Source organism: Lissotriton helveticus, chromosome 1_1 (genome assembly GCF_964261635.1).
Source record: "Lissotriton helveticus chromosome 1_1, aLisHel1.1, whole genome shotgun sequence".
Classification (NCBI taxonomy): Eukaryota; Metazoa; Chordata; class Amphibia; order Caudata; family Salamandridae; genus Lissotriton; species Lissotriton helveticus.
The window spans coordinates 1,062,346,340-1,062,490,518 of NC_136057.1; the positions used below are offsets into that span (position 1 = coordinate 1,062,346,340).

At 44.0% G+C, this 144,179-nt stretch overlaps 1 protein-coding gene across 1 annotated transcript; it reads left to right on the forward strand.

The window, feature by feature from the left end:
* The first annotated feature begins 17,596 nt into the window (after positions 1-17,596).
* Positions 17,597-108,521, forward strand: LOC144820890 (uncharacterized). Its single transcript, XM_078677964.1, has 5 exons — positions 17,597-17,678; positions 42,961-43,031; positions 73,748-73,786; positions 74,866-74,910; positions 106,779-108,521. The coding sequence occupies exons 2-5, from the start codon at positions 42,962-42,964 to the stop codon at positions 108,155-108,157; spliced, it is 1,533 nt and encodes a 510-aa protein (XP_078534090.1). The 5' UTR covers positions 17,597-17,678; position 42,961; the 3' UTR covers positions 108,158-108,521.
* Positions 108,522-144,179: the final 35,658 nt, after the last annotated feature.

Sequence of the window (144,179 nt, forward strand, 5' to 3'; positions counted from 1 at the left end):
AAGAGTGGCATTTAAAAACAAAGGCACACACATTTCCCTGGCCTAATGAGGGGGCATTTGACACAAAAATCATTGAATGCACTAACATACATAAACAAACTAAATATGCAGGACAAAAAAGAGACAAAAGAGAGTCAGTGTTAAAATAACGAGTAATCTTTGAAGAAGTAAAAAAACTATAACCCTACTATGCGGATAGTGAGCAAGACGTCAGCACCTCTCCCACCATATGAAAGGGATGGATGTACTCACACCAGCGCCACCTGCATTTGGAATATTCAAACCCAAAAATAGTAGAAGCCAATGATTCTCCCACTGAAAAAGTGACAGCTAGGTTGAAACCCGAGAAAACCAAAGCAAATTAGCCCAGACACCTCCAGCATGAGCCAAGACCCTTAGGAAGGTCCTCAAAAGCTCAACCCACCTGTCCACCATGCTCAACACTTGACACCTCAAAGGAAGGTAAAACCCACACTCCCACTGGTTCAGGCGGGCATAGACGAGTGTCAGGAATTTTGAGGCGGTTCTATGTAGCTACTCAGGGAAATGAAGGGAGCCCCAGTCCCCTGGGAAACGATGATGAGGGCAGGGCCAAGGGTTTCCCCAGGTAGCTGAGCAGGAAATGGAGAGTGAGTTTGAAGGTGAAGCCAGGCTAACCAAGCAGTGTGTAGCTCAGAGCAAAAGAGACAGGCCAAACGATTCAAGGAAGAGAGGCGTGAGCTGATGCTCGAGAGAGTAAGGGTATGCAATTGGGAGTTAGAGCAAGAGTACAGGACAGCATGCTCTTTTCATGAAGAAAGTGGGGCCAGGTACATGTGCAGCACTGAGAAGAGTCAGGGGTAGATTAAAAGTTACCAGCAAGGGTCAGAGCCACACCATCTATTTGTCAAAGGAGAGGTTTTTTCAGTGTTTTTCAGTGATTGCAATACCTTAAAAAAACAGTGGTTATCAGTCGTTACACATTTTCATGCCATTAAAGACAACACAAAAAGTGTTTTTACAGTGTTTATGGAATTATTGCTTGCTGTCTGAACTGATAGTGCAGGTGTATAGACTGTTTGCGTACAAGGTATATGAAGTCAAAATACTTTTTTACAAATCAAACTAATTGTATTACATCATACAATACATCTTTAGTGAGTCTTTGGTCATGCATGCTAACTCTTTCATTCCCATGTAAACGTGTATCTGTGAAGAGGCCCTCTCAACATTCAATCAATCAAGCAGGCATTTGTTGAGCTTGACTACTCACCCGTAAGGGTATCAAGGCCCTGGGGGTAGGAGGGTGCATGTTCCAGTCCATCAAGGAGGGGGTCTGTCAAAGAGTCAGGTTTAGAGAATTCTTGCGAAGATGGGGAACGATGTTGTCTGTCTGAGGTGGAGCGGAAGGGTGTTCTTGGCTCTGGCATTTGACGAAGGAGAAGGAGCAGCCTCCCGATCTGGTCCTTCTGGTGCGGAGGTCCATGGCAGAGAAGAGTTGGGCCTTGTGTGCCTGGGTGAGCATATTGAAGTTGACTCTAGCCTTGATGGGGAGCCAGTAGAGTGTGCGCAGGTGCTGTGAGATGTGGCAGTGTCTTGGCAGGTTAAGCACCAGTCTTCTGGATGTTCTGTAGCTTGCGGGTGCGTTTTTTGTTTATTCCAGCGTAGAGTGCGTTGCCCTAGTTGAGTCTGCTGGTGACCAGGGCATGAGTGATGGTCTTTCTGTGTACAAGGGGGATCCATTTATTGGTATTACGCAGGAGGCGCAGGGTGTGGAAGCAGAAGGACGAGACGGCTTTGATCTGGCGGTCCATTTTGAGCTTGAAGTCCAGGATGATTCCCAGATTACATGTGTGGACTGTGGGGGTGGGTGGGCTTCCGAGGGCGGGGTGCCACCAGGTGTCGTTCCAGGCATCGGGGTTTGGGCCCATGATGAGTACTTCTGTTTTGTTGGTGTTTAGTTGTAGGCATCTGTTTTTCATCCATTTGGCGATAGCTTCCGTGCCTTCTCAAAAGTTGTGTCTGGCAGAGTTGGGTTCATTGGATAGGGAGAGGATGAGTTGCGTGTCGTCTGAATAAGACACACTGTTGAGTCTGTAGGTTCTGACGATGGGGGTGAGCTGAGCCATGTAGATGTTGAAGAGTGTAGGGCTGAGGTTGGACTCCTGGGGGACTCTGCAGGTGGTTGGTGTAGGGACTGAGAGGAAAGGGGGGAGTCTGACCCATTGCGTTCTGCCGGAGAGGAAGTAGCAGATCCAGTCGAGGGTCTTGTCCTGGATTCCTGCATCGTGGAGTCTGCATATTAGGGTGTGCTGAGAGACTGTGTTGAACGCCGGTGAGAGGTCAAGGAGGAGGAGGGCTACTGTTTCTCCTTTGTCCAGTAGCGTGCGGGTGTTGTCTGTTGCAGCGAGGAGGGAAGTTTCTGTACTGTGTTTTTTTCTGAAGCTGGATTGGGAGGAGTCGAGGATGTTGTGCTCTTTGATGAATCTGGCAAGTTGGCTTTTAATGGCTTTCTCAATGACTTCACAGGGAGCAGGAGCAGGGAGATGGGTTTGTAGTTTTTGAGGATGGTGGGGTCCACCGAGGGTTTCTTCAGGAGGGGGTTGACCTCTGCATGTTTCTAGTCATTGGGGAACGAGGCAGACGCCAGGGAGCGGTTGATGGTGTGGCAGAGCATGGGTGCGAAGGTGTCGGCAGCTTTGTAGAAGATGTGGCGGGGCCAGGGGTCAGTGGTGGTCCCAGAGTGGATTGACTTCATGGTCTTCAGTGAGTCTTCGGTGGTGAGGGCTGTCCAGTTGTCAATCGCTGGCTTCAGGGTATCAGGGGTGGTTGGTGAGGGTTCAGTGTGTTGGTTGTCTTCGTCAAAGTTGTCGTAGATGCTCTTTATTTTGTGTTGGAAAAAGGTGCTTAGTTTGCCGCAGAGGTCTTGTGAGGGAGGGATGTCAGTAGACTGGCTGGTGTGTTGGGCAAACTCCTTGATGATGTTGAAGAGTTCTTTGCTGTTGGGAGCGTGTGTGGAGAATCTGTCTTCCATCGCTTTTTTCCTTGTTTTTCTGATGAGTTGGTGGTGGGCGTTGGTGACAGCTCTGAAGTTGTTGTGTTCTTCTGTGAATTTGGTGTTCCTCTAGGCCTTTTCGAAGGTGGCAGCAAATGCGACTCTCGAAGTTCAGTGGTAAACCATCTGTCTTTCTTGGGGTGGGTGTTGTTATTTTTCTTGAGGGGTTGGTGCTGTCAGAGATCCATCTGTGCAGTGTTTGGGCTGCGGTGTTGGGGTCGTCGTTTTTCCGCGATAGCTGGGGTGGAGTTGCAGAGTGAAGAGGTGAGATGGTCGTCGTTGATTCTGGTCCAGTTTCTTCGTGGGAGCAGGTGCTGGTGTCTGTGGATGGTGGATGTTCTGAAGGTGAAGTCCATGGGAGATCGGTGTTGTGGATGAAGGTGATGGAGCCTGTTGTGAAGAGAGGGTTGAGGTTGTGTCCTGCTGAGTGCATGGGTTTGGTCACTATCTGGGGGAGTCCAATGTTGTGGAGGTTGTTCAGTTGGGATGTGGTGTTTGGGTCCAGCTGGTTGTCAAGGTGGAAGTTGAAGTCTCCCAGCAGGGTGTAGTTGGTGGATGCGATGGCATGCGGGGAGATGATGTCCGTGATGGAATTGGCAAAAGGTCCGCGGGGTGCAGGGGGTTCAGTAGATGAGTAGTAGGTGTGCCGGCAGCGGTGACAGCTGAAGGGTCTAGGGGTATCGGCCGATGACTCTAGCTTGCAGTTGCTGCAGCGTGGGTTGAGTTTGTGGAGTGCCGCTGGATTGTAGCGTTGGCGGTGCTGAGGTCCAGGGTTCCGGGTGCTGGTCGCGGTCGGGTCGCAGACGGGCGCAGACAGGCTTGCCTTTGGCGTTTAGCAGCCGCCATTAAGTAGGGGTTCGAGAGGGCTGGACAGCTGGGAGGTGGGAGAGGAACTGGAAAGGGTCGGTCATGCAGGGGGGGCTGCGGGGGCAGCAGTGTTGGGGAAAAACGGGTGGAAAAGGGTAAAAAAAGAGGAAAGAGTGGAATAGGGCAGATAAAGTACAGGAAAAGTGGAGGAAAGACACAGAGGGAGAGTGAAAGGGGGAGATTGGAATGAGGGAAAAGCGAGTGAAAATGGAGGAAAGACACAGAAGGAGAATGAAAAGGGGGGATTGAAATGAGAGTAAAGCGAGGGAAAATGGAGAAAAGACATAGAAGGAGAGTGAAAAGGGGAAGATTGAAATGAGGGAAAAGCGAGTGAAAACGGAAGAAAGACATAGAAGGAGAGTGAAAGGGGGAGATTGAAATGAGGGAAAAACACGCAAATACGGAAGAAATATACAGAAGGAGAGTGAAAGGGGGAGATTGAAATGCAGGGAAAACGAGTGAAAACTGAGAGAAAAAGCGGAGCGTGAGAAAGGAGACAGAGGTCCACTGGACCACCAGGGATGAGGCGCATGTAAAACCTGTGGGTGGAAGAGGGCCTCGAACACCAACACTCAAGAGTGCAGGGGCTCGGGGGAAAGCCTAATTTAATGGTGGAGCTGCGAGGGAGGGAGAGCAATTTCACTGACAATGAGTCAGTGGTCTTGCTCCTTGTCACTTGAGATGGGCAATGCCAAAACAGCCAAAACACAATTTTCTAACTGGACACTGACAAAACTTCCCATGCCTATACTAGTGCACCTGAAAATTGCGATTCTCAGGGACAGGTCCTGCATAATATGTGTTGAACTGGGTACATAGGCCCTCAGTTGTTAAATAAAAAAATGTAAATCCGTATTTAAAAAGACGGAACTACTCCACCCTTATGGGTCTCAAGGCGCTGGGGGATGTAGTGGAAATTAAATGAGCTATTGCCCAAAGTCACATGGTGCTGAGCTGAGCTGCCGCCGGAGCTGGGGATCAAACCGTGAACCCTGAGCTCCGAAGTCAGCTGTCCTGGCCGCTGCACCACACAGTTGTTGAGCAGTAAAAAATGAAGCAGTATTTTTTTAAAGTCTAGAGATAATTTCCCTTTATGAAAGGAACAGCAGATTACCTCAATGAGGCTTCATTAACTTGCAATGATTGGTGAAGAGACATCTCTGTGCATCATTGCAAGCCATTTCCCATGCACTGTAAAATCACATTTCCTGAATTGCTTCTCCACATTTCTTTGCTTACCTAGTGGCAAGAATTTTAACATGGAACATGTTGCAGTGCCAAAATCACTAAAAGTGTCACTCAGCCTGCTCTCAAGAAGATGTTTCACATCTTCACCAATTACACTGAACCCTGGATAGATGAGGTTATTTTCAGAATTTTGTTTTTTAATTATGTCCACTACAGAAGTCATGTTTTCCTGTGAAAATCTAAGCATGAAGTAGCGTGTACTTTTTCAACATCACTTCAATATGCGACTGAAGATCCTCACATTCTTACCTTTGGCATCATCACTATGCAAAAATTCTGTACACAGTTGCCACATAGATAATATAGAATCCACGGCCTCAAGGGATGAGAACCACTGGCTAAATGACACAGTTGGGAGGACTCTTTCTTTGATACCACACAAAGCACAAAATGAGAAATATTTTCATTTTACTTCCTGCGCCTAAAAAAACAGTGCACCAGAATGGACTCCAAAGTCGATAGCATTCTTCAATAATTATGAATATTGTAAAGATGCTTTCAGCATACCATCTAGCAAGTGGCAAGGACCTCTTACACGGAAGCCCTTCAGCTCAGGTGTCGATTTTGACAGGTTATCACACAACATTTTCATATATATATATTGCTGAATTAGTGCACATACAAACAATATCCCTCCAGTCTTTATTGAACTTGGTTCGAACTTTTTGTAGCAGCATTCCAAGTGACAATTTTTACATGTTTTCCTAACGTCTCTTGTCATGTTTTCACCACTATCCCAGATGCTTGGTGATAGCACTCTTTTCATATGTACCTGTCACTACTAAGGTGGCTGATGTATCTAAGAGTTTCACCCATTCTCTGTCTATGGGTAAATGTGATGGTACATATTGGGAAAGATTCTTGTGAACCCAGCCATTTTTCCTATCAGTGAAAGAATAAAACGTAGCCAAAATATAAAATATGAGTTTTATAATTCCTGAGTCTCTGCAATTTATAAAATAATCACATAATACCTAAAAAATGATTTTAAACCCTACATCTTTAGAACAAAGACGACAAATTTGAAAAAAGGAAGAAGAAACAATATTTTAGTGACATCTCTAAACAAGAAAACTCAAGCAGAATAATGTTAGCCCAGTCTTTCTTGCTGCTACCTGTATAATAAAGTTACATTGTATTGGCCCCTCAGGAAGAAATAAAAATGACTCTTTTACTCATCTTTTCTTATCTTTTAATAGCATTTAGTTTCTGGTTGTGGAGGTGTTTTTTCAGCGTTTATATGTTTATACTGGTGGAGGCTACTTTCCTTTTGTGTGGGTTTTTTCAGTTATTATAGGTTTAAACCTAAAACAGGATAGCCTAGTTATGAATGAAGCCACCCTCAGTGACGGAAACAATGTTTGTCTTACACATGGGATGGTAACACCCTAAAACTCCACAGCCCTCACGAGCCCTGCGAGATCAATACGCTAAGAGGTCTCTTGTAGGGTAACCAGACATCTCCAATTTGCACCTACAGTCCTGTTTTTTTGGTTATCTGTCTCAGCAGATTTTCCCAGATTTTTGAAGAGGCTGCACTGAACTATCTCTTATGGGTTTCGGTGCAAGAATAAGTGCAGGTCTTTTAAAAAATCAGTTTAATTAGCACCCATGATAGTCTGTGAAATAGCTGCATTTAATTAATGCCCCATCTGTGCTAGCTCCATAGGTGAAGTACAGTCTTTCAAGTCATCCTGCCCCCCTCTGTGATGTAAAAGTGTAGTCCTACCTCTATTTTTGTGAGGTGTCCCGATTTCTTGGCTTCAGAAATCTGGTCACCCTACCTCAGCATGATGACGAGTTTGAAACTCCAGTTGGGGTCCACTCAACCTTTCACTATCCCAGAGATCGACAAGATTAGAACTAATTTTGTTAGGCAATTAACAACTGTATTTAATCTGAGGAGCTCAAGAGACCATAGCCAAAAGCTAAGGACAGCAGCCCCACCAGAAATGCTGATAGAAACTGGGGTGGTGCCGGAGGAAGAGAGGGGTGCCAGGGACGGAGGCTTCCAAGTCTCTACCCCTGCTCCAGATGGGACGCAGGGCACCTGGTGCACTTCTTCCAGGCTCACTTCCATTGCCAGCAAAATCCACTCTTGTTGATCCAACCTTGCAAGCACCATTGAGGAGAGCAGTAAGCCCTGAATTCCTACTCCTCTGGGAAGTATGGAGGGGCACAGACCAGCCTCTGACCCTCTAAACATGGGCAAAGGGAATCAATGAATGATGTGACTCAAGAAAAATGCTCAAACTAAAATAAATCCACCCAAAATTAGCCCAATTTCAGATTGAAAGCTGGGGTTAAGAGCGGCCAAACTCATATATCTAAGGCCACAAGGGAGGGCCATGTTGCGCCCCACGTGTCAGGAACAGGGAGATGCATAAATATAAAAATGAATTCCCAGAGCACGCGGTAAGCAACACCAAACAGCAACACATCCCCTCTTCCCTCATTTTAGTGCTCATGTAGTGAACATGTAGACTGAATAGCACAACTCACAGCAAGAGCAACTGGGGGTGATATTAAAAACATGTAGCCCCCAGCGGGACAATAGTCTCAGGAGGGGGCAGTGCAGCAACTGCACTCTTGTGCAGACACCTGGGAAGGTGTTTTTGGGAATCTAGTGATGCCTATAAAACCTTTTTTAAAGCCACAATCCTATTCCTCCCTGAAATCATGAGACCACTTCACAAACACACCTAAGACTGATTTGACCACTCGGAACAAAACGTTGGAGAAAGTCTGAAACACTCCAGTAGGATGGGCTGCACAATGGCTTATAAAGATAAGAGCTGTCTAGTTAACAATAATCCAGCTTCTTCCCCAAATCACTAAAAGACATTTCCAACACAGTTCACCTTCCGATACCCTGTGGTAAAATATAGGTTCTTCAAAACTATTCAGAGCATAGCTTACGTAACTAAGCTAAATTAATAGTCTACCAAGTTATTTCAAAAATAGATAGCCGCAAGAACATCAAAGCGCACCAATTCCAAATTGTCGTTAACCCACATGACCCTAAGGAATAAGGGACATTGACGAACTTGCACAAATGTAAGAAGGAAAAAGATCACGGGCCTTCAGCGAAGGGTCTGCCTAACACCCATGGCCCTCAAAGAGGAGGGGAAAAGTGCATGGGTGTGCCATTCCAATGTTCAGTCATGCCCTTGCATGGCAATATCACCCTATAACTAAAAACAATGGGCTTTTATGAACTTGTCAACAGGAACACAGCAAGCAGAGCACAGATGACTCCCTGGCACCCATCCCTAGAACTGCAGTATCTCAACAAAAGTTATGTATATTTATATGGTTATGTGAGGCCTGCCTACTATAGATAGTCCCACACTTGAGTACTAGAGAGGAACTGCTGAGTCAAAAGAGATTCACTAAAGGGGAACTACAGTGCCTGCTCTGGGGCCTTTCATATGTTACCCACAATTACTCCAAACAGAACACCAGCATTCCACATGTATCACACAGCACACTTTACACAACATACTGTACCATAACATGACCACAGTCAGCTCCCAAGAATCAGCCAGGTCATATTATCTCTCTTCATTGGTCCCACATGCAGCAGGTGCAGATAGGCTTTCCTTGTTCAAAGAAGTAGCCTCCGAGAAAGCAAAATGTCATATAAACCTATGTAGAAAAAGGGCCAAGACCCGAGCCAACAAATTAGAATCACACAGGGTAGTTGTGAGCATAACCCAATACAACATAAACCCAACAGTGTGCTGCACCCTAACAGAACCCACTGATATCAAACCCGAGCTCATCAGGATGTGTAGGATGGGCCACATAGAGGAAGATATCACATGGCCAGAGATTTCCGAGAGAAGACATTTTCGGAGGTAGCAAAACCCCCAACTCAGTGCACAAACACATCAGCTCTAGCATCCATCTGTGAACCAAGAGTGGCTCTTAGTGTAACCAGGGCATTCTTCTTAAACACTAAATAGTATCCAGTCATTGAATTACTATTTAGGACCATCCAGTTCATGGGATAAAAAGTGCAATGGGTCGCATGGGGGAGGGTTTAACGAAAGTATGACTACCCCAGGTCAGGAAATGTAAGACAGCAAGGTGGGTGGAAACATTTGATTAGAAGAGAAAGGACAACCCCTTATTGTACTGAAACCTAGGCTGTATTCTCTATGTTTCATAGGAAAATGAATGCTTTGAATGGGGACAAATTATAACTGCGGAGTGATATTATATATTGTGGATATGCAATGGGATACCTCCACGCTGATGGATTACTATTGGCTATGCTGTCAGCGTTTTCCAGGATGGAGATGACTGTGTTCCATGGGCTCCATGCACACCCAGACCCTTGACATACCTTGAGAAGAGCTATCAAACTTGAACCAGCACCTGTTAAGTAAAAAGACAATCTTGCTGTACCATGTTTGTGAAAGGAGAGCTGTGGACTATTTTTTCTGGGCACAGTTCAAAAATATTCTAGAAGAATTTAGGAGCACAGCTGGGGATAGGGGGGTCAATACCCTTTTTTACCCTGCAGACAAAAGCTAATCCCCGCTGGTTACAAAGGACCTTGCAGGAAATACTCAAAATGATGAACAGCAGTGAGTTCAGCCTCAATTCTATCAAGGAAGAAATGTGAGCAATCCATCTCATGGTAATGCAGGACCTCTACGTACTGGACTTAATGACCACAATGGAGGGATGGTTCTGTGCCACAATTGGGGCAGCGTGCTCAACATTTATCCCAGGGAATCATATGGACAATGGAACACTGACACTTGCCAGTCAAGCACTGCACAATCTACAAAGATAATGTGGGAAGAGGGAACTGCCCCTGAGAAGGAGTGTCTTTTAAGTTTGTTCTCCTGGCTCCCTCGATGGCTATCTGGTTTATGTAAATCACTGTTGCCAGTTATCATTATGTTACTATTGGTATGCGGGGTTATACAATTGGGGATCACCTGCTGTAAAAACGCAGTCCTCCAACTGGGAAGAATGCAGGTAATTAGAAAGGTTGCTGTTGTCAAAAGCAAGCATAAGGACCAACAAGCCCCAATTAAAGTAACTGTTCAAATGCATGAGTTAGGTAGTGTTGTTGAATCAACTAGAGGGGGGCGTTAATATGTTAATGGGTGAATTCATCATTAAAAATGAAATCTCTTCCTTATTAACAGAATTGCCCATTGCTAACTCCACATCAACCTCAACTCGCAAATATGTAGTCAAGGGAGCCCTGGGACCTAGGCCCGGGAATGCTGATTGATAGACCACAGGTAAAAGTGTAAATAGCTGGCAGGCAAACATTCGGGAAAGAAACTGTTGATCAATCCCACAGATACGTGCAGTGACATTGCAATGGTCAAGGGAGATTGCCCCAATTAAGCAGACATGGCCGAAGGGTGGACCGCGCACTCCTAAAAACACCATGAAATATCAGATTCCACACGTGTTAGGAACACATAGCTAATCAGGACCTACCACACGTAGTGATCATACGCTCCCCATGCCAGACATCTGGACACATTACCTACTAGCCTTATTGTGTCCACAAGAGATTGAGACCCACCTGAAAGGACCATTAGACAATTAATTAATGCCTCCAAAGGCAGCACCCAACATTCCTCACCATATGTGGTACGCTGGAAATGTTTATAACCTGTTGTGTTTTGTATATAAGAAGGACGTATACGGATTGTAAATTAAGACAGTCCTCAGACCTAGTGCCAGTAACTGTTCTCCCGGCCGTAAAGTTTAATTAAACAAACGTTTCTTGTTTTGCCAAACGCCTCTTGTCTTCCATTTTTTTTCAGGGATTTCAAACTCAAGTAACACAAATATCCGTTCAAAATTACCCAGAACTCATGCAGAATTTCCCACAACTAGTGCAAAATTTCCTGACAATGGTGAAATTAAAGTGATTAGGCAGTGGATTGCTTTCACTTGAAATGTAAGTGGGGCAACGAACAGCTCTGCCCCCAATCATCTTGGCAGGATGGCCCTCTACCAACTACTCCAAGGCCCCATTGTTTACTGTCTGGGCCCAATACGCTTGCTCAATGGGTGAGCAATTTGTAGTGAGGTCATAGATGTAACTGCAGACATTGCTAAGTTAGCATATGCTTGGCAGCCATCTTGCCACTTTTGTGCACGTTCCTATTTGGCTTTATTCTCATGAATAGACTGCTGGTGCATTCTCACATGAGAACCGTTTGCTTTCACACATTTAGCTACACACTGTGCTTCTAGTCTACACAGCGTCTTCAAGGTAGAAAAATAATGTATGCTGTTGATTCACTTTGGTCAGCCCCACGCCATAGACATAACATCGAACACAGCTGCACTACTGAAAGTCAAGTGCTTTTAATATGGCATTGCATGCATGAAAAGGCACTTGGAGAGATACATTCCAACGAAGAAGAGCTGTGCTTGTCCTGAGATGTAATTCCTTTCATCTAAACCTGGAGGTATGGGATCCCCCTGACAAAGCCTAGAGGTCTTCTATATTTATAATAAACTAGCTTATAGCACGGGAAGTGTGCTATAAGCTAACTTAACAGGAGCTGGTTCAAGTTTGATAGTTCGTCTCAAGGAATGGCTAGGGCCTGGGTGTGCATGGAGACCAGGGAACACAGGCATAGTAGTCCTGTTTCCACTGTCATTATAATATGATTTCCCTTTTTGTGCTTTATGGAATTGTAACCATGCTAATTATATTGTTTTTATGCAGTTTGCTGCCTGTGTTGGCTAGTATACTGCATTATAGAGCACGTTAGTTAAAATCAGCATTTTAAACTATATTGTGTCTCTGTTTACTCACGTTGTGGACAAATATGAGTGTATAAACGAAAGAGTGTTCTTCTTCCCGCGATTCCTGAGAGGGACTGGGTGTCATGTTCTAGGATGTCTAATCATTGGTAGCTTCGCTGTAGTACGGAGAACGAATGAGACACTATGGCTAGTCGGATTGGAGTTCTGGGCACTGAGGTGGGTTTTCTGGTACACCACTACACACCGAGGTCCTGGTTTCCTGGGCATAGTTCTGTGTATGTATGAACAGGTCCAAGCAGCTGGAACTCCATGAAGGCCTCAGAGACTTGTGGGCTGGAAAATGTCAACTATCTAAAATTTGACTTTACCATCCAAGAGAATGTCAAATTACAATTCATTTTAGCCTGAACATGACATTTGTGCCTGTTCCCAATCAAATGTTAGCACTGATTACATGTAATAAGTTAACCCAATGTTATCCTATGGTAGAAGCAGGCCTTACAGTACTGAAAAACGAATTTAGGAGTTTTTCACTACTAAAGCATGAAAAACATACAAACACATGTCCCCCTTTTTAAAAACATTGCACACAGCTCTGTGTGCTGTTTAGGGATTACCTTAGGTGTGTGAATTATATGCAAACAAGCATTTGCAATGCAATCGGTCTCTCCTTTGGAGCCTTATGACTATTTAGCAATGCAGCACATTTTATGCAGCTGGTTGGCCAGTAGCGATCCCACCGGGAAGCAGGGAAGGAAAACAGTGCTCTAAAACATCGATGCTTTTTGTTTTTATTAGTCAAATAAAGAAAGGACATTTTGAAATTCAAGGCTGGAACAATGGTAAGGGAGATGGGTTAAATGTTTGAGTCTGTAGGGGAAAATCGTTTGTCAAACCACAGGGGGATTACCAACCCAGCCTCGATATCTGAAAAACAAAATAAATGTGTTGGCTACAAAGGTATAATCAAAAGAACACTAACCTTTATGTCTAATTGGCTTAACAGCAATAAAATCTCGCATTTAATCTGTTCGCCGAACTTCTGCCAAAGATATGCAGGGTGATTGTAAAGAAGACCTTTAAAATGCTTCAGACTGTAAATTAATCTGATTGCCTCCAAATACCTCTGAACCATTTGTCTGGTGGTTCATGAAAAGTGGCACACTCATTTCAAAGAACTGGCGCTTCAATAATGGAGGTCACAATTATTAACATTCTTTGGAAAGATGGAAGGCTGTGCATTGGGCAGATCTCCGTAGCAGGTGCATAACCCGCTGAGCAGCTTTGCTACCCAGCCTATTAATCTGCAACAAAGTCACTTGCATCCTCCTTCTCCTCTTCCCATGCGCACAAGGAGTTCAGAGACGAGGCAGGCTCAGGTGATCACTGTGGAGATGGGCGGAAGGGAGGTTGGTGGAGAAATAATGATAAAATGAGCCCCGTGCAGCTACATCATGCATATTAAATTAAACGGGCACTGTGATCATGCATGACGCCCGTGCATTTATTAATCAATTGACGGGCTGCCTGAAAAATGAAAGCGCGCATCTCGCACTGAATGGTGCTCGAGATCATGCTGTGCCTGCAGTAGCAAAAACACATTAAAGAAAGTAGTGCTTACAGACCTAAAATAGACTACAGTGTAACAACCGAAGTAAAGCGGCCTGTGGTCATGGGATGTTACAAATGAAGACCAGGCCATACTAAGGAGGGACTAACAAGCCAATTACTGAATCAGAAACCAGCATTCATGAAGGACAAAGAAAAAAGCCAATGAAAAATATGTGCAGAGAGTGGGTGGGATTTCTCTTCCTCTACTACACCAGATCGCCAGAGCATGCATGCGCGCTGACTCAAGCTCGACCTAAAAAGGGGGGTTTAGGCCTGGCAAAAGGTTTCTTTTGCCAGTTGAAAATCGCAGTTTAAAATTACACTAAAGGCTACAAAGGCAGGTTTGTGATTTTTGGTGGCACAATGGGTGCTCCATGCCCACTAGTAGCATTTAATTTACAGGCCCTAGGGACATGTAATTTCATACACTAGTGACTTCTAAGTAAACTATGTATGTCAAGATGGTGTACTTTGTTTTAGGGAGAAAGTGCAAGCACTTTCTAACTGGTTAGTGAGGGTAAAGTGTACAGAGTCCTAATGCCAACAAAAACGAAATCAGAAAGCAGGAGTGGTCAAGGCAGGGGGTTACCCCGAAGAAAGAGCCTAGTCCAGAAATAATACTTTGAAGCCAATTAAATCAAAATTTAAAATTTAAATTCATTAAAAGGAATAATTTATGTGTGTCATTCTTGCACTACTTTCTTCACTGTCCCATTAACTCCCACAACAGATCTATCACATAGCCATTGCACCGGGTCACAGTTCATGTTTTACATTAATAGAAGAGCTACTGCATTTCTGAGCAAAGTTCATGACCAACCAGTTCTGAACATGGCAGCACCCCATTGCAATGGTCCACTGATGACAGTGTGCTGGGGTACACTGTACATGTAATAATGTGCTTTCTAGGGAGTATATTGTACCACGGGTTATGTCTCAGTTCACAGCCAGGGACTAAGAAATGATCAAAATGCATGCGACAGCTCAAGCACAGGCCAATCAGAAGACCACATTATCTCTTGAAGGCATGGGGATTTGACAAGTAAAGCGCACTCAGAGGCTTGGTGAGACATGGGCCACCAGGCAATACTTGTATGAATAAAGTACCTATATGTTTAGAGGAAAATTAAATGTTTTATTCTGGTAGGAAGAGTAATATAGCATGTGCTAGCACGTCTAATTTAGGTGGGAGAATTGATTTTTTAAAGTCAAAAGTATTTGTTATTTTAGCTACTTGCCACGGGAAGTTGATGGATAAACTTTCTATCTCTCTTAGGTGCTCCTAATGTTGGCATGAAAGAGGGCTCAGCCTCTGGGTTGCAGATTTCCTGAAATCTCTCTATAAACAACAACGTTAGGCTCTCATTTTCTGCAGCAGGGTCGTTCTCATAGTGGGTCCTGTGAGGGAAACCAATTAGGGCTGAGTTGTGATTTCACAGACAAAAAAAAAAAACGTTGTCAGCTCCCTTGATTCAAGGAAGCAGACTAGCAACTTGGGGTAATGGGCCACACAACAGTAATGGGGTAGTTGCTAGCCCGGATGGATCTATGCATGTGTGTGCGTCCTGTGATCTACTTTGAAGGGACTTCAACAGCATGAGCCCTAAACAGGCTAACTTTCTAGACCATCTAATGTACATGCACTGCCATTTTCTAAACAAAGTGGGTGGGCCATTTCAAAATGTACATGCTTCAGAATATAATGTAGGAGACTATGGGCCAGATGTAGGTCACCAAATACCGGTCGGTAACGGCCGAATTCGGCCGTTACCGACCGGTATTTGGTGATTGAGATGTAGGGGCCATTATTTTACAGAATCAGTAAATTTACCGAATCGGTAAATTTACCGATTCTGTAAAATACCGAATCGGTAATTTTACCGATTCGGTAAATCCATATGTAGGTGACACTCCTAAGAGTGCCACAGGCCCTTAAGAGTCGGTATTTTAACACCCAATCCTATTGGGTGGTAAAATACCGAATTCAGGTGTGCATGCACACCTGTACAATGTGACACACAGACATGCCCTTAGGGCATGTATGTGTGCCACATGTCACACATGCCTGTACTTGGGGAGCTAGAGGGTGTCAAAGTGACACCCCCTGCACCCTTGTATGATTCGGTATTTACCGATTCGGTAATTCAAAAACAAAAATTACCTACATCTCCCTCCTTCATATTTACCGATTCATAAATACCGAATCAGTAAAATTCGGTATTTATGAGTCGGTAAATTGAAGTTATCTACATCTGGCCCTTGGGGCCAGATGAAGGAGCCCTAATACCGGTCAGAAACGGCCGATTTCGGCTGTTTCTGACCGGTATTAGGGTTTAGTAGGGGGCTGAAAATTACAGAATCGGTATATTTACCGATTCGGTAAAATTACCTATTCGGTAAATTACCGAATTGGTAAATATACCGATTCTGTAATTCCAAATGTAGGTGGCACAGTTTACAGTGCCACGGGCCCTTAAGAGTCGGTATTTTACCACCCAATCCTATTGTGTGGTAAAATACTGAATTCAGGTGTGCATGCACATCTGTGCATGCACACCTGTGCAATGTGACACACAGACATGCCCTTAGGGCATGTATGTGTGCCACATGTCACACAAGCCTGTACTTGGGGTGCTAGAGGGTGTCAAAGTGACACCCCCTGCACCCTTGCAGAATTCGGTATTTACCGATTCGGAAAATACAGAATCGGTATTGCCCATTGATTCCTATGGGCTTCAAGGCCCATAGGAATCAATGGGCAATACCGATTCGGTATTTACCGAATCGGTAAATACCTAACCTTACAGATTCGGTATTCCTGAATTCGGGATTACCTACATCTGCCCCCTTCCCATTTACAGACTCTTAAATACCGAATCGGTAAAATTCGGTATTTAAGAGTCTGTAAATAGGAATTACCTACATCTAACCCTTGATCTACAGAAATGGCTTCAATTAGAATTCTCTGAAAATGGAAACTCCAATACATATCTGGTAATCGCAGATTTACTTCGCATCCACTGTTAAATTAGGATTAGTCTCAATAGTTCAAACAGTTTAATGTAATTCAGGTGAAATACGCCAGAAGGTAGTTTACTCCACAGTGTACACAACATTCATTCATTCTTTCTTTCTTTCTTTCTTTCTTTCTTTCTTTCTTTCTTTCTTTCTTTCTTTCTTTCTTTCTTTCTTTCTTTCTTTCTTTCCTTCTTTCTTTCCCCAAAGGGGTTTCTCTGCGCTGCGGACAGGCAATTGGAGATCTGAGGGACTGGATCAGTATTAGAGGCAGAAAAGGAGAGGCTTAAGTTGTTTCTTGAATTGGAGGTGGTCATGGCATTGCCTCATGGGCAGGGGGAGCTGGTTCCAGGAAAGGGGACCAAGGTGGGGGAGTGCTTTACCACCTAGTCTTGCCTTCCTCACTCGAGGGACCACGAGTAGTGACTTAGTTCCACTTGTGCTCCCTGAAATATGTCTGTCGTTAGACCTATCTGTCTCTACATGTGTCTTTAATGTTCTTTGCGTAGCTTTGCTTGTGGCCTTGTTGTTTGTGTTGTATTGCATGTGTCTCCACCTGCGTATCTGGTGCAGGTCTTTTTCCCGGAGTCTTTGCTTGGTTGCACAGTCGTCCATCGTGCACACTTCCGTCCTTGTGTGTAACACGTTTCTATATAATAATATTCCTTTGTTTTTGGTCGTTGTCAGACTATGTCTGTATCCATTTGCTCATGACTAGCTGCATGTATCCATATTTGAGTGTATCATAAATATTTGCATATATATATATATATATTTATATATATATGTCAATAGGAACGTACATACCCCAACTTGAACCTGTGCGTTGTGTTTGGGGTGAGAAAGCTTGCATTGGTGTGTAGGTGATTGTGGGCATTGTACATCACAAAGCCCATGGAAAACTTCATTGGACCCAATTCTGCCCTCCCGCTTCAGACTGGGATGACCTCCAGGCTGGGATAGGTGCCCGCTGAATGGTGCCAACAATATCGATCTTTAAAGGGATTGGGCAAAACTGGAGGATGGTGACAGCAAACAGAAGGCGCAGAGCTTATTTAAAATGCGAGTTTCTAAGCTACTTCTCAGAAGCAAATAGGTGCAGCAAAGAATACTGAAGAGAGGCGTTCTTTCCTCGCAGCAGGTCAGTGCAGGACTGTTGTGGACATTTTTGTTTTTAAATATGTAGTTCCTTCTCAAACGCACTTTACAGATTTTTAATACAGAAAACAAAAAAAGAAAATTGGAAAAAACGAATAAGAGAAGTTGTATACTGGGTAAATTGTGAACTGTGAAACTCAGATACTTGAATTAGACTTTTAACTTCCAATGATGAGCAGCTTTACCATCCTGTGGGATTGTGTTTCACTCCCTGTGCTCTGCATGGACACAACCACAAACAAAACAGAACTCACTGTAAAAGCAAAGGTTATATGCTGAACGAATTCTGCAGTTCGACAGTCTGCAGGGGGCAGTGGGTTAAAAAAGGATCTGGACAGAGCATATTGTTATTCGGAGATATATAACCTACAATGTCTTTCCACTTGCTGTTTTTGGCAAGCTTATGTATATGTGAAGTTTATGGGCGGCTGCACAGAGGAAATGAAGGGGTTCAAGGCCTTTCTGAATGGGGTGGGTGGTAGGCAGGGTGATCTTGAGTGCTTGTCTGGGTAAACAGCTGCATCTTTTGTCGACCTTCGTCAGGTTCAATGAAACCAAGAACACAACTGTGTATCGTAGACTCTCAGATTTACTGCAAGACAACACTCTAATTTTTTGGACTTTGACTATGTTAGGCCAGTCAGTCTTGGGATGGTCTTCTCCCACACCTTTTGCATTAGTCCTCCATTTTGTTGATTTCGCTTTTGGTTTTGTTGACCTTAGGATTCTCTACACTTTACCCCTGGTTGCCAGTATAACGTGTGTGTGCTCTTTCCATTAAACATGGTGGAATTGGCTTACACCCAGTTGGAGCATTTAATTTACTTGGAAGTCCCTAGTGGTGTGGTACTACATGTTCCTAGGCCTGTATCGCAAATGCCACTAGTGGGCTTGCAGCACTTATTGTGCCACCCTCCTAACTAGCCTTTAAGCATGTCCAAAGCCTGCCATTTCAGTTTGTTTGTGCACTTTTTTTATTAAGATTCAGTGCGAGCAGAGGAGTACAGTGATGTTGTTCAGTGAAGGAGGTGTGTGAGTTACCCTGGCTGGTGGTATAAGACGGGTGGAGAATGTGCTAGGTGTATAATTCTTTTGAGGATTTTATCCAGTCTGAGTGCAAGAACTTTTGCTTATATTTTGCAATCAATATTTATAACGGAGATGGAGCGGTAGTTTTGGGGATTGGATGGGTCTTTCTCTTCTTTAGGTATAACTATTATATTTGCCTCAGCGGTGATAACACGTGTAGATGAGAAATAGGAAAATTGATTTTCCAGGGGGTGAATAGTGACACTACCTAGGTTTGATTGAAGGAGGCTGGGAAGCCGTCCAGGACCGGTGCCTTCCCAGCTTTGAGTTTTTTAATTGCATTTGTAACTGAAAGAAATCGGATTTTCTAATGAAAGCTTAGTTGCTTCATCTATCCTTGTGATGTTAATTTTGTGAAGGTATTCTAGACCGGTTTAATATGTAGTATTGTTGCTTTTTGAATAAAGGGTGCAATTGAAATTTTCAAAGGTGGAAATAATGTATTTCTTATTTGTGGAGGGAACGTCATGTTTATTAAAGATGGAGGTTATCCTGGTGTTCTGGTAATTCTGTTTTACATAAGAAGGTAACATTCTTTAGTGTTTGCTGTGTCCGCAAAAGTTGATGCTTTTATATATTTAGACTAGTAGGTGGACTTGGTTACATAATATCTTATTGTATTTGTATTTTAACTTGGTTAAGTGGGTTAGCTGTCTTATCCCCAAATTGTCTCTATTGTTTTTATTTGATCTTCCAGTTGTTACAAGATGTGTTGGATTTGAAGGGGCATGTAGAGCTTCTGTCTAGGGTGACATCCCACGGGAGGGTAAAATCAGCGCCTACGATGATTCTGAAGTGAAGGGGTAGGAATGACAGTTTTCTGTTGAGGTGCACCAAGAAAGATGAATTGTAGTTATTAAGGTTGGAAATGCTCACCACTATAATTTCGGTAATATCTTTCCGTAGTTCAGTGAAGGTTCACCTGCCTTCACGATCTGCTTCTGAGGAGGTAATAGTGAGACCATAGGAATTGGAGATAAGGGTAATTATAGCATTTTTTTGTTGGTGGCTGGGGCACATGATAGGTCACAAACCCATGCTTTCTTTAGGAGAATGGCCTCCTTCATAGCAACTAAGGTTTCTTGTAGGAGTAAGAGGTCTCATTGGAGTGAGTAATGGTTCATAATAGAAATTTGCCAGCAGGTGCTAGATAGATGAACGGAGTGGGAATGAGGGGGAGAAGAGGGAAAGTGATGGAAGAGGGGATGAGAGGGGGGCGAGGAAGGGGATGGTGGGTAGGAAGATGATAGAAGATAGGATAGGATATAGAAGAAGATAGAGGTAGTGGGAGAAAGTGCATGCAAGCATGGGGAAAAATAAGTAGATAGAATTAGCTTAGGGAGTAAGAACATGTGTCTGAGTAGCAGGTGGAGGTACATCGGAAAGGTTATCTGAGGGTGGACAGGGGACGCCATGAGAGGTCACATCCTTAGAGAAGTATTAAAGATAAAGTATACAACTGTATTCAAGTGTGGTGTGTGTGTGATAGGGGATTGTAATATCCAGTGAGCTCCTTTAAAGGACAAAGCAGGCCATGTGTACTAGTGTAATGAGAGAGGTGGTTTGCGCATCAAGTAAGCAACATTGAATGGACTTGGGAGTAGACAAGGTTACGAAGCGGGTTAACTAAGAGTTGTCCAAAAATATTGTGTCAGATAATGTTTAAGCATGGAGCATACACTTATTAGGACCATAAAAACCAACTTGCATGAAATCCTGTAATAAAACTGAAGTGGGGATGATCTCAGGTCTAGGATCTAAGATCTAAGGCTAAGAAGGGAAAACAAAAGGTTCATGCCCTTTGACCTTGAGATTGGCACCATTCAGTTATAGGAGACCAGATTTCTAACCCTTTTTTTCATTGTCTCCTGCCCTTATGTCTATAGATTGCGATTTCAATTTTCGAGATGGCGAGAAATCTAGCTAGCCATTGTTGGAATGTCGGCGCAGTATCGTCTAACCATGCTGAGGCTATACACAACCTAAAAACAGCCATTGCTATAAAGATAAGTTCATGTCCAGGTTTAGCATTTCCAGGATCAGTTGCCCCTAGTAGAATAACGTTTCTAGACAGAACTACTATGTTATGCACCACCATAGATAGAAATTTCCCTATCTCCTCTTTAAAAGATGTTAACCCTTCGCAGGTGGAGAAAATATGAATATAGTCTGCATTTAACAACTTACATTTAGGACAACATGTGCTCTTGCCACTTCCCCACTTGGCTATTTTGTCCGGTGTATAGTATAGAAAAAAGCAGGTTTTTTAAAAATTGAGCCTGGAGTTTGGTAGACATTAAAATTGTTAGTGATATTTCAAAGGCATAGTTAAACTCATCACTTGCAATTGTTGCTTTCTCTAACCATTTTTGCATGATTTTCTCCATGTCATCTGGGAACATAGCATTAATGCGTGCATAGATACCCCCAATCGTGATTTTGGTGCCCGATAACAGTGTTTCTACTAGATCAATTTTTACAACGCCCCTCCTCCCACCTTGACACCATGAGAGGTCAAGACTAGGTCTAAGAAGCTAGGAGGGCACATCCTTAGAGTAGTATTTAAGATAAAGTAAACAACTTTATTCAAGTGTGGTGTGTGTGTGATAGGGGATTGTAATATCCAGCGAGGTCCTTTAAAGGATAAAGCAGGCCATGTGTACTAGTGTAATGAGAGAGGTGGTTTGCTTGTCAAGTAAGAAATATTGGATGGACTTGGGAGTAGACAAGGTTACAAAGCGGGTTAACTTAGAGTTGTCCAAAAATATTGTGTCAGATAATGTTTAAGCATGGAGCATACACTTATTAGGACCATAAAAAAACAACTTGCATGAAATCCTGTAATAAAACTGAAGTGGGGATGATCTAAGGTCTAGGATCAAAGATCTAAGTCTTGGGATTATTAGTAGTCAGTAGACTGGTGGTTAGTTATCGGTGCTAGCCGTGAATCGTATGATAGAGTATCATGCAAATTTGCAGGTGTGCATCCAATCTGGGAGTTTGGAGTGACAGTTAAACTGGAATACACAAGTGTTACTAGCAAACAGCAAACTTGTGTGACCAAGACAATTACTTTGAACCAGAAGAAGTGACAGTCTGTAGCTCGAAAAAAGACTTTTAAGGAGCTCCACTAGGTAGAAGGTGTTGAGGAGATTAGAGAGATCCATTTGAAGAATCGATGGTTAGTGTTAATTAGTGGTTATAAGCAGGGAAGCTTGGTTACAGAACAGTCCAGCAGGTCATTATGAACTCATTTTCAGGTCTTTAATGTCCTCAATGTAGGAGTCCAAGTCTTTGGGATCCTCAAAGATGGAGACATTTCCGTTGAGGGTTATCTTCAGTCGTGCAGGACCAATGAAAGAAAATTGTATTGATAAGTCCTTAAGAGACTGATGCTGGGCTAAGGAGGCTCTTCTTATTTTGACAGTGCCTTTAGAATATTCTTGGGAACTATCAATGGCGGAACCTTGCCATTTGATCCTTTGTAACTTCTGAATCTATGTGAGGAGAGCCTTGGTGTATGAGTAACAAAGGGGTCTCAGATAAGAGCTCTTAGAGCATCACTGTTTTTTGAGGCTGTATGTGGGCACTTTGTGAGCATATTTTATTTCAAATTCTTTGGTGATGTTTAATCATAGCACTTGAGGAATCTATTTTTCTATGAATCTAGCACATAAAGGAGCCTGACTTTCCGTTACTCCTGGGAGCCCAACATGTGAAGATTGCTCCTTCTAGGCCTGTCTTTCAACTCAGTGATGTTCCTCTCCAACCAGTCAAAGAGATCAGAGGGAAACCCTGCCAAAATTATCTTCAAGAGGCCCAGAGTAGGGTCCTATATATTAACCATGACAACGGAGCTACCCATGTGCGAGTCAGAGATAGGGATCATTGATGTTTTAACAAATGCTTTTATTATTAATTTTTTCAATTTATCTTTTTTACAATACAAAAAGGCTACAAAAATGGTAATCATTTCATTATAAATAAGACACAGCAACACCTTTCTCAGAATATATGGTCCCACACAAACCGTCCATCTCACACTCATAACTACACACTCTCAAAGATCATAACCATACGTATCATCTCTCATTCACAACTCAACACATCATCACAATATTACATTAACGCCATCTGATGAATGGATGACAGAATGATAAACAGATCATCCAATTAGGAAACGGTGGGGGCAAGAACACAAATAGGACTAAAGATGGACATAACAATCCTATTGCCTGCAAGACTAAAGCCAACGCACGTTTCAGTGTCCGGTCCAGCACGGGACCACACCTTCGCCAGGGCGATGATGAAATGCGGAAAGGGGGACAGAACATCTGTGAATAAAAAAAAGATATATATACACATAAGGATCAATTTCACCATCAGAACTTCAGTTACTAACAAAGCTAAGTCATTAAACATAAACATCAATGTCATTCTCACATCGTATAAACTTGCGATTTAGTAGGGAGCTCCGTGTCCATATACATCATTGATTTATAGATAGTCCCAATAAACAGGTACTGAACTAGCTGGCCTGGTAAGAACAGTTCAAGCATAAGTATGCATTTTCATATCACATGGCTAGTCCTGGCTCGTTGTGATGTTAAGGGAGAGCCAGTTCAAACATTCACACATCCTAATGGAGATAATGATTCATAATGAATCTCATAGTTCAAAGTAAGGCATGGAGGATGGGACAGGCCTACACACAGGACACACAGTGTATTGCATACAAGTGACCAACCGGCTAACACGATTCAGCCTCCATTTCAGTCCTATATAGCACAAACAATAGAGACTCAAGTATCCAAATGGATACAATAATCTAGCAGGAAGACGTTTCATGGGACAATAGGGACAGTTGGGGAATGACGCCCTCTGTCATTCTCCATTTAAAGGGGAGCACTAAGGCAGCTTAGATGTAACCAAGCGGATGTGAAATTCTGAACCATCCGGCACAGTGGGATTAACATCCTAACACAAGTTTTGGGTCATACAGAATCACCTGAATCTGGACTTTGCTCAAGGGAGGGTGGTCTGTGCTTCTAAGACTCACCAACCAGGACGGGGGGGGGAGTTTTGGGAGGGAGGTTTTTTTTTGGGGGGGGGGGCCAAGGCTTACCTATAATAGGATAGAGATAATAGTATCTTTGATGGGACGACATCAACCAACGAAATTCTGGGGTTCAGGATATCTTCAATGCTGGCATTCTAGTAGGACAAAAGAAATGTATGTAGTGTGTCAGAGACTGTGGCGGTATTGCCAACAGATAAACACCATTAGGGTTGCCTAATACAGCTTCAAGTCTCCCCATATACCAGAAACGAGGTGTTATTTATTCAGGGGCATAGCGGACCTATGTTCAGGGAGATGTCCGGCGCGGATCCACCTCGTCTTTAATGCGGTGTAAGAAGCCCGTATCAATGGAGCAGACGTTCCAGAATGCGCGCTGCCAAGTGGCCTGGATCGCCAGAGGTTTAATGCCAAGATCTGCAATATACAGGATATAAGCCAAGTTACTGCCCTGAACATCGCGGGAACAAGGGAAAAACTAGGACTCCGTCACATAATTTAGTTGCACTAAATGCGGGATAGGGACAAAAAAGCGGGGGACCAAGGGGTCAACTATACGCTTACCTAGCTCTGTTGAAATAGATAGCTTTCATCCCTCGTCGGGTTGGTGCGGTCGTCAATACTCACACCAGGGTCATCAGGTGCGGGAAGTTCTAAGCCCGCGTTTTAAATGCCCTAAAAAGTGCCGGGGTCACCAATCAAACAAGACGTTGCGGGCGGACCAAAGTGCCTGAGGGAGTGGTCATTAGACGAACGATGGGGATGGAAATAGGACCACATTCTGTGAGTACGGACAACAGTGAAAGCGGCGGGCATTACGAAGTGGGGATAGTGTAAACATTCTACGGGCGTAGATCCAGAATAGCAAAGAGGCTCACTGCCAATAAACTATACAATAGGGGCCAAGATATATAGATGAAAAAATATATAAACAAACAAAACAAAACTAAACAAAATAAAACAAACAGGGTCAAAGACGGACCTCTTCAAGTCTCGTGATGCCAGCGCGTAAAACGCGTAAAAAGGGTAAAACAGTATCTAATGTGCAGTTCAAGTGCTACAAAGCCCAAGACATAATAGAGGTCATTTATCATCTACCTACCAAGGTTTTCAAGAGGCGAAATATAGCCAGCATATGGTAGATGACATTAAGTAAGACCTAGGGTTAGAAAAAATGGTCTCCGTCCAGATATGTTAAAAAGGGGGTACTGAACCCATACAGGTGGGCCTCCCTGGGGCGAAGAGCCAGACCTAAGTCTGGCTCCAGGGATCAAGATGGCAAGATGGCATTATCCCAAGGGTATACAATCCCCTTTTGACTGAATTCAGATAGAAGAAAATATTTCCTTCTTTTTGCGCATACAGTGGGATCACTTCCTGCCGGCACCTGGATTTTTTCCAGAATAGACCATTTAAGATTTTTTTCAGTATGGTTGGCCTCCTGCCAGTGTGAAACAATAGGGGATATTAGATTTGTGTTCCCCTATTCTTAGGCGACACTCCTGTCCAGTTTCGCCCACTTATGGTGTTTTACACGGGTATAAGATCACGTATATAACATTGGACGTGCGGCAATTGGTCATTTTCTTATTCTGGGCCAACGAGATAGTGCGGTCGCTGATAGTGATGTAATCGCCGGTCAGCGCGTTGGGGCAAGCCTGGGAATTACTGCATCGGTGATTGCCGTAGATCGGGCTCAAATTATCAAGGGCAGTTGGTACATGAGTGGGCCTTTCAGGTAATTTGCCTTGAACAAGATAGTTTTTCAAATTCTTGTTCCTTCGGAAGGCAAAAGTCGGTTTAGGAAAGGACAAGCGGCTATCCCCCAGGTTCAAAAGATGCCAGCAGGAATTAATTATCTGTCTCACTTTGTGATCAAGATTGGAGTGGCGGGTGATGCACACTAGTTTCTCCTGCGCTTCCTTTTCCTTAGGTGCAAACATCGAATCCCGATTGAAGTATCTGGCCCGTTTAAATGAATCTTTAATCAGTTTAGTAGGGTAGCCTCGATATGTCAATTTTTGCTTCAGGATGTCGGCTTGAACCAGAAAATCTTTAATGTTCAAGCAGTTCCTCCGAATGCGAAGGAACTGGCTGAAGGGAATGCTGTCCTGTTGGCAGCGAGGGTGAAAGCTGCCATATTGGAGCAAGGTATTCCTTGCGGTGGGCTTGGTGTATAGGGATACAGTTAATTCCTTTCATGATGTTCAATCCAAATGTCCAAAAACTCAAATCGGACATTGCTGGCATGGACTGTAAATTTCAGATTGGCGTCAGCGGCATTGAGTCAGTGGTAGTTGATATAGTCTTTGTAGCGTTATGCTTATGGTCTATACACGATTCCACTTTAGTGACTCTGCCACCTTGCAAGAGCATTTCTTGTTTTAAGGATGTCAGATTGCCCTGCATGGATTCCGTGGTGGTCTTTGTAGATTGTTTGAGTATGTGCAGCATGTCCGGCTTCTGCATGCGTAAGTCTAGAGTTACAGAATTGTTAGCTTTAGACTTGATAGTGGAGTCCGGAATGGGGGCTCTTGTTTGAACCTCTTTTGTGCAGGTTTCGGATTGTTCTGGCTCCCCACTTGCTTCTCTAGCATTATGTGTTCTCGGATCAGCCATTTTGAATGGGGTATGATGACTTTATAGGACGACCTTTATGAGAAGTCCTGGCAAGATTTGCCTTGTGTGATGCCACTTAAGTTGCCCTTTACATTTACAGTTCTGATTCAAGACAGATAAGAGAGGGTAGCTAATCTTCTGGACCCCACTTAATCACTACGGTACTTTGCCACTTATGGCCTGATTGCGAGTTTTGTGGTGTGGCACCAGGTCTGCCCCGCCGCCATACCGCCACCCACCAGGTTAATTGTTTCTCGTGTCTGGTGGGCTTTTTTGGTTTTCCGACTGAGGTGCTGCAATTGGAACGCCAAAACCTGTTCCTGCAGGGAATGAACTGTAAAGTCTATGCCGTGCAAGAACTGGGGTGCATGCACACAGGGGGGCACATGTTGAGCCCCCCTTCATGCACCCCATTGAAACTGTTGTGGAGAGGAAGTAAGTAATATGCCCAGTGGGACCACAATGGTCTGCTAAGCATATTGTGACCTCATGACCTTCATACCACCACAAGGGAACCGAGGTTGCCTGGATGCCTCAGAAGGGCAATGGCGGTCTGACAGCCCTAATTATAATAGAATAGTCAGCAGACCGCCACTGCTGTGCCCCCAGGAGTCTGGTGGTCAGTGTACCGCCAGACTCATAAACGAGCACTTAGTCCCTTTCCAACAATTCTTGGATTTGGAGACCCAAATCGGCGCTGCACTTGGCTACAGCTGAAAGATATTCCATTATGAAGCCTGTAGTGCTGCTGACAACAGGGAAATGCTGTACTTGTGAAGGTTCTGGAAGACGCATGGGGATGCAGCAGCTGCTATCTTGGAGTCAGGCAAAAGGCGGAGGGTTTGCTGTAAGCTTTAGCATAGGACAAGCTTATTTGCATAGAAAAAAGAAGCCCCTACCATGCATCTGATGTCACTCAGGGGCAAAATAGACAGTTCTTGTCTTGTTGAGCCACAGCTAGCAGCTCAGTGCAGTCAGAGGAGTGATGTTCTAAAGTAGGACATTTTTAAGTCAGGCAGAGCGAGATCTTCTCAGAAGCACCCTACAGAAATAAAGGTGCTCCGTTACTTATGGCTGCACGAAAAGTGGATCGTTAGTGTCACCACATTTTAGTTCACCCCGGATTCATCATGGAGGGTTGAAAGAGTCACTCTGGTGGTAGGGAGAGCCAATGGCATATTCAGGCATGGCAGAACTTGTAGGCTAGGTAGCCATCTTCCTCGGGTGGTAACCACTCCCCCCTGTATGTGCACTTTTAATACCATTTTAAAACTGGCATAATAAACTTTTCACCAGGAGTAAACTGACTTGTTTTAATAAGCCCCCTAGGGTAGGCCCAAAAGCCCATAGGACCAGGTGCAGTGTATTTAAAAAGTGGGACATGTACTTTTAACTTTCACATGCCCCGGTGTTGAAAACGTCTTTCTGTCATAGGATAACATTGGGTTAACTTGTTACATTTTATAAATGAGAACTTTCGAATGGGAGCCAGTAGGAATGTCAAGTATGGTCCCTAATGAATTATACTTTAAAACCCTTGTAGGAGAGTAGGATTTGCTCTTATGGTTACTCCCACTTTTTGCTGATGTTTCACTGTTTTATTTTACTTTAGTCTGGCTGGGGTCCTGCTATCCAAGAACCAGTCTTGCTTCTTTCTCTCTAAATTGATTCCATGTACTATAGGTACACTCCAGTTTGGTAACTGGGGTACCCTTATGAGTCCCTAGTATATGGTACCTTAGGTACCTGGGGCATAGGTACCCCAGAGGCCTACCAGGGGCTGCAGCATGCATTATGCCACCCCTCTATGCAGCCCTTCGTTTTGCAATTTCTTCAAGGCAGGATCTTGCAAAGCTCAGCAAACCAGTATTTTAAGTGCTTAGCAGCAGATCTTACTTGGTCCTTGTATCCAGTCCATCGCAGTCAACCTGAACTTGTATCTTTGTCCCAGTCCGACACCATGAGAAAACCACTGTTGATGATGTGTGCTACTAGGCACTATTTCTACGTAAATCTTTTAAATTGCATATCTCTTTAGTTTCATTGATTTGATTATTTTTGTTTTAATCTCAAATATGTTATCAAATTTCACTCTATTGCTCTAAATTTATGTGTGATTTTTTTTGTGTTGTGTTTCCACTTTATTACTGCTTGAAGTGCTGTATAAATACTTCAATCAATCAATCAGGGGATTGTTAAAGCACGACTACTCACCCGTAAGGGTCTCAAGGCACTAGGGGTGGGGGGGTGCAGGTTCCATTCCATCAAGGAGGGGGTCTGTCGAAGAGCCAGGTTTTGAGGTTTCTTGCGAAGATGGGGAGCGATGTTGTCTGTCTGAGGTGGAGCGGAAGGGCGTTCCATGCTTTGGCAGCGAGGAAGGAGAAGGAGCGGCCTCCTGATCTGGTCTTTCTGGTGCGGGGGACCACGGCGTAGGAGAGCTGGGCTGATCGTAGGGTCCTTTGGGGTGCGTGGAATTTGAGTCGGCTGTTCAGGTATGCTGGTCCGGTGCCGTGGAGGGCCTTGTGTGCGTGGGTGAGCATCTTAAAGGTGATTCTCACCTCGACGGGGAGCCAGTGGAGTGTGCGAAGGTGCTGGGAGATGTGGCAGTGTTTTGGCAGGTTGAGGACCAGTCTTGCGGCGGCGTTCTGGATGTTCTGTAGCTTGCGGATGAGGTTTTTGTTTATTCCGGCGTAGAGTGCGTTGCCGTAGTCGAGTCTGCTGGTGACTGTCTTTCGGTGTTCGAGGGGACTCCATTTGAAGGTCTTACGAAGGAGGCGGAGGGTGTGGAAGCAGGAAGATGAGACAGAGTTGATCTGGCGGTCCATTTTGAGCTCGGAGTCCAGGATGATTCCCAGGTTGCGTGCGTGGTCTGTGGGGGTTGGCGGGTTTCCGAGGGCGGTGGGCCACCAGGTGTCGCTCCAGGCGTCGGGGTTTGGGCCCATGATGAGTACTTCTGTTTTGTTGGTGTTTAGTTGTAGGCAGCTGTTTTTCATCCATTTGGCGACGGCCTCCATGCCTTCTTGAAAGTTGCGTCTGGCGGTGTTGGGCTCGTTGGATAGGGAGAGGATGAGCTGGGTGTCGTCTGCGTATGACACGATGTTGAGTCCGTAGGTTCTGACGATGGGGGCAAGTGGAGCCATGTAGACATTGAAGAGCGTCGGGCTGAGGGAGGAGCCCGGGGGGATTCCGCAGGTGGTAGGTGTGGGGTCCTAGAGGAATGGGGGGAGTCTGACCCGCTGCGTCCTGCCGGAGAGGAAGAAGCAGATCCAGTCGAGGGCCTTGTCCTGGATTCCTGCGTCATAGAGTCTGCGTATTAGGGTGTGGTGGGAGACTGTTTCGAACGCCGCTGATAGGTCGAGGAGGATGAGGGCTACTGTTTCTCCTTTGTCCAGTAGGGTGCGGATGTCCTCTGTTGCGGCGAGGAGGGCGGTTTCCGTACTGTGGTTTTTTCTGAAGGCGGATTGGGAGGAGTCGAGGATGTTGTGTTCTAACATATTACCGCTAAATTGATCCTGACTTTTTCATGCTAAGCTACCAGAGGCTTACGCACAGGTTAATTTGGTTTTGATTTCACCCTGACAGAAATTGTGTTTACTGTTTGAGTGGGTTTTCACCCCTCTCAACCAATAACTAAATTTCCAATAGACTGCAGGCCTTATTTAGTGGTTGGCCCCTGGGATGCTTCTAAGGTCTCCAGCCTTTTCTGTAAAAAGAGCTGCTTCTGTTCAATAAAAATCATCCCAAGCTACTTACAAATATTATCGGTCTTGTACTAGAGACCACCTAAGACAAGCTTATAATGGTGATCACCCTCAGCAGGATTACCAGAAGTTATGTCTTTGGTGCTTCAGCAGTTATTATCAGTTTGGAGTACCTCAACATGGCCAACACTTAACAACCATAGCTGCAATTCAAGTGCCACCAAGGAAATAGCTTTAGTAACAAATCCCCATAATGCAGCATGATTTGTCATTCAAATATCACCTTTAAGTATATTTTAGAAACAATAGCTTCTAAATTCTAAAATATCTAGGAAAAGTGATTCAATTTCAATTGATCTTTATTTCGACTGACTCAGCCATAAAAGATACATGATAGTTTACAACCTACCACACAACACATTTGTACATATACAAGTTTAAAATACATAATTTTTTAAAAATAGGAATGAAACAATACTAGTACCTTTTGTGGTACAAGATAAAAACACATGTATATACAAAAAGTGATTTTAGTCACCAATTACATTTGTTGAAAGAGGGCACAAACATACACCGCATTCGTTTGAAAGAAGTATGTGCTTAGTTAAACTACTCATAGGGGTTGACCAACCTTCTTTCTAGAAAAATAAACTGAGAGAAGAAATCTACTGATACTGAATACAACAGTTTGTAATGTATTTGACTTTGCAATCCTATAGGCCTGAGAACATGTTCTTATTCCTAGGGCATTACACAGCGGTTTAATCCATGTTTTTCTTGCTTTATCATAGGCTGAACAGAAAAAGAGGATGTGTCTCTCATCTTCCATATGAGTACCTGGACACATTGTACACTTCCCCTGTATAGTTTCAACCCCATCCCCACTTCTCTTAGACCAGCGTTCGACATTACTGCCCGTCATGAGGTTCCCATACCTAAACTTCAGGAATAACGATTTCGCGAGCGGGGGCTCTATCTCATCTAAGAAAATCTCGAAAAAAGGCTCATCCTTAAATTTTAGGAAGTTTTGAGTAAGGGAGCCAATGCTGTTTCCATTAACAAGACGAGTAGAGATGAAGCACCAAAATATTTGTTTTACCATAGTTTTTGCATTAAGCGGTAACCCCTCCGGGCGTTCCCAAAACTCTGATAAGCCTAGGATAGAAAACCATTTTTTAATATGTTTAAGCCATACAATGGAATGCAAAGAATCAAGGCCCAATATCTCTTGAAGTCCCTCCCTATAGTCAATTAGTTCAGGGGTAGACCATAGACGCACCCAAAACATTAGTGGTCTTAATGTTGCGTAATCGTCAGTTCTTCTAAAATTCAAGTCCATTTGAAGTGGTATCAAAGGAGTACTTGTGGGGACCCTTACGATTGATCTCATGAAACTATTATCAGGTCTATGGAAACAGTCCCTAGACCAGGGCCCCCATATCTCAGCCCCATAAAGGGCAGCAGACTGGGTCTTGAATTTGAATAACTCAAGTGCAGGAGTAATGCTTTTACTTGAGCAATTGTTTAGTTTACTCATGATTGGTCTGACATTATGGGCATAGGACATCTTACTTTTCTCTATTTGATTTTATCAAGTTAGGTTCGAATCTAGCACAACTCCCAGATAGGAAAAATTATCCACTATTTCCAGGACTTGGCCGTCCAAACATAACATCCCCCTGTCAGGCTTAGGTGGATTTAAAGCCATACATTTAGTTTTATTAACATTTATCTCTAGCCCCTTCTTCGCACAGTATGTACCAAAGGAATTCAGGAGGGCTTGGAGACCCTTCTTTGTTTGCGATATCAAGATGGTGTCGTCCGCGAAAAGTAACGCAGGCACCATCTCCCCATTAAGTTTAGGCGAATCGCTAGCACAACTGTTCAAATGGTCGGGAATATCATTAACATAAAGTGAAAATAAGGTGGGAGCCAGAACGCAACCTTGGCGTACTCCACGCTCTATGGGGATATCGCGTGCCAGTTCTCCGTTCGGTCCCCACCTAATATTAGCATGATTCCCGTCGTGTAAGTGTATTATTTGGGCCAGGAGACATCCCGGAAGACCAGCTTCACTAAGTGACCTCCAGAGCAGGTTACGGGGAACAAGGTCGAATGCCGCCCTCAGATCCACGAAGGCGACATACAACCGACCCTTCCTAATGTGCACGTACTTCCAATATATACAACAGAATCTGAAGACCTGGTCTATGGTGCTAATCTTACCCCTAAAACCGGCTTGAAGTGTAGTAAGTATAGATTTTTCCTCAAGCCAGTCATTTATCCGAAACAGAAGATGTTTTGAATAAAGTTTTTGCAGGATGTCCATCAGACTAATTGGTCTGTAGTTTGAGGGAACAAACCTGCTACCCTTTTTAAAGATTAGAACAACCTCCGCAGCACGCCAACTGTCTGGAAATTGACATTTGCTAGACAGGGCATTAAATAGATGGTTAATATAAGGAGCCCAAACTTCGATCTCGTGTTTATACAGGTCACCTGGTATTTTATCGGGACCGGGGGCCTTACAACTTTTTAAATCAGTGATTGCTCTTTCTGTTTCTTCAAGAGTGAAATTCATACACTCAATGGGTGGGGAAGACCAGGGAATGACATCAGACTCATTGTCATATTGTTTATAAAGAGAAGTGAAATGGTTTACCCAGGTCAACTCATCTAGAAAAACATCCTTCGCAGCTCTACCTGCATGTGACCCATAAGCCACTAGCCTCCAAAACCCAACATTGTCTTTCATTTTGGCTGCAGTCAACATCTCTGCCCAAACCGACTCCTCCCATCTTCTCTTTGAACTATTTTGGATAGACTTATAAAATTCCCTAGCTACTCTGACTTCATCCTTCGATTTGTTTTTTACGGCCACCAATAGTTCCCTCTTAGCTGCCCTACATGATTTGTCATACCATAATTTTCCATGACACCCCATCCTCACACACTGTTGTTTTTTCTTTGGCATTTTTGTCAAACATATTTTTAATTTTTCAAACAGTATATGGTGAAATTCTATAAATCTGTCATAGCAGTTGGGTGAAAAAAAATAATCATCTAAGGACCCAAAAATTGTATCAAAGGCTGAGTAAACCTTTGCCAGTGCATTTCCATTTTCAAGTACATGACACCATTTCAGCACTCGCCTATTATTACTGACATGATGCTCATCACAGGAATACGCATTACATGAGTTCTGGTTGGAGACTTCAGTTAGTGCTTGAAGTGGGGGCTCACTAAACAAAGTACCATCAACCGATAATTCCAATGGATAATGATCACTTTCACCCCTAATAGTCACCACAAAGTCCAACATGTTATGCCAAATACACAAGGAAACAAATATAAAATCCAAGTTACTTGCAGTATTGGACCTTACAAAAGTAGGTTGTTTTGAAAGATCCGAGGGGAAACGACCATTGCATGCCCTGAGATTATGGTCGACCGTTAATCCTATCAATTGTGTGACCAATACCGAACAGTTGACAAAATTCGTGCTCTCAAGTTGAGGGACGTTGTTTACAAGATCTTCCTCCTCAAGGATATCCATAAGTCCCAGGACGGGTTCAAAATTACAATTGATATCTCCGCCCATGATTACTGCAGCCTCACCAACCACCCTTTTTAGGAAATCATCTAAAACTTCAATAGTGGGGGATTTTTTTGAATGCATGGAGGGTCTATTATAGACATTAATTAGATAGTACTCTTCCTCTTTTGAATTGGTAATTTTGAGAGTCAAAATGTCCAATGTGCCTGTGTCAATTATTTTGATCTCGATTTTTAACGTGACTTTGGCCCATATAATAAGACCCCCCGAGGGTCTACCCCTACTTGACTGGACAGCCCCAATCCCATAAGTTTTATATCCTATCCTGTGAGGTATGTCTATTGCCCAGGTTTCTTGTAAAAGACAGAAATCACAGGAATCAATATAGTTTGCCCATTCTGGGTCCCTCAGATTTTTATTTACCCCAGCCATGTTCCAAGAAATGATGAGCAAAGATGGTTTTGCCCCTTTGTTAGTAAAATTAAGGTTTGCTATTGGTTCTGGTTCCATCGATAAATCTGTTACCAATAGTTCTGCATGTAGTTGGGCCGATTCAAATTGCAGACAATTTGGGATTTCATTAACTGAACCATCCAAGTTTTCCCCGAAAGTACTCTTACTTAATGCAATAATGTGATGACTATCCAGGACACCATTTTTAAGATCGCAATCCTTGCCACCCTCTCCTGCTAGATTCATTTTTCCAGGGTTAACTGGTTTTGTGGAAGTGCCCTCAGACTCAACTGGATGGTCAGTGTCTTGTGTAGTGGTGAGACAGATTTCCTGGATAGGGAGTCAATCAACCCCATCCAGGGGACTAAACCTATTATAAGTGGAAATACCATTCCACGCAGTGTTAGTGCCGTGTCTACTAGGTTTCATAGCGGGCAAAGAATGGTAATTAACCGTGGTCCAGTTTCCTCCTTTGCTTGTGGGCCTCATTGGAGGATAAAAAAATGTTAGTGGCCTTACTTCAATGGGGGAAGTACCTGCATATGTATTTCGTGTACAAATATATTGTGCAGTAAGTGAACCCTCAAAAGACACGACAATGCAGTCGCCCATAGTAGTTTTATGCATAGGGCCAATCCACGGTACCCTTCTTACCATGAGGATCTTGCTTTTAATATGGTTTGGAATAGGCTTGTTCTCATTTAGCCAATATATTACCTTATTTTTCATAGGACAAAAAGTTTTCCTCATATTGGTTGTCTAGTTCAGGAACACCAGTTAAAACAATTACAAAGGGACTTGCATCAGGAGGAAGATCTATATATCCTCCCCTTGGAATTTTACTAGTGTGGAAATTGTGGTGATTTTGTATGGTGTTTTTATTGTTATTAATTGACGTGGTCACACATGGGGTAGGTTTGACACATACAGGGGGGTTGGATTCACTCGCTTTTGAAGGGCTCGCATTTTTAGTTCTCACGGTCCCATTATTCACTGCAGTTACCGGACCTTTACCGTTCAAAATATTTACATTATTACCTTTAAACAGGACCGGGGGGGTAGCAGAAAACGTATAAACAGGGCCCACAATACAATCTGCTCCTTTTGGAACACTCTTCTCGGTAGTTTGTTTAACACCTGTTTTTGTTTTAGAAGGTACAGGACAGACAGGGACCTGCAAGTTGCTAGAAGCTGTAACAGGAGCCTGTAGCTTAACACCGCATGAGTTTAGGCTTATACTAGACAAGGTAATAATGCTTTTCTCCAATTCAAGGAGTTGATTTTCAATGCTAGATAACCTGACTTCAAGGGGCTTTAGTAATTTCTTTAAGGTCTCCCATACAGTCTTAACAAAATCCTCCTTCCCTCCCTCCATGTCCACCACGGGTGAGCATGACTTCTCCACCATTGGGACGTCGTGCACGTTAATATTAACCAAAGGTGAACCTAGCTTCTCCACCATTGGAGCGTCATACACAACAGTATTAACAGCATTATCTATATTCATGACTTCTCTCACATTAGTACTTTTGGGCAACTCTATAGTGGGTGGAGTCTGAAGAGATAGACCTTTCCTACCTCCCTGAGCATTAAAACAAGCTGTTAAACACTGACTTTTTACCACTTTTGCTTTTTTCCTAAGGTATGCTGACCTAAACTGGCATTTTCTTTTTTGTGGTAACGTTGCCTCAGTGGCGCTCATGACTTTACTAGTAATGTCATTGTTTTTATTTCCCTCGTCCTTCAACAATATGTCCACTTTCGTAGATGTTTCGGATGGGGTCTTATCCGGTGTTTCTTGAGAATGAACTAATGTAGTAATAGCAGATGACAAGGTTTCTTCAGGGACTGGATGAATTTCAACTGGAATGATAAGGGCTTTGTTAACTAAGGGGCGTTCAGGAGTTCTAGCCAGGGCGATGTTACCAAGGGACGATTTTTTACCCAAACCTAAGTCTATAGATAGTCTTCTTGCTTCCTCCAGCTCCAAGGATACTCTATGCTGGAGTTTTGAAATCTCGACATCAATGCTTGTGTTAGTCCTTGTTATAAAATCATCTAAGGTACCTGTAACCTTTTTGGCAATTTTAGCCCTGTAACGAGTTTCACGTATAGACATTGGTCGTGCAAGGGCTTAATCCAACAATAACTAAGAAATGTATAATACCTGGCAACAGATAGTAGGACAGCACGACCAAGAGGGATGGCCCGGTCCGGTCTTTCTCGGTCTAGAACGGGCTAAAACGGGCCCGCCCTTGTCCCGGGCTTCTCCCGGCGCCCTCCCGCGCGCTCCCGCGCAGCGGGTCACGTCACTTGATTATATTTGATGCTAATGAGAGGGGCGGAGCGTGCAGGGAGAGCGGCCCAGGTGCTTACAATTGGGTCTGGCGGGCGCTCCTGGGACTTGGAGTCCTGCGCCCGCACTCGCTCGCAGCCCTGCACGCGTCCCCGCTGTCCCTGCCTCCCAGATGGAACGATGACCCACGGGTGCTGCTCTTTACACGGTGAGCCCCCAAAGGCGAAGCGGGACCCGCGGAGCGGGTACCGCGAGCTGTGGCAGTAAATCCGGTGGGGCAAACAGGAAAGCAGTTGCTGAAAGCGCTGTGCCTCTATCTGGAACACGAAGTGATTCAGAATGCTTTGAAACGTGCACGGATAATGATAGGGATGCCCTCTTGGACAATACCGCGCAGAGAAAGGCAGTAGATTCCCAGATCTGCATGAGAACATTCAATGTTATCTCTGATAAAGTCAGTAAAGTGATCAATAAAAATTGGAATATTTCGAACAGTGGCACCCTGAGTCTACCAAAACCAATGTTTTCACACAAAAGAGGCAGAAGCCTCAAAGACGCATTTGTCCACACAAGACTCGTGATAGAGTCAATGTTGACCAGATTATTCGTGGGTACCTTCCAAAACCTAGTAGGACACTATCCATGTGAATGATGTAACTTCTGCACCCTGACAATAACCACAAAAATGGTGGAAGTGAGCAGTAATTTAGAGTAGGAATTGAGACAATTTACCAATTGCAATATCCGAGGGGGGTTTATATGATTACATGCCCTGTGATCTCCACTACATTGGCATGACCACATGTAAAGTGAAAAAAAGATTAGCAGAATACCAAAGGCACTTAATATGTGGGCAGAACACAACAAAGATGTCGGCACACTTCATTGAGAAGGGGTATGCAGTGACCGACCTCAAGTGGCTGGTTTTTGAACATGTACCAGAAACCACCAACTGCGAACAAAGTCCTCCTCGAAAGAGAACAATGCTGGGTTTTCAAATTAAACACCCATGTAGTTGGCCTGGACAGCAATATCCCAAGGGGTCAATTCACCACCTTACTTGCGCATTACCATGAGACTGAGATGATGAGCATTCTCACATCTCCTCTGATTTTCTCTTATTATTGTTATTTTAAGTACCATTGGTTAATTTCTGCCTTTTTTTCAGCACTTGGTATCTGTCCATCCAAATGTTTTTTCTCAGCATCCATTAATTTTTAAATATCCATAATATTATATTTTTCCGCCCGCTTGTCTACTTGTTCAACATTTATACCCCCCCTTTTTCAATATGTAGAATTCATTTTTTACACAATACAATTCATTCCAATAATTTTGCAATTCCAGTCTGTCATTTTTTACATAGTTTACATATCCATCATTTCAATACATACTAGGATGTTTTTCATCCATTCCAACATCACATATTATTGTCAACACAGAACGAGGAAATGGTTCCATTCACATCCACCATTTTGCTGGGGTCCTGCCGGCACCCATCAGCCACTGCACAATGTGCGCTTAGCGCATCTCACGATGGAGTTTGATACTAAAGTTTAAAAACTAGGAGATCAAGTCACTGCTTAGCATGCAGGCACGGATGATGTTTTTCAGATGAACTGGCCAGGCGGGGACCTTGACAGTGTAAGTATGGCCTAGTAGTGTGAGTCCTTACTAAAGTAGGAACTAAGGGACATATGAATGAGGCTAATATGTTCTCCTCTATTACACTTACACATTGTGTTACTACAGGGGCGTCTCGGATCTGTTGACCCATGGGGCACTATTAGTGTTTCCATATGTATGTACAGGCATTGTATATGTGTATTGTGGTGTATGATGATGAGTATGCACTTAGGAATACATCCACTGTGTGTATTAGAAGTGCTCACTATTTTGACTAGCATTTACACTTCCTGGATGGTTTCCACTATCTATACATAGCCTTTTACATGGCATTTCACAGCATGATATGAATGCTAACTATTAGACGCTAGTTTTCGCAAAGACATCTTTTCATTTTTATCATGATCAGGAACATATATTGTAGTGTCCCAGGACTTTCCAGGCGAATTCTTTATCCCTTCAGAGACGCAGTGGAACAGACACCAAGTAAGTGCATACATTCTTGAACATACATTGAACCCTTTTCTAGCTTCATAATTTCTTTCTCAGTTTTTTATCATACCAGCCAGTGCATACATTAAAGCATTTAACAACCACTAGTCAGGTATATTTAACCTACAACGTATCCCCCCCATCTCTTATTTTACTTGATACATTGGTTGAACACCTTCTAGTACTCCTGTGAAGTTCACTGTCAGCAGCACACTCTGTTCCACAGCAGAACAGAAAGGAACCAAATGATGAGGCATGCCACCACATGGCAGCCATGGTGGGTGAGATATACCTACACACAGCATTATTTGCTTTCTAGTACAGGATGTCTGGTCAGTCCATTTCAGAGGATGGTGTACACACATCAAGTGTCCTTCAGAAGGGGAGAAATAACCAAATATAGAACATGAGTTGACAGAGGAGGAATCAACTTGGAGTGGAAAGGCAACAGAGAAAAATATAACAAGCTGATTTTAGGGTTCAGGATTAAGTACACATGTCAATTATCCTTCAGAAGTGGGGAAATAACCAACATAAAGTCAAGGAAGGGGTAATCATCTTGGAGGGTAGTGGACAACAGAGAAAAACACATTAAGAATAGGACAAGACTATGTACATAGTCTAGTGGTGAAAATAAAGAAAATGCCTAAAACAATAGTACCAACAAATATTATAAAGTCCTAATATAATGATCGATTCCACATTATAACCCAACAAGTCCACAAGTCCAAAATAAAACAAAAGTCCGTCTCCCAACCCAAATGTTGTCATGGGTTTGAGGCAAAGTTCCCTGGCTTTCTTCAGAGAGAGTAGGACCACTTTAATCTTCTCCTTTAATCGCAGTACTATCGCCTTTTTAGCAAGATTAGGGTAGTTTTGGGGCTGACTGATTGATAAAATCAGGGGAAAAAAAGGTTTAGGGTGTGGCAGTGATGGCTGAGTCTAGGAGGACAGGAGGCACGTGATCTTGCAATGCAACACAGCCTACAATATTTGTACAGCCTTGACTGCTCTTCTCGTGTTTTCAAGTCACTCACAGATCCCCATATACCCAGCTTACAGCTGCCTCTCTAAATGAGCCATGTTAACGTAACAAAGGAAGTAATGGCCAACAAGAGATCTCAGAAGTGTCCAAGGCATAATGTTGTCTGGATCTCACCATGATATTCTTGGTAGACACTCTTTGTGGGTGGAGATCATATAGGGGTGCAGATTCAGGCCCCGGGTTTTTCAGGGCTTCTGCACTTGAGGCGGTGGCTTCAAGGCCAGATGATTAATGGTTCCTGGAACACCCCTGATGTTTCTTGTTTCTGTCAGTGAGGATACATATCATCAATTTCCACCTTAAAAGTAGAATCTGAATCAACCAGCCTCCTCCATGTGTCCTCAGCTTCTGCCCAGAGTCTTTTGTCTTGTCGTTTAAGTAACTCTATGTGAGGCTGCATCCTCTCTTTGGATGTCCTCATCTTCTATCTTGGTATTGGTGGTGTTCGCAAGGGTCACACTCAGTGGCTAAGACCTTTCACATTCTTTGTCCACGATCCTCTTGTTCCCTGCTTCCTTTTGACTGTGCTCTACAAAGGGATTATGAAAAAGTAAAAAACTATGAGTGCATAAGTCTTCTGATTCATATACTTAGCAATAGATATTGTCGTTTTTGTGATTGTCTTGAAGGCAAAATGTGACATTGCGTCCCATGCAAGGTTGATATTTTCCCATGCTTCTTAAATTACTGGGTGACTAATTTCAACAAAGCTACTAGTGTGCAGGTGTAGCACAGTGCCTAACATAAACAAATAAGAGTTTTCCATATGGGATACCTTGACTTACTCAGATACTGCACTTATCATTTTCCCATGATGGCTAATAGCAAGGGAAGAAAGAGTCAGAAAGCTACATGTGATGACCGATAGGTGTGGCATGAATGGTTATTATCAATACAAAGTGCCTTAGTAAGAACATGTGATCATCCTTCATAATGTTAAACAATAATTATTAGGATGAAATTCTTGTGTGCTAATGCATTATACCTCTACATTTAATACATATATTTTAGAAACATTAACGCATCAAGACAATAGTTACATTGATCACATACTGTGAGTTTCACATTTTGCATGATAGCATGGAAGATAGAAAATATTGATATTACCCAACAATGCTTGGAAGAAGAGTTTCTATATACAATGTTTTACTGCTGTGCTGCCACTCATGAACCCCCAGCTAAGTGCAACGGTCTGGCCTGAGGTTCAGGTATGAAGCTGAAAGAACATCCCCAGCACATTCTCTGCCTTTTTCTGCTTTTTCTGTGCACAGCACCAGGTGTCTCCCTAAAGCTTGTTGCCTCCTTGGTTCGACAGGTGTGTTACTCCCACTGCATTGCAGTCCTTGGTTATGTCTGTCCAGATGTCCATGGCTCAGCCAAGAGCCCGGCTTACCATAAAGTTGAGGCCATTTTTGGAGTACCCCTCCCACGATGTGTTCCAATTATTCTAATGAGAAGCTGATGGCTCTCTCATTTCTCTCCAGGCATTTTGGGGGTTCTGGAATAAAAAGGGCATCAGGATGCTGGATGATTCTTCTCTGTTCCAAAAAGGGCTCAGATATGGCCTTACTTTCTCTTCCTGTTTGCAACTTCTTGTTGTTGTATTTATAGGAAAACTCCTCCTTCGGACACAGTTCTTCACCTATTTAGCAGAGGGAGGAAAACTCTGACTCAAAATCATGGTTCTATGTAATGTTTCATATAAATAAGTAAAGTACATATGTTTCCAGGTGGATGTAGTTGAGTGTTGAATTTGCATTAGCAGTTGTAGTAAAAGGGAATGTAGCCTATAGATATGTATTTGCTCTCTACTATGACCGGACAAGTCGACGCCGTCTTGTCATCCTGCTTCAACACCCTGCGCATGCTCCGTAAGATCTTCCGATGGATCCTCACCGAAACCAGGAAGACGGTCACCCAGGCACTCATCACCAGCCGAGTGGACTACGGGAACACCCTCTACGTGGGAACCACTGCCAAACTACAGAAAAGACTCCAGCGCATACAAAACGCCTCCGCACGACTCATCCTGGACATCCCGCGCCACAACCACATCTCCGTCCACCTGAGAGACCTGCACTGGCTCCCCGTCAGCAAGAGGATCATGTTTAGACTCCTCACCCACGCACACAAGGCTCTCCACGACCTAGGCCCCAAGTATCTCAACAACTGCCTCACCTTCTACACGCCCACCCGCCAGCTGCGATCGACCAGCCTCGCCCTCGCCACCGTACCACGCATTTGCAGAGCCACCGCCGGAGGAAGATCCTTCTCCTACCTGGTGGCCAAGACATGGAACTCCCTCCCCATCCACCTACGACTGACCCAGGACCATCTCTCCTTCAGGAAGCAACTCAAGACCTGGCTTTTCGAGCAGTAACGGACCCCTCCCCCTCAGCGCCTTGAGACCCTCCCGGGTGAGTAGCACGCTATATACTTTTGCTTGATTGATTGATTGACTATGTCTGCCTCAGTTTACTTTCGTGTGATTGCGTGTTATAGAAATGGATACATAATTTTCCCTTTTTGGCCTTGTGTGCTGGTAGTCTTATTCCTTGCCTCCATTGATTTGTATGAGATTACCTTGCAGTATGTGTGATGGGCCATGTGTAGTGTGTAACTTACTCCAAAGCTTGACTGTGGCAGATTTCCGTCCGTTTGGGCTGTAATACTACTGGAGTAGATATGGTGTACTTTTGGTGAATAGTAACTGTCGCATTTGTAGGTGTGTTGTTATGTGTGTATGCCCCTTCCTTTTCTTCCCCTACCTTGTAGTAGATATTGCCAAGGTTAAAGCCACTCCCCCTTACCCTTCCTACATTCACACCAAAAACATATACCTATGTGTACAGAGTTCACCACATTTGTGGTGGAGAACTGAATACATTACAGTCAGGAGAGATGTACGTAGAAAACTACACCAGTCCGTTTGTGAACAGCATGTGTGAGCATGTAAAGTAGTACTACACAATCACTACTTTACATATGCAAAAAAGCTGTCATGAAGAGGCCCTGTGATCTAGGAGTACCTAATAATCTACTATGGTGATGGTTCCTGAACAAAGGCAGGGGGCAGTTAGGCAGCGGGGCCTAGAATTTTAGTACAACAAAAGTTTCTTTCAACATGCCAAGAAGAATGTACAAGATTACCAATTGGAAGGGGAATCCAGCACTATAGCTGTGAGTCTACAATTTGAAATTGCATGCAGAGTGAGTTTTCCAGTTTACAGATGCTCATTTCTATTCTTAGTGGTCCTGCTTCTGATAGATTCTTAACTTTCTGATACATACTTGAACTTTTATTTTCACAGGATGAAAGCCTCTCAAAATGTCGGAATTGTGTTTGTACTGCTTCTATGCATGAAAGCCAGCTCTACAACAGGTAGGTTTAGTTGTGTGTGCACAGTTCTATATATACCTAATTCTTTCTTTGAAAAATATAAAGCCTTGAGCAGATCTTATTAACTAAAAGTGTAATCCATGTTTGGGCAGCTCATACACACTTTTTGTAGAGTGCGCAAATGAGTAGAGATTCTTGGTGCTAAGTCCCAAAAGAAAGTGGAAAAATTGAAGAAAAGTGTAGATTATTGGTTAAAACGTTGTTAGATGCTATCTGAAAATTGCAATGGAGGGTTGAAGCTGCTGGTATAGCAGAAGAGAATTCCAAAGACTGATAGACACCACAGAAACAGGTTTATCACAGGAGTAAGCTCGTCAAGAGGAGAGACTGTGAAGAAAAGACTGATTTGTAATTAACATACCAGCAAAATGTAGACGCCAGATATGGCAGAGGGAGATGGTAGGCCGATTTATTAACAATTGTTAGAGATTGCAGTCAGCTGTCAGGAGATATGTGTTCCCATTTTCTACATCATGAAAGCAAGCTATTTGCTATATGGATTTATGTAAGTATAACAACAGCAAAAATATTCTGGTAGCAGAATATTGTGTCAAATATATTGAGAAGGTAAGTTCATATAGATAAGCATCTATTTCCTATTCTTACTTCTCCGTCTATGTACTTTGATGATCTATGTATTACCCAGGCACACATATGTGGAGTTAAGTAAAGTAAATCTATCCTTACCCATATAAACTCACGCTCAATAATTTTGTGCTGGATATTTTTGACACAATATTTTGGAGTTAATACTGAGAAGGAATATCGGTTGCACATCATATCAGCTGCATACAAATAAGGGATCATACAGGCAATTCAAAGTAAATGCTGTTATAATCATGTAACCAAAATTAGATGAAGGCATGAATAACGTGTGTGCACCTGTGAGTTTAAGAAAGGAAGAATACGATGTAGAATGTTTAGATGGAACAATCAAGACCTAGGTACTAAGTAAATCTAGGAATTCAAAGAGATTGAATTCACAATTATGGCTATATTATGCATAGCTTGAACTGGGCTTAGCTTGGGGTTCAATGATATGGCCATTCAAAGGCCTATCATTATGGAGAGGAAGCCACGGTTAATAGTACCTGAGTCTGAGATGCATTTTCCTTTTAAAAGTTGGAGGACATCCACCATTTTACCTCGGCAAGACAAGCTGTGAGGTGAACTGAATAGGAATCAGGTTTGGGAAGGTTGAAAAAGACTTGAGTGTTATTTGCAATCATAGAGAATTTGTCAGCAAGGGTGTGCAGCAGATAAGACAGAATATATGGATATTGAAAAGAAGGGTTGAAAAAAACAGCACCTTGTGGTACACTGTAAGTCATTGATACCCACTGTTAGGGAATTGAGGGAATGAGAGAATTGCTTGGGCTGCCATTCACTACATTCTCCCAAATCACAATCTACAGCACCAGAAGGCAAACAAGACAAGACAGTCCAGACTAGACTAGGGTGCTCACCAAGGGAAATTATCCATATATTAAGGACCCTAATATCCTATTTGTCTCACTACAGAACAGAACTTGAGTATTACATAACATTGTGAGACTTGGCCTCTCACACCATCTTGGGTGTCATGCTTCATCATTGGCCCACCACATACGCCAGAGAAAAATCTAAGGTGGATGGACCCCCCTGGTTTTACTGAGTGTACTTATTTAGTTCTGCGGGGTACCTGATCCAGTGTGTAGGCAAAAATCTCAGGCTCCTTCCTAAGGTTTTCTATATAATTTCAGGAGGGCCAATGAGATTGTTAAAATTGAACTGTGATCTCAGAACAGGAATAATAACCACCCCAATGCATCACAATTCACATTTAAAGCTATATTTGTTTTAGTTAAATATAGCTTGTTATGCATCAACTTTTATAGTTACAGTAGGGCTCATGTAGGCTGTCCTCGTTTTAGTGTTTATATTTTGTTTATTTGGTTTTTCTCAGTGAATTACATTTTGAAATCATTGCTTATCAGTATTTATTCGTTTGGCTAACACACAAAATAGACAAAAACTGTGCTTTTTCAGTGTTTAAAAAACATGTTGTTTTTATACAGTGTTTGTTAAACCTTTAAAAATTTGAAGTACACCAAATTAATTTGTAACCCTGCATACAAAGGCACTCGAAACTTGATGCTTTAAGCTCTTTGCTTGACTACATTAAGTGGGAGCTGCTGTTGGACATTAGTAGCTGTCAAATGTCCCCATTGCAAAGTCCTTACTTTAAGGCAGGCCTTACCATTTACTAGATATTACATTGCCTTCTTGGACCTGAAATGTTGCTGTGAATATTGTAACTATGGACTCAAAAATGTGGGGCAACTTGTGGCTATATATTTTGTTGGTATGTTGGAAGTCTTGTATCATGTGTTTGCCTCTAACCTGTATGCATTGTGACAGCACTCTTTCCACAGGTACCTGTTGCTATGGCTAATATTGAATGTTTAAAATCTGGGGTGTTTGGCATTTAGCAAACACAAGGAGATGATGGATAGAGCACTGAAACTTTTCAGACACTCACCCCCAGTCACAGATCTGAAATGAATCAGTTAGCAGGGTATCCTAATAGGATAAGTTGGCAGGGTATGCCCAGACGTGAGTTGCTTGCTCCCTTTGCCACTGGATTCAAGCTAGCCTGGCTGATGAGGGCTGTTAGCCTGAAACCAGTCCAAGGATGCTTGTTCCCAGTCCAGGGAGGACCTGGCCTGACAGTTCCGGCTGGACTGTTCCTATTGGGCACAGGGTCAAGACTGATTTACATATGGCTGGGTTGAAACTGGAATTGTATGGTGAGCAAAAAATCGATGGATTAAGGCCCAGATCTATGTACTGGGGTGAAAGTATGATATTGTTCTACATTCTGTCCATCAATTGTTGTTTTCGCATTTGTCACCCCGAGTGAGATGGACATGCCCAGACATGGGTCCCATGCTCCACTTGCCACTGGAGTCAAGCTATCCTGGCTCATGAGGGGTGAAACCCCGAAACCGGTCCTAGGATGCTTGTTTACAGTCCAGGGAGGACCTGACCTGGCAATTCGGGCTGGACTGTTCCCATCGGGCACAGGGTCAAGACTGATTTGCATATGGCTGGGTTCAAACTGGAATGGCATGGTGAGCACAACAATGATGGATTTATGCCCAGATCTCTGTACTGGGGTGAATGTATGACATTGTTCCACATTCTGTCCATCAACTGTTGTTTTTGTGTTTGTCATTTATCTTGCCATTGATACTTGCTTTATAGAAAAGGGGGCTGATCTGTCTAAGATTATAATACATTTAGTGTCTGTGGCTAAATGTGACAGTACATATTGGTAGAAAGTTTTATTAACAGCCATTTCCCTATTCAGTGAAATAATTAAACACTGCCAATATATCAACTCTGATTTTAATGTTTCCAGATTCTCTATGGTGTCAGAACAATTAGAACAATCCTAAAACATACTTCTGAACCCTGCACAATTAATCCAAGCACACAGAACTGGAGGAAACAAAATGAAGAAGAAACAATATTTAATTTTAGAGACATCACTAAGCAATAAAACTGAAGCAGAATAATCTCAGACCAGCCATTCTTGCTGCTATCTTGATAATAAAGTTACTTTGTGTTGGCCCCTTCAGGAAGAAATAAAAATGGCTTATTCTTTCAATCAGGCGTTTATAGCGCTTGCTACTCACCCAGGAGGGTCTCAAGGTGCTGGGGGAGGTGGGGGCGGAATGCAGCTCCAGATCAGTGGAAGAGCCAGGTCTTGAGGTTCTTCCTGAAGGTGCGCAGAGACGGGGAGCGTATGATGTTGACTGGGAGCTTGTTCCAGGTCTTTGCTGCGACGTTCCCTCCTTTCTTTGAATGGCATTTTAGTTTGTGGTGTTTAGGTGTTTATCAGTGTTTATAAGTTTACAATAATGAGGCCTGTTCCCCTTTCGGTGGGGTCCCATCAGTTATTATAGTTGTAAACCTTATACAAGATAGCCTAGATGCATGATACAGATGGAATACAAATCAAATTCCTCTATGTAAAGGGACTCAAATAAACAAGTGGTCTTCGTGAAAAGTATACAAATATTCCAAGTAAATCTTAACAGTCCTAATCTTTCTGTGCACCATAGTACCTCTCTTTTAAAAAAAAAAATAAGTCATGTACATATGTACACTTCTATGGGGAAGAAATGATCCACAAAACTTGTTTATTTACAGATAACTCTAGTGTAAAAAAACATGATTATTTTCTCCTCTTCCTGTAAGATTTCTCCGTGACAGCCACGTGGGATGATTTAAGGCTCAGGGTATGACCTTCACCTTTTTAGGTTGGGCCTTTGGCATAGCTTTAGCTGTGTCACCAGATTATTTATCCCCCCCAAAAACAGGGCATTTGGTCGGAAAGCTTCATCCATCGGTCTGGTAATTTGCTATTCATATTCCCCCCCCCCCCCTCCACAGTATACACCATGGGGCACTGGATACGCCTAGTTTACCCCTTCTCTTTCAATGACTGTACAAAGTGTGTGCACATTGTTCACATCCAACTAAAAAAGTATCCTTCTCTTAGGTTGCAAAACCAGTTTAAAGTATGATTTTCTACATCAATTATTTTTATATTAAATTTATATACCAATCATTTATTATGCCTGCTTTCTAATGTTATAGTGTTTTAAGTGAAAATGTACATTGTAACTTCCTCTTTCACAAATAATAATATTAAAATGGCACAACTAAAAGACTAAAAACACTTCACTAGTAAAAAATCAGCTGCCTCTGTGAATAATTTTAAATGTACATTTTCGATTGAGAGGAAAAGGTAGCCACCTTTATCTAATGGCATATTTTCTTTTGACTTTGTTGTGACTTTTGCTGACAATTAAACAAATATAATAATCACTGCACTAGCTTGCCAAGGCAAGTAACGTTGGCTTTGCTAATAATTGTTCTCCACATGCAGTAAACATGGAAGCAAGCAGAAATAGTAGTAAGTCGACCCCCACGGCTGACCAGCCACTGATACTGCAACACCCTTCTGTAGAGACAATAGAGTTAGGGAGTTCAATTAAAAACCCTTAGGGGATACTAGAGAACCACCTGGCACAATGACACACAGTCTAAGGAGGCTCTTGCCTTCAGAGAAGGGATTCTCCAACAGAATACATCTTAAATCATGTGACCTATAACATAATATCTTGCTATCTGCTGGTGAGTGAAAAAGCATAAGGTAGCGATGAGAATTGCCGCACACAACATTCCTCAAACACAACAACCTGTTCAAAATGCCCGTAGTGCTTGTATATCAGCAGCTGATGGCAGTCTTATAACAATATAGTTGAAGAAGGTGATGCATTTGCCACAGAGCTACTTACTGGGGATTACAACTACGAATGACCTACAGACTGTGCAGGTGGTGGCCGATGTCTGGCTGGAGGTGAGCAGGGTTGTCGTAGCACACTGTCGCAGGGATACACCTGGGGGCCCACAGACTACTGTGATCTATCTGCCAAAGGCATGAAGGCGAGGTGGGTTCGTAAAATCAGTGGGAGTCTGTCGCCGACATAGCCTGTGAGGAGCTGGAGTAGCAGGGGACACTAAGCTGCCGTTAGCACAGTGCAGACTTCACCTCCATGCATGGCTGCCTTGGGCCTGAGGCAGTGGCAACATCTGCACTGTGGTTGGGGTATGTGGTGTGGCAGTGAAGCGGAAGAGATTGTCCCTACTCGCTGTTCACATAGAGAGGGTGGCCTATGAAACATTATAATCTTTGGTGCTTGGAGGTACAAAATGTGCCTCAGATAGTAGAGGGGGCTTATAGACCCTTATGCACAAAATACTGAAGTGGTAGTAGACTAGTGTGTGACACTGGATTGCTCCTAGACTCACAAGACAACAGTTCTTAATATTTTGTGGCCCAAGACTGAGCTCCAGTAATTTTTCCCTGAATGGGCCTGGTCTGCTCATTCCCCCTTCTTGTTATTTATAGTGAGGACAAGGTGGGACTCATTGTGTTGGAATGTACACTAACAAACATAGTGATAGTTTTGAAGATATTTCCCACCATAATTAACGTTACATGCCATGCAATGAAATAGTACAGAACACATGTAGAGTAATCACTGTTACTGCTATGTGCTGAAGGTTGAGTCATATGCTGATATGCCCCATTGCTGGTGACTATTAATATCAGTGATTTGCTGACAGCCTCACCCATGCTTCTGCCTTGCTGTGATCACTGTTGCCTGAATTTCGGTAAGCCTGATGGCAGGCTGAGAGCACTGATGATTGGTAAGGTGGATGCCAAACAACCTAAGATACAATTTGAACTACAACATGCCTAGAGCATTATTGGTTGTGCTGGAGCAGCTGATGCAGTCCCTCCTCTGGGTTATGAGCACGAGACACATGATAATAGCATGAAGTCTTGCTCAGAGCCATGCAAGTAGGTCTTGTTTCAATCAACACAATGAGTAATACACTCATTCGCAGAATGGTCAATATCTAACAAACTGGAGAGGTATGACAGTAGATTGGGAGCTGTGGAGCAAGGGGTATCTAATGCTGAAGATAATAGCAACATTAATGTAAAAACTTTACTAAACAGAGAGAAAGTCCTCAATGCTGTTGCTGCTAAGAATGAAAATCTGAAGGTGGAATCCTGATGGACTAATATCCATATCTTAAGCATTTCCTAGTCTGCTAACACTGGCAGACTCAAAGACTATGTGGAACGCATTCTGTTGGACCAATGTAGACCAGAGACTTTCGAGCATAATCTAGTGGTGGAGAGAACCAACCAATCATTTGCTTCAACACCTCTCCAAAGGATCTCGATTCACTCCATCCTTGCAAGACTTCTCAATTTCAGAGACAGAGCACTGCTGTAATCCTTACACATGCAACATGCCCTCAATCATGTGATGCTGGATATCCAGACTCTCTATTGCCGGACTCTAGTCTAGCAGTGCAGAAGGCGAGGCTGAAATGTGTCCCAATTTTAAAAAACGAATCTCCAAGAGGGTACCAGTACGCTATGTTTTATCTGGTCTGCTTGAATATCATCCACCAGGCAATGACACATGTATTTCAAACCTCACAGCTGGCATCAGATTTCCTCCGAGGTTCCATTCCTCACTGCCTTGATCAAGCTAACTCTCTACATTCATCTTCAAGACATAGAGACACCGGCTAACTATTTGGACCGCTCATTGAAGTTTTCTTTTCCATATACAAGAAAGCGGTCTGTATAGGCACTTCAAATGTTGCATACTGTACTGTGCTCCCACTTGTGGGTGCTTATAACCTACGCGAGCCTAATCTGTATTTGTATTATATGGTATATTATATTATACAGTATTATACAGTTCAGTCATGCCCTTAATATTGTTCAGGGGTGCCTTGATTGCATAAGTGTTTAACACTGTACCGTGATGAGTGTCCAATAGTTCTTCTCCGAACCCAAAATACTAACCAGGAGGGAAAGGATCTGGCTCTCATGTGACACCTCAGGTAACATCTTGAATATAATTTTTTGTCATTGAAAACCTGCGCCCGGAGCCAAGCATGATGCTGAGTTTTGTTCTACTTTGGTAAAGGTTGAGATGGAGGTTGAGGTCCTAGTGGGATTGAGCCATTACTGTGGCTGCGGCATGGGAGGGACGTTCTTGGGAACTATTTGGTCAATGTTTTGCAAAGCCAGGTGGTTGCATTCACTTACAACTTGGTATTGATAAGTCAGATGGAAATCAATCGTTGTTCCCATAAGACGTGCAAGTTATGCAATGTCATTGTGGTAATCACATATGAACAGCTGCTCCCTTTCACTCCTGACGTGTAATATTAAGGGAGTTAACAATCTGCATAAAATGCATCAGGTACTGTCATATTGAGAAAGGCATCATATTAGTATAGCTCGCCTACAGGAGTTACACCTAACTAAACTGTCTGACAGCACATTTGGCTATAGGTGTGCATCCATATGTCTTGTCTCGATATGCTCTGTGTGCAGTGTGGTAATCCTGGTAAGGAAAATGTGCAATTAAGCTGCTTGGTACTCACATAGAAGTTCATGGTACTTTAAGGAATGCTAGAGGTGTCCACATTATATTGCTATTGTCCTAATTTTAATTATCCTGATTTTTAACACTTTATGGGGTCAGGTGCTGGCCACCAAACCAGATGAAATTTCATCAGCATCCTGCTTGATCAGCTGGACATGTTTTCCAATGTGATAGGAGGCAGGTCAGCCACCTCCCCATCCCTAAAGGCTATACTAGCTGAGCTCAAATTGCTGGATATATTGCAACATAGACATCCAGTGTCAAAAAAGGACACCTATTACGAGCCCTATGAGCTGACATTATTAACACCCTGACAGAAGGTGAAATTGGAGATGGATTTAGCACTCCAGATTACTGATGCAGACTGGGCAAAGATTCTAGCAAACACTCCTACAATTTCTCACAATGCAAGATTCTAATCATGTTTTTTAAATTATATTTTATTGATAGCCAAAAACAGAGACATACAGTATATGCATCAATGTACATAACATATAATATCACAATCTATCATGTAATAGTGTTCCCACAAAATGTACCAACTCATAATATCACAATGCAGCCTACCACAATAACTCCTGAGATACAGAACAGATCGTCCGTATACATGCACCATTATTCCTCTAGTTTTGCAAAACTAATAGGCAGTCTCAGCATTCTATGTCGTAGTACAGCTCATAGCACCAATCCAGCCCGGCAGCCGGAGGTCAGGACCCGATGGTGATCACTTAAAAGATTCTAATGATTTAACTTTTATTTCTTGCACATGAAGAACTGGGATTTCAAGTACCCAGTGGCGTCAGGGACACGCCCTAAGTCCTCTGGGTTCCCTTGCCTTGGTATACAGAGACACGGAATACTTCTAGGTGGCGTCAGAGATCAAATTTATTAGCTGCAGCTAGTAACAGTAATCCCAGCAATACAACACGGTGTGCAACTCAAGAAACTGTTCAATTTTTGTAGAGCAAGACTTCAGTATTTATACACAATATTCACATTACAAATGGACACCCACTGCAGCAAATTCTAACCAATAGAAACACATTTCTATACATTATCACATTCCAAAAGGCTCACTTTACATTGTACCAACCCCACAAGTTAATTATTAGGATCGTCCCAAATTCAATTACCAAAAGCCGGACAAACCCATAATTGAAAGCACAATGCATATAACGAAGGAACATAAAAAGGAAACGATGATAGATAACAAGCAAGATAAAGCATGTGTAGAAAAGCTAAAAATTAACGGTGTCCTGAACTTTGACTCGCAATCTCAGACAAGGATCAACTAAGGAAATTGGCCTAGCAAAGGGTCAGTTTCAGATAAAGAGGTCAATTCCTTACAATGCACCTTAGAGTCAAGAAAAGGCTTAGTTAATAAGTGTATGAACAATGAAGCCCATGCAACTTTGTTCGTTTGGTTATTTCCACAGGCCTATGTGAGGGCAACACAAAATGGAGGTAAAGACAAAATGGAACCCATATTCGAAACAAAGTCTCTGAATACGTAATGAACTCGCTAGTTAACATGACGAATTAACTCCACATTAGTCGTACTCACTAAATACGGTACAACATCACCAAAATCGTGATGGAACCATAATATCACAGGACAAGGCAGATTTTACAGAACCTCATGCCCTCCTTTTGCCATTACGTAGGCAATAACCTTAACTCACGTCAATCTGAATCTAGGTCTATGTCTATTCTCATCAGGTCATCAAGATGTTGCTGTAACATCATCTTATTATCCTTCACTTCTCTCGAGACGGGTCTTCTCACACACATTGTAGCACAAAGGCCACAAATGGTGGGACCACACTGGATGCATAAACAACGCGAGAAAAGGATAGCTAACGCCATACCAAGGAATATCAGAACCTTCCATCCCCATTTGGACAACAAATCCCAAAACCATCCCATCAACTACCAGTTACCTTCATCCACATGAATAGACTCAGAGATCTTATGTAGTCTAGAGATGGCTTGGTACACTATCGGGGCATTATCTGGTATGAAAACGCAGCAACTAGATCTAATCAATTTGCATACCCCACCTCTATCTGCAAGTATATTATCTAAAACAAAACGGTTCTGTAATGTCATAAGGCGATCCGCTTGAAGCTCAGCTGTAATATTGCTGAGGGCACCTGCAGTCTCATTTATAGTGGCCTCAACCACTCTCGTAAGCTGACAAATATTCCTACTATTAGCCATAGGACCCCAAAAGGGTAGGAAACCCTTAAAGAAGTCTCCAGCTTCTTGTGCGACAGTATCTTTCGCATCGATTACACCTCTACCATATCTTGTCTTATGGTAATCGGAAACAGCAGTGTATGTAGGGAGAAGTAAAAATGCCACGTAACATGTGCCGGAAAAATCAGATGGCAACCATGTGTATGCTCTATCGTGACAAACAAAATAAGTGCCTTTAGCTGGCACGAACGGAGGAGATTTCTGGGATGTATAAACGTATGTGTGAACACACACACTCTTACCAAGCTGAGCTCTCGGATTCTGACCATTACCTTGCAAACAAAGATGACCTCGGTGGGGTATAATCCAAATAGGGGGAGACCTTCGCTGCCTTTCTTTCTCCGTCAAGCTAACACTATATGTCGTCTTATTCCAACCGACATATGCTCGTACCTCATCTTTAGGGATAGCATTATACGCGTCAATATCTCTAATCATATCGACTATTCCCCGTATCAAAGCATTCTTGCTCACGTTATCGTTAACAGAACGCACTGGAGAGGCTTCGTTCGCATAGATAAACATTGATTGGAGTGCCCAAACTGATCCGTTAGGCGAAAAAGGCAAAACAAAATATGGCATTCCCTTATCTGTAGTATGTGGCATAAGACCACAACCCAACAATTCGTGGTATTTATGACTAGCTGATGCTGATGCAACATCTGTATAAACAAATTATTCACAAATTCTGATCTTTGTGTCTGTTCATGTTCAGGTAAAGTATGAAACTCATGTGGAGATGCAGTAGAAAAAGAAATAGTAGGTTGGGAGGTAGATGTAAGCGTCAATTGTGTGACATAGAAAATCCAACCCACACAAGCTAACGTAATATTCACAAGCATAAGGAAACACTTTATTAAAAAACATTTGCTACAAACCAATGTACACATTTTCATTTTGAAACCACTTTTCTCAACACCTTTCTCAGACCCAAAAGACTCCATCCTCTAACCGTGCTGTTCGCGGCGGTTGGGTGTTCCGTGCTAAGGAATGCGTCTGTCAGTCCAGGGAACGCCCTGAGACCAACCAGAACCTCGACCTTGTGTCTTCGGCTTGCACTCCCAAGTCTTTACACCGCGACCTTACAGCTGAGTCCGGATGGTGACCCGAAAAAGGAAAAAGCAAAAAAAGTCTCTTGATCTGACGAGGTGTAATTCACTATATAAAAAATTCCAGTTTCAATTTTATTTGTCCATATGTACAGTCTTTCGCGGTCTTAGATCGTAGCGTTCTTTATTAGGTACAGTTGGATCCTTAAATAAAAGTTCCGGATTGGTGGTGTCAATCTTTAGATGAGGAGGCACAGCAGCTTGCAGAACATCATCATCCTAGCGTTCTGACCGTGTCCATGTCAAATGAGCATCACTAAAGGGCACGAATCTGGGGACTTTCTCGCAATCTGTGTCAGCTATACCATCCCTCACCCACTGATCATACGGTAAAGGCAAAGGAACCTTTTTACAGTGGGTGGCATGCACCCAGTTCTTTTTGCCAGCTACTCTAACAGCTGTTCTAGTAACCAAAAGGACTAAGTAAGGACCAGTCCATCTAGGTTCCAAGTTCTTGGTACGCTGAAAGTTCTTGACGAGGACGTATGGACCAGGTTGGATTGAATGTCCTGGATCTGTAGTAGCTGTCGACAAACTGTCATAGACCTGTTGGTGGAGAACACGTAATTTAGCAGTCAAGTCATGTAAGTAATCCACCAACATAGGGTACTCAATACTGCTATATTCTTTAGGACGAGGCACACCCCAAACATTCGCAGGACGACCAAACACAATTTCATACGGACTAAGTCCCACTCGAGAATGCACAGTCATCCTTGTTGACAAAAGGGCCAACGGCAAGGCATCCGCCCATGTAAGACCAGTGCTCGCTTGTACCTTAGCTAATTTCAGCTTCAAGGTACCATTATAACATTCAACAAGTCCAGCAGACTGGGGGTGATTCGCTGCATGGAACTTCTGATTTATCCCAAACCAGAGCATACTTTCTTCATGATTTGACCACAAATTCACTCCCATTGTCCGACCATACAATTCTGGGCAAACCATACCTAGGGAAATATTCTTTCAGAAAAACTTTGGCTGTAGACAAGGCAGTATTATCCTTTAGGGGGTAAGCCTCTATCCACCTGGAAAAGGCACAAACAACCACAAGGACATACTTCAAATTATTGCATCTCTCCATATGTATATAATCTAGCTGTATCACCTCAAAAGGATACAAAATGACCAGCTGGAGTTGGAGTTCCCTTACCAGGATTATACTTCAGACAAATCATACAATGTTTCACCACGTTCTCTGCACATTTCGAAATTCCAGCATTCTGCCAAACTGGAGCCAACAACTTGCATATTCCCTTCGAACTGATGTGAGCCATTCCATGAGCCATAGTAACCACTGGGAGCACATACGCATCAGGTAACAACCATCGCTAGTGATCTGACAACTCAACCCAACCACCCGTTGAATCCAACATACCCGTAGTTTCTCTCCAAACACTCACTTCTTTCTCAGTCGCTTCAGCCTGAATCATTTTCACACTTTCTATTTTGTCTTCACACATTCCACCAGCCATAACCCAATTAGCTGAGCCTGCAACATACATACGGCTCATCATGTCTTTCGACGTTTCCTTCGCAATTTTATCCGCAAACGCATTCCCTCGACCAACATCGTCCACAACTTTCTTATGCGCACTACACTTCACAATTGCTTTGGGAGAGTGAGGGATTCCAAAAGTTAATTCACCAACTGCCCATGCTGTATTTTTGTCCCATGCGAAGTAAGGAACCCACGCTCTCTCCACAAACGCCCAAAACTATGGGCAACACCAAACGCATACTGGCTATCGGTGTAAACATTCACTCGCTTTCCTTCTGACAACACGCACACTCTAGTCAGTGCAATCAACTCTGCTGCTTGCGCAGAATTCTGTGGTATGCATGCTGTCTCAACAACTGTATGTAAAGTTGTAATAGCATACGCTGCAGTCGTTTCACCATTCGGAAGCTTAAAACACGAACCATCTACCCATAGGGTACCATCAACATCCGTAAGGGAAGTATCCCTCAGGTCAACTCTAGCTTTCGTTTCTTCCTCTGTACGAAGAAAACAATCATGCTGTTCCTGAGGATCCGTCTCTGTAGAGATCGGTAACAACGTAGCTGGATTCAGCACATTACATCATTTAATGTGAACATGACTAGCCAACAATGTCAACTCGTAACCTGACAGACGTGCACTAGTAAGGTGCTGTGTCTTAGTCCTGTTCAATAAGGTATCCACTGCATGTGGGACCATCACAATCAACGTATTGTCCAATACCAAACCAGCAGACTGTCGGATAGAAACAGCCGCTGCAGCTGTAGCTCTCAGACAACTCGGCAACGCCTTAGCAACTGGGTCTAACGTTGCTGAAAAATACGCGCATGGACGCTGCTTGTCCCCAAAAGGTTGTGTCAACACAGACAACGGACAACCTTCTCTCTCGTGCACGTACAACGTGAAAGGCTTACTATAATCAACACAGGAGCCGAACACAATGCATCGCGTAGTTCAGAAATACTTTTCTGACATTCGTCAGACCAAGGAAGAGGATGCGGAGTATCTTTCAGAGTCAATGCTAACAGAGGTTTCGCTAGCAAGGAAAAATTGGGAATCCACTGTCTACAATACGATGTAATACCTAAAAAGGCACGCACTTCTCTCTGTGTGGATGGTACATTCATTTGCGCAATTGCTTGAATACGTTCTGGGGTCAATCTCCTTCCCACCTTCGACAAGAGATGACCTAAGTAGGTCACTTCTTGGCGACAATATTGCAACTTTGAAGGTGACACTTTATGATGAAGGTCAGACAAATACAGCAACAAAGAAAGAGTAGCCTCTTTACAAATCTTTTCATCATCAGCAGTAATCAACAAATCATCGACGTACTGAATAAGAGTAGCACCAACAGGTAACACAAAACCGTCAAGCTGAGTTTTCAACGCTTGACTATAGATGGAGGGACTTTCACAATAACCTTGGGGAGCTCTCTTAAACCGGAAGCTTCGGCCTCCTAATGAGAAGCCAAAAATATCCCTGCTCTCCTCAGCAATAGGAATACTGAAGAAAGCATTCTTCAAATCGATGACAGAAAACCAAGCTGCCGAAGCAGGAATCAAAGTCAACAAAGCAGTGATATCAGGTACCACAGGAAACTGTGGCACGACTATCTTATTGACCTCTCGAAGGTCGATCACAAACCTGTACACAGGTGGCTGAGAAGCATCAGTACTGTTAAGGACAGGCAAAACAGGACTGTTACACACATTACCTCTCGTTTCCTCAACTACACCCTTCTCAACCAGATCATAGACAATCGCTAAAAGAGCTCTCTCACCATCGCTCGAAATCTTCTAGGTAGCCTAGCATTCGACTTAAGGGTAACAAAATACGGAGGAATCTGCAAAAGACCAACATCATTTGGACCTGTGGCCCAAAGTGTATCAGTAAGCGAACGCAATTCCAGTGGCAAACAATCCTTAGACAAATACATTGGAGAAATCACTTTCTTACCGAGGGTAAGTTGTACTCCCGAAGGAGAACAATGCAATGCAATGTCGCATACAATCTTTTCAGCAAGTCCAAACCCAACAGATTCTCACCACAACCAGTCGTTAAAATAAGTGGAGCTTCCAATTCACAAGGGCCAATGGTAAGGGACAAAGGACTAGAAACCGGATTACGAACTGGGGCACCCGAAAATCCTACTGAAACATTGGTCAAGCCAGACAAAGGTGCGCCAGGAAGTTTAGAGTGCATAATAGAACTCTTCATCGCACCAGTATCCAAAAGAAAAGGTTCTACCACACCTGATGTAATCACTTCAACATAAGGTCCACTCTGATCTACTGGAACTGTCACTACTCCCTCACTTTGTCCTTGGCTGTACTAGTTATCATTATAACCAGAACTCTCACCTTCGACATAGTAATCCTCAACATAATACTGGGTGGACTGACCACTCGGAACATTCTGTCTGTCAAAATAATTCGCAGAATTCTGTAGGGAAGAGGAACGCTAATTCTGAGGGATCACACCACGTCCCCTACCCCTGTATGTGCTGAGCTCCTGAGGCGGAAAGCCGGGAGCGTGACTCGTTTTTTAAACTTGTTTGGTTTAATATTGCACTGTTAGTCACTGAATATTGCTGTTACTACCTACCCATTCCGCTCCTACTCAGCTCCGGTCACGCAGCGGATTTAGCGCTGCTGTGGCCCCCCAAGGAAAACATCTCTCGCCGCCATCCCGGCGAGCCCGGAGGCCACGCCCCTTTTTAGAGGCCACGCCCCCCCGACCGCCGCCCTACTTATAGGCGCTGATTGCAAGCACCAGACCTGTATGTGCTGAGCTCCTGAGGCAGAAAGCCGGGAGCGTGACTCGTTTTTTAAACTTGTTTGTTTTAATATTGCACTGTTACACTGAATATTGCTGTTACTACCTACCCATTCCGCTCCTACTCAGCTCCGGTCACGCAGCGGATTTAGCACTGCTGTGGCCCCCCAAGGAAAACATCTCTCGCCGCCATCCCGGCGAGCCCGGAGGCCACGCCCCTTTTTTAGAGGCCACGCCCCCCGGCGGCCGCCCTACTTATAGGTGCTGATTGCAAGCGCCAGACCTGTATGTGCTTTGCTCCTGAGGCGGAAAGCCGGGAGCGTGACTCGTTTTTTAAACTTGTTTGTTTTAATATTGCACTGTTAGTCCCTGAATATTGCTGTTACTGCCTTCCCATTCCGCTCCTACTTAGCTCCGGCCACGCAGCGGATTTAGCGCTGCTGTGGCCCCCCAAGGAAAACATCTCTCGCCGCCATCCCGGCGAGCCCGGAGGCCACGCCCCTTTTTTAGAGGCCACGCCCCCCGGCCGCCGATCCACCCATCCATAAATTATGTGCTTCTTCCGGACGCGCAGCGGGCACGCCGTCTGCGCGCCGAAGGCGCGCCAAAGGCGAGCCCTTCTGCGCCCGTCCGCGTCCGGCCGGGGCCAGGGGCTCCCCACTATGCCCAGACTATTCAATATACATCCGAGCAGTTGATTACCCTCCAAGGCCCGTGGCCTCTGGACGATACCGGGACAGCACGAATCAACAGCTTGGGTTTGGCTGCCTCGTGTTCCTCTCCCTTCTCCCCCCCCTTATCCTCTCTCCCCACTATCGGCCCCTGTCCTGACCTACCGACTTCCCCTGCCCCCACCACCTTATCCGCTTATTATCTTAACACCAGGTCAGCAGTCAAGCACTGCCACAAACTTTTCATTTTACTGGACCTGCACAAACCCGATCTCCTATTTCTCACAGAGACCTGGTTCTGCGACAACTCCCTTCCCTCTCTATTAGCCACGCTCCCAGCCTCATACTATGCTTTACGAGCTGACCGACCTTCTGGCAAACTGGGTGGCGGTGTCGCTCTTATTGCCCGCAAAGAAATTTCCTTTCAAACTCTAGTCTTCCCCTCCATTCCCTCATCTGACTTCTTAGTCGCTCGCTCATTCTCTCTTACTACCCCGATCACCTGCCTTCCTATGTACCTCCCTCCCCCACCCTCCACTCTAGCAGTCAACAACTCTTCCATCCTGGTGTTAGGTGACTTTAACTTTTGGCCTTCAGACCCGGCCGAATGTTCTACATCAAAAGAATTCTCGGAAACCCATTGCTCCCTCAACTTCGTCCCTCTTGTTCTTGCCCCCACCCATATCCAGGGACACATCCTTGACCAGATCTGGACCCTGAACTGCCCAGTAACCTCTCTGTGTATCTCCCCCTGCACCTGGTCCGACCACTTCCTGATTTCATTTTCCCTACCTCTTAGTCCAGCCCCCAAGCCCTCTCTTCCCAAAACCCCTGGGCCCGCTCCTGGAAGCACGTAGATGTGGCCTCTCTGTCCGCCATTCTCTCTGCATCCAGCCCGGACTTTCACGGTCTTTCGTCATCCGCGCAAGCCGTCTCCCTTAACTCATGGCTTCGATCAGGCTGCGACTCTGTCGCCCCCCTAAGGCGGGTGTCATCCAGACGCACTAACGACGCAAACCGCTGGTTTAATGAGGAACTCAAGGCTCTAAAACTCAGGGTTCATCGTGCGGAGCGGACCTGGAGGCGGGATTATTGCCCGAACCTTAAAAACCAGTATACCACCCTTCTGGCCTTGTACAAAAAATCAATCCTGGCGACCAAGATTGCCTATTTTTCATCTAAAATCCTAACTGCCGAAAATCAGCCCAGAGAAATCTTCTCTATCGTGCACGATCTTGCCTACTCTGACCGTGTTACCCTTAAACCAGCCCCTTCCCAGTCCTTATGTGATTCCCTCAACTCCTTTTTCCTAGACAAAATCTCCAATATCAAAGCAAAAATCCCCCCCCCTCTTCCTCCTTTGCCGACCCCCAGAGTCCGCCAGTCTTGGCTTGCCTTGACTCCTTGCCCCTTCTTACAGAAGAATCCTTCCTCTCCCTCCTGCCCTTGGTCAAATCAGGTTCCCCTCTGGACCCCTGCCCTGCTCATATCCTGAAACAGATCTATTCTGCCTGTGTCTTGCCCCTTCTCAATTTTCTTAATAGCTCACTGTCACGGGGCATTGTCATTCCATCTCTCAAATCGGCCGTCATCCTTCCTATTCTCAAAAAACCTGGCGCCGACCCTTCCGCTCTTGTAAATTATCGTCCCATATCATTACTGCCTTTCCTGGGGAAGGTACTAGAGCGCCATGTGACCAGAGCGCTTGGCACCTTTGTGGAGGAGAACAGGGTGTTAGCCCCCCGTCAGGCGGGCTTCCGCCCCGCTCACTCCACGGAGTCTGTAGTGTTATCGGTCCTTGACAACCTCAGAGAGGGCATGGACACCAACCACCCCCAGGCCCTGGTCCTCATCGATCTCTCCGCCGCCTTCGACACAGTTGACCATTCCATCTTACTGTCCCGTGTCAGGGCGGCGGGGATTGGAGGTACGGCCTTGGTCTGGCTGTCCTCCTTCCTGAGGGACCGCACCCAGGCAGTACGCCTGGGCGACTATTCGGCAGACTTCCGCGCAGTTCAATGCGGAGTCCCCCAGGGCTCCTCCCTTTCCCCTCTGTTATTTAATTTGTACATGGCCCCCCTCATTTTTGCCCTTTGACAGATGGAGGTCTCCGTCTACAATTACGCGGATGACCTCCAGCTCATTTTTTCTTTATCCACATCCCCCGAGTCTATGTCCAACTTCCAATCGGTGATGCTTTTCATCCAGGACTGGATGAACTACAACCACCTGAAGTTAAACCCCGACAAAACGGAGCTGGTTCTGACAGGTGGTTGCTCCAGTCGCTGGACCCCTTTTTTTCTGGCCCCCCTCCTTGGGTCCTCCTCCTCTCCCCTCTTCTTCTGTTAAAACCCTTGGTTTCAAACTAAGCAACCAACTCACTCTTCACTCCCAAGTTAGTTCTGTTGTGTCCTCTTCTTTTCTCGCACTTCGTACTATTCGCAAAGTTTCTCGTTTTTTCTCCTTCTCTGCCCTTAAGCTCATAGTCCTGGCGATGGTAACCTCCCGCCTGGACTATGGCAATGCCCTTTACTGTGGCATGCCCGTCTATAGCATGCGATGACTCCAGGTGGTCCAAAACCAGGCGGCTCGCCTGGTCTTCAACTTGGCCAAATCTCATCATGTCACTCCCCTCCTCAAGTCCATACACTGGCTCCCTATCCGAGAACGAGCCCAGTTCAAGTTGGGCTGCATCACCTTTCAGGCCCGGGCCAGCGCAGCCCCTGCCTTTATCTCCTCTGAAATCAAACCCTACGCCCCTGTCAGGGAGCTACGCTCATCCACCCAACAACTGCTCACAGTTCCTCGCTTTAAACGCAAAAAGTGGGGTGGCACGAAATTTTCTACACTCGCCCCTGCTTTTTGGAACTCTCTCCCTGCCCACCTCAGATCCTGCGCCCAATACACACTCTTCCGCAAAGCCCTAAAAACTTTTCTTTTTTCTCAAGCCTTTTCCCCATAAACTGCTTCTCTCCACCTTCCTTTGCCTCCTGCCCTCCCGGGCTCAGTACCTGATAGCGCCATGAAACCGCCAGGTGTACGTGTGCTTTATAAATATTTTTAAACTCAAACTCAAACTAAACTAGGAGCTTGCTGAAAACTACCACGACCTCTCTGACCAGATACACCATTGGCACGCTGTAACAAAGCCGGGCAACTATTCTTGTAATGACCTTCCTCTCTGCAATAAGCACACTGATTAGGACCAGGAAAGAATCGCGGAGCATAGGGCTCAGGCTTCTGTAACAATCTCTGAAATTGTGGAGGTTGCTGAAACTGAGGCTGATTCTGACGAGGCGGATAAGCTTGCTGCAAAGGAACTTTCATCTTTAACTCCTTAGTTTTCTTCTCCACTTTATCCTTCTCATCTTTATCCCTATCCTCGTAATATTGTGCAGTAGCCAATATCTGGGCCGACGAAGAGACAGCCCATGAACTCTCAGAGTCCTTTAACTTATTAGAAAGTTCGGGAAGCAAATTAAAGACAAATTTATCCTCAAACAACCTTTGACCACCTTCCGTACTCATATCCTGACCACTATGATCAATAAACGTCTCTTCAAACCTAGTGATGAAATCAGATACACTCTCGTCTGTCTTCTGCTTACATGCTAACTTATCCCAATTCACTCGTAAAGCGGGCATCATCGTTTTCATCAAATTAATAATTCTACCTGGTAATTCTGAAACTAGAGGTTCAGGTTTAGCACCTCCCTCCTGTCTACCATCTGCGGCAACAATATTCGCCCAGGTATCACCTAATTCAGCAGCATGATTCTCATGACAAATCTTCGCCCACAAAGGTTGAGGGATTACATTACCCATCAACATATCGATGTCAGCTAAATTCATAATACACGCTTCAACTGTCTGGGACAACTCCTTGTAATAACCAGCAGGATTCTTACGAGGGTCAGGTAAGGTCTGCTTAAGAGCCAAGACCTCTGCTCTCTTCCAAGGGACATGTACCCATACTCGCTGAAAATTAGCCGGAGCGGCCTGAATACCCAAATTTACATTAGCCTGAACTGCTTCTTTCCATACAGGAGGAACTTCTCTCATAGGATACTGTTTCACTTTCCTCCTAACAGAAGAATCAGGTTCATACAATGTCTGAGGCGGGAGTCTAGATCTGAAAGCAAGTATCGTCTCTACGGCATCTGTAACATCAGATTCCACTATCATCCCTTTAGCAAAATCCGACTGAACATCAAGTAGTTCCTGCGGGATCAAACCCAAATCATTATCTTCCGATTCCTGACGCAAAAACATACACATCACATTAAAAACATACCTTTGCTTAGGCGGCTCCCACTGAAAGAAAACATCCATAACTGCTGGCAAACTATACCTTGAGGCATTTATAATCCATTTACGAGCCAACAAATCCAACACAGCCCATTCCTCGGAACCAGGAAGCTGACTACGACTCTGCTTACGCTCCGAAACAGGCGTCATATTCAGTGACACAAACAATGGTGACAGCAAATTAGAAACGGTTTCTGTCATTCGTTTTCGAACAGAAGGAGAAGAAGCAGACATAAGAACAGGAGAATAAGTATTTTGAAGCAAAGAAGGTGTAGGGACAAGAACAGTAGAAATCGAAGATGCAGAAGCAGAAGGCAAAGGAGTTTGAGGCAAAGCTGGTAGCAAGGCTGGCGACCCTAGAATGGGTTGCGCAGGAGGAGGCAAAACCATCTGTGGAGCACTGGGTGGCTGAACAACAGCAGGAGGTTGAACAACAAAGGGTGGAACAACCGGGGGTAATGGAGGTGCAGTAGCACCCTGTACATAGGGAGGTGACAATCTCAGTAAATGAGAGATCAAAGGATCTTTTTCAAGGTCTTCAATCACTTTTGGAGGAGAAGGCGGCGAGGCCGGATAACATTTATCTATGGCCATACAACGCTGCCTATCTGAGACTTCATTCACACGCTCTTCTCCATCTTCCTTAAACTGCCTAGCAGCTTGTAATACTGAAATATTCTTATCTTTCCTATCTCTTTTTGCTTGTTTAATTTCTCTCTGTTTGGCTTCCTTATGCCAAAGGCGGAAAGAGTCAAACATTGCCAGCCGGGCTTTCTTCTTAAATAGCTTAACTTCTAGATTGTCTAAAATCTCTGTTTCAAAACTACCATGTGGGGGCCATTGCAAAACACCATCCTTTTTAGTGTAGGGGACCCATACTTCATTATAAGTAATGGGACCCATTCCGTGTTTAGAATAGAGTCGGAGTTCCAACCGGAGGTATCGGACATGAATCCTCCAATCGGGAATCCCTGTTACTACCACAAACAAACCAATTACCAAATTTACCAAGACCAGGCATCTTGCTCACTAGTCTGGTTTCAAACTTCAAAGGGAATCAAAAAATGATACACTCGTAAATATACAAGCCCTTCGGCTTTGGGTACTGCAGCAACCAAATCAAAACCAAGGAACCAAACAAAGTCGTGGGAGCGACCCACTTATACTTAACCAAATATCTGTCACGCCACCAGAAGACCGTCTATCGTCTCGCTTTACAAACATCAATCGGAGGGTCCAAGACAAGGCGACAGTCAGGGCAGCAGTCCTTCGTAGCCGTTGGAAAATGGGAAGCCTCGCAGAAAAGACCTTCGGTCCACGTCGACATGCAGGGGTCGATGAAGTGGGGGCCCTCCTCCAGAGTTTCCTCACGTGGCTCCTCGCAATCTTCGGGCTTGGACCGGTACCACTGAAGTCGTCCCACGTTGGCCGCGCCAACTGAAGAACTGGGATTTCAAGTACCCAGCGGCGTCAGGGTCATGCCCGAAGTCCTCTGGGTTCCCTTGCCTTGGTATACAGAGACACAGAATACTTCTAGGTGGCGTCAGAGATCAAATTTATTAGCTGCAGCTAGTAACAGTAATCCCAGCAATACAACACGGTGTACAACTCAAGAAACTGTTCAATTTTTGTAGAGCAAGACTTCAGTATTTATACACAATATTCACATTACAAATGGACACCCACTGCAGCAAATTCTAACCAATAGAAACACATTTCTATACATTATCACATTCCAAAAGGCTCACTTTACATTGTACCAACCCCACAAGTTAATTATTAGGATCGTCCCAAATTCAATTACCAAAAGCCGGACAAACCCATAATTGAAAGCATAATGCATATAACGAAGGAACATAAAAAGGAAACGATGATAGATAACAAGCATGATAAAGCATGTGTAGAAAAGCTAAAAATTAACGGTGTCCTGAACTTTGACTCGCAATCTCAGACAAGGATCAACTAAGGAAATTGGCCTAGCAAAGGGTCAGTTTCAGATAAAGAGGTCAATTCCTTACAATGCACCTTAGAGTCAAGAAAAGGCTTAGTTAATAAGTGTATGAACAATGAAGCCCATGCAACTTTGTTCGTTTGGTTATTTCCACAGGCCTACGTGAGGGCAACACAAAATGGAGGTAAAGACAAAATGGAACCCATATTCGAAACAAAGTCTCTGAATACGTAATGAACTCGCTAGTTAACATGACGAATTCACTCCACATTAGTCGTACTCGCTAAATACGGTACAGCATCACCAAAATCGTGATGGAACCATAATATCACAGGACAAGGCAGATTTTACAGAACCTCACACAGAACTTACCTCTCACCTGGTAAATTCTATAGGTGGACTGTTCATTAGTGGCTTGGATGGGCCTATGCAATGTTATGCTATGCACTTTGAAATTATGTATTTTAATCTTACCATCTGAACATTTAACAGCTGCAAATACAGTGCATAAGGACATGTCTTTCCCTATTATGATTTGCCCCAACCTATGTTGTATTGCACAAAAACAATAAAATAATGCTTTAAAAATGCAGAGGGCACCAATTTATCTGCAGTAATATGTGGTTCGGGCTAGATGTTTGTTTAGGTTTAGGGTGGTGAATCATAACACTCTTGGACCAGTCCCATGCCTTACTTACAACAGGGAACACTGGACTGACCTCCATCTTTGGGCAGTGGTGCCTGGGTCCATACACTCCCTCCAACAAGTTGTCTGCGAAAAACTGAAAATAGAAATAGCAGAGCACGTTCAGCTTAATCTGGAGCTAGAGGAGCATGTGGGTACAGTCTGGGAGGCTTTTAAGGTGGTGATTAGAGGTAGGTGCATCACCTAGCAGAGTGGTGTATAAAAAACTTTAAGAACAAACATAGGACATCTGGAGCGTGCGATCAGAGAACTTGAACTGTAACCTACAACTGGCATGTAAGTCTCTACCCTCGATTAAATAGGATATAAGATAACCAGATACCAGGATATGACTGACAGCTATACCACAGTAAGTATGCATGGGCCCATGCATACAGAGAGGGGGAGCGGCATGGTAAAATATTAACAAACATGATAAAACACCCCTAGGCTGCCAACAACCTTACAGAAATGAATCATTCTTTGGGTAAATCATATCACGTCATGATTAGGATCCTAAAGATCTTCTCTACATACTTTAACAAACAATACTCTTAATGGGGGTCACACTCTTTATAACACATTTGTGCTTACCTATAAGACACAGCTTTAAACTGGCTGAGTGATGCTTGTTGGCAGTTCCTTGTCTAGCTGTTCACGCTTGATGAATTAAAAACCGTCATCAGTGGTCTCCCCTCATGAGGGCTCTGGGTTGTACCGTGCTGCCTCCTGAATTCTATAAAAGAGTTTTTAGGCACTCTGGCTTTCCATCTTCTGGCTGCTTTTTAAGAGGCTAGAGAGCAACATGTTTCCCCCAATTCTCTGTGAAGCCATCCTGATTGCCCTACTAAAACCAGGAAAAAAACCTGTGATTAATTGTCCACCTCTTTCACTTTTCGAATCAAGTCAAAGTTATAAAATGCATGGCTTCACGATTCAGAATAGCTAGATCTTAAGAGATTTCTCAAACATTGCTTATGAGTTGCATAGGCAAAGCTCGGCTAGCAAGTCATTTAATTGTTTAGGGCCCAGATAAGCACACAATCCACCTCCTTGCCTTAGTAATTAAGTAAGTAAATTACATTTATAAAGCACACAGCTATCTCCAACTGAGGTGTCCCGGCGCTAAATGCAGATTCAGTGAGGAAAAAGGGGAGAACTACGGGAGGCTAAAGAGACAGGTTTTCTGCGCTCTCCTAAATGCTGATTCTGACTCTATCATACGAAGATGGACAGGCATGGAATTCCAGAGTGATGCAGTTCTCACAGAGAAAGCTTGGCCGCCTATCGTCGCCTTATAGAAGCGAGGAATCCTGAGCAGTTTAATCCTGGAAATGATGGGCAGGTTGGATTTACCAGATTGAAGTTCCAGCTTGGGAATATAAGAGTGTATAAGAGAGTGTGTGTAAAGAGCACTAGCCTGATGCTTGGCTCCATGAACGTAATACAATTCCTTATACTAGATGTGTTGCAATATAGGGAGGCAGTGCAAGTGGCGTAGGTGTGAGGAGATGGAGTCATTGCAGAGGGTAAGACAAAATAAGCGGGCGGACACATTCTGGTCTGCAGCTTCTTTGTCCGAGACCATGTGACACCCAAGTAAAGCACATTGGCATAATCCAATCTTGAAATTATTAAAGCCTTTGCGTATGCAGAGTTAAATGCCACATGATCTCTCCCAAACATCTAAGTAATCTAAAACAGTGCGCAGCTATGTTAGTAATTTGCTGGTCCATGGTCAATTTGTTATCCAGTCAGAAGCCAAAGTCTTTGATCGACTAACTGGGTGTTGGGCAATTGCCCAGCTAATCTGGCCCACAGTAGGGCCACCTCTGTTTTACTGCTATTTAGTTTCAGGCAGTTAAGATGCATCAAATCCGCCACTTCTTTAAGATAGGGACCCATACTGGAAGCGTTACTATTACCCATTGCAGAGGGTGAGATTATAATGAACGTGTCATCAGCGTATGAATAGGAGTCATGTTAAACATTTCCACTATAATTGTCAATTGCCACATGTATATATTGAATAAAGTAGGGTTCAAGGATAAGCCTTGAGAAACTTCACTGCGTAGGTTGAAAACTGCTGTTTATAATTCTTGGCAGTAAACAGAAATGCTCGACCTTTCAAAATAGACTCAAACCAAGATAGAGCAAGATCTTGAACCCCAGCCATGGCAAGTCACTTAAGAAGCAACTGATGAGAGACGGTGTCGAAGGCGGCACTTAAATCCAACGGGATTCAAGCCGCAGATCCTCATTTATCCAATTTTTGTCTCAGAATTTCTGTAATGCCTAACTGTGCAGATTCAGTGCTGTGTTCTGCTGGAAAACCGGATTTGGAGTGAAGTCGGCTTTTCTTAGCAGGAGAAGTACCATACCATGCTTCCATACCTTAGGAACCATGCCATAAGCCAAAGAAAAGTTCAGCAGATCAATATGGAGCAGGGAGAGGGTGCTGCTTACCTTGCTGAACTTCTCTGGTTGTAAACGTTTGGAGGGCAAGCTGGATTTAATGGCTGTCGATAGAGCTAAAAACATCTCATGCTCAAGGGGTTAAAAAGAGGTCAGTGTCTCTGTTGGACTTTTGTAAGTGGCAGAGACATATTGTGAAGTTACAAAGTCAAAGATAGAGTGGATGCTAGATACCTTATTGCAGACACAATTTACTTGTTTATTACATTCCTTATGAGACAGGGATAGACAAGGTGGCCCATGTGAGGGGCCCAGGAGAGATTGAACTATCTGAAAGACTTATTTGGAGGAGTTACTAGTTGTCTCAATTCTGCCTGAGTAATAGGCCACCCAGGCAGATCTACAGGCCCTATTATGAATTCTGCTCTCCTCTTCACATTTTTGGATAACATTTAACAGATAATGCTTCTGCCATATGCACTTCAATCATTACAGTACTTTGTTAGAAATTGGGTCTCTAGTTGGCAGAGGTATGTATCATGTCCAAGTGTTGACCACCACTCTAGTCAGGGTAAGTAAGATACAAACTAAAAGCTTACCTGTGCTCACCCTCTGGTAGTTTGGCACAGAGCTGTCAGGCTACACTAAAGAGGCAATATGTAAAGTATTTGTATATCACACACATAGTAACACAATGAAAACACCACAAAAAAGACTCCACACTACAAAGATAGACTATGATTTTATATATAAAACAAGGCCAAAACAACAAAAATCCAATAAGTAGTATTCAAGATATGATTTTTTTTAAATGAATTACAAAAATAGTCCTTAGAAGCAAAAAGCGTTCAAAGAGTTAGTTGGTTGCTCTGGACCAGGACAAAGGACAAAGTCAAAAGTTCAGGCCGCCTACACTGGAGTGCAGGCTGGCTATAGGACCCATGCAGGGCCCCCTCAGCAAAGTATGTTAACCCTGTTAGCTGTATGAGATGCATCGATAATTCCACACAGTTGGGGTGTGTGCGCTGAATTTCTCCATGCAGTTGCGGTGATGCGTCCATTGAGCAAAACATCATTCCGTGTGTAATGGTTCCGAATGTGATACGTTAAGTTAACCCACACTGGAGAGGCAATGCGTCGATCTTCTCCAAGTAGTGGCAGCCATGCGTAGATTCTGAAGTGGCAGTTCCAGATGCAATGTAGTGGTTCAGAGTGCGATGCTCGAATTGTATTCACGGAACAGTGTTGACGCACTGTTTCTGCTATATGCAGAATGGAGATGCGTCGATCTCTCTGGTGCAAGTATCTGGGTCCACTTCCAGTTAACCGGGCACAAGAGCAGGTGTAGAGACTTTGTTATTAATGAGTCTAAAGCAACAGGAGGCAAGCCAACATCACTTCAGTTGCAAGGCAGAGTCCAGCCCTCCTCAGCAGGGTCAGAGAGCAGCAGGCAGCAAGGCAGCACAGTGGAAAAGCAAGCCTTCCAGGTCAGCAGTCCAGCAGAACGTCAGTCCTTGCATAGTCCAGTTGTATCATGTCCAGCAGGTCTGATTTAGTGGGGTCGGAAACCCGCTACTTATTCTGAATAGTGCATTTGAAGTGGGGGTGACTTCAAAGAAGGGTCTTTGAAGTGCACAAAAGCTCTTTCTTGTCAGCCCTGGCTCCAGACTATCTATAGGGGGTAGTAAGCCCTTTGTGTGGGATCATGATCCTGTCTTTTCAGGTGTGTCAGCCCTTCCCTCCCTTCCTGCTCTGGAAGAGCCATCAGAATGCAAATGATTACTCAGACACACCTAACCTTTCTGTGTTTGTGGCTGTCTAAGGGGAGTGACGCAGAGAAACCGTGGGAGTACTCAGCTTTATAAGTATTTTTAACATTAACATAACTGACCCCAGACATGTATTGGAGACAGGCTGCAGCAGTGCTTAATTTGTAAAATAGTAAGTTCCAGGGCCCTGACCAAGAGGCAACTGCAGCTTGCAACATCTATCGCCCCGGTCATTGCTGTCAAAACAACTACTAACCATCTCTCCCGCCTGCAAGCGCGACAGTTCAGATTATTCCAGGTCCCCATGGCTAAAGGAATGGTTGGGAACTCTGGTATTAGCAATTTGTTATGTATATTGCATTCATAAACAACCATTGTTCTGCTCACCTCTAAATCAGACGAGCAGCACCACCACATGGCTGACTGTCCACCGGAAACCAATTAAGTGCTGGTGTGGATCACCGGAAACCACTGGCTCAAATTAAGCACTGGGCTGCAGGTACACAGAGCTGTAACAGCAGAGACATATTCACTTATCTAAAAGTGGCATCTCTAAATTATTAAGGTCAAATCCGACTTTATCAGTACATAAAATTTGCCATTTCCAAAGATATGAAACACAACCCAGGTGACCCTTTCTGATGAAGAAATACAGCTTAAAAGTGTTTTAAGGAATTCCCAATGTTAACCTATAAAAGGGGTAGGCCTCACAATAGTGAAAAACATATTTAGGAGTTTTTCACTACCAAGACATGCAAAACAAAAGTTCATGTCCTATCTTTCTCTTAAACAGCACCCCGCCCTCTGGGCTACCTATGGCTAACCTTAGAGGTACCTTATGTGTATTAAAAGGGGAGTCTGAGACTTGGCAAAGGGTTTCAAATGCCAAGTAGAAGAGACAGTCAAAATGCACATTCAGGCTCTGTATATAGTTTTCCTGGGCTTACAAATACATTAAAAATGCGAATTGTTTATTCCCTGATGTTACTATGCACAGGGGAGAAGCATATGCACTTTAGCACTGGTTAGCAATTGTAAAGGGCTCAGAGTCCTAAGGCCAGCAAAAAGAATCAGCAAAAAGAGGAGGTAAGCAGGCAAAATGTTTGGGGAAAACCACCATATGTCTGGCAGGTCTAACATCCTTCTTTAGGATAAGGATTGCTTTAGTAACTTACAATACCAAGTTGTGACAGGAAGATTCCAGAAAAGCTTGTCACAAACCGTTTAGCCCTCCTCCTCCCTGATACTGTGCTCCAGGACAAGTAGGGGTTGATCCTAGGAAGGTCAACCTTATACAACGCATGTCTCTTTTTGGGAGACTCAAATCCTACAGCTCAGCTTGAATGCCGTAGCTGTTTTTCTAGATGACTTAAAGGCCTTTGATTCATTGGCATGGGAATGCTTGTTTACGGAACTGAGTACACTCAGGTCCTCATTTACAATGCCATTGTGCCGCCAGTTTGTCACTTTCTTTGATGCATCGAAGACGCAATGTGCCTGATACTTTCATTACTTTAGAAAAACTCTTATCTGTAACCTTCACAAAACAAGTTATAGCCACCTGATACTATTCAATGCAAGATGAAGCACTGTGTGGTGACCACCTGGCCAGGGTTGGCTCACAGACTGAGTTGTGGCTGTGATACCATGTGCAGTATGGGGAATCTCTTGTACACAAACTGTCTTGCTCTCTCCAAGTAGTAGACTTCACATTATCCATTGTAAATATTTGCTTTGAGTTTATTGCACCCCTATGAGCTTATGGAAGTAATGTACTCAACTGGATTCAAACTGCATCCGGTGCGGCACCCAGATGCAGATTTTCTATATTTGGCCTTAGTATGCAGCCCTCCCCAAGCTTTCTCGGGTAATGCTTTCTCTGCTTTGTGTAATATGATTGGGGGTGCATTCCAATTGGACCCTAAGATAGTGCTGCTTGTCTGTGTGGAGGGATCTCTACCACTCATAAAAATATATTAGTTGGAATTCTTCCTATACTGTAATGCCTATCTTGAGATATATGCGCAAATCATGGTGCCCGCAGATAGACCAGGAGACATATGAACACCGCTGAAATTATACCTGTTGGATACCTCTGTGTAGACGCTGCTACTTTATTGCCTTAAACAGGTCTGTCATGCCGGGATTCTGGTTGTCTATCTTTAGCTATGCCCATATATTCAATGCCTCACACCCCCTTTTTAAGAACTGTTTCTGTGTCATGTCTTATGTGAACAATCTCGTCCCAGGACACACTACCACTGTATGATTGGTCAGTCTACTATTCAATTTATACTATGTGCCAGTTAAGAATATTCTTGCTGTATATTACTTGATTATAGGGGATTTGACCATGGTAGATTGTATTGCAGCTCCCGATGTGCTGATTGTATTTTAATAACAACAATAAAATATAAATACATATAATGAAATGTTAAGAAAACTATCTATAAATAATACATATTTTTGTTAGTAGAAAAAAGTTTGAAACCTTTTTTAGTTATGAAATCAATGCAACATTATTTTTATTAAAACATAGTTAAACTACTTTTAAATATTTATTTGCATCACTTTTTTTGTCATTTTAATGCATAATTAAAAATATTATTTTCAACTTTACCAGGGAATTTATTTTTTTCATTTTAAATATCAGAAATTATTTTTTAATTTAATATATTTCAATTAATTAAATATGTAGTTCATAATTATGTTATTGGTGTTCAATTTGTTTCCTCCATGTTATTCTACATTTAAAATGCATAAATAGCATCAATATACATACGACTTTGACATAAAAATATTTTCAGAATGTAGTTTAACATTATTTCCTATGAGGTTTTATTTTAAATCCCACCTCCATTATTTTCTTGAAGAGAATGTTGCAGTATTAGTGGTTAGCCATGTGTGGTGCTCGACATTTTGTTGTACTTTAGTAGTTTAATTGTAGTACTACTAAATTTACTACGAAAAGCAGCTATGTTATGTTATGAACAATGCAAACAGGTTTTAGCATAGTCTGTGGTGCCTTTAGGTACAGGATGAGGTGTTGAGACTTTGTATTTGATGAATTGCTGCTTTGTAATCAAATCACCAGTACTGTGGGGGCCCTGCCCTAACACTAGATAAACTCAAAGGAGATTTAATCTAGCTAACCTCTGCATAATAACGGTATACTATTGTGTGAAACCCATCACATTCTTTTATATTTTCCAGGAAGTGAAGATGTGCTACTTCTTTCCAAAGATCCTCAGGGTAAGCATATTAACAGTATTGCAGTGCCATCTTGCAGATACTGTCTTAGTAGAAGTAAAAGGCAAATTCATTTTTTATGGTTATCTATCTGACGCATGTCATAATGTGGATTTTTGTAACACTGTCAGTAGTCTGATAGAAAGGAGCATTGATGAGCTTTCACGATGGGGAAGAACTGCAAGCCTTGCTCCTGGTTGGCCTGGAACACCTTGACTGGAAGGGTGATTGGAGAAAGATGGAAGGAATGGGTAGCAGAATGGCAGAAAGGGGAGTCCAAACAACATGGCAAAGTGCAGGGGAGGAGTTCCGGAGTCAATATTAACAGATGGTTATGGAAGTAGAAAGGAAGAGAATGGTGGAAAGGGGTTACAAGGCTTACCCAGTAACCCAGCCGTAATTCCTGGTCCTCATTGTGCTAGGACATTCACAGTATTTGTCTACCCTCAGGTAGAATATCCACTATCTGACAGATAAACTGACTGGCAGTAGATATAATTGGAGTGATCAAGGAATCTTATTTTATTGTGAGATTTTAAAGTTATTGTATCATTTTTACACCTAATAATAAAGGTTTGTCCATTCCATATGATGTTCCTTTTAATGACATGACTTTCCAATAGGATGCCTTTTGTAAAACACAGGGAGGAAATGTCACTCCTTATGATTTAAATGAGTTCAAAGACTGTACTATAATCGTTCTCGTTGTCATCAAATGTGATAATCATTTGTGATAATTGGAGTTTACACATTAGATACTTCTAAACTTGATGTGATTGAATTTTGGCAGTGGAACTTTTTATCATCAACTCTGTGTTTTGTAAGCCATTTAGTAAGTTTATATGTAAATCTAATTACTAAAGAGTAGCATTAGTTTTTGTGTCTAATTAAGACACCCCTTAAGGCACCTAGGGGAATGCAATCTTGAGGAGTTTCTTGTAAATAAAACACAAAATGTAGTAGGGTTTGTATTTTGAATATTTTCTGGTACGCTTGCATGAATATGTTTCTAGTTTTTTAAGTGTGATAAATACATCGCAATTGCCTTTTTTAATCCCAAACATGCTTTTGGAATTTTCTAGGTATAGAACAACAAAATCAGCCTAAGTTATTACTCACACTATTGGGTAAGTAGCAAGCCCTCCTCAACCCACCCCTTCCTAGTACACATCACTAGCTATATCTTACGACAATTCCTGTTTCAATAATGACCATAAAAGGGAATGTATTCACACGCCTGGGCCCCACATTCGAAATGATGATTCAAAGGAACCAACTCGTATGTGAAACAATGAGTTAGAGAGCTAAGTTTGAGAGTTCACAATCAGTCAATATTTTTGCACAAGACTAATACTGTGCAAAAGGCTAAATGGCTAAATAAATACCTCTGAACTGGCATAGGTAGGGTATGGAAGCCTGTAGTTTCCTACCAGTTTGGTTAATACTTTTCACGATATAATAAATTCATTCATTGAATAAACTCTTCATTTGATAAACTCTTCAGTTACTGTTGTTTGGATCTCAGAATCCATATTAGTCTCTCCAAGAAAAGCCTCAGTTCATAATCTCAACTCCCACGTTTAAGACATCCTGATCAAGTTGCAAATCCAAATAAGTCCACATCCACCTCCACCCAACCAATCACCAGACACCGTTACTACAGCACCTATCAGACAGAAACTGCTAACAATATGGGTAAGTGGCAGGCCATGAAATGTTGTTTTCTTCTGCCAGACACTATTTCCTCTATTCTCTGCCGTTCCTTTGCATGTTTGTTTGCTAAACTGTTTTGTCTATTTGGTTTTTCTGAACATATATAATCAAAGACTTGTAATCTATGATGTAGTAATGTCCTTCAGGCCAGATTTACAGACACTTAAAAAGAAAATAGGTAGTACTACACTAAAAGTTTGCATCCAGTATGGATTCAAAGTTGTGGTACACGAAGTTTTATTTATTTAAGGATGCTGCTAACAGTATACCAACTGGAGTAGTTTAGTTTGCCACTGTGAGAAAGTAGTTCATTATTTGGGGTGAATTGCCATCCACTACATGTAATAAAGTCACTGTCTTATTAGGTCCAGTCAAAGATTTCAATAATGTAAATTTGATCTCAACCCTAACAGCTATAGCCCAGAGCAGAAAAGCCTAACTTAACAAAAGTGTGTAAACCATTTAGAAGTACCAAATAGAAATTCAAGAGCACAATACATGAGACAAACCTGTAATCCGATCCAAAGCGGCGGAACTGCCAGCTGAATTCTTTTTAGTGTGGGACTTTTTGAAGCTCAGGAGTTCTGGAGCAAACCATTTAAAAAGCCCCCAAATTCTTTTGGTGCGAAAACAACTACAGGCTTGGAACCTCAGGGGGAGCTGTTAGAGAGGCAAAGGGCAACAGCAAAGTCCAGTGCAGGTCCATTTGCCATTTGTCAGCTGGGATTCTTCACAGGAATGTCATCTTTAGCTTTTTTATACCACTGCAGCCTCCAGGAAACAGCACTCCGACAGCATTTCAGGATGAAATCGAAAAGAGCATTTTTTCCTCAATTTGTGTGCTATCGTATATACCATTTTTACAAATTTTATCTATCTAAAAAGTATCGATACAGTGGCTCTAGTTCACCCTGATTGGTCCATGGAAGGGGTGTATGAGCATAACCTCATTTCCTTATTGTTTAAATCCTGTTGTGTCAGCTTAACAAGAAATGGTCCATTGTCCTCATCAATGTTTGATTAAGTCATGTCCTCAAGTCGATATTCTACTGAATTTTCTCATGGTTTACAATGCAAGCATCCTTCTCTCTTGGCACTCATCTGGGCTTCCAGGGCATCATGGCCTTGAACTGCCTCGCACTTGTACAGTCAGCTCACATTTGAAACAGACGCTTTTGACGCATGCGCCTTTGAATCTCTCTCTCAGTGGTTCACGGAAACCATCTTGGACTAGGCCACACGGGCCCAAATGGGAACTATCAAAGAAACAAACACAAATAAAATGGTAATGTAAGAATTTTTAGCCCTTCTGTTAACCTCCCCTTTTCACTAAGGTTTCCCCCCTAGTTGTTACCTAGCAAAAAGCAACACTTATGCGTATTTTACTCACCATTCCGTCTCCTTTATGCCACATTTAGGCAGACCAAAAGCATTTTCATGCCGCTTTAAACTAAATTATTACTTTTGGCATTAGTATTTACATGACAGCATCACTTTGGTTAGTTAAACGTTAATGCAACATGAGCAAAATTAGTTTCCCACATGTTTTGGTGTGTGCATTCTATACTACATTGGTTAATGTTTTCATTCACATTTTTAGTCCATGTTATGTAACTGGTGAGAGGATAGTGAGGACTAACCAATGCACTGTGAAATATGACAGGACGGCATCAGGGGCACTGGAAGTGGTTAATAGGAATCTCTGAGCAGCTGGTTACCTTCAGTTTCGGGGAACCGCCCACCCATTTTGCATCATCATAAAGAAACAAATTTCCTAATTACAATTATAATCTTATAATAGCAATTTGAAGATTAGCAAAGCCTGGCTTTCTATCACCTACTGACGCATGCTTGAGCGAGGGTTAATCAGCCGTGCACTTTTTCAGTGACACTTGCGCTAGTACCTTGATCCAGCCCTGGTCTGCCATTCTTCAGGGCTTCCTGTACCATATTCCTAGATGACATACAGCAAGCAGCACTTTTTAATGTAAACCCGGGCGCTTTAGCTTTCAGCCCAATTGCCGGGTCTACCTATCAATGATTGCTCCTGGAGGCTGCCTTTGTACGGGGCGGGCCAGTCTCTCACCAAGTGATCTGCCATCATTAGAGTCATGAGGCCTGATGACTTCGTGATAAGGGGTCACATCAGTAAATGGATACTGATGCAGCGCTCCCAAAGAAATTATTTCTAAACTCCTCATTGTCCTCCCTGAAGTATTGATTCTCAAACACATTCACCAGTGGGGCCCATAACACTGATACTCGCTCAATATACGTTCTCCCTACTTCAGGGGGTCAACGAGAATCACAAGAGAGCAGCTGAATCATAGTGGAGTGTCTAAATGTCTGTTACCTATTTATAATATATACATCTGCAGTTTAGTTCATTTACCATGGTTTAAACAAAACTGACATTTTATTCAGACACACCACTAAGTAGGGGGCGACTGATCTGCTAGTAAAAAATTAGACCAAGGATGAACAAGACCAGCTTAATTCTTCATTTATCTCATTTTTATTCTCAGCATATTTAATATTCAAATACATTTTCTTCTATTTTTTTTCATTTTGACGTCAAACTTTTAATAGGACATTAAAAGAAACATTTAAACATTTAGGATATTTTAATTCATGATTTAGAGAGAAAACACATTAACATAAAGCAAGAATATTAATAAAAGAGAGAACAGTTCCCAAAGTCCATTTCCATATTTCCCTGCCTTTTTTCCCTATACCTCAAATCAAATCAAAATCATCTTTATTCGGTTTTCAGAGAAGACCATAAAAGAACAGTAAAAACTTTTTTCCAATAAAATACATTAAAACATGTTAAAACAAGTTAATTTTCATATTGATTGCATTCATTGAGACATAATAATCATTCAATGTTAAGATTGGGACGATGGTTGTACAGAATTTAAAAAAGGAAAAATCGATTTGGCATATATTTCATTTTCCAGCATTTGCAGAGCTAAAAAAGCTGGGCGGCATGTTCGGAGACCCATAATCTTTACTATTGGAATTATCCAATAGGTACGGGGAGCCACGAAAAATTTGCAAGAAAATACTGTGTGAATGTTACTTTGGGTGGAGACAGAATCACAGGGGCAGGGTAAAAGGTGAGTCGACCAGTCATTTTGTTTTGGGAATGAGATAAGCCGATAGAAATTGTCCAATCTGAATCTGGTCAATAAGAATTTTTCAAAAGGATTAAGGTCATATTTTAAATATGGCTCTAGTAAGAAGGAGGTTTGAATAGACATTAGATGTTGAACTGAACTTTTACCGACTTCTTGAGCCAGTCTAAGGTCTGTCATATTTGACAGACAGGTCCTTTTAAGGTCTTTTTTTGGAATTTTAGAGATCGAAGTAGGGTCAGTGAAATAAGTGTGGGTGCCCAGATCGTTAAAAAACACTTTTACGTATTCCAGCCATCTTATTTTGTGCGATTTGTCTAATGACATACAGTCCTCAATAAGGGCTCTGGTTAGTTGGCATTGGTCGTTCGTCCAGATGTGCCTCCACATCATTATGGGTTGGATTTTTAAGATGTCTGAAATGTAGTCCATGCCTAGTTCCAAATGGGACCCGTATGTCGTGGTGCTTCTGGGGACTGAGAGGAGATAACGGAAGAAAGAGTTCTCCACTCTCTGAAGGATGTCTGTATTTGAATATCCCCATAAACCCGCGCCGTATCTGGCAACGCTGATAACTTGGCCTGGAATATTTTTAACATTTCCTCGGGTGCTCTCTTCCCAGGTTTTTGGGTGAATGCGGTTAGCGCTGCTGTAGCCCTAAGGAAAGATAATTTCCTTGAGTCGATGGCTTTTGTCCATGTTGATTTGCTATCAACTAAAATTCCTACGGAGGATAGGAAGTCGTCGTGTCCAGGGCAGTATTATTGATATATATGTCCCTTTTTTTACTCTTTTTCCTTAACCCCGCAGTCATCGTAAATGTTTTCTTTATATTTACTTTTAAGTTCAAAGACGACATGTACTCGCAGTATCTGTCCACCGAATGCTGAAGTTGGACAGGGGTTCTCGCTAAGATAACAGCGTCGTCGGCGTACAATAGTGCCGGAATTGGACGACGCTGAATGGCAGGCAGGTCTTTAGTATCTCTCACCATTTCTTGTTCAAGGCTGTTGGTATACAAAGTAAATAAGAAGGGGGCCAGGACGCACCCTTGCCTGACCCCCCTCTGTACCTTGAATGATTTGGTGAGATCTCCATCCAGCCCAAATCTAACCGTTGCTGTAGCATCAGAGTAGAGTTCTCTTAAAAAGTTGACCAGTGCAGGTTCGACTCCCATGTCCATGATTTTAGCCCAAAGTTTTGAGTGGCTTACACAGTCGAATGCTGCGCTAAGGTCTACATAGACCATGTACAGGGGCCCACCTTTTGCTGAAACAAATTTTCCCATTAGAAGGGTAAGGTTTAGTACTTGGTCAACTGTCCCGAGGACTTCTCTGAAGCCGTATTGCAGGTCCGAGACGATGGTGTTTTCTTCTGCCCAGCATTGGAGTCGATCCAGAAGGACACGCCGTGCTATTTTACCTAGCGTGTCCAAAAGCGAGATGGACCGGTAGCACCCGGGGTTATTACGGTCGCCTTTTTTGAAAATAGGAACCAAAATCGATGTTGACCAAGATTCGACTAGTCCTGCCTGGGTGGTCGCTTCAAGTACTCTTGTCAAGACGGGGGACCATAGGTCCAGTTCAGATTTAAATAGGTCTACTGGGACCCCGTCCGGTCCTGGGTTTTTTCCGGATTTTGACTTGTTAAGAGCTTTGATGATTTCATTTTGTTCAAAGCTTATCTGGATGGGGTAAGTTGGTTGTATGAAATAATCAGGTAGGGCCGGTGTTGGATCTTCATCTTCTTTAAAGATGTTTGAGAAGTGGTCCACCCAAACATCAGGATCTACTGCTACTTCTAGTGTTGGGAATTCCTTATCATCACAGAGAAACGGTGCTCTAATTGTTCTCCAGAAGGTAATGGAATCCTTCGCAACACAATTTTGATGGAGTTGTTTCCATAACGAGTCTTTAATCTGGTCTTGGCGTTTCTTTTGGGCTGACTGATAGGCCTTTCTCAAGATGGCGATCTCTTGCCTGTCCCTTGTGGTTTTAGTTAGTGCCTTCTTCAGACTGGTTAGCGCTTTCGTGCATTCAGTGTTAAACCAACCCTTTAGTTTGGACCTGTTCGATTTTCTAGTGATGATTAGCTCATCTCTTATTACTTTAGCAATGTCTTCATAACTAGAAAGTATTGTCTCGAGCTGGAATTCTGCTCTAAACAGGCATTTACTGCTGGTAAAGCCTTCCTTAGAATGATCACCAAAAATTCCTTTTGATCTACATTTGCCCATTTTAGCGTGAAGCCAATTACCTTGTGTACATTGAGGAGTTGTTGGTCCAAAAGGTTCCAGTAAACCTTCTCCGTTATGCTGGGGGAAATGGTTATTTGGACGCTATTAGGGGAATGATCACTAAATGTGTTTATAGAGGTTTCAAATTTTTGAAGTCTTGAAGCCGAATAGTTTGAAACTAGAATATAATCGATTATTGTTTTTGTTCCCCGACCATTAAAGGTAGTTGTAAAGGGAACTGGTGGACTAACCAATCATTTGTGTATCCCAGATCTGCAATGGCCATGATCTTGTTCAACGGTTACCATTGGCTGTATGTTCAAAATGAGATAGGCTGTTGTCGAACTCGTCCTGTATGCCACAGTTAACAAGACCACTATTTTTGCATAGGTGTAGATTAAAATCGCCTCCCCATATTAACATGATTGACTTGTTAGAGTATCTAGTGTATAAGTTTTGAAGCAGTCCTAAGATACTACTTAATGTCTCGTTTAAGTCGGCTGTCCCAAGGTTATTATAAAAGTTGTAAATTGTCCATCCGAGCACTCGTTCAGTATCACAAAAGTCTTTTATGGTTTTCACCAGTCCATTTAATATCCAATTTCTTCAGTTGTATCACAAATCATAAGTCCAATGGCTGCATCGTTTCATATTTTGGATTTATGATTTGGAATACAACTGGGACTTATGATTTGTGATACAACTGAAGAAATTGGATATTAAATGGACTGGTGAAAACCATAAAAGACTTTTGTGATACTGAACGAGTGCTCGGATGGACAATTTACAGTTTGTACCCTTGTGGTTATCTTTGGGGTTGTGGTAACCAGCCCCCTCATTCTTTGAGCACCACATCTACTTTGATTCAAGATTTTACTTGTACCTTAACTGTGCTGAGCGCTCATACTAACTGTTACCACTTAGAATTGTGTTATTATAAAAGTTATTCATTAAATAGATGAACCTTTTGGGACCGGTTATCTTTAAGATGTGATAGTTATGATCTAACATCAGAACTTCAACTTTACCCAGGGAGAGAGTGTTTGATATATACGTTATAAGACCTCCTTTTGATCTACCAGAAGTCGATGGAATTGCTTCCGAAAAAAAGGTTTTATAGCCCAAGAGGTGAGAGGGTGAGCAAAGCCAGGTTTCCTGTAAGGCAATTACATCAAATGATGTTACTATTAGTCTCCAATTGCTATCTACTATTTTATTTTTTAGCCCTGCCACATTCCAGAAGATAATGTCGAGCGTAGTTTGAATACTTGTTTGGTCGGGATTTATACTAGTTTTTTGTAGACAGGGTTGTATCCGATGTTCTAGTGCTACGTTTGGGTTTAGTTTTTTTTGGATTGTAATCTTGTCCCTTTGTTCTACGTCTACTGTTGGTATTATAGTTGTTTGATGGGGGGCGCTTGATAGATCCCGACCAGGAGGGATTAGGTTAACATTTTCTTCTCCTTCTGTTGGTAATATTTTAAGTGTGGTGAGAGGCACTGGGGTGAGAATAGTTTTCCAATTGGGAGTATCAGTTGTCAGCTTATTTATACTTAGGTCCGATGGTAGTGCTATTATAGTTGGGGGGGTATGGGCTTGAATGTATCACATAGGAAGGACTGATCGATAGCACCTTCTTCTGGGGGGCCCTTCCGATCGATGACAGTCCTTTTGATTGTTGGCTCAGAGGTGGATAATGTTATGCCCGTATTGGCATTTAAAATATTCACCATGCTTAATCCACTTGAAGCCTTGGATAGTACATTGGTATGTCAATCGACCTCATCCAACCCTACGAAGGGAGCAAATCTGTTTGAAGTTTGAATGTTAGGGAACATCCCCCCTAGGTGTTGTCATAGTGAAGCTTGCTTCTCCTTTGTTGCAGGGATATTAATGACCTAGGATAGAAGTAGCTCAGGTCATGTATCCCTATCCCCTCCCCGCCACTCTCAAATTCCTGAAACCAGTCGTTTAGGTACGGGATGACCCTACGGTCCCTGAAAGTTATGATTATTACATCTCCTTGTGTGTTTTTGGGCCTCTGGCCTACCCATCCGAGCCTTCTAACGTTTATGATTTCCCCCTTGATATTGGGAGGTAAAGGTCTGTTATTCACTAACCAATGAATTACCTTGTTTTTAAGGTCAGTGTATCCTTCCCTTGTCCCTGGTTTTAGTTCGGGAACCCTTGTCAGTATTGCCACATAGGGGGCAGCCTCTGGGGGCAAATCGATCTGTACGTTAGAACCTATTGAGTGTCTGGGGTCTAACTTCTCCCCATTGGTTTCTCCACGCATATCCACTGTTTTACTTGGATGTACATCTAGTCCCTTCGAGCTAGATAATTTAGATGTTTGTGCGTCACTTTTACACATGGAGGTAGGATGTATGTTTTCCAGTACCTGGGATGTTGGTTTTGCAGTTTTCTCCCCTTTATTGAGTTTGGGTGTTCCAGGTTTCTCACTGTTATCTAATAACAAACCTTTTCATAGAATTGTATTAGAAGTGATAGTTTAATCTATTGAAACCAAATGAGTTGCTAACCTTTTAACTCCTTCCACTAACGGTAATATTAGGGATTTGACTAGAGTCTCTATGTGCCCTATTAGATCTTGATGCGGGAGGAGGTGAGCCGGTATCTTTACTAGGGGTGTGTTATCAAGTCCTGTCTTTCTCGTCGTTGGGGAATTCCTTGCGTTATTAGGTAGTTTTGCCTGCCTTCCCCTATGACTGTTCCCAACTCTTTCTCTTTAGTGTTAGCTTTTTTGTTGGATGTGAGGGTGTTCTTTTGGTTCAACATTAAGGGGTGGAGTATCAAGGATTCCTCAGGGATGATTTCTAGCGATAGATCTGTACTGGAGCTCATATTACTATAAGATCTACTGGGTTCCGATACTGTTGTGGGTTCGAGGAATATTGAGGGGATACTTGTATCACCGTTTGGAGATTTATCCCTCCTATTGCTCGAGTTAGGAGAAGTGACTAGTTGAATTGGACCTAACGAAGAGCGTCTATTCTGAAGCTCTGTGGACAAGCGGCGTTCAGCCATTGCAATCTCTTCTCCCAGGGCTGAAGCCGCTTTGGTGAGATACTGCTCAATAGTGCCCCTTAGCGACCCTCCCTCTAGAGATTTCCTACCCTTATCTGCCTTTCCTCGCTTTGAGGACATTGTTGGTAGACGCTGTTGTCCGAGCTTACTTTCCAAAGGAATTTGAATGCTGTTATAGTAATGAAGGCAAGCAGTGGAAAGTGAGATGTTAGAACCACTAGATACTTAAAGCTCCAGTCGATGAAAGTTATTTTGTATCTTGTTGGTTCCTTTTTTTGGGGGGGGCTGGTTTTCGGGGGCGTAGATGTTAGTGGGGTGGCCCGACCCGGCCTCCTCTGGCCTCTGAGGGCCACAGAGGGCCCACCCTTTGCCCGGGCTTAGCCCGGCGCCGCCCGCGCGCGTCCCGCGACGCGAAGGGGATGTTATATTTGAAGCACCTCCTGGCGTGTATTCCGCCGGAAGCGGCTCTCTGGCCGCAAGTGCACCTGGGCTATGTAGTCCTAGTGCCCCTCGGTCCCCCCCCACTGCGGCCGCGCAAGATTTGCCTTTTTTCCCTATACCTAAAGTCTTTGCTCCAAATATATTCAAAGCCATAAATTTGGAAAATAATCTTACATCTCCCGAAAACAGCACTCCGACAGCATTTCAGGATGAAATCGAAAAGAGCATTTTTTCCTCAATTTGTGTGCTATTTTATATACCATTTTTACAAATATTATCTATCTAAAAAGTATCGATACAGTGGCTCTAGTTCACTCTGATTGGTCCATGGAAGGGGTGTATGAGCATAACCTCACTTCCTTATTGTTCAAATCCTGTCATGTCAGCGTAACAAGAAATGGTCCATTGTCCTCATCAATGTTTGATTAAGTCATGTCCTCAAGTCGATATTCTACTGAATTATCTCATGGGTTAGAATGCAAGCATCCTTCTCTCTTGGCAGTCTTCTAGGCTTCCAGGGCATCATGGCCTTGAACTGCCTCGCACTTGTACAGTCAGCTCACATTCGAATCAGACGCTTTTGACACATGCGCCTTTGAATCTCTCTCTCAGTGGTTCATGGAAACCATCTTGGACTAGGCCACACAGGCCCAAATGGGAACTATCACAGAAACAAACACAAATTAAATGTTAATTTAAGAATTTTTAGCCCTTCTGTTAACCTCCCCTTTTCACTAAAGTTTCCCATTAGTTGTTACCTAGCAAAAAGCAACACTTATGCGTATTTTACTCACCATTCTGTCTCCTTTATGCCACATTTAGACAGACCAAAAGCCTTTTCATGCCGCTTTAAACTAAATTATTACTTTTGGCATTAGTATTTACATGACAACATCACTTTGGTTAGTTTAACGTTAATGCAACATGAGCAAAATTAGTTTCCCACGTGTTTTGGTGTGTGCATTCTATACTACATTGGTTATTGTTTTCATTCACGTTTTTAGTCCATGTTATGGTTATGAGGAATTGACTTCACGAGGGTTACACAAAATTTTGTTTCTCCACCTCGCTCCTTCAATACACTAGCTGTGCAGGTAGAGTGTATCTGTATAAGCCAGATCTCACTTTCCCCTTGTTGCTGCTGTGCCTAGCAGAAGGTCGGTGCAGCAGAGAGGACATGGGCAGACCTGAGAACTGAGCACTACATTGGAGATCTGGTCCTGCGGTAAAAGAATTCCCCACCTCTTATTACAGGTAAATTGGGTTCCCAGTTCCCTCCATCGCCTCCTGCAGTCATTCTACCTTAGTCCCAAGTCTGTCTTTCTTCAGAAAATTCCAGTCTCAACAATCCATTCCAGTGTAAGCCCTTACCGCACAATCTTCTCACAGTTCCTGTCACTCAGTTGTTACCAGGTGCTCGGCCAATCTCTATCATCTCCACTGAGCACAAAGAGCAATGATAAAGAAAGCGGCAAATCCCTCAGGAATGACGTCCCTTCGATGCACACGTGAATCAAATGTTCATCTCATTCATTCAATAAAGTTTATTCAAAAGTGTATTAGATACTTGATTCTGTTTTATTTCATATTCATTTGGTATGCGTTATTCCTGGAAGCGTTATTCCAAGGAAGCTTGTTTCCTTCCCAGTGTAAGAATTGGCTTTTGTAGTCTGGTCTGCCCTGTTCCCATGATGCACTGGGCCAGGGACAGACTAATTTGCATACAGCCAGGTTCTGAAACTGGGATGGTGCAATGAGCTAAAAAACGGTGTTGGATCTAGCCCTGATCACTTGACTGGGTGAGAGTATTCTGCTTAATTCAGAGACTCTGTCCCTCACTACCCCTTGTTGTAAATATTTTTGTCCACCCTAAGCGTGGAAGGGTATACTCAGACATGAGTCCGTTGCTCATTGCACCATCAGGATTCAAGCAAGCCGGGCCGAAGATGGCTGTAATGCCAGAAACCGGTCCCCGGAAGCTTGTTTCCTTCCCAGTGTAAGAATTGGCTTTTGTAGTCTGGTCTGCCCTGTTCCCATGATGCACTGGGCCAGGGACAGACTAATTTGCATACAGCCAGGTTCTGAAACTGGGATGGTGCAATGAGCTAAAAAACGGTGTTGGATCTAGCCCTGATCACTTGACTGGGTGAGAGTATTCTGCTTAATTCAGAGACTCTGTCCCTCACCACCCCTTGTTGTAAATATTTTTGTCCACCCTAAGCGTGGAAGGGTATACTCAGACATGAGTCCCTTGCTCATTGCACCATCAGGATTCAAGCAAGCCGGGCCGAAGACGGCTGTAATGCCAGAAACCGGTCCCCGGAAGCTTGTTTCCTTCCCAGTGTAAGAATTGGCTTTTGTAGTCTGGTCTGCCCTGTTCCCATGATGCACTGGGCCAGGGACAGACTAATTTGCATACAGCCAGGTTCTGAAACTGGGATGGTGCAATGAGCTAAAAAACGGTGTTGGATCTAGCCCTGATCACTTGACTGGGTGAGAGTATTCTGCTTAATTCAGAGACTCTGTCCCTCACCACCCCTTGTTGTAAATATTTTTGTCCACCCTAAGCGTGGAAGGGTATACTCAGACATGAGTCCCTTGCTCATTGCACCATCAGGATTCAAGCAAGCCGGGCCGAAGACGGCTGTAATGCCAGAAACCGGTCCCCGGAAGCTTGTTTCCTTCCCAGTGTAAGAATTGGCTTTTGTAGTCTGGTCTGCCCTGTTCCCATGATGCACTGGGCCAGGGACAGACTAATTTGCATACAGCCAGGTTCTGAAACTGGGATGGTGCAATGAGCTAAAAAACGGTGTTGGATCTAGCCCTGATCACTTGACTGGGTGAGAGTATTCTGCTTAATTCAGAGACTCTGTCCCTCACCACCCCTTGTTGTAAATATTTTTGTCCACCCTAAGCGTGGAAGGGTATACTCAGACATGAGTCCCTTGCTCATTGCACCATCAGGATTCAAGCAAGCCGGGCCGAAGACGGCTGTAATGCCAGAAACCGGTCCCCGGAAGCTTGTTTCCTTCCCAGTGTAAGAATTGGCTTTTGTAGTCTGGTCTGCCCTGTTCCCATGATGCACTGGGCCAGGGACAGACTAATTTGCATACAGCCAGGTTCTGAAACTGGGATGGTGCAATGAGCTAAAAAACGGTGTTGGATCTAGCCCTGATCACTTGACTAGGTGAGAGTATTCTGCTTAATTCAGAGACTCTGTCCCTCACCACCCCTTGTTGTAAATATCTTAACCATTGCAGCACATATTTTCCTTACAGTAATCACTATGTTTCAATAAACATTGAAAAACATCCCTTTGTGAATTCTTTGTATACTTATTTGAGCAAGAAATAGCATGAGTTATTGAGGGAAACGTTTTTGGTCTGTCTTCTGAGGGAATAGGTTTGTCATGTTCTGCGATTACCAGAAATGTTTGCTCCCTATCGTAGAAGGGCTTTTGGTGGCACTGTGAGCTACCTGGTCCATGGGACAAAAAGTCCTGCGAGGGTGCATGGAATCAGTTTGGCACCGGCCTAAGTTTATGTTGTCCGCAAAAGTGATTTATGGAAACTACATTACAAGTTCTTGGACTGACCCTTTGGGGGCTATTGAGTTCAGGGCTCGGGCTGACAGGAGGGGGGCTGACCTGCTGGTTGTCCTGAACCTTTCTGCTTTAGCCCTGAGATGACTATATGTGGATGTGCAAGGGACCTTCAGCTAGCATTAGGTACCCCATCAAGGAAAGAGCACTATGTGGTACCATGGTATTGGGCATTAATATAAGACTTTGACTTCCCCAATAATCCTGCTGATGCCCTTGGAGAAGGGCAGGCGTGATGTAGATGGAATTGGGACCTTCTTGCCCAATGCATTTTGTAAAGGATACTCTGCAATCTAAAATTTAAAGACGGATGTCATATCGGTGATACAATCAATGTGCTTTACTTGTATTGTGTTGCTAATGTACCTATATCACAACAACCACAGTAGAACTAATGTCTAAGCAATTATAGCATTCAATTTTCTTAGGAACTGTGAGAAAAAAAGGCTGCGTCCTAGAAGACCACCATGATCGGAGTTGCTTTATTTCTTCAGCTGATGGAAGGTCTAGGTAAACAATTTTAGCAGGGAGGGCCGTCAGTGACTTGCGTTTTGTAGGCATACTATAAGTGTACGGCAGTGCAAAGGAGTTTGAGTAAGGGTTTGTGAGTGAGAATAAATGAGCGAAAGCGAGAATAAAAATAAGTGAGTGAATGTAGGTGAGAATGAATGAGTGAGAGTGCGCACATGAGTGTGTTATTTGTGAGTCGGCCATACGAGAACCCCTCCTCCCTCCCGCTGCTCCTTTATGGAAGAAAATGGATGCACTGGCTGGAATTGCAGGCACACATCAAGCCCCCAAAGTCAAAGTTCAAGTGCTACCTCTGAAAAGAGAAGATGATCATTGGATAGTATAGAAAGAGAGCAAATTAATCATTGGTTTTCAGGGGAAGAGAATAGCTGAGCAACCAGCATTTATAGGACAGCATTGTTACCTCACTAATGTAAATGAGAGGCTTGCACTTCAGTGAAACTAGCTTTTGTGAGGAGTAAGCGGTTATGATATAGATCAGACAAGTGTTCGTTGACTAAAGGGTGGAAACAGGTGAGTTGTTAGTGGGCAATGGAGGTGTGCAGGGGGTTACACTGGGCATACAAAGAGAATAACAAATATCTTAGTATTCATGGGACATTGCATGTCCTTGCTGTATCAATTGTTTGTATTCATAGACAGCCACAGGTATTTTTTGTTTCTCCCAATGATAGCTTTCTGTCTTTCAGTCTGTCCAAGGTAATATTAACTGACTTCATGCCTTTAATATGATAGTTATAACTTTATCAAGTCAAGAACATGTGATATTGACCACTAACTACATTTTGGATACGGAGAACCACGCCTCCGAATAGCCACAGGTGACCCGCTGCTCCACCCCCCAGTAATGGCGATTCGTAACTGGCTACTGGTGTTCCGGTGATTTTTGCAGTATGAGATCTTTGCAGCTTTTGTGAGGGCAAGCAGGTCCTGGATATCGAGGGCGTGGGCAAGGTGAGACGAGGCGCCTGGATTGGGATTTTCTCTTTCCTGTGCACCTTTGTTCCGGTGCTCGTGTCGAAGAGGTGCGGCGACCACGGGAGCCAGGCGCCGTTGGAGGAGGGGGGCGGCGGCCTGATCGAGAAGGTGAGGTGGAGGTGGGCGTTTTGCTTCCCGAGCCGCGGTGAGGATTTTTCAGCGACCGCTTCATTGATCGTCTGCGGCTCTCTGCATGCGGCCCAGTTGCAGCTGGAGGCTGAGAGTGTTTGGAAGACAGTTTGTCTGTCACTGAGCTCATCAGTTCTTTGACGGTTCTCTTGCTGGGTAAGAACGCTGGTGATAAGTGTTGATACCATATTAATCTGCAAGAGACTGAAAGAAACAACAACCGGAAGGACTTCTGGAACACAGCCAAGAGCTTTTTAGAGAAGTACAGAAATTCAAGGTACGGAGGATTTAAGGGTGACATCGGGAATCAAAAGGGTTATTAGAGGTTGCGGGGGGTACGAGAAAAGTCATGGAAAAGCAAAGGGGGAAAAACAAAAAGAGGGAAAGAAATGGGTAAACCTCTGAAACATGTTAACGTAGTCGCTAAAGTCGACGCTGCAGCCCGTCTTAAAACCAAAACACGTTTAGCTCAGGCAAAAGAAGCTGCACGATTGGCTAATAAGGAGAACACCACCAATTCCCATGGCCTTGATAGCACCCTCGAGAGCTCGGAGGAGAATCTGCCCCCATCACCTCTACGGAATGGGTGGAATCGGTAATAGACCAGAAAAATGTTATCAAATTTGATAGAAGCCGCAGCTGTGTCGACCAAGTCACAGCAGGACAATTCGGTATTAGATGGACTAAAGAAAGGATTAAAAGAGGCAACACAATTTCCACTATTCTTAAAGAAAGCTACCTTACAACCCCCCTCTCCAAGTTCTAGTCCAATTCCAAAACTACCTAAAGGCACAACAGCGGTACCAGTGCTGCCAGTACTACTAATGGACTCGGCTTCCAAAAATCAGGAGAAACTACAATGCTAATTGGAACCCGATCATCAGGTAGTCCCGTAGTCATATCAAGGTCAAGATCAAGGTCAAGCTTTGGCGACCTTAATAATAGTATCAACGGAACTGATTGCCTATAGCATAAATCACTCTCAGCCCTTCTCTGTGGGATGGGTTCAAGGCGGCAGCCCGCAGTCAAATAATCGCCTTTACGGCTGCCCATTCAAATGCTCAGATGCTTAAAATAGCTGAATTACAAACAGAGGTCGAAAAAGAGTATGCCCTCCAGGAGTACGCCCTCCAGCTTCAGCTACTCCCTAATCAACTTGAACAGGCAAGAACAGCTCTAAGGGATTTTTTTGTTCTAGAAGACATTTGTAGTTCCCAAATGTACCAACAAAGGGTTTACGAAGAAAGTCAGCTAGTTGGTAAATTCTTGGCTAATTGGATAAGAAAAAAACAAGAAGCAGCCATAATATCAAAAGTGCTTGACCCTCAGTCCTGTCGAGAAGTTGTCAATAGTGAGGAGATCCCCCCAATCTTTTTAGAACATTACCATCAACTTTATTCTGCAGAATATCTAGTGGAGGAGGAGCTGATCCGGGATTATTTAACAAATGTGAATATTCCTAAACTTTCAGATAACCGGATCAGCCAACTAGGATCTGATGTGCAATCCGCCGAGATTTTGGCATCCATCAAAGCAACAGCCGGGGCCAAAGCGGGTGGGCAGGATGGCTTTCCTATTGAATTTTATAAAGGTTTCTCAAAAGAATGAATCACTCCCCTGAAAAAAACTATTTAATTATATTAAAAAGGGTGGTTTGGTTCCCGCATTTTTTAAAGAGGCGATAATTGTGTCTTTTGTTAAAAAATATAAAAATCCTATAGATGTTAATTCATATAGGCCCATCAGTCTTTTGAATTCAGATTATAAGATTTTAATGAAAGTATGGGCAGAGCGTTTTTTATTTGCCGCTCAAGAGACAATTCATAGAGACCAGACTGGTAGATCAATGACGGCAACACAGAGTTTTTTAATAAATGCCTTGGACTATTTCAATACCAAGTTTATTCCGGCATGATTTATAATGGTCGATGCTGAGAAAGCTTTTGACTTGGTTAATTGGAGAACTCTGTTTTTTGCCCTCGGTCTATTTGGCTTTCCCTCTCAGGTCGTTAACATGCTAGGCAACATCTATCAGGGAGCCATGGCTCTGGTAGCAATACATTCGAAACGAGCAGGAATTATAAAAAGAAACCGCGGGACAAGACAGGGTTGTCCCCTTTCGCCACTGCATTTTACTTTTTCTATAGAGCCACTGATAATTAAATGGGTAATAATGCTGCTATTCAACTCCCTATTTCTGATATGGCAAAGTTGAAACTTTTTGCGACGTTATTATTTTATATTTGATGCCAAACAAAGATAATCTCAAAATGATTTTAAGGGAATTTAGAAACTTTGATCTAATTAGCGGCTATAAAATAAACTCTAACAAAACTGAAGTTCTTGCCCTCAATACAGATTTAAATTTTCTTCCATCTTGTTTGAGGGCACAAGCTGCTAAGTTAGATCCAATCAGATACCTTGGGATATTTGTATCTAGTCAATACCAACATTGAATTATTTAAGAATGAAAGAGAAAATTAAGAGACATCTGAAACAATGGCTTCTACTCCCCCTATCGTTAGTGGGTAGAGTTTCATTAATCAAAATGTCCATACTTCCGTTGCTTATATTTCTTTTTATTAATGTCCCAATTAAGATAAATTTGTCCTTTGTTAGAGAAATAGAAACTTTGTTTAGAGAATTTATCTGGGGAAAGTATCAAGGGTTAAACTGACTGTGGTGCAACTACCTAACGCACAAGGGGGCTTAGCTTTGCCTCATTTAAGAACCTATTACGAGGCCGCATTTTTAGATTTAGTGTCTGGCTTGATGGGATCTAAATGTACTAGAGATAGCTTCTTTAAGATAAAATGGCGCAAGAAATTGGTTCTCAAACTCAAGTGTTTCTAAAAACCTCCAAACTTCCCAAGAGAAAAAATATAAGACTTTAAAGGATTATTCCTTTAGACTTCAGTCTTTTTTTAAAAAGACGGGCTCCTCGGGTCTGCAATATTTAAGATTGAGAGAATGTACTAGTCTCTGCCTCCAGTTTGAAGCAAGTTATATTAACAATTGGAAGATTGTGGACTACGTGAGTTAAGAAATTTTATTATTCAAAATAGGGTGATCTCTTGGCAAGAGGTAATGGCAAGTGCGGAGAGCTATAGGAGACCACCCTTTTTTGAATATTTACAAGTTGTTAATTTTTTAAAAAATACTAGTGTCGGGGAGTGGCTAGCAGCCGAGCGTGATGGCCGCTGCTTAACGGGGCTCCGAGGGTGAGAACCTCTCCCCGCATCATCCGACCACTTATCCGATTTAAAATTGTGCCCAGAGCCGCTCTAAATGTAGAGGAGGTGCTACGGTCTTGAGGGACCCAGCGCCACTGCAGATCGGAAGACGCTTGACTACGTATTTGAAGCGGACAGCCCGGGCATAGTGATCCTGCGGCAGCCGGGGCCTCGATTAGACACGCTGCCCCAGGAGGATACCGGGAGATCACCATCAACTCCCTGGAGCCAACATCGGAACCCTCGGGGTGGCGAGAGCCGTGCCGCCACCTTTGCCGGCATAACGGAGGGAGCGCCTGAGAGTGGCCGAAGTGCCCCCCCCTCCCTACCCCCCCCCCAGAGGCGTCAAGGACTGGAGCGCGACCCGGTGAAGCCGCGCTAGTGCCCGCGACATACCACCGGTCGGGAGGAGGGAGCAGGAAGGTGCGGCTGCCTCCCGATCGGCAAATTCACTCAGTGAGGAGTGACAAAGGGCCCTGAAGCGGAGAAAGAGCCTGCAAATGCCCGTGATGTGAGGCGGTGAGCTTATGGCCCCTAATATCCTCTGGAGTGCTCTTAGAAACCGTTAACTGCACATTCACACTCCAGGGGAGCATGTACTGAGGCCCACTGGGAGGGGAAGGTATATATTTGTAGACTATATTAGCGTGGGGCAGGCCTTGCTAACTGAGCGCACAACTAATAGACAGCGGGATTGAGGTGGAGTGGGAGTGTGGCCCCCTCTTCCCCACGTGATAGCTATCTTCAACAGCCGCCCATTCTAACAGGGACATCTGCCTACCTGCGAGTGGTGTACGCATACCTATGGGCCCGACGACTCACTTCCATGTAGCGGATTCATATCACGACAAGACCTACAGCAATCAACGAGTAGACCCACTGGGGGGTGGTGCGAGGAACGGACTGTTGTGACCTGCTCTAGGGTACCGGCACTCTTATAGATTGCATAATGAGCGGCAGGGGCTCCCGCGCAAATCAGCAAGGCAAATTGGATAAGTTCGCCTACACTAAAGACTCTCCGCCGCTGCCTGAAACTAAGGGTACGGCGGAGAACCAAAGGGAGGACGATGGAGGTTCCAAAGTAACACTCGACGATATCATGGAGGCCCTCCACAAAGTACAAATGACGGTGGGTTCCATCTCAACTGACGTCACGTTTTTGAGAGCAGATTTTCAGAAAATGTCCGCTAGAGTGACAGAGGTGGAACAGGTGACGACTACTCTTTCTAAAGACTCTGTCCTCTTAATAAAGAAAGTAGCACGCTTAGAGATGGAGAACGAACGCGTGGCGGAAAAGCTGGATGATCAGGAAGGTCGTTCTTGTCGCAACAATGTTCGTATAATGGGAATTCCGGGGTCGGAAGGGAACCCTGCAATGGACCTGTATATCGAGGAACTCATAAAAACGCGCCTGCAGCCTAAGGGTCTCTCGTCATTCTTTTCAGTGGAGAGGGTGCACAGGATGCCGGGCGGTAGGCCAAAGCCTGGGGCCCCCAGCGTCCTGTACTGGCTCGCATTTTCAATTTTCACGACCGAGATGCCATTCTCCAGACAGGCAGGGTGGCGCCACCCATCCGCGTGCAGAATTCTGTGCTCTCATTCTTTCTGGATTATACGGCGGCGGTCTCGGCGCGCCGCAGGAACTTCTTCGAAATCAAAAAGGAGTTGAGAGCCTGTGAGCTCTCTTACTCTATGCTGTTCCTTGCAAGGCCCCGAGTGGCGGCGGAGGGAAAAACCTGGTTCTTCGATACACCGGAGGAGGCGGCTGACTGGTTAGAGAGATGGCGGGCAGCAGGAAAGCCGGAGGGGGCCACGAAGGGACCGCAGACGACGGGCACGAGAGGGAGATTCGGAAACTTTGGTGTAGGAGGGAGAGGCCATGGAACACTCCCAAACAGAACCAGGAGAACGAACAATTGTCAGTGACTGGACCTCCGTTGGGAATATTTGTACATGATTGGCGATTTTTTTTTTTTTATCCAGCTGTACATGCCGTCAGTGGCAACTACACCTTGCTTTAATGACTGCAAAGATAATGTTGACACATGCAGACTCTGGGACTTGGGGATTGAATGGTCTTCCTCAGACTCCCACCCCAGCACATGCAAGTACAGTTTGGTGAATGGGGATTTAAGCACTCTGCTGAGTTGGAGTGGCGGGCAGTTATGGGTCCGCGTGGCAGGGAGGCAGGGAGGGGGGTGGCGGGGAAGGGAATGTTTTTCAGTTTGTTGTATTTTTGTTATGTTTTTGTAATACTTGACGATGATTATGCAGTATTAGCAATCGCAGGGACACACTGGCGCTACATTATGTCACGAATCAATGGGAGGGAGGGATCTACTAACTGCTATAATGGGAGACGACGTACAGCATGATATGAAGAGAGAGTCCACCACACCAATTCCGTCCCTTACAGTACTCACGTGGAATGTGCGCGGTTTGGGTGATAAAATTAAGCGGGGTTTAGTGTTACAATATGTTAAAAAAGAGGGCCCGACAGTAATATTGCTGCAGGAGACACATCTGACGGGCACGTCCACGAAAGCAATGGATAGGTGGGGCTATAGAATGATGGTACACTCAGAATTTACGTCCAACTCCAGAGGGGTGGGCATCTTAGTTAAAAAGCAGTTTCCCCTAATACTAACACAAGTTAAGACTGTTAATGCTGGGAGATTTGCTGCAATACATGTGCAATGGGAGGGCAGACGCCTCAATATTGTGTCGGTTTACAGCCCCCCGCACTTCACGCAGTGGCCTTCCCTGATCTCAGTGCCTTTCTGTTGGGATTGCCGGCGGGAGACTTGCTTTTGGGTGGAGACTTTAATATCGTAGCAGGCGACTCCCTGGATAGATCTTCACCACGGGCGGTTCCGACTGGTACCTCACGGCTTCGGAGCTTCATGGAAGCGCTGGGTTTGATAGATATATGGAGGAAATACCACCCCACAGAGTGCCAATACACCTATCACTCCATAGTTCATAATAGCCTCACGAGAATAGACTACTTTCTGGGTTCAGTGGGTAGCCTGCCACAAGTAGACAGGGGAGACATTAGACCAAGAGGCATTTCTAACCATTCCCCATTGCTATTTACATATACCACTTACCAGCAACAGCGACAGCAAATTTATCCGATACGCCCAGGCTATCTGCACATCCGGAAGATCAGTAAGGAACTTAAGAAAGAGGCGAAACATTATTTTCAAGAAAATGTGAGATCGGTTACTTCCCCCACTATCTTATGGGAAGCATTTAAAACGGTTATCAGGGGACACGCTCAGGCATCCATCACGGCCCACAGGCGGGAGGGACAGAGGGAGTTGCAGGCTCTAGATTCAGACCTGACCGCAGCAGACGTACAGCATAGTGAGGACCCGACCCCTGACACAGCACATTCTTTACACATTGCTCAGCAATGATACAAAGAGTATTTGACAGAACTGACCAAGCAATAATTACTAAATACGCGACACAAAATATATGACAGTGGCGACAAAGCGGGGAAACTATTGGCGTGGTTGGATAAACGGGACAAAAGCGACAGATGGATAGCGCACCTCGATGCAGGAGGGGCTGATCCCTCAACAGACCCGCAAGCGACAGTGCAGACACTGGCGTGACATTTCCAGACCATATATGCCTCACGCTCCAATATCTCCGTAGCTGAGGCGATGACATACATACAGGACCTTGCAGTGCCTAGGCTGTCCCTGGAAGAGGCACAGACGCTAGAGGCAGAACTAACCATAGAGGAGATACAGGTGGCCATTCGGGCACTGCAATCAGGCAAAGTGGGGGGGGGGCCGAATGGTATACCGGTCGAATTATATAAAATATTATCAGATACCGTTGCGCCCCATTTGCTAAATATGTTCAATGACAGTCTGCAGGCGGGAGAACTCCCACCAGATCAGCGGACAGCCACCATCGCGGCTATCTTGAAACCCGGAAGGCCGGCAGATGTTTGTGCCTCCTATCGGCCCATCTCCCTTATTAATGCAGAAGCTAAAATCCTCGCCAAAATACTGGCACTCCGACTGACCCCCCATTTAACAAAACTCGTGCACCCGGATCAGTCCGGCTTTATGCCGGGAAGAAGTACGGCACTAAACCTCAGAAGGCTTCATGGGGTACTGGCTCGCTCGGTATACCTGCAGGAACCCACAGTGGTACTGTCCTTGGATGCACATATGGCATTTGATACCGTGCACTGGCCCTTTATGTTCGCCACATTGCGCCACTTTGGGTTTGGACCAAAGTTTTGTTCCTGGATACAGTTGCTATATACCAAGCCATTGGCGCATGTGGCTGCAAACGGCCACATCTTGGCTGACTTCCCATTAGAAAGAGGTACGCGCCAGGGCTGCCCTTTATCACCCCTCTTGTTCGCGCTGATACTTGAGCCACTGGCGGCATGGATAAGGTGGGAGCCAACGATAAGGGGCCTTAGATGGTCTGACACTTGGGAAGATCGTATCTCCCTATATGCTGACGACATCCTACTATATATGACCTCTCCCGCACGCTCCATTAATACCCTTCTGGATATTTGCGCAGCTTATGGTCGGGCATCAGGTTATACCATTAACTGGTCTAAGTCACTCATGTATGTGCTACATGGTCCGCCACCATGTTTGCCTGATACATGCCCGCTGCGAGTAGCGGAACACACGTTCAAATATTTAGGGATATATGTCACAGCTGACCCGGGAGAGTTCTACGATAAAAATCTACAGCCCCCACTTGATCGTCTCAAGAGAGACATAACACACTGGGAAACGCTGCCGATAACCCTGCTAGGGAAGGCGGCACTTTTTAAAATGATGGCCCTGCCTCGATTTTTGTACATCCCAGAAAACACGCCATATACGGTGGCACACACCTATTTTCGAATAATCGCGGCACAGGTGTCTAGATTGTTGTGAAGTAAAAAAACGGCACGCATTGCGCACACTAAGCTGGTGCGCAGCTGGTATGATGGAGGGATAGCTCTCCCCGATGTGCAGCTCTACTATTGGGCAGCACAGTTGAAGGTCATCAATCAATGGATCCATCTACCGTGATCGGAGCCGGCACTTCAAGCGGATAGGGCGCAGATGGGCACGAGATATATGTTGGCTCCCCTCTATGAAAGAAATATGATGACAACAAAGTTTGGACCGTTGCGACACACCCTTGGTTTGTGGCATACAGCACAGGCGAGACTAGGCTGGCAAGGAGTGATAACTCAACTCACGCCATTGTGGTACATGAAGCGAATAGGAAGGCTCAGACAAAGTAAAGGTTTTGACCATTGGGATACCATCGGGGGGTAGTTCCCTTTGAGCAGTTAAGACAAACATACGGAATGGCCCCCTCGGAGCATTTTAGATATATACAAATACGTCATGTCCTGATGACAGTCTTACTGGCAGGCTCAAAGGTCCCAGAAGCATCCCCCTTAGAGGATAGGCTATTAACAGACTACATGCCGAAGAAGGCGACTTCTCTCACCTATCGCAAACTTGTGAATAACCTGCCTGACCCACTGGGACCTCTAAGAGATAAATGGGCTCAAGAAATTGGCAACATGGATGACAACGAATGGCTGGAAGCATTAGCGTCCCCAAGGGAGGTGGGTATACCCTCAAGACTTAGGTTGGTACAATTGCGCATATTACACCGCTCCTACTACACTATGCGCACCCTACATAAGATAGGAAAGGTGGAGCATCCCTATTGCATGCGAGGTTGCGGAGAGGAAGGTACCTTTTACCATACTGTAAGGGACTGTCCCAAAATAGTGGAATACTGGGCTAAAGTGCTACGAACTATCTCACAGGTACAGGGGATCTCACTTCTGCCTGAGCCTCTGCGCTGTTTAATAAACATATGGGAAACAAATTACCTCACACGCATCGGACAAGGCTGGGCTACATTGGGCATGATGATAGCCAGAAGAAATATAGCACAACGATGGGGAGGGGTGGAGGTGCCGACCTAAATGGCATGGAGTAAGGACATGGATGCATCCATGATTGCAGAGAGAACGATATACCGTGCTAGAGGTTGCCCAAAGAAATGGAATGCAATGTGGGGGGCATGGAATACGTACACAGGTGAACTCTATGAACCCTTATCAGACGCAGATGACAGTGATTCAGAGGCAGAAGAGGTCTAAAGGCACGATGTTGGAGGACGAGTGGGGGGTTTCGACTATCATACGAAGGCTAATTTTGAACTTGGGGAACAATACAAATGTGTCTGAATACGTTGTGAGATGCTATACTGCATGTTTTTATTTTGGTTCTGTAAACTGTATGATTTTCATGAAAATGAATAAAAAGTTTTCTAAAAAAAAAAAATACTAGTGCGAAATGGAAAAACGTGGTTTTTTAACACGCCGGAAGAGGCACACGACTGGCTTGAAGGGTGGCGTAGGGTGGAGGGGCCACGTCACGGACCTAGAGGCCAGCGCAGACGGGAAGAGGACGGACACGCAAGCAGACAAGATCAGCGACACACAGACGAGGAAGATGCACAGCGGATTGAAGCGGAGGACCTCGGCCTTGGATAGACCGGAAATGAAAGAAGATGGCAAATTGCTGGGTACCCACGCATAGTAAAGGCGGCGGCTGCACTGACTTTGGACACTGGGCTGAAGCGGACTCTGGAGGGAAGGGAAGGTTCGCGCTCCCCTTTGGACTTCCTACCCCCTTCACGCACGTACACTGTGCTGGGTTGGGTTAAAGCACTCTGCTGAGTTGAGGTGGCGGGCAGTTCAGAGTCCGTCGGGCAGGGAGGCAGGGTGGGTGGGTGGGTGGGGGAAGGAGTTGGGGAATGTGGGTTTTGGTTTTATTTGTTCTAATATGTAATGGCTATGATAGTATGTAAGATTACGCTCTGGCTGACAAGTTATTACATGGTACGGATGAGATGCGGCACGCGCTTATCAACACCCACCCGTATGGCGACACACACTACAGCACATAGTGCCCCGAATACGGCCCCTGAAGTTGAGGTGACCCCCCTCACGCTACTTACTTGGAATGTACATGGCTTAGGAGACAAAATTAAGAGAGGCCTGGTGCTGCAGGCCTTGAAACGTCAAGCCCCCAAGTTGGCGCTCCTGCAGGAAACACTCCTCACAGGAACGGCTTGTAAGGCATTAGATAGGTGGGGATATAAGATGGTGGTGCATTCTGAGTTCTCAACGGGTTCCAGGGGCACGGGTATCCTGATGCGTAAAAACTCTTCCTTCTTAGTACTCCAGATCAGAAGAGATGATCAGGGTAGATTTGCAGCACTACAGGGCCAATGGGAAGGTAAGATTGTTAATGTAGTATCAGTATACATTCCCCCGGCGCTCCACGCAGTGGCACTCCCAGCACTTGGTGAATTCTTACTGACTCTGCCAGAGGGTGACCTGATTATTGGGGGAGATTTTAATGCTACAATGGATGCGAGCATGGACAGATATCCAGAGAGGGTTCAGACCGCTGGTGTCTCCCGCTTGCAGAGTTTGGCGGACGCTCTGGGACTGGTGGATGTGTGGAGACACGCCCACCGCATGGCACGACAATACACATTCCACTCCAATGCTCATAACAGTCTCTCCCCGACTACTACATGGCATCGGGGTCTAGTATCAAGTACGTGACTGACATTGCGATCAAACCCAGAGGGATATCGGACCACTCACCAGTGGTATTGACTTTCTCCTACCACCACATGTCCCGTCAGAGGCTTTACCCTATATACCCTGGATACTTACAAGTCCCGGCAATTCGGAGGGCGGTCCGCAGGGCCACAAAATACTTTTTCGTGGAAAACGCGACATCTGTTGATTCCCCGTCGGTCTTGTGGGAAGCTTATAAGGCGTCATTAGGGGGCAAGCGATAGTCTCCATCACGGCGCACAAATGTGAAAAACAGAGAGACCTAGTTGACCTAGAGTTGGAATTACACGCGGCTGAGACTCGGCGGACCCCACGCCTGACTCGACACATGCCTTACACCTCAAACAGCAGCAGTATAGAGAACATTTACGGCAGGAGACAGTGTCCAACCTCGCAGCGACCAAACATAGGGTCTATGATGTAGGGGACAAAGCGGGGACACTCCTGGCGTGGCTAGATAGGCGAGAACAGGGCACGAGGGTAATAGCGCAGATGCGGACTGCGGAGGTATTTCCGGGATGTTTACACATCGGCATCCAACGTATCAGAGGCAGCGGCTGCGGCCTCCATAAAAGACATAGAGATGCCCAAACTCACCCGGGAAGCATCCGTGGAACTAGAGGGAGACCTCACAGAGGAAGAATTAAGTGCCGCTATCGGCTCACTAAAGTCGGGTAAGGCGTTGGGGCCCAATGGGATCCCGACAGAATTATATAAACAGATGGCGGACACACTCAGCCCATACCTACTGAAAATGTATACTGATAGTCTAGACAGAGGCAAACTGCCACCGGACCAACGACTGCCCACTGTAGTGGCTAATCCGAAACCCAGTAAACCCCCGACCAAATGTACCTCATATCACCCGATTTCCCTGCTCAATGCAGAGGCAAACATTCTGGCTAAAGCACTGGCGACCAGACTAATGTCGCACCTCCCGCATTTAATCCATCCAGGCCAATCTGGCTTCATGCCGAACAGAAACACTGCGCTCAATCTCAGGTGCCTACATGGGGCACTAGCAAAGGCGCCAGCCCTGTCTGGACCGGGGGTTATCATCTCCCTAGATGCAAGGATGGCTTTTGATATGGTGGAATGGAATTATCTTTTTGCAGTACTCACCCACCTGGGATTTAGCCCTAAGTTTTGTACGTGGGTCCGCCTCCTGTACGCCAGCCCACTGGCACGTGTGATGGTCAACGGTCACATATCAGCCACTACACCCCTAGCGAGAGGGACACGCCAGGGGTGCCCCTTGTCACCACTCCTTTTTGCGTTGGTGTTAGAGCGTCTTGCAACGTGGTTTAGAGGGCATCCGTTATTAAGAGGTATCCAATGGATGGAGGTATGGGAAGACCGTCTTTCCCTCTATGCAGATGACATTTTGGTGTATCTAACAGACCCTGAGAACTCAATACCAGTGCTCCTTGAAATATGTGATGGATTTGGGAAAATATCTGGGTACACGATCAATTGGGCTAAATCGGTCCTATATGTACTGCGGGGTCCTCCACCGCGGCTCCCTGTGACCTGCCCACTGATAGTTTCACAGGATACGTTTAAATATTTAGGTATCCACATTACAGCCGACCCAATAGAATTTTTTTCCAAGAACTTGTTGCCCCCTTTGGAGCGCTTGAAGAGGGACGTGACACATTGGGAATCGCTTCCCCTGACACTGCTGGGGAAAGCAGCCTTATTCAAGATGATGGTCTTGCCTAGGTTTTTATACGCCCTTGAAAATACACCGTTCCCCGTACCGTTAAAATACTTTAAACAAATAGCTGCGCTGGTATCTACACTGTTGTGGGGCAACAAGCCAGCTCGCATAGCCCAAGCGAAACTGCACCGCGGGTGGTACGACGGAGGCATATCGCTCTCCAACATACAATTGTACTACTGGGCCGCACATCTCAAAGTCATTAACCAATGGATACATGCTTTGCAGTCTGACCTGGCATACAGGGCGGATAGAGCACAGTTGGGCGAGGGAAGCATGCTTGGGGCCTTGTACAATAGAGGGCAAGCCATGAAACTGACGGGCCCAACAAAACACACTGCAATGCTATGGCACACAGCACAGGTGCTGCTTTGATGGAAGGATGTGATTACACGACATACCCCTCTCTGGGACACAAAGCAGTTAGGGCTTTTGAGAAAGAGCAAGGGCTTTGACCAGTGGGATAATATTGGCATCTCCACGGTGGGAGACTTGTGGGACAAATGGAATGTACTGCCATTTGAACTACTCGGGCAGCAGTATGATTTGGCTCCAACTGAGGTTTTTCGATATCCACAAATAAGGCACACTCTACTAGCGACACTGCCACTGGACTCTGAGGTCCCTGAATCCTCCCCGCTGGAAGATCGATTGCTTACAGATTACATGCCGAAGCGCTCTACATCCTTCAGCTATCGCAAATTAATCAATAATTTACCAGACCCAATGGGTGCATTGAGAGAGAAATGGGTTGTTGATGTGGGAGGCATGGACGACACAGAATGGCAGGAGGCCTTGGCCTCACCCAAAGAGATAGGCATACCCTCACAGTTCAGACTCATGCAACTCAAGATATTTCACCGCACATATAACACTAGAAACACGCTATTCAAAATGGGCAGGGCGCAGCACTTCTATTGTCTTAGAGGGTGTGGGGGAGAGGGATCATTTTTCTACACGATATGGGACTGCTCACTGATAGCTGATTATTGGAGAAAGGTACTGCGTACGATATCGCAGGCAATGTGAGTGTCACTTCTGCCGGAGCTGCGCAGGTGAATCCTGAACATATGGGACCTTACGAGACAAGGGCAAATTTGGGTCACACTGGGTCTCATGGCAGCGAAACAAAACATAGCGCAAAAGTGGGGGGCTGTAGACGCACCGTCACTGCCGGCCTGGTGCAGAGACATGGACCTCATTATGTTGACTGAGAGAACAGTTATGTCACCCGGAAGTGCCCCCAGAAATGGACCAAGATATGGGCGGCATGGAACACTTATAGAGGAGACGTCTGTGAGCCAGTGCCGGAGCTTTATGAGGATAGTTCTGATGACGAACCCGGGGATGAATAAGGGAATAAAGCTGAGAAGACTGTCCAATGTTTTGAGTATTGTCAGCCAATTCAATGTGAGATCTATGGTGGAATTATTGAAAACGTGTTGTATCAAACTCATATCGTATAGCTATTTGTATTATGCGATTCATGCCAATGTTCTGACTGAAATCAATAAAACAGATTAAAAAAAAAAAATACTATTGCCATTTTTGATTCTCCAAACTAACTTGTGGTTGCTCTCTAAGGTGCCAAAGTCAGTGGTGTAGGGAATTAGTACCGGTTACTAAATCACCGGGGTCAAGTACCCTTGATAGATAGCCATTTGGCTAATATAGTTCGCGAGACACAATGTATTTTTTCCCTTAATGATTGGGAGGCCTTATGCCACCTAGGAAGCAAATCCCTGCGCGCAGCGAATTTTAAGAGGATTGCCTTCTAATCACGTTGGCTTTCCTATTTAACTCCGGCAGCCCTGAAAAAAAAGATTTCTGGAAGTTGAAAATAAGTGCTTTCATTGTCAGGCGGATGGGGAAGGTGGATGGCACCATATTTGTTTTGCATGCCCACGGTTGAGGCCCTTCTGGGAGGCAATTTTTGAAGATATTGAGCAGGCAATTGGGAAGAGAGTTCCGCTCGAGGCCGAGGCTATTCTGTTTGGATTATGTAGAGACAGAATGATGTTAACAGAGGCCGAGAAAGTTTCTCTATTTACTTCTTGTACTGTAGCCCGCTCTTTAACTATTCAGAATTGGAAATCTAGTGAAGCTCCCTTTCATTTGAAGTGGTTTAATAAAATGAAAAGGAATCGAAATTTTGAAGAAGCTTACGCAAGACGGGTGGGAGTCACTGGAAAATTTGAATTTTTTTTTCAAGTTTTACAGTGATTTAGAAAAGGTAAAGGAGGGACATTAATGCTCGATATTGATATTGATGTTGAAGTTGTAGCAGTTTTGTAATAAAAAAGCACTAGCACATTCTTTGTTATTAGATGATTTGCACATTGTTATTTTTGGTTGATGATGTTAATAGCTGCTACAGCCATATATTTTCTAAATTTTATCATGAAATAAGAAGCTAACGTATTTTTGGTACAAATTGTTGTTCATAATGATTTTAAGCACAAAATGTATTTTATGTACTTAATGCTCTGCTCAATGAAAAATTAAAAAAAATATATGTGTACATTTTTTTGATAGTGGGACAGTAGGCTTTTAGCTTCATGATTCGAGTGGCGTAGTAGGATATTATTCTCCAAATACTGTCTGATAAATAAATATTGGCCCTAAACTGTCTGCAAATACATCACCGCATTGGAGTGAATAAAAGAATATGAAATGAATGAAATGAAAATGATTTTTATAAAGCGCACATAGCTGCTCTGAGGCGTCCAAGCGCTGACTATTGAAGCTGAGAGTGTGGTTCCCAGAGAGGATATATCCAGCCCGACTACTGTTTATTGAACAGGAACGTTTTCAGTTGCTTACGGAATGAAGTGAGTTCTGGGTTGGACCTTAGATGTTGGGGAAGAGCATTCCACATCTTGGCCACATTAAAGGAGAAGGAGCGGCCGCCCGCTCTGGTTCTCTTGATTTTGGGTACTATTGCCAAAGCGGCATGGGTTGAACGCAACTGTCTGGCAGGATGGTAGGGAGTGATAAGGGAGAGATTGATTGCTTGGCCCGTGGACCAGAAGGCCTGGTGAGCGATACATAGAGATTTAAAACTGACTCTCTCCCTAACGGGGAGCCAGTGTAGGCTTATTAGGCCAGACTTGACAGATGACTTGCGAGGGATTTGCAGAAGCATCCGGGCAGCACAGTTTCGTATTATTTGTAGTTTCCGCAGGGTAAAATCAGGTGCTCTCAGATACAGGGCATTCCCAAAATCCAAACGGGATTGAATCAGGCCCTGTATCACAGTCTTTTTTGCTTCAAAAGGTAGCAGAGGAAGGATCTTTCTGATAACTCTAAGGATACCAAAGCAAATGGCAGATAGTCTAGTTGCCTGATGATCAAATGACAGAGACCTATCTAACCAGATGCCAAGGCTCTTGATGGTATCCTTGGGTGCCGGAGATGGTCCCAGACAGGGTGGCCAAAGCGCATCGATGGAAGCTGGTGCGAGCCGACCCAGTAGCATGAGCTCAGTCTTGTCTCCATTGAGTTTGAAACAAGACTTGGTCATCCAGCTCTTGACCCTCTCCAAACAGCCTGCAAGATCCACCCCTGCTAAGGAGCCACCCTCTTGAGCCAGAGAGACCACCAAATGGGACAAGATATTTTTAGACGCTATTTCTGAATGCAATATTCTGGCATAAAACCCCCTTGTGTTCCTTTAGGCTGAATCTGATATGAAGATACAAGAAACCTGCACTACTGACATGAACATTTGTCTCTTTGTTTGATTTAGATATTTAAGATGCTTTGTAAAGCACTGTGTACCACTAAGAGGTACTCAAATAGCATTTTGTGTGGGGAACATATAAAGAGAGAATACATTACAAATCTTGTTGGTAGGGAGACAGCCAAATTAGCCAGTGAAACCTTAAAAAATTCAGTTATGTCTTCCCTAACCTGCAATGTTAAAGGCAGTAACCAATTTTAGGTGTCTGGCTGGCGCAATAACAAACTCGAGTCACAGTGGACATTTGGGAAGTCATAGGAAACAATGATCAACCATAGCCTAGTTTGAAGACGTATGTTTTAGTGGCTTTCTGAATTTAAGAAGGTTGTTTTCTAGTCTGAGGTGTATAGATAAAGAGAGCCACAGGGGGATTCTAAAAGATTTTTTCAATGACTTTCTGAAATTAAGAATACTTTTTCAAGTCTAAGGGAGAGAGTCTCTTAGGCAGGAACCCTGCAGATCGAGGCAACTTCCACCAGAATTACTGCAGAAAGTATGCAATGTAAGAATTAGATTTGTATGGTCTTTGAGTCTTCCATAATGTTTGATGGAGAATGCATATCAAGAAACGTAGTATCACTGGCCAGCCAAACACCACTGATAAGTGATATAAGAATTCTCAATGAAACTATGTGACATGGGTCAAAACACTCTAATGGCAAGAATTAGCAATGAAACGTAAAACCTATTTGCGACTGGCCATTCTCTGCAGATCGACCACCATCATTATTAGAAATGTGCATGCTGTATCACATTTCTGTTGAGATGCACAATTTAGAACTTGTTTTTAGGCAGCATTTGTCTCACCAGTATTTTTTCTTTTCAGAACATGCTCGCAAACTGGAGTATAATCAGACCATGTTAGCAACTCCCAAACTTGGTGAAACATGGAATGATCGAATGAAGGATTTGGTGACTGGTCTTGTTGGACTTATTAATGTGCAGGGCATTCCTGTGGGGAAGTTTATAAGTGTGCTCATAGGCTTCTTCTGGCCAAGCTCTGCTGTTGATATTTGGGAGCTTGTTAAAGATCAAGTGGAATACATGATTGACCAGAAGATCCTTGAGGCAGAAGTAAACCAGTTGAGTAATAGCCTTAATGGCTTACACCGAACCATGCAGCAGTATGTAGAGGCAAAAAACAACGAGAAAGGGGCACTCATGGGTGCCATCATGGCTGTTTGCAATGATCTTCACAGCCGGCTTGTGCACTCCAATAACGCAGTTCATTTGATTCCTCTGACGGTAACATTGTCATATCTGCATTTGGCTAATCTCAAGGAAAGGTTGATGCATGGCAAAGAAATCTATGATGAAGATAACACAGCAATCTGGAAGAAAGACTTGCAGGAAGAGATTGAACTTTATAAGAAGGAGTTTCAGGAACTCTATGCCAAATGGCAAAAGTGGCGAAGAGACAGCATCACTGTCAAATTGGATGCGTACAAATCCCCAACAACCATACCACCCTTTTTCTTCTACGTCTTCACAGGAGATGTGGATGACAAGGTCACCGGGGAAAATAGGAACTTTTATACAATGCAGTCTACAGTTGTGTCCGACCCGACTTACTTCAAAGAGATCTGTGACACAGTCAAGACAATGTTGTGGAATAGGGCAAATGGTGCCATGCTGCAAACCTTGGTACCCACCTTCTTCCTCGATAACTTTATGCCAGGGAGCGAGGACATTCCTTCCAAACCACACCCTTCCATGTTGAAAGCTTCCTTTGGTCCATTTTCATACAACATTTTAGAAGGTAACTCTGCGAATTCCCGCAATGTTCTCTACCCCTCTTCAGACAATCCGAAGGAGACCCCTGTCATCCAAGTGCAGGTGAGGGAGTGGAACCTGATCGACGGTCTGCGATTCATCTATGAGAACTACTGGGGCAGATTTGTTGGAAATCCTAATGGGGGATTGCTGCATGACATTGAAATGAAGGGAGCACTTGTGCACAATATCAAAATAAGTTTTAATAATGGTGGTGTGGTGGATATAGAAATCATTCGCAGTGATGGAATATCTTCAGGCAGGCTTGGAAATCGAGGGGGTTGGCGTGTTACCCGAGTAGAAGCTGGAGACATAGATACCTTCGGCATGTACAATGTGAAAATGACCGGCAACAATGGAGTGACTCATATTGAGATGTTTTACCGCCATTTCACCTGTCGACCTTCTGACATAAAATTGTATATAAAGTGATCAAGGCCATGATACAGGGCTCAGGAGAAGACATTTCACTTTGTTCTATGCCATCTTTATCCTACTGCTCTCCGTCCTTTAACAACGTTTATATTCTACTCCCCTCCAAAGTACCTGTCCCTCCATCCATTTCTATCTCGGTCCTCTAAGCTTCCCACTCACCCATCTATTTCATCCGCTCACCTATCATTCTTTGATCTATCCTTCCTCTCTGCCTTCCTTGGTGGCAGTGTGTATTTGCTCTATTAATTCGCTGGGTGTCAGTTAGCTTCTTTGGTGTGGTTTGCAACATTCTTGTCCCATGTACTTGTACTAGTGGTATTCTACCTATTTTCTAATAAACCTAAAACTGTGAAACGTTAAAGAGCAATTAAAGTGTGTTATTCTTTTGCTTTTGGATGCTGTTTTAATGCAAACAATAGCACCAGATGTGTCTGGCTTTTTAAGCCCCTGATAATGAGTATCCAGGAGCAATGTTTAAGACATTTTCACTCGATAAAACCTGAATTGTAATTACTCTGGTGTGATCATTATGGTTTGTTTCGGATTTTGACCTTCAGAATGGGACATAACATGCACCTTCTACTGGGCATTTATCCTTAGTAAATATAAGCAGATTTGATCTGCAATTATTACAGGGTACCATTAAGTCACCGGTCAGTATTCGATCCCCTGAGAAAACGGGTTTTTATCCTTCCCACTTGTAATCAAGGTCTTTGTGTCTAAGCCTTAAGATGACTTAACATCAGCACATCATTGCCTGCTACCTTCCACTAAACACAACGACAACTTTGTAATAATCGAGATTTTTTTAGAGTACCAACCACTGTCCTTTACCTGATGCAAATTAGCAGCAGACAAACTTTTTACAGCCGTATAGCATTGCTTTTGTGTGTAAGCACCTGGTTGCACCCCTCAACCCTCTGCTCCTTTCTGTGTATTCAACAATGCTGGACAGTGGATGCACTGAAAACAAAATGGCATGCATAGTGGGCACCATGCTTTTCTGGCTCTCCTCAGCAGATTTTTTTTGTGTTTTCCTAATACAATCTCCCTAAGTGTTTATTTTGTTTTAGGGAAGAAAAAACATAATTGATCCTAATATGAAGTAAGTTTCCTCGCTGTGTGCCAGGGATACTGTGTGTGTTATCTGTTCCGGGCTGTCATGGTAGACCTGAGACGGGAAATCCAGTAATGACGTCTCTGCTCTTACTTTACAGTCAGGAATGTCCAAGTGCCCAGGCCAAAGTATTGGGACTGTAGAGCCAGCTGAGGATTCTGCCACCTCTAAATGGGGAGAGGGGATTGCAACTTAGGTGCTCGAGCACCTCCTGGATTTTGGCAGATGCCGCAATTTTTATACCTATGAATAAGCAAAATTAACAAAAGAACATCACTGAATAACAGCATCCAAACAAAGAAAGAATACTATATCACAGTGAAGTCATTGTACAATCATATGTGATTTACCAGTTATGTAATCAATGTAATTTTTGATATCATCCATTACAGGTCATCGAAAACCAATTTCATGGAATACCATTACTGAGAAACCGTTTCACCTAAAATGTTTAATGGAAATTTGCAGGATTAATGGCATTTAACGTATCATAAAAAAGCAATTCCTAGAATGTCTTTATTTTAGAAATTGGCTTTTGCATGCTCATTTTTTCAAACGCATTGATTGCATGTTTTTATTTTAGACACATTTTTATCATATTTTGTAATTGCCTTACTGTAGGGAAAATAATTTTGCTTTTATATATTTTACAATATCAAACAATTACTTAGTGCTTTCTATTCAGAGTACCCTCACCACACCTAAACAGCATCCATCCCTGAACCCTAAAGCCTCTCTACCTCTAAATTTGACCCATCCCTGAACCCTAAAACCCCTCACCATGCCTAAACGATGCCCATCCTGACACTTTAACCCCACCCATCCCTGACCCTTATGAACCTCTTTCCATGCCTGAACCCCACCCATCCATGACTCCTTCAAAATCTCCCAACCACCCCTAAATTGTACCCATACCTAATTCTTAAAAAATCCTCACCACCCTAAACTCCACCCATCCCTGAATTCTAAAAAAAGTTTACTACATCCAAACTCCAGCCATCCGTGAATCCTTATAATTCCTCACCACCATAAACTTCACTTGTATCAGAACCCTAAAAACATTTCTACCAATAACCTCCGCCCTTCCCTGTCTTATTAATCCTTTAATATTCCCCAATACTGTCTCAATTTCCTCCCTCTTGTCTCTCACGCATAAACACGCAAAGTTACTCAGCCAAACATAAGCAGACACACACACAAAAGAATCGGTGGGATTAAAGCCAATTTAACCTTCTTACCTCCCATGGCTTTCTTAATTGCACTGTCACTGGGCTGCTTCGATCCCTTACAACACAGCATGATGGTGAACACCCGGATATCATGCAAACGAGCCCATACTGAATAGTTCAGCGGGGGGGGGGGGGTCGGCTCAGGTCTCAGGTCTCAGGAAGTGTTTTGACTGGCATAGACAGGTTACCCGCCCTAGCAGCAAATGTGCCTACCCTTTCATGAATACCGGTACTCTCCTCGGCAGTAGAGAAGTGCGGTACTCAGAGTGAAAAAAGTAAGAAGTGCCGGTACTCAGTACTTGTGAGTACCGGCCCATTTAAAGCACTGCATGTAATACAAAGTTTAAGCGCATGCACAATGTTCTTTCCCCTATTATGCCACATTATGGAACAGAAGGGGGGCGGGAGCATGTTGAACATGAACAAAGGGAGGGGGGGAGCAAAGAGAATGCCGACAACGGGATGTGGCGGGAGCAAAGTAAAACACAACAGGAAATTTAAAAAAGCCTAGGCAAGAGAAAAAGTAGTGCTGGTACCAAAACATTTGGCCCATATCAAAAGGACCATGCAGTAGGGGCAAACACCAGGGCGGAAATAAAACTGCAACAAAGTGGGACAAACGTACTCTAGTCTGAAAGCTCTTGTAACTGGGCTTGAACACAGTGTGCACTATCACCAAAATATATATAACAATTTTCCAATTTTTTTAAAACATTAATACCAACTTTAAAAAATCTTTTTACCATCAATTATTTGATTTACACAATCAATACCAATATTAACATTTACCATTGTGTGCTCAACTATGTGAACCAATCGCACATTTTCTGCTTTCTTCTGCAGAGGTACAACATTTAATAATAAAACAATATCTGTACTTCACTCCTAATGGATTTCGGGACCTAGTCCCTTCTACAGGGGCTCATCTGTAAGAAAATAATAAGTACATGGAATGGCATAACAATTTGCATAATATAAATTTCAAGAATATTTTCTGTTTCTTTTTTTTAATAATAATGATCACGCTATTGTAAAGGTCTCAAATCTCTATGAACCCTCACAGATTCAAAAATGTGTTGAGCTCATTGCCATGCTAATCATGTTGGAAATAACAAGTAAAATAATTAACACGTAAAATAGTAGAAACCCTACCAGTGTGTGGCGTGATTCTCCTCATGATAACGTGACTGTGATCAAAAGTGAAACAATTATGTATAAATACTGCTTGAGTTAACTGCCATATACAGTGTAAAATGCCTACAACCGTGCAATTTATGACATAGTGGTTAAACCCAAAACAAGGCACCCATATAAGCCTGATACACCTCACCGCTTTCTGTCAGTGACTACGAAACTAGAGAGCGCTCATGCGAACGGTGTCTCCCACTAAACACACATCTGAGCTGTGCCTCCATACGGTTACTCAAAATCCAAAGGTAATGCAGCTATAATGTTCTCTTGTGTTTTGATCCCGCCAGAAACATGAAAACAGAGCGCTATCTTTGGGTACACTGGATTGTTTTACACTATTAACATACTACGGAAAACCTTCATTCATCCTACTTTCATTTGTACGCAAAGTACTCCAATGTTCCAGAATATATTGCTATCCACAAGAATGAATCCCGATCCAAACTGCATAATAAAGAGCTGATCAGCAAAAGTCTTTTGCCATGAAACATAGCTCGCTACTGCTGTTCAACCCGCGTTATCTGAAGATCGGCCTCATACCTAAAAATATATCCTCCCGCTTCTCAACTCCAACAGTCTGAAAACGCCAGTGTCAACCTTGTGAAATCTACCATTATCCATTCAAATATATGTAGATGGATCGTGAACATAAAAGACGACCTTTCCAAAAATTATCACAGTTTCACAATAAACTCCTACCATTTTGGAGAGGTATACAAATGTGTAATAAAGATTACATGCTACTAAAATATACAATGATGATTAACGCAATCTGCTGGAATGTATCCTACCACTTCTCAACTCCATTGATCTAAAAAACAAAATGTACTATCTCTTAAAAGCTGCCGCTTTCCATTCACAACTATGTAGATAGATCATGGATTTTAAAGATGAATTTCTACATCATGGTGTACAAATGAACACACGCTATATTAGATTGGTATACCAGCTAACGACAAGAATCAATAATCCTAACATCCACAAAAGTGAGTAGCGTCATCTGCTCAATAACATGACATTAATACTCAATCAGGATGGGCCCTACATATATTCATGTTTGTGAACAATGGCATCCTCGATTAACGTGTCAGCAGCGCTTATCACACTCCAGTGCATTACCATACAAGTGCTCACACAGTGATAAGTATGTTCTACTTCTTATCATACTTGCATATTTGTGATTTTTTGACAAAAGATGTGTGGTAATACATGAACACATGATTTAGCTGGAGTGTATTATAGCCTTCTACAATGTGACCACTGTTGCAAATGAATGAAAGGAAAGAGAACACTCATAAGAAACAACTCATACCCCATTTGTCTTTAAGACCCTTAGGGAGTTGTGTATCTACCTTCTTGATCCAATATATTTTCCTTTGTAGTAAACAACTTGTGATGTCTTTTCCTGGTAATATTTCGGCCACTATTGGGGACCCGAGGTGGGGCACAGAGGAGAGGTCAGGGTCTGCAAGTGCATGAATGTCAAATCATTCTCTTGTGCTGCTAGTGTGGTTACTCCATATGTGTGGTTGGGTAGTCGTGTGTCATAACATCCTGACAGAATTCTGTTTACTTCACACAATGTCACCAACTAACATGCTTTGCTCAAGTTAAAACAAATGTAGGTTGATCAATTTTGCAAATATTGCATAAAAGATCAACACGGAACCACAATATCTTCCATTCTACACTCATGTTTGAGGGCAAATATTCTAAAATCTAGGGTGAATATTCTAAAATCAAAATCATAACGTAATACCTATATTATGTACACAAACTATCGATGCGTTGATTTTTTACTGTCTCACATTTGGAGTTCTTGTATTACATCTAGGACGGGTGGCACACGCAGACTCCGCACTCAAAACCGAGATCTAGGCCTACTGCAACAAACAGGAAATTACATACAGGAAGAGGAAGTCAGGCAGTTTGTTTTCATTCTGAGCCATCCTCTTATCCAAGCAACATGCTCCTCCATCCTGTAGCTCCTTTGCACAATATTGGCTCTAATATGGCTGAACAACTTGAAGAGAAGGTCACCTCCCCATGTTCAGAGAAGGATTTGAACATCATCACTTAGGGGGTCTGTGCCAAGTACCCTCTGCTTTAAGGGGGCCTTGATAAACACCTGAGCAATGTAGTGCATTCGCAAATCTGCCGGGAAAACGCCACTCGCTGGGGAGCAATAGGCATCCACACTCAGGCAGAAGGAATCTGTGTCGCAAGTGCTGGGAGAACCTTCATTGCTGGGCCCATATTATGGCCCAGTACATTATGCTCCTCCCAGTCACATATGCAGCATAGAGCATGCCACCAATGGACCCGAAGGCCCTGAACGTTGCCTGGTCAACCCTCCATGCTCAGATCGAAGACTTTGAGCATCTGAGGGACAGTAAATAAGTGTATATTAGTGTAAGAAAGTGTCCCTATTTTTTGCATGGTTACCCCCCACATTTTGCTTGACATCTGATGCAACCTGATTTGATGTGCCCTGTATCTCTGCAAATGAGGTTGCCAGGGTCTGTGTTCCTTCACAAAACTTTGTATCCCCAATTGGGACATCCCTGGCATCAGATAGACCCCTTGTAAAAGGTACCATGGGCACAAAGGGCACTGTGACCAAGGAATGGCTGTAGCACCTATTGTGCCACCCTTAAAGGCCCTGCACCTTAACACACACAGACACTGCCACTGCAGGCTGCGTGTTTTGGTGCAAAGAAAAGCGAAGAGTCGACATGGCACACTTCCACTACCTAGGCCTTGGTAGGTCACTCCTTAGCAGGGTGCATTAGCCCTAAGGTGAGGGTACAGAGGCATGAGTCCTGTACAATTACAGTGTCTAAGCACATTCTTAGACATTGTAAGTGTAGTAAAGCCATAAAGAATATTTGGTCAGGGAGTTGGTCATTAAAAACTCCACAGTTCCATAATGGCTTTGTTAAAAACTGGGAGGTTTGGTAGCAAGCGCCTCAGCACATTAAACCCACACTGATGTTAGTGTGGGATTTAATGTAAAAAACACTCAGAGGGCATCTTAGAGATGCCCCCTGAAAATCAACCAGCCCTTGGTGGTTCGTGAATGGCTGCCTGCCATTTGTCACCACTAGACAGGTTTCTGAACCCCGGGGTAGAGAGACTCCGCTCTCTGGGTCCATGAACAAAGCCCTTCCTGGACAGAGGTGTCATCTTTCCTCCCCCAGGATGGGCTGGGACCACGGAAGGGGAAGCTTCAAAGGCCTGCCGCCTTTGAAAGCTGGCCCTGCCTTTTTCTGCCCCCAGAAACTGGCTCCCACTGGTTCTGCCCTCCACTTTGGCCGGGAGAATCGTTGGGAAAACCAAGATAAGAAGAAAGGTGCCAGTTGGAATCCAAATGTGTATTCTTGATGAAGAGTACCTGAAAACAGAGGGGACAGAGTCTGGGTCACTCAGGAGTGACCAGGGGCTCCGTGGACGAATGTTCACTGATGTTGGGGGGGTTCTTGACTCTGCAGCCACCGGGACAAGGAGATGTCGAGAACAACCAGGATCTGGATATGCGCTATCCCCAGGATGTCAAGTGCTGAGGGGTCGGTGTCCGGCTGGAGTACCAACAAGCATTGGCAACAGCAACCCACGAAGATGGTCATGCAAAGTTACGGTTTGGACCAGCAAGAGAGACTTGCCAAAGTTCAGGAGACTCACCAAACACAGGGTAGTTAGGCCAAGCCTGGAGCAACCAGGGGAGCCCAAGGAAAGCAGCGTTGACTCTTAAGAGGACTCACAGGCTGGAGGCACAGGAGTCACGAGGGGACAATGAGCACATTTACAAAGCAACAGCCCACGGAGCACTCAGTGCAAGGATTCCAAAGTTATTTGATGAAAATAGTGACAGAGGTTGGGACTACTTGGAGCCCAGCGCACTTGTTTTGGGAATGCCAACAAGCATATGCACTTGCAAAAGTATGTAGTTGAAAGGGGTGCATTTATTTCAGCCCCCAAGACAGAGTCTGACCTCAAACCTAGTGAGATGGCAGCTCAGACCTCAAGGAACTTGGAAACCTACCTCCTGTGCTTCTAGAGCATTCGGAGTCCGTAGGAGCTCAGGAGCAGCAGACAGGTCAATCATGATGTGGTGCCTCTGGTTGCAGGGGAGTGCCTCCTTCACTCCAAGGGAGATATCTTCGGTTGTCCTTAATACTCCACAGGTCTTGCAGAGAGCCTGTATGGTGCACAGGAACAGAAAATGCTTTGGACTGAGAGGGAGACGAAGTTGGGCCCAAATGAAGTCCAGTAAAGTCCAGAGTTTCCAGACAGTCGAAGTTCAGTGGTTTCTGATTCAGAATTGTGTCCACATCGAATATAGGGTCCTACAGCCAGGTAAGCCCTTTTGTATCCACGGGACAGGGTTGGAGAGATTCCGGAGACCCTCCTAGGGGAGGATATGGACAGAGGGGAGGCTACTCCCATGTCCTTTGTCCAGTTTCGCGCCAGAGTGGAATTTCGGTAGCTGGCAAGCGAATCCACCTAGGCCTAATACACTAAATCCTGTCTGAAAGATGATCACACCTCCCTGTGACATGATGCCTATTGTTCTGCCTTCCCCTACTCGAGCTTGACTCAGCATCTGGAGGGAAGAAATGTGTCTCTGGTTGGCAGCAACCCTTTTGGGCTGCCGGGGACTAGAAGGCTGGTAGCGGGAACACCAGGGACCTCACAAAGCTCGTTTCTGAGGGGTGGAATCCTACCTCCCACATATGATTCTACAATGTTTGATACCAAACACGATAGGGTTACTTTCAGCCATTTTAGAGTTGGTCATCATGCTGTTGAATAAGGCCACTCTATGTGTCGTAAATGGCTGCAGCACTCACAACCTGGGAGAAAGGACACCATAGGCTGCAGGGGTGTCCTGCTCATGCCTTGTCACATTCTCTCACTTAGAACCGAGCACCCTGCCTTCAGGATTGTCAAGGCCTGCTATAGGGTTGACATAGGTTTTAAGTGTAGTGACCCTTAGATATAGTAAACCTTTATCTTAAGTAAGTAGTGCATGCACCAACTTACACAGGCTGCAATGGCAGGGCTGTAGATCCATTTTGCATTGCCTCTCATGGGTGGCATAATATATGCTTCAGCCCATGGGAGGCATCTGTGGTATCTATGCCTTGGGTACATGGGTACCATATACTAGGGACTGACAAGGGTACCCGTGTATCCAATCTGGTGTGTACCTTAGTACATGACATAATATTTCAGGGAGAAAGCAGATAGACTGGGGTCCTGATTAGCAGGATCCCAGTCAGACTAGTCAAAAACCAGCTAAGCAACAGGCAAAAAGTGGGGGTACACAAGCAGAAAGTTCCTACCTTCCTACATGGACTCATTGGTTCCAACCTGTACACCCTTTTAATGCACCTAAATTTGGTATTTTGGGGCGACCCTGAACCTTACCTCCTCAGATTTGAGGAAGAAAAAAGAAGGACCGAAGATCTGTGCTGACCCAGGAAGGAGAAGAGGACACCAACTGCCTTGACTCCAACCCTACAGGCCTATCCCGTCTATGACCTGCCTACAGCAAGAACCCCAATGAGTCCAGCAATCAGAAACCCCCTGAGCTCGGAGGACGTGCCCTGTGACCTTCCTAAAGACGTTGTCTCCCGTGAGCACTAAATGTGCGCAACCAAAAGACTCACCTCCAGAATCCAGATTCTGGCGACTCAGGGATTCTGCACCACTCGGCATCCGACGCCCACAGCCCGAGGTCAAGTTGCCCAACACCCCAAGCAGGTTTCTCCAGCGATCCTGACCTTCCCCAAGGCGCCTGCAGCCTGAAGGGCCCCTCGACCGTGACCAGAGCTGGTAAGAAAACCTGATGACAAAACACACCCCTGCACCCGATGGCCCACAGCCTTGGCTTACCCCTCCAGCCATTGGTCACCTTCAAGAACCCTTACCAGCCAAGCCTGCAACATTTGTCCGAAACTGAAGGTCTCCATGTGAAAGCACTGGGTTCCCGACATCCGACTCGCACCCTACACCTGGCCGCCCCAGTGCCGCTGATTGTGGAGCTCCTGTGCTGGCTGTTGGCCCCTTCACTGCTGACCTTAATCCCAGGAGCTTTGCTCCCACACCCAAGTGGCCTGCTTGTCAGCAGTCCCTAAGCAAAGGCCCCCTTCACCCCATTGGCTAACATTTAGCCCCTGCACTCTGCACCCGACCGCCCCAGATCTACTGGTGGTGCAACTTGAGTGCCCTTCTAGACCTTGGGGAATCTTGGTCCTAACACCAAATCTCGCCCCTGTAAGACTAGTACTTACCTTCAAAACCGATAACTATTTTTGTCCCATAGGATCCCATGTTATAAGATTTTGGGCCTAAAAAATTTTTAAGTGTCGAACTGTTAAATGTATGGAGAACAGTGAACTCAGTTGCAAAGTATGAAAAGTCATACTTACCTTGTATGGCACAAACTTACAGTGTAGTACCTAGGCATACCACCCCAGTACTCAAAGTAATCTGAAAGTAATTACTGTGTAATTCTAACTGTATTTCAAAGTCATACAAACCTGTAACAACTGCAAATTCAAACACAACTGCATTTACTTGAACAGTCTTGCATTCAAAAGTGTATTTTACTTACCTGTGCCAAGTCCAGCTTGGTTCTAAAATAAAACCTATGTATATCTTTTTCAGACTTACCTAATTGGTCTCAATTCTGTCTCCGAATGTGTGTATCAGCCCTTGATTGAGTGAATACAATAAATGCTTAACACACCCTTTGGATAAGCCTAACTGCTCGCCAACTCTCCCACAAAGAGAGCTGTTAGTACTTACCTAATTTAGCCTCTGCTATACATCTGGGGACTCCCTGGACTCTGTACACACTATACCTTACTTTGTTATAGTATAAACAGAGACAGCTTCCTAGAAATAGTATTTGACACTTAGCTTCACATGTGCTTTGAGAATTTTGTACTGTCATGTGTTCACTGTGACATTTGTCAGACTTGACATGTTCTATTTAACATGTACTTATGTTGCATGGAGGTTTAGAACATTCAAATGTACTAATATGCATGTTATTTATGTGTTTTCCTTGACTTGGCTGCTAATCTGTTTTTATCATTATGGAAATGCTGAAGTTCTGTACCTTGATCTCACTTTCTAACCACCATATGTTTGCAAATGATTGCCTTATCCAGCCGCACTCCCTGCCCATGCATCACCTTGTCCTCCCATTACCTGCCCAGAAGAACTTGAGTCAAGTGACATTTCTGCCCACAACACCCTACACCTCTCTTGTGCTGCCTCAGGGGAGGTCATGACAGCAACTGTAGTGGTTAAGGGACTGCTATCTCTCTGGATATCTGGAACTGAATTTGAGAGATCCGGATGCTCTGAAAGATAGTCTCTGGGCCGATGCAAACTTGAAATTCTATCATGACCTCATCAACAGCAGCTATTATGTCTCATCTGCCTCCACAACTTGCCCCACCTTCTGTATTCTTGTCTCCCATTTTATCTGTGATCCCTGTTTATCCTGCTAATCATCTGGTGAGTTGTCTGCTCCTCTCACATCCAGTATCCACATCACAACCAGCGTCCACATTAGAGGAGGATCTCCACATCGTGGTTAAAACGAGAGTGATGATGGCCCGTGACTTTTGCTCCATGCCACGATCTTGGGTTGGACAGACCCTCTGGCTTAGGGGTCTGACTCTTTTACATTTTGAGTAGTCAACCCTTCATAGACGTTTGTATTCCCATGTATATAGACTGATTCTCTTGATTCTTCCTGATGTGATTTTATTATTTGCCAAACCCTGTCCAAGTTACTATTTACCCTGTGAGTGGAGACTACAGTTTTTCATTTTGCCCAAAAATATATGTATCTGTTTTAATTTGCTTCCCTGATATAAAAATGTACATATTTCTAACTGAAACAAAACATCTCTTCTTTGAATTAACAAATCATACTCTGTCAGACAAAAGAAATACTTACTTATTTGGATGATGCTTTGTATATCACAATTAGGGATCCAAGGCTTTGTGGTATTTTTTTTGTTGACATTTCCATCTGCATGTCTCCATATTTATTTTTTGATCATTTTTTCTGTATTTATCTATTTTTATTTTGTGTTTTCTGTATGAATGAAGCTGCAATTAGCCACATTTATTTAACTGATAAATGTATACTCGCATTTGAATTTCCAAACGATTTCAGCAGTATACAGTGCAATAGCAATATCTGAAAACACAGTCATTGTAGAATATCATAAATAATGGTAGATCTGCACTTAATTGAGCCTAATTAGAAATCTTTTGTGTTTTTTTCATCTCACCTACCTCTCAATCTGTACACCTACTGACCTGACACTCATGATTGACAGTAGTAAAAATCACCCACAGAAGCCCTATTTTCCATATTTTTCAATAGTTAAAAATAAATACAGACAGGAAAATAGTTTTCTCTCTGTGTTTATCTGTAAAAATCAGTAAAAACAGAAAACTGAGAGTCCTAATCACAATTCAATTTTTAAATGCCTTATACTTTGAAAATGAACAAAGATAACATACACAATAGTATTCTATGTGGTAAATACAATATAAAACATTCAACACGGATGGAAGGTTGACTCAGGTTTGTGTTAATAAAAAGTGTATATGTTTGTGATAGAAAGCTAACACAGTTATTACAGGGGTTTTCTCCCAATACTCCCCCTACTCAATATGGTGATGAGAATGTTTGACACTGTGCTGGTGCTCTTGGTGGTAGTGCAGGTGTAGGAGGTGATGCAAATATTGCAGATGCTGCAGGTGTTTCTGTATAATTTGCTGCATTCATTGACCGTGAACATTGACAGTGGCGTTTTTCCCCATTGCCTTTATTATCTTCATGGCCAAGGCATGATGTTTTGCACTTTTTTCCGTAACTGTTCTTAGATATTGTGGTGCACATTTGCCATTGGTTGGTAACATTTTGCAACATTATCTAATGCACAGGTCTGTCTGTCAGTCATCTGGGGGAGTCCTTGAAGCGAGTCAGCGTTCTAATGTAGAGTATACGCCATAGTATGAATGTCTTGGTGTACATTACTCTGTTGCTGATAAAACTGATCCTCCCAGTGGATGGCATCAGCCCATGACACCCCGCCCCTGCATGTATGGCAGTCTCACATGGCCAGCAGGTTGACCAGCACAGAGAATGATAGTACCTGAGACAACGTGGACAGGTGACTCATTAATGCGGGGTTACCTGTGCCTCACCTGGAGTGTGCTCTCTCTCTCTGGTGATTGGGAGGAGTGGTTTGGAGAGTACATAGAGACCTATGATTTGAAGGCAAATTGGAGATGACTACTGCATAGGCAGAAGTAGCATTAGTGGCTGCCTAATTAATGGCTGGGGACTGGCAATCTTCAGGAGGAATTTAGGAAGAACATTGTTGCCGGGCTGTGAAGTGGGATTTATAAAGATTTTATGTGTTGGGGCAATAGTGCCTACATCATTGTTCAGGTCCTTCTCATTCTCCTCTTCTAGGTGAGTAGTACTGGCCACTGATACTGTTGTTTGGAGGAGGATTAGATTCTCTCCTTGGATTGCTTGCTGTCTTCTGCTTTTAGATGGCTCACCATCATCATCCAGCTCAAGGTCCCCCGTACCTGGAAGAAGATTCAACAGATGTAATACATCACATCTAGTTTTGTGTGAAAGTCTTAACACAGTACTTTTAAAATAATTGTTCTGCAAATAAAGTATAAAGTTAATACCATGCGAACCTCCATCAACATATGCTATTAAAGGTTGATCCATGGATGAGATTATTACATCTCAACTATGTGAACACACTAGCTCCAGCCACAGAGGGGACTGTTGTCGAGATCCTCGTGAGGTCAGCTGCTGAACATGGGTCCTTGTAGATGGTGGTTTTAAAGTATGCCCATATGATATAGCTAAAGAGATAAAATGTAGGTTTCATTGATATTGTCAATCTATAAAAGCTATTTTGACCACAAATGCAACTACATTAGTGAGACAGACCACCACCATGAAGTACTTCATTAAACATTTAAACTTACTGACAAAAAGAGAAAAAAAGTTAGTGAAAGGGCAAATGATGAGATGTAAAAGTTTAGATCACAGGTTTCCAGATTTACCTGATGGATTCATGGAAGAGGGCCTAATTTCTGCTGCCAGGATACCCTCTGATGTCCCTTTTGAGGTTGTTTGAAGCTAAATACTTAGGGCTGTTGCATGACAGAATCTGACATGTGTGAGAGAGAGAGTCATATATAAACGAGTAAATCATAAATCAAAGTAGAAGATGCTAGGTACATGGTGTTGCACTTGGATTGGATTGACATTTATAGAGTGCACGAATGCCGAAGCGTCTTGGCGTAGGGGTGAGAGAGAGGGAGGACCAATGTCAACATAACCGACACCTTAAGTCCTGGGGAACAGCCAAGTTTTCATTAGCTTCCTAAACACTTTCCTGTTTGGTTGGAGTCTGACTGTGATAGGTAGTTGATTCCACAGCCTAGCCACACCATGAGATAAACGCTTACAACTCCATCTGGCTCTACAGACTTTCGTGGCACAGATGAGACCAGAATTAGCTGATCTAAGACTTCTTGTGGGGACGCACCAGTGGAAGATTTTACGAAGGTTGGCAGCTCCTCCGCCATAGAGTGTCTTATGAGCCAGACATAGGGCCTTAAATTCTAGACGTTGCTGTATTGGAAGCCATTGCAATGACTTGATGGCATCCGACATAGGGTGACCTTTAGGAATTTCAACAGTAGCCGCGCTGCAGTATTTTGAATAGACTGCAATTTAGACTTCAGTGCCTTGGCACTGCCTAAAAATAGGGCATTGCAGTAGTCTAGCCGGGCTAAAACTAGTGCCACAACCACAGTTTTCCTTAATTCCGATGGAATAAAAGGAAACACCTTCCTAAGTAACTTCAAAATATAGAAGCAGGTGGAGATTACGCGATTAATCTGGGCCGCAAAGCCCAGTTGTTTGTTGACTATGATCCCCAAGTTCTTAACTCCAGAGGAAAGTATAAGACATTTCATAGCCTCTGTTGGCCATCAGGTAGGGTCCCACAGGGATGGGCCGCCACCAAACTTCATCACCTCATTCTTATCCGTATTTATTTTCAGATAGTTGTTACTCATCCAGCTCATGATGTGAGTCAGACATGCATGGAAACTCGCAGACGCAGAAGCCACCTGATGTGATACAGAGATGATTATCTGTGTGTCGTTGTTGTGTGTTGATTTAGATACCGTATATAGATTTCCCGATTCATGCCCTTATATAGGTACAATTCGCATTGCCCGTATTTAGGCATAGAAATCCAGCCCTTATTTAGGCATTGTCCATGCTAACCAAATACAGGCATGGCTACTTACATCTGTTCATCTACGTCACAACGAGTTCCTGGAAAACCAGACTCTTAAGCCTTTTGGACTTCCCCTTGCGTAAGTATTGATTTCTCCAAGAACTCATTCATTATGCATGAACATCTATTCTTTAGGGGTTCATTCATGACGTTCATATGCCCGACTTCTAAGTCAATACTGGCATTCCTAAACACCTTCAAGGTATAAATATACCTTCACTTGCTATGGCAAGGCACGGTGCAGTTTGGCTACCTACTTGCACGACGCGGCTCGCCACAGCAAGTCCCAAAGGAAGTAATCTCCCTGACTGAAACACTGACCAGACGCTGTCATCCTCCTCGCTGAGAATCCAGCTCCAATGTCTCCGACTCCCCTTGCGGGGTGTTAGAGAATCGAGTCCTGGGAAAGAGATACCAACCTCTCTCATTCTAAGGTACGAAGCTGATTAGAACCTAGAGAAACTTTTGGCAATTCTTGGCAAAACTAAACTAAACTAGACTATAGCTAAAACAGCACCTACTTTTTCCCTCGTACTAGACTATGGTTAGGTACACTGGGGTAGGATTATTTTAGAAGCACCAGTTGAGTATTTTAGCATGTGTTATTTATGTATGTATTTTTATATATGACATTGCAACAGACCATGCTATTACAGTATTAGTTTATATTACTGTTTACGCTGTACGCATTATACTTCGCATTCTGTCTTACAATTGTAGCAGTTCATATCTCTTGCATGAGAAAGAAGACTGTTCAATAAACCCTTTTTATTGAAACGCCCGTCTCTCTATTTCTGTGCAACTTTGTAGGAACGAAGCATGCACGATTGACTGAGTGAAACGGTTAGCTATTGTTTCCACGACTCTGAAGATATTGTTCCGACTGTAAGGGAAACAAAGTTGTTATGTTTATGCGGTTGACAGAAACTAATCATTTCTTGTTCATTCGAGAAAGTTTCTAATGTACTCTGGGTTAGCTGGCACACACAAGTAATTAAGTTTAATGTACTCGATAGAGACATACAGACCTCAGTCCTTTGTCAAATTATAGTGTGTATTATTCCAATACGCAGAGCCTATCGGGGATATAGGTACTACACTACATGGCGCCCAGCGGTTTGGTAAGGCACAAATTTAATGCTAGATACTGAAGTAACTAAGTTGTGCTTTTCTCAGAGATCCCCTTTACTCATAATACTCCAACAGACGTCTGGAGTGGGTAAGTGGTAATATCCGCCAAAGCTCAGTTGGACGAAAAATCCTAGGCATTAGCTTTTAGTTTGTTCAACGTTGAAGGATACAGTGTTCCAAAATATTGTGCACCTTATCTTTGTTCCCTTGGAACTTGCTATGCAGTTTTATTTAAACAATTTTTTTTCCCTAAACGGGGATAACAACACCAAAGTCGGTGGAGCTACAGGCGACAACGCCGAAGCAGCTCTAAACTTCACAGGTTTCCAAGAAACCGATGAGAGCGCTATAATCATTCCTTCAAATTTAGAGCCATCACTCTAAAACAGTGGTAGCACAGTTCAGTTTTTGTGATAGAGGCACATGAATATCACCAGACAAAGTTATTCTAGTCATGGATAGTATCCCCTGAATCTAATCCAGTAACACATATGTTTCACTTCTACAAAGAAGATGATTCACCAGAGGAATATATTCATTTTGAGGATATTTACATTCCACTCACATACCAGGCGGATAATCTCTGGTTTAAAAGTGCCCTAAAACATTCCAATCACATTACCAGGCTCGGTCCACTAGGTAGACCAGGAGCAACATGGCCGATTTTAGCCGGCTATACACCTGAGCCTGACATTGAAGCAATGTCAGATGAGGAATTACTTAGTAATATACAACGATTAGTACAATTATACAGTGAAACCACAACTGTCTGAAAGTACTGAAAAGGTCTTTACTAAAAACACTCCTACATCTTCTAAAAAGAAGTGGGAAAATAGCAAACAAACTTCCAATGAGAAGCGTTCTCATTCCTGAGGTAGATCTCCTCAAAAGGAGCCCTCTAAAAGGAGGTATAACCTCATGAATAGGGATAATTTGAGAAAACCTGACAGTTATCAAGATACTGATACATGTTCCTCTCGTACCTTTCAGATATCATAACAGACATCCGAAAGAAGAGGGCGGTCAGACAACAAGGAAGAACACGCGCAGTCCAAAGACGATCCACACATTCAGAAAAGCAAACCAAAACCTCAATTCACCAAAAAGAAGGTGGCAGGTATAAAAATCAGACATGCCAAGGATATTGAGGACACAACTCAAGAACGGAGAATGGCCTCGGACAATGTTGGACAGCGCAGCAGAAGTAAGAATAGCTCGCCAGAACCTGAAGGGACTTCTGGAGACAGTGGACTTGAATGAGGACATTCAAGTTGAAACTGCAGATACCAGGGCTAGTTCTCTGCATAGGTTATATAAAATAACAGTCCGGATGGAGGGAGACAAAACAAGAAAAGTGAAAGCACTCTTTTGGGAGTGACTTTCTAAAGGCTATGATATACTTCTGGCTGAACAAGACTGGCCACCAGAATTTGTCTAGGAGTGCCCACATGGCGAAGACATCATTATGCCAGCCTTCTCTAATCATATTCCAATACATTTGAAATATACGTATGCCAGGAAATGGGCAGTTGCCAAAGCCCCAGCTTTATATAAAAATCATGTAGGATGGGATGAGAACTCACCTTCCCACAAAATCCAATTAAAAAATCAACCAACTGCACAGAGGCAGTATCCAGTTAAGCAAGAAGCTAAAAAACAGGTCAGGGAGACCTTAGGACAACTTGGATACCAAGGGGTGATTGAAACATGCACCTCCTCAATGAACAATCCTTTGTTTCCTGTTTCCAAATCGGACAATACATATCGTCTAGTTTTGGATTACAGACACTTAAACTCATGTTGTAAAACATTTGCAGTGCAAAATGCACATAGTACAGCCTTAATGAATAACATTGTGCGTAAAAAATATAAAACCACATTAGATATTTCTAACTGTTTGTTTTGTCAAAATATTACACTTGAAAGTAGGTATTTGACTGCTTTCTCAATAATGGGGACACAGCTTCACTTCTGTCGTCTCCCTTAAGGATCCAAGAATAGTCCTGGGTTATTCTCAGCAAGGGTAACAGAGTTACTACAAATTTATGATGACGAGGCATTGTCATATGTAGATGATATCTATCCGACAGACAATGACCTGGATAGGCACTTGAACAGGGTGAACACCATTATTCTGGGCTTCGCCTCTGAGGGGTACAAATTCAACTTTAAAAAAATCTAGAATTTCCCATCTAAATGTCCTTTTTCTAGGATATGAACTATCAAGTGAAGGCAAAAGCCTAGCAGTCAACTTTTTAAAAAAGTGCGCTGCTCCAACCTCCAAAAACACGGTAAAACTTACAGTCAATTCTAAGTTTCCTGAATTTTGGAAGAACTTACATTCTAAACTATGCAGAAAGGGTTAAACCTCTCTACGAACTAATCAAACCTGATTTTAAAACAGTAAATTGGATACAAAAGCACACTGAAATTTTGCATTCACTACAAACAGACATATTAGCAACTAAACATTTACAAACACGTGTAAATGTACGCAACTTAGTGATCCGAATCATTCCGGGTCAATGCGGATTCACCTAATTAACTTTTAACGAAGGTGAAAAAGTACCAACTGCATACAAATCACATTTGTACACACAAGCAGAAATGAAATTCACTTCTACAGAAAAAATTCTGACAGCAGTTCAAACCGCTGTAGCAAAAGAAAGAGCTCTAGCACAGGGGAAACACATAATGGTTGTGACTCCTGTACCTGATTTAGAGGCAGTGACAAAAGCGAGCATTCCAAATGCCAAAGCTTTAAATTTGAGATGGATACAATGGGTTAATTCTCTTGCTGCAACTGATGTTTTTTTTTTAAAGTTTTATTTCAACAATCAGTCGTACCATGAGCAGTATGAAAGGAACAGGAATAATACATATACTAGAAAAGAAACATACAAAGAGAGAAAGCCCCCCAAAAAAACAGATATCTTAAATCCATTTAGAAATTGGATCCCAAATTTTTGATCTTTGCCTTTTTTTCCTTATCCCCTTAAGCCTGTACATAGCCATTTCTAAGTGATATATGGAAAGCAGCTTGTGCTGCCATTGATGAAAAGCTTGGGGTTCGGTATCAATCCAAAGAGAAGTTATACAGAAACGGAAAACGGACATATAGATAAACAGAAAAGCTTCTTCAGCAGTAGATCTAATCCCAGAATGATCTGTTTGAAGGCCAAAAATTACCAATTCAGGAGAGAATTTCACAACAACCCCAAGATTATTATTAATTAAAAATTCAATATCAGTGATAAATCGGGAGAGTTTCTCACATTTAAAAAACATATGAATAGAGTCCGCATCCGTCTCTGCACAACGATTACATCTCAAATCACTTCCTGCCTTCCACCTCACTATTTTAGCAGGAGAATAATAAAGATCAAAAATCGACATATAATGTTGACTTTGGAGCGATCCATTAAAAAGTATCTTGATGGATAGCTCGATTGATCTTCCCATATCGATATTTGCAGAATCAAGTCTCCTTTGCCATTTATTCTCTATAAGAGATAGGTCATCTTCTAGTTGGTTAATGGTAATTTGATAGACTGGACCTATTTTCTTGGCTTTCCTGGTAGTTTCTAATATCTTATTAGGGTTCATGCAGCAGTGAGTAAGAAGACCTTTAGATTCTAGAAAGCTCCGGATCTGGAGATACTTAAAAAATTGATTCTTCGGTACACCATATTTGATTTGAAGAGCAGAAAATGAGGAAAGTTGAGTATCTTCATATAGGTCACCCAGAACCTGGATTCCTAGAAGGAGCCATCTTCTTAAGATTGGATCATGAAAAACGAGTGATGTGGCATGATTATTAAACACTGGGGAATAATGGCTAATTTCACCTCAACGGAGGATTTTTTTCTTAATTTGTCGCCAGATTGCAAAGCCAGCTAAAATAATTTAAAATGTTTTTTTGTAGTAACTGGGTTCAATAATTTTAACTAAACATTGAGGAGCCGCCTTGCCTAACAATAATTCATAAACTGAGGGATAAACGGATTCTTCAGTAATAATATCTGGAAAAAGGAGTATACCCATATATCTTAAAGAAATAAGCCAGTAGTACAACCGGAAATTGGGGACTCCCCATCCACCTTTTAACCTTGGCAGGAAACACCATTTCAGGGCTTGGCGGGAGCGATGATACCCCCGAAGGAACCTGGAATTCATTCTGTCAATCTTTGTGAAATAATAAGCCGAAAATAGGAGAGGTATGGTTCAAAATAAATATAAAAACTTGGGAAAGATTAATATTTTGATTATATTGACACAGCCATAAAGGGTGAAGTGTAGATCATGATCCTATTCTGAAAGATTAGGAGTTCAGCAGAGGTCTTAATTACTGTGCCCAGATTCCGGCGCATGAGTATAGCCACACCTCTTTTAATGCCCGACTGCCTGGAAGATATTAACAAATCCAATCCCAGATTCTTTAGCAGATCCCTTTTTTCCCAAGATAAGTGTGTCTCTTGGAGACAAAGAATATCTATTTGTAGCAGATGGATCATTTTGGCCAGAATACCTCTCTTTTTCATGTCGTTGAGACCATTAACATTGAAAGTACAAATTTTAATTACCCTATCCATTAAAAAGTAAAAAAAGAGACGGAATTAGAAAAACAAAGTCTATCGAACAAGGCTTCTTATTAAATCGGCGACAAAACTTATTGTCTACAAAATTCAGTGCTTTACCCAATAATACGACATTGATAAACCAATCTGGACAGTAATCCATAACCTGCATGTATCCAAACATAATCATCATTTCTTGCTCAGCTTCGACTGATGTTGAATTACACCCCCACCACCTGACCACTCCTTCCCTACCCACCCCTGAAACCCTCCCCCCACCCAAGCCCACCTTATGAGGCACAGGGACAGCCAGTCCCTGGGATCACAGAGTGCCTCCCCGCCCCCCTCCCAGATGACCCGAAAAAAGAAATTAGTATTCAGTATTCAGCTTAATCCAGCAACATAACCGTTAAATCCAAAATAGCTAATATGTTTAAATGACATTTCTACAGAAAAATAGATCAATTCATAAAGAAACAAGATATTCTTTGGCCAACATTTCTGAAACAAAAAATCTCGTTTGGCCTTTAAATATAACTTTGAGCTTAGCTGGATTTTGTAAGTAGACAGTGGCACCTTTTTCTTGGAATCCTGCTAATAATTGCCTGAGCTGCCATCGCTTAGTAACTGTAGACTGGCAGAAATCCGGTCTAACGAAAAAACAACACCCATTAGCAGAGCGCTTTTTATCAGGTCTGGCTAGATTAAAGATAGCTTCCCTGGCTAGAAAATTATTAAATCTGACCAGAATAGCTCTCGGGTAATCTCCTTCTTTGGACTTAGATTTGATTTGAAAAGGGAAGTGATGAGCACGCTCAATTACCACCGGCCTGTCCCAAGATGTAAGTTCTGGGAAGCTGTCGAAAAGAGTTCGCAGATAAATTTCTGTATATCTGATCCGCCAAGGTTCTCAGGAACTCCTAGCACATGCAAGTTGTTTCTCTGCAATTGGTTCTCCAACTCAGCAAGCTTGAAACTAACATCATCCCTTTGTGCTTTGACAAGGGCAAGTTCCTTCTTTTGTGGAGCGACTTCATCTTCGAGAGTCGATATCCTGGTTTCGGCTTCTGACACTCTGGTCGTCATATCAGTACACATCTTGGTGATGCGGCGGACAGCGGTTTTCACTTTTTGACATGTGCCTGGTGTACGTGCAATCTCCATTTTAGTGTCTGCTCTGTGAGCCAGCATTGTCTGATATATCAAGGAGAGAGTCACTTCCGAGCAGGGATCAGAATCAGGTTCTTCAGGAATAGCTTGTTCATTTAAGGAATTTGACTGAGGGGGTAAATAGTCCTCTGCTCCATTAGATCTATTCCTGGATGAGGATGATCTCCTGACCCTGTGTTTCTTAACAGTTATACTGGAACCAAGTGAGGTCTCACTTGCCCCAGTCTCCTCTCCCAAGCTGCTATCCTCTGGATAGTCGGCCCAGTCCTTGTCTAAGCTTTCATCGGAAGTAAGGTCAGACATAGAGAAAAAAATAGCCTCCAGGACAGTCTCTTGGCGCAAATTTTCGGTGGGTACTGACACACTCTGAGCAAGATTAGCCGTAGAGCTAGTCAGAACATTAGGGATTTCCCCATTCCCAGTTCCAACCCCAACAGCAGAGTTCAGGGTATTTGGCACTACGGGTCCCATAATGCAGTGCGGCGGTGATCCAGATACCGGCGAGGGCTCAGAGATATGCTTTGCTTCTTCTTCAAAATCAGGGTTTGATAAAGTTTCATTATTTACAGCATTATTTCCATTTCACCCAGCAGCCTGTACAGAGCCCACAGTGTTGTCGGATTGAACTAGGTCTCCCAGATTAGCAGAGATTGTCATGGTGCGCTGTGTGAGAGCATTTTTAACGGCTTGTTTCTCGAAAAGTGCAGGTACAGTTTGACTGAGATTCCTGCTCAGAGGTTCTCCCCCCTTTTTTAGAGTAGAAGCAGATGCAAAGGCTGACTCACCAGGTTTCAGCGTCCCACGGATCGAATTGGCGGGCTCCAGCTCCTCAGCACCAAAAGTGACAACTTGCTTATTCTTCCCACTGCGGGTATTTGGAGGCTTCCCCTGAAGGTTGGAATTTTTTGGTGGCATGGCGATTAGACGGGGAACAGAGTAAAGCTGCGGCTGTTTAATCCAGTAGAACGGGAAACGCCAGGTGCAATAACGGAACCGGGGGAGCTGAGCGAGGTAAAGCCACATAGAAGACAGCCAAGGGAGCAATCCAACACCGGAAGAGTCGTTTTTACCTCGTTTTTGCCTCCGAGGGGCCAGTCGATCGTGAAGCACACGAAAGCCGCTGTGATCCTCCAAGCTGTAAGTTTTGCGCCGGTAATAGCGAGGGGGGAGCCCTGAAGACCAGGAGACGTAGTAATGTGTTCAGATGTAAAAGCACAGCGAAGACGGCAAATACGCATGAAAGCACCGTAGGTTTAGCCGCAGGTTTAGTTGCAGGTTCACAACAGGACCAGTTTCAAACGGTCAGTCTTTTTTTCCGACGCCACTCTTTCTTCAGGTCAGGGAGTAAGGGATCAGGACGGGAAATAGCTCACACCGCTAAGCTAGTGGTCGCCATCTTGTCTCTAGAATAAACACCTATTCTTAACAGCGCTACAGAATGGCGCCAGGGCTGCAACTGATATTAAATATGTTTTTGATCCTTATTTGAAAACACAAGAATTCCTGCAATACGAACAAGGATGTCCTCTGCCTACTGAAATTCTACCTCTAGACCAGTATGAATGTATAATTTATACTGACGGATCTGAACAACCCAGCACAGGGGGTAAACAATCTTATAGTGCAGCATGCGCAATTGTTAAAGGTCGTATGCCCAATGACAAATTTAGACCTATGGTCACAAAAACACAATCTCTAGGAGATTGTACAGCTCAGCGAACTAAACTATAAGCATTCATAATGTCATTTGAAAATGTGGTTCGCGAATTCCCCACACTCATAGTGTGCGATTCCTTCTATTGTGTACAATCATATAATGAGTATTTACAGAATTTGCTTCAAAACGGGTTCAAAGATGCAAAAGGTGGCATAATCAAGAATAAAATGCTTTGGGAACAAGTAGTTCAGTTGTGATACATACTACAAAACACTCACGTGATACACACGCTGAGTCATCAATGTGATAGCTTTCACGTTGAATGGAATTCATTGGCTGATGAAGCCGTAAAGGGTGCTGTGCAATCGGCTTCCGTAGCTGCAATTGTTCAAAAACGAAAATAGACAGTGAAATAATGCTGGCTGTCAATGCGACAAGCAAAGGCGGCGGTACAGCGTTACCTAAAAAGTTTCCACTCAAATACTCCTACACAATTGATGCAAATAGCGTTCCTTTTGCTCGAATTCCTTGAGTGGGGGATAGAGTAATTCCAATCAGGGACGAAGAGCAGCTTTGATTTATGAAGCACACCTGGGAGGGAGTCTGATACACCAGGGGATCTCTAAAACAATATTAACTGTAAATGAGATTTGCTGGTTGCCAGGAAAGAATGCACACATTCACATCTTTGTTATTAACTGCATAGACTGCAATAGAGATCGCAGCACGGAACGCCGCCAGATACCTGAAAATGGCATAGCCAGCCCAGTACAGACACCATTGTTAGACAGCATTAGACTCTCCACAAGCAGGCGACCTTATGGACGAATGCAGTCTCACAAACACTAAAACTAGGTTCCTTTAGATGTGGCCTCAGCGCTCGGATGTCGCTCGAACTGTTATAAAAGATTTGCGAGTCTTAATCGGAACATACGCAATTGGCACGCTACATTTTGACCAGGGTCCTGCATTTAGCTCTCGAGCTCACAAAGAAGCCATGACCAGTTTGGGCGTTGCATTGCGGTACTCTTCTTCATTCCATCCTGAGGGAAATTCAAATGTGGAAAACATCTAATTGGGGTTCAACGCAGTCTTAAAAACTTGCCAAGAAGTTCTCTAGGGGGTGTCACTCCATATGAGGTCCTATTTGGGACAAGAATGTTGGCCCCGGACCTTGACTGTCAGACAGCAATGGTGGAAACTAAGAAATTTGATATCAAAGATCGCTTGGCTGTTTTACAGGACATAAATGAACTAAGAACGAAACAAAGCAATGTGTTCCTGATGCCAACCACCACTGGGGAAAAAACAACCATCCCAGCAAGGCCTGTCTGGATCCTAGAGCTTGGTGATCTAGTCAGAGAAAAAATCGTGGACAAGAAGGAATTTGGGCCTTCTTACAGACAACCATTAACTGTCCTAGCAATCCACGGAACAAGAACAGCGATACTACCGCCTCTTGCTGGTAAAAAGGAGAACCGATTCATGTCCATCGACCTGATCAAACCACACTATGTGGTCGATACTAAGCAGTAGGCCAAGTGGACTCCGACAATGTAGCAGACGCACTCCTTTAGCTACAATCCAAGTGGTTCAAACTGAGAGACTCATCACCATTGAAGAATCTGCAGTGAGAAAAGAAGGACTAAGCAACAAAGCTATGGAACTTGCACCTCTTGAGACCCAAATAACAGTTCATCATGAAATACCTGTCTACAACGAAGTAACAAGTGATCAAGTGGTTCCAGCAATTTCAACAAACCCGGATGCAATTTCAACTATTGACAGAACTGCATCTGGCGATTTCATTAACTTTGATACATTTTCTTAGGATCCCAGGGAACCTGAAACGACGCCAGCAAAAAGAACTTTCAAAGATCAAGCAACTGACTTTTTTCATCACCTGGAAAAAACGTATCTGGTTTCACCATGGATTGAACTTTGGATTGTGTTGGGAATAATGTTCTTCTACTTTGGTTAACTCTAGTGATAACTCTGGGTATGCTGATAAATGGAAGATATGTCAAAATGTACACAGCACGTAAGAAAGTCAATTTACTCCTCAAGCCACACAAATCATCACATCGTGAACAAAGAGTCTTGTCAGCAGTGAACATCACAGCCGTTCCTATACCTGATGGTATAGCTTGGGACAAAACTGAATATGACCTTTTTGGTCCGTCGGAGCTGTTGAAGATTCCACACGTATTCAAGATTTCATTAAGTGACTTTATTACCTCTAGTACCTTTTCAGATGATTGGGCTTCGAGACTGTTAATAATATGATGTTTGATCTAGAGATGTCTGCAGTATTCACAAATCATGAATATTCAGAAGTTTCATCAGACTATAAACAAACGTATTGTCATGACCATTATGGTCATAATTTCCTTCACAAATCTGCAATACCTAGAAATGTATATATGTATAACCAATGGGAACATTGTCCTACACCTCCAAAACGTAGCTCAAAAACATTTGCGAATAAGTTTCCATATTTTTCAGGGTTCAATGTATCAAATCCAGAAACATTTTTCTTTAGAAATGTAAACAAAACAGGAATGAAAATTATGTTGACCAATACAAAACAGACTTATTCTGCAGCCTTATATGCCCAACTGTCTAGTCAGGGTTTCGACTTTTGGAAAGACAACATTGAGACTAAAACTGTCTGGGGTTCAAAAGATTGGCAATTGCATGGGGTAGAGGCTTTGTTTAGAGCATGTATCATCCCTGAGCAAATTATGTTTTTGAATGACACTGTCCAACAAACATCTTGCCTTAGCCAAGATCAAGGACCATACCAATACCTCAAAGTAATAGCTCTACACGGGGGTAGGTCGACGTACATAGCATTTTGCATCACAACAGATCGGATCCAGATTGGAACAAATGGTTGCTCTGGCCCATAGACACAAATAACTATCAAGATCGATTCCGGAACAAATCTCAAGGTTTCAAAGTCAATAGGCCGGAACCAAGATATGTTCAAAGACAGCATCCTGGGGTACTAACAACATACATTGTAGGGAAGCTATGCCTTGATTGGCTACAGAAAGCTACACTATAGGATGTAAAACAACACTTATCTTTACTTAAAGATGGTGCAGACCTTGGGGAATTCTTGCTAGGACCAAGAAAACCGCATCAAAAACGTTTCATATATGCCAGTATATATGTTGCATATAACGAAATATGGAAGATTATGCAAGCAGAGACTGCAGAACGAATACGAGAAATTGATCATATTAATTTAGAGAAATCTCTCTCTTTAGTTGACAATGGGTTAACGACTCTGTCATCCAGGATATATTCATTGGACAGCATTGTGTCTTCTGCCATAGACATCATGGAACAAGACTTGGTCATGTTGCAACATGGTCAGTCTCAGTTACGTTCTATCATGCTATTAGGTTGGACGCTCCAAAACTTTTGTTCAGGCTATGTGCCTTGGCGTTTAATCAATACTACGTCACTGTTTTCAGAATTAAATCTCACTGATAAACAGATCAAACTGGCACCACAAGGAGCAGACTATACCGTGCTGAGCATTGAAAAACTGGAAAGATTACCGTTTACAGTGGCAGAAAAACCAGCTACTGGATGGATTATACATGAAACAATCACTCTGCCTGTTACAATTTTCCATTTTCAGTATTGCCTAAAACACATACCAGCAGGCAGATATGAAAGGTTGGGTAAAGAATACATCAAGACATCCTGGGATTTACCATACACACACAGATGTTGGAGTAGGGTGCATGAAGTGTTTCTTAGCGGTTCAAACTGTAAAAACGCACTAAGCGGTTCTCTCCTTCGTCAGGGTATTAATTTACACGGGGCCTGCAATGGTTCCTCTAACAACTTATCCTGTCAGCTGCAAGGTTCACCAGCTGCAGTGATTGATCCAATTTTTGGACAACTTTTAAATGGAAGTTACCTCATGTTGAACGATCACAGCTGCTGTGGCATGATGCCAGGTATTCCATATCTAGTAACTGTGTCATCCAGGGTCACTTGCTGTATGCAAGTATTGTTTCCATAAACCAAGACAGCCAGGGAGTTGCCTTTATGGCCTTCACTGAACATCTCTTCTATACAAATTGATACTCTAAGCAGAATGAAAGCCATTCTTTTGCAAAAAACTGTGCCACTGACCTCGGACAAAGAAACCTATGATCTGCAAGTCGCAAGGACTTCTGCCGAGATACATGGCCTTTTGAATACAAACTACCCTATACATTTCTCAGAAATGTTAGGTTGTATCGTAAACATGTCTGATACGAGCAGTATTGTACATCTTTTTAAGAACGCATGTTCAGGACTGTTAGCACCTTTTCAAGCAGTCCTTGGAATAATTCAAACTTCTTGCACTCTGTCTTTGGTGGACTGCCCCTCCTTTTGGGACTCGTGGCAGGAATACTTTTTTTACTCTTACTGCTACTGTATGGCAAGCCAAATCACCAATGCCACTCCAAGCACCATAGAGAGAGCTCTATTGGAGATGAAGTGTCGTGAGCACATAGTTCAAATTCTGCATTTACCTCGTCTACGAGAATTAAATACCACATGGTTTCTGTCATTAAAACCAATCTGGCAAAATTGCATCTTACCTGTTCTACGCTGCCTGCTTTGTGGTGAAGAATGCGTGCTAGACATCTGTCTAACACTCCCATCCTAAAAAACAGTGGTCCTAGAACCCTATTCACAAAAGCAATTAGTCAAATGACATAGTTCAACTAAATTCCTATGCTTATAAAGGAGCTAAAATAAAGGTTTGAGGCAAGCTCCTACAACCTTAGTCAATTATTTAAACATCAATAGAACAAAAAAAGAGAGATAAACAGACAACAAACCCAAGTTATTTTTTTATTCACCAAGTAATTTAATGTACTAAATTTGGTGAAAACTCAACAAATATTCAAGAGATAACAGTTGGAAGATGGTTGCGCTAAAGGGGAACGTGCTGGTGGGAAGAGGAGTGCTCAGGGAAGGATTCAGTGGCTTAAAGAAGAAAAAATAATTACGTATTTTAGAAAGCAATACAAACGGTTGTCATTCACCGTCATATGTAGCCTAGCTACACATCTATTCATCAACAGTTTGAATTTCATTTACAAATATAGAAATATATTCCAGTTTAGCATGATAACGGACACAGAAAGGTAAGTCTAGGCTTATCCAAGGGCGTCGATGTTTCGATCCGACTTAGGGTGCAAGGGAGGTTCGCAGCCTCGGCCGTGTGGATCTTCTTCAGGACAGTGGGGGGTATGGGGCAACTGGGAAAAAGGCGACTAAATTGCCCTGCGTGTCAGGTGAAGAGCCACAAAGATATTCATCAAGTCATGTCATGATCAAGGTTTACTTCTTTCAAAAAACGGGGTAGCCTGGAGTGGTCCTCCCTAGGGTAATATCAACTCAATGTAGTGCTCGATAGTCACGTTGAAGTTAAGGATTCGCTGGCATGATTCGCGTGTAAATCACGATCTGGGAGATCGGTGCTCTGGAGAGGCAGCAGTACGTGACCGTTCAGTCTCCCTGTCACCTGTGACCAAGATTTCATGTTTTCTCCCTGCCCTAAAACTGACTTTTGATGTTAGCACACAGTGTTCGGAGAGACTTAGAATTTGACCTTCATTTTTCAAAACAAGGTACTAACGTTGGAACTTTTTACTATGATTAATTTTTTTTCTCCAAATTTGTATTTTTCATTTTTTGGCACAAGTAATCTGCTTATAGTAGAACTATTCATAGAGAACAAGAAATCTTTGAATACTTCCAGAGACAATATATGACCTTGTCCACATACAAACAGTTTTATGTAATCTGACATGAAATGGTTTCGGTACTTTTTTCTTCTGTATTTACGAGACATTTCATAAATGTATGTTTTTATGATTCATTCAATTTGCATTTCAAATGTCAACATTACATCGTCTGTGTTAGACCTGGCACCTGGCGTGAGTCTCCCTTCCTCTTTTTGCTGATGTGCCTCCGATGTTTTGCTGGTGTTCGACGCTCAGGGCACTGCGCCACGGCCAACCCGTGCCGCAGTGCAAGTGCTCCCAATGTAAAGTGTAGGTACAATTGATTTCCACGATTGGCTTATTTGATTTACTGTCAGTCCCCAGTATCGTGCACGAGGACTGCCGGGGCTTGAAGATACAAATGCTGCTAGTGGGCCTGCAGCGCTGGTTGCGCCACCCACAGAAGCGTCCTCGTAAGACATGACTCGGGTCCGCCATTGCAGACTCCGCGTACAGTCCCGTACTGTCACGCTGACTGCGCAAGCTCCCTGAACCTTCCCTAACCTCCATATCAGTCACCCCTATGGTAGGCCTACGGGCAGGGTGCATTGAAGCGTCAGGTAGGACAAGCCTAGAGTGTGGCATGTCCTCGTAGTGAATTACCGCCCTTTTCGTTCTTCACTATGGAAGGGCTACCGGTTCTCTTAGGCCAAGATGAGCTGTCGAAACTATTACACGCTATAGTCCAGGCAGACTCAGGGAACACGGTAGCAGGTCGAGTTTAGTATGCCTGAACTCAGAATAATAAAATACTTCCTTTAGGAAGGTTTATTTTAATATCCTGGGTTTGCAAATGCTGCTTTTAGAAAGATAGCCTTTGCACGCCTAACTATTTAGCCCCCCTCTGCCAGGATGTGTATCTGTTGTCTGGGTTTGTGTGAGTGACGGGGCTGGGAGATTCCCGGGGACAGTTGGGACCCCCAGGTGGTGTATAGGGTGCTTGCACCAGGATGGGTGGGCGGAGTAGTCCTTGACTCTGAGTAGGGTTGTGCTCTACCACCACAATGCTGGCTCCACCCCCTGCGGAGCGTCTGATGTCCCTGCCCACACTCTGAAAGAAGACGACAGCTTCCTGTAAACAGAGTACTCCAGAACCGGGTTGAACTAGGCTCAGGCCCCCTGGCCTGCAAAGACAAAAGAATCACAGTATAAATATAGGAGATCCGCTCCTTACAAATCAGATCCAGTTTTGACCACGACGAACCTCTGCCTGACTAGAAGGACCAAGAGAAGCTGAAGGACGGAAACCGGTCTGAATCCTGTAAGACTGGCCTGCAGTGGTGCCTTGCTGAGAACGGAGAGGAAAGGACCAGAAAGGACTTTGTAGACTTGTGCCTGAAACGATCTCCAAGGGCTTGATTGAGAGCTTGCCCCCTGAACGGAACCCCAGAAACATTGGGTTCTATCTGCTTGTGCCCGTCTGCTGTTTGGCCTTAGTTCTTATTCCCTCGCCGGAGTTGTGACTCGGGTGCCTTCGCCCCCTCCCAGGTCGTGACAGCTCGGAGCCTGGTCGCCCCGCGGTAGAGAGCCTGCTCATCCCTGAGTCGCTCTCCGCTTCAGTGCCGGGCTGCCTGCTCTCCTGTCACCTCGCTGCTAACGGAGCGCGTTGTGCACCTCTCATCTTCTCCCGCCGGAATCTGCACGGAGCGCATTCCATAGCCTCGGATGGTCCGTACGTCGTAACGTACTCGACTGTCTCGTTTTGCCCTCCTGTATACCAAGACCCGTGCCGCACCTCAAGAAAGGCCTCCCCGTACAGTGGTACCGGAAGCCTAGTGTTGCACTCGTCTGCCATAGAACGTGACGCCCCTCACAGATCCACGAGTACGACCCGGCGTGCTAAGAAGTAGTACGTCCCGCAGGCCTGAACGGCGCCTCGCCCCGTGAGCTGCATCGACCCCGGATCGCCGCAACCCTCCACAGTCTAGCTCCCCCACCTCGCCCCTCGAGGAGGACCTGAGCGGGAGAGATTCTCTGGAGAACCGTCGGCCTCGTTTGGAGTCCGCCCTCACCAGCCGCGCCTGAAATGCCTCGGACTTCCACAAGCAAGGTACTCATGAACTCTGTCCCGAGTTCACATCGGATCCAGGGTCCGCAACTTTCTTATTTCCCTGTCATCGTACCTTGCTGAACAACGAACATTGAAAAGACTAACTCTCGCCTATTATAATCTGGTGGCCTCGAATTGCTAAACGTTATACGGTCTTGTGATAATCCTGCTTTAATCTATCTTTTATATAAAGTATACGTATTTTTGATACAACCATTTGACTGGTGTCCATTTGTGGTGGGTCAGTGGGTTTACTGTGTGTGATCATAAATGCTTAACTTTCTATCGCCCTGAGGATTAGCCTTGTCTGCTCGCGCCACACTACCTAGAGGGTGAGCAGGGGTTATTCGAAGGAGTAGTTCCCTTGCCCTGACTTGGAGCTCAGGGTCCCTGCTTGTCACAAGTACCTACCTGTGCCAACCAGAGACCTTCGGGTTCCAACATTGGTATCAGCGGTGAGGATTTCGGATTTGCATTTATGATTTACGTACAGTAAATTACTGATCACCACGTAGTGAGAGCAGACCAAATAACGAGCCACAGATTACGTCCTTGCCGAGAGATCTCCAATCTCCCAACCATGCCTGGTTCACTTCCGGTACACACCCCCTCCGTTGTACTCTCTGTGATCTCTGGAATCGACGATGTTGACTGGGAAGGGCTAGAAAATTGCAAACTCGAGCAATTGAGAGCCCTGTGCGAGAAGTTTCGAGTTTCCCAGGCGGGCTGCAAAACCAGAGTCCAATGCATCACGGCACTGAGAGCCTGGAGAGAGTCCAGAGAGCCGGCAAATCAGGTGGTGGTGGATCCACCTGATAGCCTTATCGAGGTGCCGGAAGGCCTGTCGTCAGAAGAGCTGGCGGACAGGGCCGCAACCAGAGCGCATGAAGTAGAGATGGCCAGATTGAAGGGTCAGATGGCCATGGAAGAGAAAAGGCTCCTGCTGGAGCACGAGATACGCATTAAAGAATTGAGCTGAAAGCAAAGAGCTTGGACGCAGCTCCTGGTGGCAGCACAACGCCAGCCCAGGTAGAGTCAAGGGTCTACGTACCGAAAGATGTGGTGAAGGAGTACTTCAAGGGAGATGACATAGGGCAGTGGTTCCGGGCCTACGAGGTAGCCATGTCTTCCCACCGGGTCCCTGAGAAGGATTGGGGAGCGGGGTTGTGGGGACGGTTCCTGACTGAGGGGCGGGATACCCTGTTAGATCTCCCTTCCGAAGAGTCCAATTCCTACCCACAAATGAAAGAAGCCCTGTTGAATCGGTTTGGTTTAACTCCTGAAATGTACCGACAGCGGTTTAGGAAATGTGTGAAGATTCAAGGGGGTACGTATGTGGAGTATGTGACCTTTTTCTGCAGAGCGCTGGATTGTTGGGTGAAGGGTAGCAAGGTAAATGATTTTCAAGGGCTGCTTGATTTGATAGCTTGGGAGCACTTGTCGGATAATTGTTTTCCTGAGTTACGCCAGCACCTGATTGATAGCAAGCTGCCCAACCCGAGGAAGCTTGCTGAGGAAGCGGACCGCTGGCTCAGCACCAGGGTCCACAAGGGTCCAGTGGGAGACTCAGCCAAAGGTGGGCAGGGTCCCCAGCAGAAGAGTGGGGGGGACAAGGGAAAACAGAAAGGGTTCCAAAAAGGCCCCCAAAGTAATACCCAAGGGAACCAAGGGAAAGGTTCTCAGTCTTCCCCACCCCCGAAATCAACCGGGGGCCCGACAGGTAAACCTGTTCTAAAGGGGCCCATCACCTGTTTTAGGTGTGGCGACCTGGGTCACATTGCCTCTGATCCTAAGTGTCGCTTGTTCGCAAAACCCGCACCCACTGGTGCTCCACCCCGGCAACTAGCTAATGTTAACTTTGGGGAGGAAGTAGCCGTCCAACTGGGTAGGGATCCCGTTCAGATGACCCTAGTCTCGCTAGGAGACAGTGAGATGGTCCCCGAAAACTACCTGCCCAATAACACTAAGAAATATGCGCAGGTAGTGACGATCAACGGTAAGAAGGCGGAGGCTCTTCGAGATACAGGAGCCAGTGTGACTGCAGTGAGGCAGCACCTGGTGTCTCAGGAGCAGGTAGTACCGCACGCCTACTGTAGGGTTGTCAACGCTGACAATTCTGAGAGCCAGTGTCCGATGGCTCAGGTTCCCTTTGAGTGGGGGGGGGGTCTCTGGTACTCTGCAAGTCGCTGTGAGGACCTCCATGCCTGTAGATTGTCTGTTAGGGAACGATTTGGAGAACTCCCCTTGGGGAAAGGTGGAGAAAACAACTCATCTGCGGATGGTGGGTCTACCCGACTGGGCGTGCGTGACCACACGGTCCATGGCAGCCAGTAGGGGTGTCGAAGAGGTCCTGGAGCCTGAAGGAGAGGCCCAGGAACCGGCCTTAGAGAGGCGGCACCGGGGGCGCGGACAGCCGGTCCCCGATGTTCCCAGGAGGAAGCAGACCTCGAGGGGAATGCCCTGGAGCCTATGGGGGAACAGATCGCTGAACTGGGAGACTTGCCTGAGCTGACCCATTGGCAGCAAGAAGGAGGTCCCTCCAGGGAAGAATTTTGTGAGGAGCAGAAAAAGTGCCCTTCTCTAGCAGGTATGCGGCAGCAGGCTGCAGACCAGGCCAATGGTGTTCGGTCCGGAACTCACTTGGTATACTGGGAGAACGATCTCCTGTATTCGGAGCCTAAGGCTGCTGAACCTGGGTCAGCCCGTGTGCTGGTGGTACCCCAGAAGTTCAGAGCCTTCCTACTGGGTCTGGCTCACGATGTGCCGTTAGCAGGACATCTGGGGATGGACAAGACCTATGACAGGCTTGTCACCCACTTCTACTGGCCCCAGATGCACCGGAGCTCCGACGCTCATTGCAGAACTTGCCAAACTTGCCAGGCAAGTGGTAAGTGTGGAGGGAAGAACAAGGCTCCCCTCCAACCATTTCCCGTAGTCAGTACCCCATTCCAGCGAGTGGGAATCGACATTGTGGGGCCTCTGGACCCCAAGACAGCCCTGGGCAACAGGTTCATCCTGGTCTTGGTGGACCATGCCACCCGGTACCCTGAAGCCATTCCTCTGAGAACAGTGACGGCCCCCGTGGTGGGACGAGCGCTGATGGGAATTTTCTCTCGAGTGGGATTCCCTCTAGAGGTGGTGTCTGACAGAGGTACCAACTTCATATCGAAATATATGAAGTCCCTTTGGCAAGAGTGTGGTGTAACGTACAAGTTCACCACCCCTTACCACCCCCAAGGAAACGGGTTGGTTGAGAGATTCAACCGAACCCTGAAAGGCATGATTATGGGCCTGGAAGGACCCATGAGGCGTAAGTGGGACGTCCTCTTACCTTGCCTACTGTTTGCGTACCGAGAGGTGCCACAGAAGTCGCTCAGGTTCAGTCCCTTCGAGCTTTTGTACGGTCACCCGGTCCGAGGACCTCTGAGTCTGGTTAGGGAAGGCTGGGAGCAATCTCCCAGGAAACCTCCCCAGAATGTATATCGCTACATGCCGGCCTTCCGAAACCAGACCCGGCGATTCATGAAACTTGCTGAGGCAAACCTGGAAGCCAGCCAGGAAGAGATGAAGTGGTGGTACGACCAGAATGTCACTCTGGTGGAGCTTCAACCTGGACAAAAGGTGTGGGTCTTGGCCCCAGTGGAGCCCTGTGCACTTCAGGATAAGTGGACGGGTCCATTCGAGGTTGTGGAGCGCAAGAGTCCTGTCACCTACCTGGTGAACTTGCAAACTCCCAGGAACCCTTTACGGGTCCTACATGTTAACCGCCTTAAGCCCCACTTGGAGAGGCCAGAAGTGGGCATGCTGTTGGCAACCGATGACGGAATGGAGGAGGAGACCGAGCCTCTTCCGGACCTCTTGGTGGCCTCCGAGCGAGATGGGTCAGTGGATGGAGTTAACCTCTCACCCTCCCTGACCCCTGAGCAGCAGAGTGATTGCCGCCAGTTGCTGGGGCAATTCTCTGACTTGTTCTCCCTGGTTCCGGGTGTCACAGATTGGTGCGTCCATGATGTGGACACCGGAGACAGCTTGCCGGTGAAGCACAAGGCTTACCGCGTGACTGACAAGATGCGAGCTTGCATCAAGGAGGAAGTCTCGAAGATGTTTGCTCTTGGGGTGATTGAGTCCTCCAGCAGTCCTTGGGCCAGCCCAGTGGTCTTGGTCCCGAAGGCTGCGACGCCGGGAGCCACACCCGAACTACGGTTCTGTGTGGACTATTGAGGACTCAATTCGGTCACGAAGACCGACGCGCATCCCATCCCCCGAGCTGATTTGCTCATCGATCGGTTGGGAGCTGCCCGTTACCTCAGTACTTTTGACTTAACATCTGGGTACTGGCAGATTGCCTTAACTGACGGGGCCAAAGAGAGGTCAGCGTTTTCAACCCCTGATGGGCACTACCAATTCCGGGTCATGCCCTTCGGGATGAAAAACGCCCCTGCCACCTTCCAGAGGTTGGTCAACCAGGTGTTGGTTGGACTGGACGCCTTCAGTGCCGCCTACCTGGACGACATCGCAGTGTGCAGCGGAACGTGGGAGGAACACTTGCGACACCTGTGGGAAGTGTTGGCGGCTCTGCGCAAGGCAGGCCTCACGATCAAGGCAAGCAAGTGCCAGATCGGGCAGGGGTCCGTGGTGTATTTGGGACACCAAGTTGGGAGCGGCCAGGTGGCGCCCCTTCAACCCAAAATTCAGACCATCCTGGC

Coding starts and splice junctions, on each gene's coding strand:
- LOC144820890 (XM_078677964.1), top strand. CDS start 42,962: ATGAAAGCCTCTCAAAATGTCGGAATTGTGTTTGTACTGCTTCTATGC. Junction 43,032..73,747: donor GAAAGCCAGCTCTACAACAG/GTAGGTTTAGTT, acceptor TATATTTTCCAG/GAAGTGAAGATGTGCTACTT. Junction 73,787..74,865: donor TCTTTCCAAAGATCCTCAGG/GTAAGCATATTA, acceptor GGAATTTTCTAG/GTATAGAACAACAAAATCAG.